The 121,896-nt window shown below is 33.2% G+C and overlaps 2 protein-coding genes across 10 annotated transcripts; one reads left to right on the plus strand and one right to left on the minus strand.

Moving 5' to 3' along the window:
- Positions 1-1,229: 1,229 nt before the first annotated feature.
- On the minus strand, positions 1,230-62,780 carry LOC143253076 (uncharacterized). Of its 2 annotated transcripts, none has more exons than XM_076506281.1 (13): positions 62,649-62,780; positions 54,114-54,963; positions 53,011-53,076; positions 50,646-50,790; positions 39,197-39,448; positions 38,444-38,508; positions 28,420-28,545; positions 27,157-27,246; positions 26,767-26,855; positions 22,417-22,495; positions 15,292-15,488; positions 15,034-15,091; positions 1,230-6,913 (listed from the first exon to the last, which is right to left on the minus strand). In XM_076506281.1, exons 2-13 carry the CDS (start codon positions 54,690-54,692, stop codon positions 6,770-6,772), a joined length of 1,890 nt encoding a protein of 629 aa, XP_076362396.1. In that variant the 5' UTR covers positions 54,693-54,963; positions 62,649-62,780; the 3' UTR covers positions 1,230-6,769. The 2 variants fall into 2 exon arrangements, with proteins under 2 accessions (XP_076362396.1, XP_076362395.1); XM_076506280.1 differs by having other exon boundaries at positions 54,114-55,046; positions 62,649-62,768.
- Positions 62,781-87,208: 24,428 nt separating this feature from the next.
- Positions 87,209-119,466, plus strand: LOC143253078 (uncharacterized). Of its 8 annotated transcripts, none has more exons than XM_076506289.1 (7): positions 87,209-87,484; positions 87,739-87,846; positions 89,875-89,940; positions 90,811-91,768; positions 107,185-108,116; positions 108,862-108,911; positions 111,178-119,466. In XM_076506289.1, the coding sequence occupies exons 4-7, from the start codon at positions 90,976-90,978 to the stop codon at positions 111,332-111,334; spliced, it is 1,932 nt and encodes a 643-aa protein (XP_076362404.1). In that variant the 5' UTR covers positions 87,209-87,484; positions 87,739-87,846; positions 89,875-89,940; positions 90,811-90,975; the 3' UTR covers positions 111,335-119,466. The 8 variants fall into 8 exon arrangements, 7 of the variants coding, with proteins under 7 accessions (XP_076362404.1, XP_076362397.1, XP_076362399.1 ...); XM_076506282.1 differs by having other exon boundaries at positions 87,214-87,484; positions 108,859-108,911; XM_076506284.1 differs by having other exon boundaries at positions 87,214-87,484; positions 87,739-87,830; positions 108,859-108,911.
- The last annotated feature ends 2,430 nt before the right edge of the window (positions 119,467-121,896 follow it).

Raw genomic sequence — 121,896 nt, forward strand, 5'->3', positions numbered from 1 at the left:
ATAATTCATTGTGACAGGTGTAAAATCTTCCTTAATTTACTTTTAACTTGTTTAGTGTGGATAAATCCATACACTTTGAAAAGTCAGGCAATGAAAAAAAAGAAAATAAAGATATTTTTTATCCATATCAAAAGAACTTATAGAGGCTACTACACCTGAATAATGCATAAAATACAGACAGTATTCTCTATAGGAAAATAACCTAAGCAAGAATATCAAGAACTTCGATATGTTATTTTGTGCTAAAAATACTATAGTTTTGCTCTAAAGTTTTTAAGCATGGTGTATGTAGTTAAAACTATATATTATACACTCTTCATACATAAGAAATAAACTAGCTTGATACAAGCCAATAAACTACACAGTATAAATGACATATATATATATATATATAAAGGAACACAACATTGTATAACATTTTACTGCAAGATCTCTCCAATACAACAAATCCATTATCATTTCAACTTCATACATAAAAAAAATTAAGTGATAAGTACATCCTGTCTTTCATTTTGTATATCACACAGCTAATAAGATCTACTTTAAACCTTTTTAACACTTCATGAAAAAATTAATTTTTTTGAATAAAAACATACTTTGATTTAATTAAAAATGTAACTTTACTGCAAGCATTTTACTTTAAATAATGAAACAAAATAAGAGTTTAGTCTTTGGGGTTTATTATTATAAAACATTCTCATAGATAGATATTCCCCATCTATATGATTAATGATTATTATCCAAGATTATTCAAAAATACTTGACACTGGCTGACATACTTTACACTTTAAAATAAGGGAGGGAAAGAAAACAACATACTTTGAGGATTTTAGTTAAGGATTTACTTACAAATGTTAAGGATTACAAGATAATCAATGTTGAAATTTAGTTTGTTTTACTATTACAAATACATAATTTCATGGCTATGTATCATTCTGTATAAGATTTACCAGGCTAGCTCCTTTTATTTTATTAATATAAAAAAGGGATGGAATTGAAAACATGTGCATTAAACTAAAGTATGCAGGAAATCGAATAGTTTTCATATTTTACTTAAATGTTTTCATAGCTTTTACAGTATTTACTTTGTCCTAAGACACTTAGGATACTAATCAGCTCAGAGAAAACAACATATAGTCTGAAACATTGCTCAGAACCAAAATATGCAATATCTTTAAAAACACAGCTGACATGTCAAGGGCACTGTCCTATCTCACCTTGAATGAATATTTTTCTTTTCTTTGGTAACATAAAGCAGAGGGTATAGCAACAACTGTCTCTAAAACATTAATACAAAATGGATGACAGGTTAAAAGGTACTGTCATTGCCACCAAGGTTTTGTAGGTAAAGATAAAATTATTTTTGGAATGTTAAAGAAGAAATCTTGATTACATAATATTAACAATGTACTGAGCAGACACTTCATATAACAACTGGAATTGCAAAGCTTATGAGGAAAGTGTTAAGCAGTTTTTTTTACAATTTCATCTTGAGAAATAGATAATAATAAATTAAGTCAAACTTTACAAGCCACACTTACAAGTTGCACTGTAAGCCTAACAAGTTAAAAACAAATTAGTTTTAAACTTTATTTTCAGTATTTTTAATTTTTAGGACTATTTTATTATTAATCTAAAATAGTTAAACTTAATCTTCCAGTATTTATTCTCTGACCTACAAATATTATTCACTGGCACAGATCTGCAAACAGTACAAACTAAAGGTTTCTCTTTGGACAGTATAAAATATGAAAATTTTCATACTAAATGATGCATCAATAAACGTTTTTCACACATACAATAGGAACTGTAGCATAACTGACTAACTGCAAATCATTAAAAGCAAGAAACTAAGACAAGTATACTTTAATTTCTAGAATACACAGTTAAACTACTGACAATATGAAATTCATATTAGAAACAACCACTTCTTTTTTGTTTTTGCATAATGATTTGTATAAAGACTTTGATTTGAATGTGCTGTGTGAACATATGTAAAAATAACAGATTCAGCTATCCCCATGTACCAAAACAATTACAACAGCATCACTCTAAACCAACTTATAGTTCTAAACAGTAAATACATGCAAAACTGATCAAAAGCTAATAACCAATTTTGTGTTCACCAGAACTGTTTTAGAAGATAATTACCAACTTTAACAACCAACAAAAAACAACAACAGCAAATAATCTATACACAACAAAGCCTCCTGTATCAACTCAGGACAATCTTTAAACCACTGTTATCAATTAAGACAAACATACCATTTATAGTATATCAACTTAGTGACAAACCTAGAAAACACAATTATATTTATTGGCAAAGGAAAGATTTAAAAACACTCGTATCTCACATATTTATTGACAAATCTATAAATTGAATTCAATCTTTATCAATCTAGACAAAACCTACAAGTAACATTTAAATTTATTTATTTTAAGTCTTGTCTAATATAGCAGTAGTATGGCCATAAAGTTTAAAGTAATACCACATAAACTTAATAAAAAGTAAACTTGAGAGATGAAATTAATTTATTTAAGTTACAAACTTTTGCAGGTAAATTTGCAAAACAGAAAATATTCTGCTTTGATAAATTGTGATTTATATGTTACTTGTAGGTTTTGCCTAGATTGATAAAGATTGAATTCAATTTATAGATTTGTCAATAAATTTGTCTATAAATTGAATTCAATCTTTATCAATCTAGACAAAACCTACAAGTAACATTTAAATTTATTTATTTTAAGTCTTGTCTAATATAGCGGTAGTATGGCCATAAAGTTTAAAGTAATACCACATAAACTTAATAAAAAGTAAACTTGAGAGATGAAATTAATTTCTTTAAGTTACAAACTTTTGCAGGTAAATTTGCAAAACAGAAAATATTCTGCTTTGATAAATTGTGATTTATATGTTACAACCTAACTCCAAAGTTTTACCTCCAATAAAACATATTTCTTTAAAGTTAACATTTTCATAATCTGAAATGTATTTCCAATAGATACTCGCTTCCATACACAGAAAGCTATATCTTTCACTCATATGCCTACAAAACTTTCAGGCCACTAGCCTTGAGCTAACTCCCACTTAAAATCTATACATTTAATATGAACTGTACTTGTCCATCATGACATCATCATATGAAATAGTCTTCCACCAAAAGAAGGGTGGCACAACCTCCACACACAGTATCTCCCCCTATGCACTTGCAAAAGCTTCATTCTTAGACAAGACAAAATAAAACCTAGTCAAGCTCCCTTCAGAGAGTTCCTAAAGGGTAATCTATGAAGTATGACATTCAGTTGCAGGAGCTCTATAGGGGTACACCCATGGAAGACTGCATCCCATTTCAATCAATGTATGCTCTTCACATGAGATGAAAGAGAGGGAAAGACAAAAGTGCTTGAAGTATTGCAGGAATGACAGAAAAAGACAATGACCAACTGAGCATCTGCACACATATGCTTGTGGAGCCAATATGCCTAGTGTGGTTAGATCATGATTGCACCATGTGCTTTTCTTGACTCTACTGAATAAATTTGTGTGGCAGAAGGTGGGCACAGTAGCTGTGTGAGGGGATGACCCACACTACACCTGCAGAGTCACCACCACCCTAGCCACTGTATTATGTTAAAACCAACTGATGAGGATTCTTCAAGGTCTACCACCTCAGTATCTAAGAACTGGTAAGTGGTAAGGGTCTCCCATGCTCCACGTAAAGAATAAAAAGGGAAAATTCACACTGAGGAGACTTCAAAAAAGTGCACAGATCTTCATGGGACCACCAGCCAATAAGGTCTTTTACTGAAGACAATTCAAAGAGTGACTGTTGAAGCATTTGTGGGATTTTGGGCATTTCACTATAATTGAAATGCTTCAAGTATTGAGAAAATATGCATATTACAAAGAGTTACATGTGTGCCATACATATACGCAATAAGAACTGTAGTGCACAGTCAGTGAATGCATAAGAGGAGTTATATAACAAAAGATGAACAAAGATACGTTAATGAAGTAAATATTTATAATATCTACAAATTATGTTACCACAGATGCAAGATTGTATAAAAAAGCCTCATCTGAGAAAGAGATCATCATCATTATACTGGTGACACTGAAGATAGTGTATCAAAGTTTCGTTGTCTCTGAATATTACTCTCAGAGTCAAATCCTTATTCTAACTTTAAGCTTCCTCGAGTTAGTGATTTATGTACTCCACTAGCAACTGTCATTCTGATTTCATATAAATCCATTGTGACTGGTGGCAAAGTTAAGCTCCAATAACTAGCCTACACAGCCCACCTGTTACACATTGTGATGTGCTATTTCTAAAACTGGCCTAGTGCTAAACAGAGAAGTAGGCAGCCATTTCCTTAGTGTCAGCTTATTCCACAGAATTATTACTATCCAGTTCAGAAAGTTAAGTATGAAACATGTATGGTACTTTGGGAAGAATTGCAAAAGCTTTCCTGGATAAAAAATATAATTTTTGTAAATATTCATGTATGATATACATACGTATCGAGCAAAGAAAAATACATGCATATTGGTAAATGTATAATAAAGGTTATATAGAGACACTTGAACAAAGAAGGAAATGTATACTTTAAAACAAATATTGTGATGTATTTTATAATGCAGTATAAACTAGCAGTTTATCTTATCTACATAAACAGACGTGATCATACCAGTGAGAAAGCTTACATTAAATTGATATTATTGGTGCTACTTGGAAAAAATTAATTCTATAAAACAACTTATAAGGGAAATTTGACTGAAAGGAAGAAGGAAGATGAGAGGAAATACTTGCAAATAGGCTGCTGATTAACAGCTCTTGATCATAACCAATTAATAACTAGTTTTAGCTTTAGATAGGTAAGTAAAACATCAAAATTGTTCAATTAGACAAAGGACCTACTTGCGAAGAAAACATATACCTGATTGAATCATCACAAGAAGACATGGAAATGTGGATGAAAAGTCATGTTTTGGGATCAAATATCAATTCTCCAACACTGAGCAGAGAAGCAAATAATCTTCTTGCCACTTAAAAACTGATGCTGATCCCAGACCCTACAGGACCTGCTACTTCTCAACTTTTGAAAATGTTTGTTCTTCAGAGTATTGAAAATCTCCCATGCACAAACTCCATGCAAGTAATTATTGCTGTCATCTCTAGTCGAATAGCATAATTTGGAACTGATGTAAAATTTGTAGCATTAACGAGAACTCATAAATTATATCTGAACATTTTTCACATTGTTTTAATTGATAATATACTTGCTCTAGTGAAATTTTAAGGTATATTATTGAAGGCTATATTTATATTAATGAGTAGTTACTCGCTTAGAATGAAACATTTGATTCCTTTAGTGTGAAAGCTTTTCAAGATACTTATGGTAATACAGACTTGAATGTAGATGAATATTTAACATTTTGTAATAAAGTACTGTACATGTTCTAAATCTTAGTCACTGAGTCAATCCTTTATTCTAACTGTAAAGTTTCTTAAAGGGTAACTTGTGTACTATACACATGACTGCATACCTGGATTTAAATAAATGTATTTGTAACTGGTTTGTTAAGCTGATGTGTATAGTGTTATCACTCAAAAAAGAACAAGTAGAAGTCATCATCATTTGAAAATTCAAGATGGTAATCAATGCTTCTGAAACATGTCCAGTGTAAAAACAAAATCCAAACTTTCATTACTGAAGACAAATCTCATCAAATTGAACTTACACAAGAAATCTGAATACATCTATTTAATAAAATGCTGAGGAAAAAAATGAAGTTATCATGAATGCAAGTGCACAGAGGAACTTTCCGCACATGGAGGTTCTGTTGCTCTTCTTTAGGTGGAGGGCTATATTTCTATAATGACATCATCAAACATCACTGCAGTTAATGTTAAACATAAGCATTTAGGCTCAAGAATAGTGGAATCTAAATCTCATAGCTGACACACAAGGGAAACAGCATTTCTGTGTAAAGAGGTGAGTTAATTCTCAGAAACTTAGCTTTCAAAAATTGTCTAAAAGATGTACATTTTACTGTAGTCAACCTAGAAGGTAAAGAATTTTATATTTGAAACCCAGATTAATATAAGGAAGGCTATGTGTTTACAGAGAGAAAAAACTAGTTTAAGACTTTTAGAGCATGATTTTAGAATTGTTGTACTTACATCAATGGATTACTACTTTCTACATATAATCAGCTAAAATTCTTTCTTCTTCTTCTTTTTTTAAACAAGTTTTAGTAATGATTTATACAAAAGTATTATAAAAGCGAAGGCACCACAAATTTTCTTCCACTGTCTTTTGAAAAAATCTTTACATCACAACTTTATAGGGAATGTTGAAATAACCACAATATTTGCAAGTCATAAATTACTTCTGTGAAAGCTCAGTACTTCACCACCTTTATTTAATTTATGTAAAAACATTAAATTATAATAAAATATTTTAATCCCAAAATAAGGTTACTTAACTCTAGATTTATGGCATATTTTAAATTTACTTGCGTTTTCAAAAGACTTAGAAAATAATGTTATGGTGAAAAAAATATAGCATTTATGGCAGCTTAATGAACATTCAATACAGAAACAACCCAAAAACAAAAACATTGAATTAACGTATAAATAAACATAAAGGTGTTTGGCACCCAAATTTTGCAAACATTAAATGCACATAAAAATTAGCACAGTATACCCTTGCTTAATACATTTCTTTCAGAAATACCAATACCCAATTATAGTCAGTATTATACTCAACAAACACTAAAATCCCATAGTTTGACTGTCTGATCATAAGATCCAGATATAATGATGCTATCATTAAATTGCAGGCATGTAACACCATCTGTATGGTTTCGTAGAGTAACCAAGCGTTGTCCTGTTTCCAGACTCCATACCTAGGAAAAGGAAAACAGAGTAAATAAATGGTATTTTAAAAGATTTTTTTAACTGCTTTTATTAACTACATAAAAAAAAATGTCAGCTACACAGGGTGCCTGTAAAAATGAAGTTTCCTAATGCTTCCTGGGCCAGAAACACAAAATTTAAAATTCACTCCCTTTTACAAGTTCCACAGACACCTGGAAACTGCAAGCATAGCTGCTTTCCCACCATAATCCAGATTTTGTAATTGCTGCCATGATGGAAACTACATATATCCTATTGGTGGGAGGTGACTGGAACTGTATTTCAAAAGTATATGTTTGTAATTAAATTTTAATTGTAAAAACATAAAATTAAAAACAGTCAAAATACCCACACTGAAATGGAAGAGAGAGCCATAAGAACCACTGGTTGACCAAAATATCAGTTCTTAGGCAAGAAGATAACAGTCTAACCACCACAACTGAAAATGAGATCACACAAAGTTGAAGGGAATACAGTCTTAAAAGAGACTGTATAAAATAGGGAATACAGTCTTTCTTAGAGACTGTATAAAATAAAGATACTCTGAAAAGGCATTCTTCTGAGTAGAGCACCTTCTAACCACTGTTATTCTTTAAATAACATATAGCACAAAAAAAAAGAAGAACCAGGCAGTATGTATTTACTTGTGGAACCATCACATTCTTAGGTGTGTTCACAGGTGAGGGCATAACAAGTAGATAAGATCAAATTACTGTGTGTGAACTTCACTTGTAATGGAAGAATCTCAGAGGATTAGATCTGTAATAGCTGATGTTTGGGTTTGTTCCTGAGACTAAGGCTACTCTGTCTACATATGACATAAAGACAGGTCATTAAACTAGCCTGGTCTGCGGACACTCATGGAGAACTGAAAAGAACTGAATGAGCTCTACAACTCATATACAGTTAATGTAAACATCAAATTGATAAATATGTAAAGAATGATAAACGTAAAGCAGTAAGTTGTTTCTCATCCTGGTTAGAGCAACAAAACATCATATAAAAAATGGTCTTCTCATCATCAATACCTCAAATACTAACTACTATGCAATGATGTGATACAAAAGCAGAAAACTTTCTTGTTGAGGCATCCTTAGCCATCAGATGGTATCCTCTGTTCATTTTCACAATGCTTCATCCTTTTAAGGAACACCAGTTAAAAACAAGTGGAAGTTTGTCTAAGATAATTTTAAAGGTATGTGTCACAATTAAAGATCCCAACTAGATGGATCCATTCAAACATTAAGTATTGTATTATAAGAAGGCCATTTTTTTAACCCAGTGATTCTATAATACAAGATGCCCTGTAATCATTAAAAAGGCTGTTGGATCTTATAATGATACTTGGGTTAGAATGTACAAAAGAGGTGTGGACTCAAGTAAATAATGCAGGTAGGAGAAAATAACTCACCTGCTAGGGATTCTATCAGCTTGAAGTATCACAATCAGATGTAAAAGAGAGTTTAAAACAAAATTAAGAACATATCTAAATTCATTTACATTTTGGTCTGCAGAATATCCTCTTAGGAGAAGTGTGATGAAGACATCCAAAACATCACAAAATTGTGAAGTTTAGTGAGATATAACCAAAATTTACTTTTAAATTATATGAAAATATTCTTATAAGTATGACTGCTAAACTTTAGAAGCCCATTTGTTAAAGCACACAGAGCAAGATCTGAAGAGCATATTTCAACAATCTTTTTAAAGGTTTGCTGAAATATTCAGTATGACCAAGATAACAATAGCTTTTACAAGACATAAAAATGTTCTTCATAATGAGAATCAGTGACCAGTCAGAGTAGATAACACAACAGGTAAAAAACAAAGATTACCTTCACTCACAAATCAAGTTTTAAGTAGGAAGGTGCAATTAGCGTAAAAAGATAAAAAGAGCATTGACTTCAGAACATCTTCCACCCAATGCAAATAATGAAGGAAAATATGATAGAGTGGAAAAATTCATTAAAGATTCAAAAGGGGAAAACTGAAGAAATATAACACAAAACCAAGGCACCACTTAAGAACTAGGAATTCAAGGTCACTCAATATAAAAGATTCAAAACAAGTCTATGATAATGAAAACCAAAAAAAAACTGGAAGATAAGACAACTCTATAACCAGTACCTAAAATAACTGAGAGGCCACAGTTATGAAACAAATACATAAAGAAACAACTTGTGGAAGAATTGAAGAAAAGCAAGATGTGTAGCAACTGTAGAAGATAGCCCAACATGACTAGTAAACAGCCAGAAATGACCTAGGAAGGTCAAAATGTTGTTCTCTCCTTTTCAGCAAATACCAGCTGTTCTGAGATACATTTTTATTTCAAGTGGGTTTCTCGTCATCAAGAACTGAAGAAGAAAAAACTTCATCTTGTTTTTTCAAAAACTCTGCCTAAAAATATTTTAAGGCAATTTTGTGTGTTAATTCTATGTATTTAAACTCATTTATTTAGTGTAACTCATGAAGAAAAAAATGTTACAATTCTCCTTCACTGAAAATGTATTTCTGACAGGTATTTACCTCTGTTCACATATGTAACTATTTGCATTCAGTGCTGCCCTCTATTTGCAAAAACTTTTTGGCATGCTACAAACCTTTCACTTCCACACACTACTCAATTCACATGGTTTAACTGATTCTCACATGTAAATTATCATGCAACAAACCTCCACAACAATAGTAGTGAAACATACCTATGTTATTTTACTTAACTATCACTTTGAGTTTAGACAGAAATATAAGTACCAGTTGACAGTAGCAAGGAAGGGTGGGAAGTGTGAGTGAAAGTATGTACCTGTCGGAAATATATTATCAGTGTAGAAAAATTATAACTTTCAACAAGGTACCTTGCTTCCACTCGCATACATAGCTAGAATTGAATACACAGAATATGTGTAGGACTGGTGTAAGGGAAAAAGTAGAAGCATCCTTCTAAAGCATCTGAAGGACACCCTAATAAGTAGACACTTTAAAAAGAAGATTACACATGTAAGAGTGCATTAATTCTGTTACAGGTGTGCTACTTGTGAGGAGCACATTCCAATGGAGTAAATGGTTGGACAGTAATCTAACTGTACTGTGTGTCTGTGTTTGTATATATATATATATATAAAGACAAAATGTGTATTTATTTTCACCCTAACTCCTCCAAGCCGAATGGGCTAATCTCAACCAGGATTTGTAAATAAACAAAATGAGCTATAAGGAATGTCCTAAAAGGATCAAAATTCAATTTCATGCTATTTCTATTTTATAAAGCCTGTTGGTCAATTACTCCCAGCCTTTTGAGTCATTCTCAAACAATCTTGACAGATTGAAATTTTAAACAATGATGAATATTCTAAAGAGATTGAAGGTCAAGGTATAAAGTTGCTGGATTGATTCTCAAAAAAGCCATGTTCTTCTTATGATCAATGAGATGTAGAGCATTCTGGAGTGAGATCACCTCAAAATATTTATTTGTTGGTAGATGGAAATAAAACTGCAAATGTTGTTTATGAAGATTTGCTATAATTTTAAAATTTTGAGATAAAGTTTATGTTGAAAGTATTACTTTGAGATATAAGATTGCTGTTACATTTATGCTGTTTTAATTACAGTTAAGCATTAAAATACATTGAGAGGTAGCTCAAGATGAAGAAGTAGTACAATCAACAACTAAACCCACCTTGACCCACAACACTGTGGAAGTGCACTAAAGGCAAACTGAATGAGGAACCAGGGATGCCTGAACACATGAGAGTTGGTTCAAGTCTAAATCCAAAACAATATGTGTTTTGTAACCATAGAACTTATGAAAGTCAACATAACTTCACAGTGCAGGTTTTAGTATAATTTTAAGTGACTAAAGAATACCTAGACAAGCATCGTTTGTCACACAACGAGATCCTGGACAAAACATAGGATAGACATCTTAAAAATAATATATGTAATAAAAGAAAGAAAACTTAACCAGTTACAGTCTCATAGATGAGTGAAGGATGGCAACAGGTGGAAGACAGTACCCCAATGAGGAAGAAACAGCTATCCAAGGCAGATGATAGGAGATAAATGTATGAAGTGTAATTCCATTGCTCAACAGACAAAGTACCTCCCACAGATAACAGAGTTAAGATGCAAATAAAAGTTAAGGTGCCACAATGGAAGTGAAGACACCAGGAATTGATTATGGGAGAAAGAAAACAAGAAATAAAAGGTCAATCAAATCATAAGCCAAATCCATTGGGTAAAGTTAGAAGAGAAAAAATATCATGAACAGAGTAGTGATGCAAAGGAATGAAACTGTGAGAAATGGATCCAACAGAAGAAAATCTTGAAAGCAATGAAGAATCTCAGAGTATACATGAAAAAGAGAATCATCCAGGTAGAACTGAGGATAAAGGTGGATGATAACAAAAAATGAAAATAATAAAAAAGAATATTCCATATGAGCCACCAAAGTACAGATCAGTAAAACTAACTCAGAATAAAAACAACATATTCATCCAAAACGGCCAAGAAAGCCAGATCTGTACTGGCCAGGAAGGAAAGACATGACCCAGAATAACATGGATAATCAAAATCACCTTGAAGAAGAAGACCAACAGAACAAGAAAAACTAAAGTAATAACTTGGATTTCACCCTGTTTGAATGTATTGACAACCAGAGTAAGTGGATGATGAGTCAGAGAAAAAAATAAAAGAGATAAATTGGAATTGAAAAAGAAGTCAAATGCTCCCTGTAGAAGAGTACCCCACATGAAGCACAGCCACCAAATATTTGAGGACTGTGAGGTTGCTACTCAAAAGAAAATGTACTGATACTGAAAAGCTGATTGCAATGAGGACAAAAGCAAGTGAAATATGATATGCTGGGAGACATATGTTAAGTGTGTGGGTTCAAAAAGTGAGATCCACTGTCTACCACAAAAGGAACAATAAGTGCTTTCTAGATGAGAGATATAAACCATCATCACTGAATAGACAGAATGTTACATGATGGGTTAGATAGATCTAAGCAAGAAAAAGAAAATGAACTAAATCACAATGGACTGCTGGAAGTGACAAAATGTTAACATAGTAAGACCTTTCATCCACAGATCATTGTCTTGAAGGTGCCTACTGATAAACTTATGCTCTTAATTTTGAAAATGAGCATTACATAAGAGAAACAAATCTGGACAAAGGGAAGGAATTGGTAAATCCAACATTGTGGGTGATATGCTCAACCACGAATGTATATAGTTGAGGAGGAAATGGGAAAAGTTAAGAGGAGATTCTACAACAATGCTAGTAAGAGACCACTGGTTATCAAGCAACTCTTAAAAATATTGCATATATGTCAGACCCAAAGGGAAAAGTGCTTTTATACAAATCACATCCCCCAATGTGTTAGAATCTCAATAGCAGTAAGCCAGTGAATCATAATGGCATGGATAACAGAAAGCTTCAACAAATGCATTCAAGGAAGAGAAGAGATAGTCCTCACAGAGGTAGGTGTTTAAAAAAACACTCTCCAAATAGCCAAGATTGTTAGGTAGATAACAGGAAAAAAACCTATCCAACTGGAAAATTCAACCATCTTAGCTGCTTGTGTAAGAAGCATATGAATAGGTTATGACCATCCTTATTCAGAAGGAGCTAAACAAAGCCAGACATCTAAGTAATGGTGTTAGTAAAATCCCCAAAATGTGGAAGTTGGGTAAAAAAAAAAAATCACAAAAACAAAGAAGCCATATATGGATGGACAGAATGGGAGATAACAAATGCCCCAACATGGAGAAAAGAAGAAAGAGGTATCTCACAAACATCTCCTAGATATAGGTGAAACACCTAAGAAAGGAGGTGAAAGGTAGACATTTTCTATAAGAGAGTCAATAGAGTAAAATGAAGAGGGAGAACTAGGTGGATGATAAAATGGATAGGATTAACACAGTCTGCCTTTCCATACAGGTGACAGAGATTCTAGGAGAAAGTCTATCTGTAATGCTAAAAAAAACTGAACCAAAGCCTGTGAAAAGCAAGGCATGCCTCTCCTAAAAAGAGACCAAAGTGCTCATCATAAAACATAATGTCTGGAAAATGAAGGAAAAGTATACTGTGAAACAGGTCTAAAAAAGGCTGAGGTAGGCTGAAAAGATTCCAAAGTAGAAGCCTGAGAAGGCAAGTCATAATTAGTGGAATCAAAGAAAACTGACAAAATCTGGGTCATCCTAAATGGGTTTGAGAGTTGTTGAAGTAAGAAGAGCAGCACTCCCCTCAAGGGTTCTCACAAACTAAATGAATTGTAAGGAGTATAAACTGTTAAGAGTTATGAAGTGAAATACAGGATGTAAATTTTTGTGTGTAGTAAAATAAACAGATGAATAGCATCTGATGTGTTGAAGAAAAAAATAGTTAACCTAATTATTGATTTACCCATAAGGTGAACTACAGGAGAACTGAACAGAAAAAATACTTGTTAAACACAATTGAAATGTGTATAAAAAGCTATAATTTAAAAACCCTGACCTTACAATAAGACATACAGTATTGGAAGAATTTTGCAGATCCCAGCTTTAGGGGTCCAAACAAACAAAGTTAATAAGAAGTATAAATGAAAATGAAGTTGATGTTATATTATGAAATTAGGTACACGTATATTCTGACCCTAGTGTATTGATTATAACATAGGTATGAGATGTGATGTTTTTAAGAAAAAAACAATATAGTTAACCTAATTCATGATATACTAGTAAGACGAGTTACAAGTAATACTAAAAACAAAACCCTGTTAAGCCTAATCTAATATTGTATGAATGGATACAACTGAGCTCTTATTTCAAACCTGAACATAACTATGAGTATTGACCAATCTAACTAAACTAATGTTATTGAACCCAAATAATTACAGATAAAATTATTAACAAAACTGAGCCAAACTGAAGTGAATGTGGAAAAACAACAACACCCAAGTGGACAAGCTTTTGAATAGATATATTATATTGTTCAACTTGATTAATTAATCTGCATGAAATGCATTCAGAAACAGTAGGTGAGTGTAATGGATAGACCTGTGTTCAGAATGAGCTAACAAAAACCAGTCAGCCATGTAACAGTTAAGAGCAACCCCTGAGCATGCATATGTTTGGCAAAAGCCTTGACCACTAGACAAAAGACATGGCCAAAGCAAGCCCTAAGGGCAGAGCATGAAATTGATAAATTACTCCATGATGAAAAAGCTAAAGATAGTACCTCAACAGATGAGATACTGGAATATGCAGATAAGAATTCAAGTCATCTATAAATCTGGAGAAAAAACCCACACAAGGGTGAGAAAAGAATACATGGTAAACCAAAAACTGACTGAGGCAGAAAAAACTGAGCAAAGGCTACCAGTCTCCAATTTTCTAGGGTACTACAAACAACTTGGAAAAGGATGAATTCCAGATATGATGGCCTACTGAGAGATCAGATTTTGTATCACCTCTGACAGATGTTAACTGGTGATAGGATCCCAAGGCAATGGAAAGGATATTGGTATCAGAGACAGCAGAGAGGAAGAAAGGAAGTGGATGACAAGTCCCTTGGATGATATTCAAATAATGCACTGATTTGTGGTGAATATTCACCATAAGGGAACAATATCAATAAATCAAGGACCCACTGGACTTGAACTCATTAGTTAGATACTAATACTTTTTGATGATGTGTCCATCAGCATCAAACATTATGACAAGAGGAGGAATCCCTGGAGGTATGAACTGATAAGGTGTTGGAAGGAATGTAAAGAGAAACAATAATAGTGATTTGTCTATGCTCAGAATCAGACAAAAAATCAACTACAGATAAAAAGGTTGATTGCTGTCTTTCCAATTCCACACAGGATTCCAAAAACAGACAGCTGGAGAAAAGGTGCCATATGTAAGTCCTGGGGATCAGAAGGTGCTAAACAAACTTGGGACAATACAGCATCCCTCCACAAAATATCCCAACAAAAGACAAACGTGTGCAGGAAAATAACTAAAATTTTTGTGTACAGAGGGCAGCACTGAATAAGAATAGCTGCTTGTGTAAGAAAAGGTGATGTAACATACTCGAAACTTAGTGTACATTCAAAATAAAAAAATGAAAGATGAATATTTACCTTCAATGTTTTGTCATCTCCAGCACTCACTATCTTCCATCTATCTGCTTGAAGACACCTAATTCATAACACAAAATACTAGACTGTAATGTGTTGAATTTAGAGCAATAAGATAATTTTTTTGAAAAACGTCTAATGAAAGATACTAAAAGAAGACTACTTTTATAATACGCTGGTTACAAAAAACTAAATAAAAATTTACTTTAAACAAATTTATTAAACTTGTCAGTTTGTTCACTTATCCATGTGTTTGCTTACCTGACCACTCCTGTGTGCCCTTCAGATTTCATCCAATCTAAAGTACTCAGACATTCACCATTAGTTAAATTCCAGAACTTGATGGTCCTATCCAATGATCCACTCACTATTTTTGAAGAATCAAACTGCAAACACGTAACTGCATCCTGATGTCCGTGTAAAGTCATAATGCACCGCCCTCTGGTTAACTTCCATATCTGCAATTGTATGAAGCAATAATATTGAATACAAATCCATGCATACTGAAGGAAGTCTTAGGGCTTGAAAATTTGATTTTCGTTTTATAGATGTAAAATGTATGGTTGCATATAGCTGAACATTACTATGATAATAAAAGAATCCTACTGCTTCAATTTCAAATCTAGTAAGTGATGTGTGTAAAGTTAGCTGTAATTCATTTTTCGTTCATACATGTTGAAACACATCAGTATCTGGAGCGTCTATTGTTATTTATTGTCATCATTGACAAAAGCACAAAGTTAACTGTATCTCCAAACAGGAAAAATAAAAATGTGGTATGTTTTTTTTGTTTGTTTTTTGAATTTCACACATAGCTAATCAAGGGCTATCTGTGCTAGCCATTCCTAATTTAGCAGTGTAAGACTAGAGGGAAGGCAGCTAGTCATCACCACCCACTGCCAACTCTTGGGCTACTCTTTTACCATTGAATAGTGGGACTGACTGTCACATTATAATGTCCCCACAGCTGAAAGGGCGAGTATGTTTGGTGCAATCGGGGATTCGAACCTGAGACCCTCAGATTACGAGCTGAATGCTTAACCCACCTGGCCATGCCGGACCCAAAAATGTAGTAAGAAAAGATGTAGAACAAACATATTTAATTAATTTTTTATGAATGCAAAACTACATGACTGTCTAGTACTAACAGCCAGATCAAATAAGCTCCTACTAAGCAATGCTGACTAGCATATAATTAGGCTGATATTTCTACTATAGACCATGCACATACATATATAGTAATCATGCAAGCTAGCACAAAATATGCTATTATTATGACAAACTGAAGTTAATATTAATACAAAGCAACTTTTACTTATTTCTAACTTGATGTTCCTCAACATTTCCTGTTACATGTAATCAACTTGTTTCAATAAAATTTAAATATATCTATGGCTTGCTAAAATTTACTAATGTAACTAAACTGGCTATGAAACCACAACAGAAATTTCCTTTTCCCAAAGTTAGGTTCTTATTGTCACAGTATCAACCTCACTTTACATATTTAAGAAATACCTGTAAAGTTAACATTTTCTTTAATCCAAAATGTCTTTTCAATAACTGACACTATAGCTATTCTTTGACCTCCATGGTTTACGCTTTACCCATCTAAGCATTGAATGTTTTCTCTCTTCTTCCAGTTTCTGTATATGCCACACAAAATATCTTCCCTACTTAAACAATGTGCTTTTTATCCTGGTACTGCATATAAGCACCTCATTTAAATAATGTTAACAATTTTTCAAGATGGACACCATCCCATTCACTAATACCTGCTTTTAGTGGAGAGGAAGATCAGGAGAATGTCAGTGGAGGTATTATTGAAAATATATTTTTAATTTAGAAATATGTTAACTTCCAAAATATACTTATCATCTGCTGACACTATAGATAGAATCCCACAGTGAGAATGTGGAGGGGCTGATGAGGGCATTACCATACAGAAAGTACCTGCTTAGATGAAGAATGTACCAATATAGTGAACTGCAATACACACAAAACATATGTATGGAAGTAGCACAAGTGATTATCACTATAGGCCAGCCAGACCCAGATAGCCAGGGTTCCACAACTTGGGGTTGGAATTAAGGGGTCTTGGTACCTATACCCCACATTGGTGGCGAGTGTAATTGGACTGCAATGTTAAACATAGATATATATGTGTCAATGAATCCCAGCCTGTGGCCATAGAGTGATGCATTTCACATCACTGGAATCGCAATGAGAAATTACGCAACACTAATATAAACAAACTTTCTCATCAACCTGAAGTCCTCAATCTGAAGCTCAGAAAGACAAGAATATTTATGCCTTCCTCAACCAAAGGAACAGAACACATACAGTCTGGAATTATGAACATTCATCCTAACTTCCCAACAGAGTGGGTAAGGATTATTCCACTTGCCCCCAAAATTATGAAGAGGATGTGGAAAACTGTGATCAACCAACAACTCATGATGAGACCACTTTACGTCTGGATTTATGAAGAGAGTGTTGGCCTCTTTCCATGAACAATATAGCAAACTAACATTGATCAAAGAGAAGGATCACACACATTTCAACCAAACAGCAGAATTGTGGGGAAGAGTAATGCACAATGGGGAGTCCTAAGGAACAGTGCAACAGGTGAACCACATTTCCTAAATTTTTAAATGATTTATTCAATGTGATGATCAGCAGGGATGAGGAGGATCCCTTTTAGCTTTACTCACAACCCTCCATAAATGACAGTCCAGCAAAAATTTGCAATACCATCTGGTGAGCTCCTAGATGATCTTATGAAACACCTCATTTCTACTGAGCCTGTTGTAACTGGTAGTAAGTAAAGCTAAATTGGTTTCTAGTGCAGAATTGTGCTGTATGGGCAACACTTGCAAAAAGTGGGATCCAGCAAAAAATAAGAGGTAATTGACCCTGGAAAAGAAACACAAGAAGTAAAAAACAAAATAAACACCCTTCTTATAATCTAGCAATGTGGTAAAAACAGCCAAGGGGATAGTTGAAAACCCTCAGATCATGTATATAATGTGAGAACAACGTACATGAATAAGTCCACATACCAGCCTGCATGATATCATCCAGCAGACAATTTAATTGGGCAGCTACAGACATATAAATGTGACAAATCTAATGAGATGTGACTCTCAGAGATTTCCTCACCTGTAAAGAAAGTCCAGAATAGGTAATATGTATCAATTCATGAAACCTCCTTGTCAAAATAACTGGGGATGTCTTAGGTAACTGAAGGATCCCGATAAATAAAAAGTTGATTTCTAACCCCTCGAAAAGAGTTAGTATGAGCCATATAATACCTATGGGCTCTGACAGGATATAACAAATAATATAGGCCCTATTGGTCATAAACATGAGGAATACCTGGCACATTAATTGGTGTGACAGATATATCCCATTCCCTGGTTGCCAGAGTCTCAGGAAGAAAAAAGAATCTACCAGGGTATAGCAGTAAATAAGAGGAGTGATAAAAAGTCTTGTGCACATACAGCAAAACAACTCTGACCTATGATGCCCACATGTCAACAACAACAAAAATTACACTTTGAGAGAAAGGTGATATATCATACATGAGGCTAAGGGCTCAAAAAGACTTTGAGAAAAAGCATGTAAAATACCACCCTTAATATCCCAGTTGGGTTATTGAAAAGGCTGCTTGGGAAGAAGGACTCTAAATGATTTGAGAAGGCTGGATAGCACAGGGAATTCAAAGACTTTCTGATGTTTAAAAAGATGGAAAGTAGTCAATAAAGTTGCCTTATACAAAACAACTGTGGAAGAAGTTACACCTTTGTCAAACAGCCAAGTCAAAATGTGTGAAATGGTAAGCACTTTTGGGTAAAAAGGATTCAGTTTCCTCGTGAGACACTACTGGTGATAAGTGTGTCATATCTTCTGATGAACAGTCATCTAGGGTGTATGAAGAGATAAAGACAAGAAATACATGGCAACTTTGGACATTATCCCCTGATATTGCATCAAGAGCCGCATAGCTTCCACACATGAACTTTGAGTTTGGGAATGTCTGGGTGTAGATTGTCAGAATGAGGTTGCCTAAACAGCAATAGCCAAAGAAGAAGTGGCAGAGGTGAACACTCTTGAAGATATTGTACAAGAAGAAGCCAAAGATGAGCTGGTCAAGCTAGAGCTACCAATAGGATTCTGCACAACAAATCAATTGGGGAAAAATGTAGTGGTACAATCCTGAATGAATGCATTTATAGCCAAGCCAGAGGATGAAGTACTAGAAATCAAAACACCTGTAGTTAAGATTTCCAACAGGTGGCAAATGTGTTGATCATAAAAGTCCCATACTGAGGAAACATCAACTGGAAAATCTCATAATAGAATATCCATCCAGTCAGGAGAATACAGTTAATTAAGACAGGTGATTTGCTGTTAAATTCATCACTCCAGGAATATGGTAAGTCAGAAAGCTGAAGTAATGGAAATGTGAACCATAGAGAATATACAAATTTCAAAATCAAAGTTCCCAAGAACATCTGCCTCCTTGATGGGAAATATAAGATATCACTGTGGAATTGTCGCAATGAATCATAAAAATCTCCCCTTTAATAGATCTAGTCCTTGAAACATAGCCCCTTGGACAAAAAGAAGTTCTACAATACTGATGTAGAAGGAAGGTTCATCTTCCATCCATAAACCCTGGAAGTGCTGACTGTCGATAAATGCACCATATCCCTGAAGTGAGGCATCTGTAAAAAGAGATGAATCTTGGAATGAGAGAGTGATAAAAACAACAATAGTAGTATCGTTTCAATCTAATCACCACTTGAGATGTATGATGTTGTTCCTGCTTTGGGAAACTGGATGACCCAGTAGATCGCAGTTTATGATCCAATGGTCACATAGTGACCACTGAATGGATGTGTGAGCTTATCCCAAAGAAATCAGTTATTTGAAAGATACTCACATCACCAAAAGAGACAGGACCACCTGCTCAATAGGAAAAAAAAAAAAGACATAAGAGCCTGAAGCTGTACAGAAGTCAACTGCACCTAGTTTAAAAATGTTGAAAAAGATACACAATATTGAGCTGGTAAGAGAATGAACTTCTCAGCTCCTATAAGAAAACCAGTCTTGGTAGCTTCTTAAAGGAGAATCTGGATGTGTGGTTCTGCCAACTGATGAAATGGTGCCATAAGTAGCCAGTTTTCCATATAATGGTAAGTGCACAGGCCCAAAGCATAAGGGTGATAATATAAAGCACTTACCCCTCTGCAAAAGACATATGGTGCAGAGACTAGTCCAAAGGGCAGAGCCATGAATTGCAAAACCTGATCATTGTGCACAAAACATAGATATCAGCAGGATGACTCTGCCATGGGAATGTGGAGACAGTCATGGACAACTTCGAACTTGGTCATCCATAAGCCTGGAGAAAAATGACAATGTAGAATAAAAAGGACTCTCTTGTGAATCTGAGAGGTTCTAAGAATTGGTTGAAAAGAAACAGACAAAGAATACGAGCCATGCATAACTCATGGAAGGCTACGGCAAGTAGACAGACACACTACTACAAGGCATCTCTCCCCAATAAATCCCAAAAACATACAAGTGAGGAAAACAAAAAAAGAGTAGAAGCCAAAAAAAAGACTAAGGCAGAAATCAACAAACGACCCAATTCATCCTCAAACTGTTGTGGGGAATGCTAAAAGAAAATCTGAGAAATTTGTGGTCTCACTAAAGTGATCACATAGTGCAGAATGGAACTCCACATATACAAAACATGGTTAAATATTTTGTATGTAACCCAAATGAATTGTATATAAATGGCTTCTCTTTCAATGTGAAAAAATATTATTCTGATAACTGCTACAAATTCAACTTCATATTCAAAACGTCTAATACTTTGTTAGACCTACAGCTTTATTTTTTCACTTCGACATAACTACTCAGCTGCTTTATGTTATTAATTTCAAATTACTCCAAATCATATGAGTTTTCATCACTTATTACAAAAAAAAACAACACTTCCCACCACATAGCATCCCCCTTGTTCTGTCTTACAAATAAGAAGTATGGAAATTCATTTAGAAAATGATGAAATTCAAAAACTGGAACAAACTTACAATTTCAAAAAAAATGGTATTGGTGAATTCGATGTTTAATTCCAATTTATTAATCATGAAACTCTCTTGAATACACAAATGTTGTTTAACCTCAACTCAACTAACTCTTGCAAATTATCGACCATGACAGCAACATTAGATTTTGGAGAAATGTGTTTTGCAATTATTGATAAGTTCTCAGGTTTACCAGTGTACCAGCAGACCACCAGTAAGTAATGGAGCCTATGTCTATTTCCACACAGCAAGTATAAATTAATCTATAGCTAACAAACACCATCTGAAAGTTAACATCTTTCTAATCCAAAAATGTAATTTAAATAGATACCACCATACACAGAAAGATATTTCCCTCATACTTCTGCCCAGAAAATTTGCATGCCACTAACCTTGAGCTACCTCCTAGCTAAATTCCTGTGTTTAATGTGAACTGCACTGGTGCATGATAAACATCATCACAAGACAATAGCCTACCACCAACAGAAGGGCAATACAACTTCCATGTGCAGTAACTCTTCCAATGCACTTGTAATCATGATAACTTCATTCTCAGATGAAGCAAGAAAAAATAAAAGGTGCACCATAAGTGGGGAGGTTTGGTGGGAATGTGTGAAGAGGGAATACATTTTTCATATTAGAAAAATGTTAACTCCTAAGTTGATGCTTACCTCCATACACAGAAATATTAAAATCCCATATTAGATTTCAAAAAGTAAGAACTTAAAATATTTATCTAAAATTTAATAATGGTGTAATATAAAGAGTACTGATAAAACAATCAAGAATACACTGCACAGAAATAGTGGCGAAACAAATTTCTATATTTTAATAATATCAAGCCCTCTAGCCCAGTCACTATGACCTACTTAGTTGAGGCAGGAGGAACTTTAATTTGACCCTGTATGCCAACAGCCTTTATCCTATTCTCACACTAACATGCATAATAACTTATAAGTTTAGACTTGTAACTATGAGTAGATCACATGCCAGCAAAAAACCTGCAGTTTTAATTGCTGTTTTAAATACTTCTTTTTAAAACAAAAGAATAATATAAAACATTAACTTATAACATACTTGATAATAGTAATTTCAGTAAAATACATTCATGCTGAAGTGGTTTAATTACAATTTGAATGTAACTCAGTAACATATACATCTGTCACACAGATTATAGTGGTTATAAGGCTAGTGTACAGCACAACCATTTTACTAATAGCCACTAAAGTTTGCACTATAAAGTTATGTACAGTTTTAATAATTGAGGAAAAGTTCAATATAATATTACCTTAATTGTGCGGTCACAAGAGCCAGATATGATCTTAGATTCATCAAATTGCAAACACAGTACAGCTCCTTCATGTCCTCTGTTGACAAAACAGAAGATATTATTATGATATGAATAAAAAACACTCATATATTAGTCATATTTTCTGTTTAATTCCACATGGAATGCCCAACTACTTGTCTGAAATATTTCTTAATTTGTCATCATAGGATCTTAAAAACCTGTTATTTTTAGAAGACAATATAAAGTTATTGGTTTATTGAAATTTTATACAAATCTGGTTGAGAACTGTCTGTGCCAGTTGTCTTTAATTCTCTACTAATAGACTAGAAAAAAAGGCAGATAGTGAACACCGCCTACTTCCAACTCTTTGACTACTCTTTTATCAATGAATTGTGGGACTCTCCATCACATTATAATACTCTCAGAGCAGATAAGAAGAAACTTGTTTGGCTATAGGTTTTGAGCTTTTCAGATTGCAAATTGAGCATCACAACTACTAAGCCATGCCAAACCGACAATATAAGACTTAATTGTTTTATAGTAGTATATTCTCGTTATATAAACCAACACCATACCACTCACTTTGATTTAAAAAAACAAACTATTAAATATGATATTTAACACAACATTCTTAATGTTTGTTAAAGTGTTGCTGGGGAAAAAAATAATAAAAATCATCCTATATTCATTTCTAATCAAATACATGAAACCAGAATCTTTTTACTAACAGTTCTACAGTGTTAAAATACTGAATAAAACACGACTTTAAAATTATCAAAATATATTTTAAGACTTATAAATTTCTAATACTTAAAGTTTAATCACCTTTGCCTCAGGTATCCTTTACTGCATGACAGAAAGTTTTAGTGTCTAACATTCAAAATTTCATTAAACTACTTTTTGTTTATGTTATACAAATTAGTATAGGATAAAATCTTAGCTAATAATCCATATTTTAGAGTATACAAGTTTCAATTCTGTAATTATACAAGGAAACATTTTAAAACATCCTGAATTTCTCCTAGTATGACACGTGACAAGTATTTTCTCTAGCCATTTTGTCTTCTCTATCTTTCCATAGCCCCTTGAAAGAGTAAGAAACTAAATGTAAACTACTCAAAACAAAAGCTTCATTATTCAAACAAACCATAATTTCTATAATGTGCAATTTTGTCAGACCCCCTCCTGTCACATTTTAATAGTTCTCCCTTACATTTAATATATCTCACACATAATCAACAGAAAATCAAGGTTTTCACTTATCGAATGACATACCATAATGCCATATTCCTCAGAGTACAAGCAATGTTCCAGTGAGAAACTTAACAACTAGCTTGGATAAATTTGTAACAGCTCTTGCCATGCAAACAGAAAGCCAGAAAAACTGTATATGTTTGGGGAAATTGTCTACTTTTTGTTTGTTATTAGTCTATGTTCTTTGGCATATTATTTAATTAAATAAATATTATTTAATGCATCATTACCATTAGTATAAAAAGCAGACTTAAATGTTCTTGAAAATTGATAGTAAGAAAAAAAGAAGATTGGGTAAGTACTTTATATCTTGTTTTTCATGTTTTTTTTATTTATTAGCATAGATGTAACTAAAATGTAAAATAGGTATATTTTTAGGTTTCACAATTAGACTAGATTATGCAAAATAAATGACAATAATAATATAATAAAAATGTTTCATGAGGCACACACACAAGCAGCATATTCTCCAAGTAATTTACAACTTAAATTGGAGTAGATAGTTATTAGTCATGACGCAATAAAACAATAAAATTTAATTATAAATAGAAGTGCAATCTTAAGGCTAATTACGATAAATTAGTGTAATCTCATGTTACAATCTTAAGTAATTCTAATAAGAAACCAAAAAAGTTAAATTTATTTCAATTTTTTTGTGGGATTATGAGATCAGTCAAATTGACCAATTCTTTTGGAAATAGGTTAAGAAAATTAACAGATAAGAAGTGTTACTGAAAAAAAAGTTTGAAATGTATTTAGAAAGTCTTAGGGATTACACAAAGGAAATTTAAAAATTTTGAGATGAGGAAAAGTGTTTTAATCTTAATATGAAAATTACTTTGCATACAAACTATTCAAAATAAATACTCAATGTATACATGGATAATTCTTATTTTAGTTTACAAAAATGCTTCACTAAAAATACAATTCTTTTTTATGTGCAAGAATTATAATGTTAACTGAAAGTCTGCCAAATTTTGTGAAGAAATACACACTATATTGAAAGTTAGAAATATTAAATCTATAAAGACTTTAAACAAATACAAAGGGGTCACATGGTCAGTCAAACTAACCAAGCTTGTGATGACAGAGTTAAACACTGAAAGGTAGCAAAAAATTGGAAAACCAACAGGCTTAAAAATTATAATCAAAACAGTTTAACTGCAGATAATTCTTTATGTTCAACAGTGACTTACTGAAGGCAAACACAGACCTAGATCTTAAATGTTATTTTTTTAAATTTTGATTTGCAATGGATGCATTATAAAAAATATGGAAATAAAAATATCTAAGTTAATTTAGTTTTATAACATTTTCTAATATTGTTCTAGTTTCCACAGAATAAATGGTTGGAATCTATAAAAGCAGAGAACAATGTTTCCACTTCATCAGTAAACGTGTTAACACCTATACCACCTATCCTAAGATACATTTTTACTTTAAGTGGGTTTCTTGTCATCACGAATGTCTATAAAACACTTTTTTAAAGAACTTGTATATAAAATCTATTCATATACAACACTGTACAAAAATGTTAAGACAAAGTCAAAAATTATATTTCAGGCTGGTTTCAAACAATAATGGAAGTTAAATTAGAGGTGAAATATCAAAGTTTTATTATTATTCATATTTATTACAACAAAAATTCAGAAAAGTGCCTGAGTTCAGCAAACAGTCAATATTTTGTGTATCCTCCTTTTGCTTTAATAACTGCAGACAATCTTTCAGGCATCATTGCAACATATTTAATCAAAGTATCCTTTTGTATTTTACTCCAAGTGTCTTTAATATACTCCCATAATGTTTCTTTGGAAGTAACTTTTGATTTTTCAAGTTTCTGATCTATCAAATCCCAGATCTGATCAATTAAGTAAAAATCAAGGCTCTGTAAGGACCATTACATCATCTAAATAATAACTCTAGCAGCTTCTTTCTTTTTTAGCTAAATAATTTCTGCATAGGTTCGATGAATGTTTGTGGTCCTTATCATTTTAGTAGTAGAATCTTTTACCAATAATACACGCACCACCGAGTATACCACAATGGGTCAGTATCTGATGGTACTTCCACTAGTCAATTATTCCACCTATTTTGCAAATATGTCCTGTTGCCTAAGCACAAAAACACTCTTAAACCATCACACTGTTTCCCCCATGATTCATGGTACATGCTATATATTGAGCTGGACATACAACATGCACTTTGAACCCAATACTTCAAACTTGGACTCATCCATCCATAACACCCCTTTCCAATCATCACATTTGGTACATGGTCATTTATCTCATGTTTGAGATCAGTAGCAGTTTTCCTTCTGTCCCACAGGTTAAATAAATGAAGATGTTTAACATCAGTATCACTGAGTTTAAATGTTCTGCCTCTTCCTTTTCTAGTTTTAAATTTACTCGCCTCAGTCTCACAAGCTGGGGTGTATTTAACAGTGATTGAGAAACACTGTCTGCAGCAATTTGCTGGGAGGTCCAACCAGCATCATGTAAAATTTTTATGTGAACTCTCTGCTCTACTATCAGTTTTCTACACTTTTTTTAGATTGTGATATAACAATAAAAATTAATATATAGTGTTGAACACTGTTTTGATCAAGGTTTATTTGTGGAGTGCTATTAAATTGATTTCTTCTAGCATATTATCAGTACCATATGCTATCTCCTTGACAGATTTTTCTACATAGTTATGACACTGCATAGGGTACCATGATACTTATTTAAAACATTAAACATGATCAGTATGTTAATTCAACCAGAACCCTTACGACACGCCTGGGTACAAGAATATGAGAATTCTGAGGCATGATAAGTATTATCAGCCTGGCTCATTAAACTGTCAACAGGGAACAGTGAAGTATTACCATAGTGTTGAAATTTATATTCTGTAATGGCATGGAAAAATTGGTCCCACAAAATGGATGAATGACAAAATATTCTGTTGTCCTAACACAAATTACAAAATACTACCTAACTAAAAAAATAAAGAAATTAAAGCTCAGTTGTCAGGAGAACAGATAAACAAGCTTAAAATCTACCTTAAAATAACACTCAAGCATCTCTACATTATTCACATGTAGCAACTTACCTCAGGGTCATCATACACAACCCAGTTTTGATATTCCATACTTTCAATGACTGGTCATAAGAGCCACTCACCACTTTTTCATCATCAACCTGTAAACATAAAAGAAAAAAAGACATAAGAACGTCTTGTTTATTATCACCTACTCAAAAGAATATAATAACATGATGTTACACAGTTTGTATAAAGATATCCATAATCATTTACTGGCCATAAAAAATATAAAAATAAAATAAGCTAATTACATTGGTGGAAGATATACTTTGGCTTGTTAATTATTTAATAACAAACATTTAGCTGATTTTTGTAACATCAGTTAAAGTTTTGGTAACACTGAGTTATTTTTTCAAAATTCACTTTTTAAAAATATAACATACACAAACATAGTCTGACCTGAAGGCAACGGACGGTATCAGTGTGGCCAACCATGGTCACTTTACAAGCAATACTAGACCATGTATGTTGGGTACTTAGATCCCACACCTGTACAAGAGAAAAAAATTCCAAGTCAACAACCAAGTCTCCTTTCTTAAAGATAAATGATTAACAACACCATTGGTACACGGAAAAAGTAAGTTCATTAAAAGATACTTTTTCAGAATTATACTCTTTTTAGTCACCGTACCAGAAGCATAAATTACAAGTGTTAGCCAATGTACAATAGTTAAGTATAAACAAGTTCTTAATAAATTAAAGAAAGCAAATTTAAAGTACTTCTCATCTTTACAATCATAAATTTTCCTAAATCTAATCAGTTCAAAGGCTCAAATATGCTTATAGAAATGGAAGCTTATTAGAAGTTGAGATATTGTGTTCATGTAAAGTTATATTTTATTAGTGATAACAGTGAATAAGTTCTAGCATTTTGAGACCTTGATTAGGATAAAAAAAAAAAAAAGTCTAAATCTTGCCTTTGCTGTAAAAGCTACAGAATCTCCTTTGATATTTGTTTTATATACTTCTAAAATTTATTAGCTACTCATTAATAAAAACATCTCATTGGCTTTCAGATAATCTTATTGTACAAAATGTAAACTAAATATTCAATTTATTGCTCTGGTTAGATGCCACTCACTAAAGTATAACTAATAATGACAATGATCAAAGTTTAACTACCACAACCTTACTTTAAATACTTTTTGCACATTCATACTTAAACCTAAATTTTTTGAAAAATAAACAATGACAGTAAACACTTTGTTTGCAGACTTATTGTCACAAACTTTTTAAAATGAAACAAAAATAATAGTGTGGTGTAAAATTATTACAATCTACAAACAAAAATGTGGTTGTTTTTATACATATTGAACTCCTAATTACATGTTCTATATCTGGTGAAAATAAATCACTTTCTGGAAAAAGAGATCCAAGGCATTGTAAAATTTCTTTTCTGTATTCATTTATATTCACATACAAAATTTGGTTCTAACAAATACCTACTCAAATAATTTAATCCCTTCATGACTACTTTTACAATTCAACCTTTCAGATATAGAATGTACATAACTGTAACAAAAGCAGTGTCACCATTATGATTCAAATTAAAGTCTTTACTTATTGTCACAAATCTGAAACCTCATGATATAATTCATACAAAGTAAATTCACGAGAGTATCCACTATTATGTTCTCTGAAGAACAGAATCCCAGTTGTTACCTTTATTGTGCAATCACTAGAGCCACTGACAAGTCGATTTCCCTCCAAATGTAGACAACGGACAGTACCTGAATGACCAACAAGAGTCATTACTGACCAGGGGCTGTTTGTACGGATATTCCAAACCTACTCCAAATACACAAATACATTTGCAGTCAATCATATCTGAGAAATATTTGCATTGTTCATTTCAATATATAATAGGTAATAGTAATAATTTTATAAAATATAAATACTTTAGGTAAATATATCTTTCCCTTACTATGCTAACAACAAATAACGCTAACATTTTTTTAAAATACATATTTTGTATGAATTTATCTTTCTTTACTACAATAGTTAACGGCAAATAATACTGGTATTACATAAAATATGGATATGTTTGCTTGATTGTTAAAATTTTTCTGCACTGAAAATGTATTTCCAATAGATTACTCTTCTTACATAATAACTACTCTTGACTTATGCTAATATCTATATGTGCAATTTTCACTTGCCATTGGTCTTACTGCTCCCAACTACTCTCATCTAATTTATCATGGTATAGCTGCAGTTTAGCATGCAAATGAATATGCATCAACCCTCCACCAGGAGTGTAACACATTAGGAATTATTCTGTCTATCCAAGGCAGGAGGAATATACTAATCATCTACACCAACGAAGCAATACCACCCTTTCTCAGCTGAGTGTAATCTGTCACACTAAGGAGGAAGCCCCCTAGTACACCACTCCTGGGAGTGCAAACTGATAACTGCCAAAGACTCCCTTATTCCACTGGATGAGGCGGGAATTCAACACTATAAGACAATACCCTATTTTGAAAATCAAACCAGCTTAAATTATTTAATCTAGGACCAGACAGTCCGAACACGACTCATGATAGTCCATGAGTTAGTATAGTCTGGTGCAAGTCTTATTTATAAAGCAAAATAATGTAAGGTAACCTAAACCAGTCTTGAGTAATACCTAATCTTTTCAGTGAACATTATAAATCTCTATGGCCATACAGTGCAGATTAGCCTTGCAATTAAGATAATCTGCCTTGAAGGTAGCAGGTGGACATGGTGATGTAAATGTTAAAATGAGGATATTGGTTGGCATCATAATTACATCTTTGTGAGTGGACATATGCCCCAATACTGAAACTCCCTGGGTGAAAAAACTAGTGAGAATCTCCATCTGGAAGATATTTTTTAAATCCCTCTCAACAATAACTCCTTGTGACAAATTCAAAGTAGCATTGGGCGTGACCTCAATGTGTATATCACCAGTTGCCTTTGAATGTAAGAGGAGTTCACTGTGTTTAGATGTGGATGTTTCCACCAATATGTCACCAGAGCACAGCTTCTTGACTGACTTTGGAGAGCCAGCAAGTCTCTCCAGACCCTTCTGAATAAAAAAGGAAGACATTTACCCTACAGGTGTTTCTGAAAGAGAATGTAATATAAAAAAATGAGGTGCAGGTGTTACAGATGTTGAAGATTGATCCTCAGAATCTTAAAGATGTGGTTGTTTACCTATGAACTGTTTTTCACTATTTTATTTAAGTTTTTATCTGGAAAACCTATAATAAAAAAAGAACATTTTGGCATCCACTGAAACCACTCACCATGGAGCCCAACAAAGGGATGCACTATAATGCCAAACAAGAACACTGCAGCAATGCTAGGGTTTCATGAACACTACACCCAAATACCAGCATCAGATACAATGTCCACAACACTGGTACTTGGTTGACCCTGGCCCAAATGGACCAGCAGAATGACCCTAGGTGTGCCATCCCAAGTCTGCCCGTCTACAGGAATTCAAGGCGAAAGTGGTGTGTTAAGAGAATCCTCTCCTCCTCTTCATGGGTCACCACGCATGGCAAACACGTGGGTGGACGTTTAGATTCCAGAGGAGGTAAACTGAAAGAACAGAACCTTCCCTGTGAGTCCCCTTAACATTTACAGGAATCCACACTGATGAAGGAAATAAAAGGATCCCAGTGAATGAATAATCAGTCCCTAGTACCTTGAAATATTTCAATCCTCGTGATACTTGAGGGCCCTGATAGGACATAACAAATGATAGGGATTGGAGTGATCATAAAGATAGATATAGCTGGCATATGGATTGATGGGAAGGGTCTTTCCTCTTCCCTGGTTACCAGAGTCTTGGAAAAATAAGACCTATAGTGATCATGGAGGAGAAATATTGAGTGATAAAGTGTCCTATGCACATGGATTGCAAACAATTCCAATTCACAATGTCCCCAAGCCAACAACAACAAAAAATATACTTCAAGAAAAAGGTGAAACAAGGAAGATGAAGCTAAGAGCTAACAAATGTAAAATCCCAGTGTGGTGATTGGAAAGGATATTCGGACTAAAGCAAAGGAAGGAATTTAGCATACATGAGAGAACTATGGATTAAATTTGTAAATATTGGACAAGGATGCCTTATATTAAGCCCCATAGAAAAAGCAAGCCCCTTCTCAAAAATAAAATTTATAAAATGGGATATGAGAAGTACTCTTGAATAAAAGAGGGTTTAACTTTTTTGAATCTACCACTGATGATAAATATTCCATTTATGTTAATATACAATCATGGTTGACTGACAGAGATATTTAGTTAAGTACAGAAAAACCTTAGAAGTTCTTATATCAGGCATAGGACCACATAACTTCTAAGCATGAAGACTGTGTTTCTGAACATCTAGGTGGAGAATGTCTGACTGAGACTGTCTCAACAGAGATTTCCAACAAAAAAGAGGTAGAGGTGGACAGTCCTGCAGATACTGAAAAAGTGGGAACCACACTTGAGCTGACCAATAAAGTGTAACCAACAGAACTCAACAGGAAATAGGAGGAACCCCAGTAAGAACTCGGGGCAATAGCCATATCAGGCAAAAGGCATACAGATGTAAATCCATTCAATCCTAACTGAAAACATCTACTACTAATGCTTAAAGATGAGATACCAGAGACCAAAACAACTGTAGTTGAAAATTCCAATAAGTCACAAAGGAATCAGTTGTTGGAGACTTAAACTGAGAGAAAATCCACTAAAACCTCATAATGTCACATCCAATCTTTCAAAGGAATCTGGTTGGGTTGAGATAAGTGATCCACAAGTAAATCCATCACTCCTGGAACACGACATACTAAAAAACCTTTAAGATGAGCCCAATAGAGAAGATCCAAGGTATGAAAACAGAGATACTGAGAATATTTGCCCCATTGAAGACAAATCTGAGATACAACCATGGAATATTTGGAATTTATCATGACAATTTTCCCTCAAGAGAGAAAGACCTTGAATCATTGCCCAAGGTACTGCAAAAGGTTTCAGAACATTGATATGGAAAGTAGACTCATCTTCTGTCCAAGTATTCTGGGACTGATGATTTTGAAGATAAACTCCCCATCCCTGAGGAGATGCATCTGTAAACATGGGGATCTCAAAATGAGGTGGTAGAATGGGTACCCCATTAGTAGTGTTCCTCCAATTCAACTACCATTCAAAATTGATAATATTGCTCCCGAGTAATGAGACAGGATGATCCATTGATTGCATAGTGACCACTGAAGGAACCTGCTCATCCCAAAAGAATGAGAGGTTTGAGGGATGCCTACATTCCCAAAGAAAGAGAACCATCCATACAGTAGGAGAGGGAGACAGAAGGAAAAGCCAAATGGCTATTCCTTTGGCTTGAAGTCTCAGAGGGGCTGAATGAGCACAACTTAAGTGAGTATTGAAAAACTCACCCAAATGAACAAAATAACGCATCAGTGACAAAATATATTTTTCCAATCTGATAAGGAAGCTTGCCTTTTAACTTCTGAAAGTTTTTTAGCTTCTATCTGATAGGATGGGCCAGTCCAGCATATAATGATGTGTGAATAGATTCAAGAAATTCAGGTGATGAGATAAAGCTCAAACAACTTTATATAAGACATAAGGTTATGATGCAAGATCTAAAGGAAGAGCCCCAAAATACAGCCCCTCATCCTTGTATACAAACCTAAGAAACCTCCAGGAAGATTCTGCCATGATAATATGAAAAGTATTGATAACATTGAGCTTGGTCAACCAGAGTCCTGGTGTAAAATGCCATTGTATGGTGAGAAGAGATTCCAAAGTGAAGCAAGGATGGTATAAAAATTGGTTGAGTAAAGATAGATCAATGACAGAAAGCCAATCTGGTGTCTTCTTGGGTACCTCAAATAATTGAGAATAAAGTCCTGGAATAATGGGATCAACCTTCTTTATTGCCTTTTTGACTAAAAACTCTCTTATAACTTGTAAGCAGAGCTCTACTCACCATGGATCTATTGGAGATGAAAAGGCAACAGGCTGAACAAACACTGGCAGAGGTGATGTAAACTGAATGGCCAACCCTGAAACCAGAACCTGGAGTACCTATGGATCCATAGTAAAAGAGCTTCAAACATTCAGGAAGTGATGTAATTGTGCTCCCACTGCTCCCTTGCCTCCAGAATAATCACCAATTCCATTATCATTGGTTCTCCAAGCCAAATGTCCTTTAAATAAGAATGGATTCTATTATGGGAATCAACAGACCTAAGAACCCAAGATGGATCAGGAAACACTGCAAGCCAATACTCCCAAATTAGATCCAGAAAGACAAAAAGCCAGAGATGATAAAGAAGAATGTAAATGGGCAGTATCAACTTGGAATACTAACATCTCTGAAACTCCAGCAAATAATATGAGACAGAGAAAAGGAATTTCCCATAACTCCCTGAGGAAAGAAGACAGTAAGTGAACTCTTTCTAATAAAGCATCTTAACCCAATAAATCCCAACACAAAACTAGCCAAGAAACAAAAAAAAGAATAGAAGACAAACTGACTGAGGTACATGTTAGCAAAATCCCAAACTCATCCTCAAATTACTAAGAGGAATGTTTATAAACTGCAGATAAAAGTTGGATTGAAGATAAATACATGAGAACAGCCATGAAAGTAATGTAAATACAAGAAGACTGTGGTCTATATAAAGTGATCATAGGTTCAAATGGAGGTCCATCCAATGAGAATCTAAACAGGCCTCCTCCTGACAGTAATAAGCCAAGGTATGCTGATCCTACAAGTGTGGAGAATAAGCTGTAACTATCTCATCAATAACTAAGCAGCAAATCTCCCAACATGAACAGCAATATCAGGAGGAAGAAGGAAAACAATGTAGTCACTTGCCATTCTTTCTCCTAACAATTAACAAGTAGAGTCAAATGCAATAGGAGAGATCCCCAAAACCTCACCATCCCAAGTAGTCAATTGAATAAAATGCATTGGAGGTAGCTGCTCAAAATAATCCTTAGTTGAGGCTGACCTAGTAAAAGAAGAAGCCAGGAAAAAAAAGTGTCTAAATTCTTGCCAGTAGTTCCCAGGTCATTTGCAAAAGCCACCTCAGAACTCCCTCTCCCCAAAGAGACACCCTCAGTCCACATATTTCCATCTTGAAATATATCATATAATGGACAGTTTTCCTGACTGCTGACAAACAATAGATAGCAGAGGTGGAAAACAAGATGTCTGATTAACCTCTGTAATAGAAACATTAACTCAAGAATTCACAACACTCCTGTTGATAGAAACCTGTGACAAATTACTTTTGGAAAAAACTGATTACATTATCAGAATGAAGTGCTTATATACGACAAATAGATAGAGAGTGCATTGAAGCTGATGGAGAAATTTGCAAATCAGAATTTGCCTAAGGCATTCAAGTGGGGCATAAATAATTGGAGCAAGTGTTCTCAATGCTTAGATGGCATTAGAAACTTAGATGCTTAGAAACTCTAGAGACTGAGAAATATCTATAGTGTCAGCAGATGGTGAGTATGATTTGGAACAAAGACTATTGTGTCCCAAGCCTACATAACATAGTTGTCAGATCAATAACTTAATAAGGAAATCTGGTCACAAGATACAGCTATCAAATAGGGACAAGAAGCAAATATCAAACACTATCTGTGTTAACAAACGTTTAACTGTTCTGAAATTAATTAATAAACTTTAAATATTCAGGAACATCTATTTCCACAGAACAATGATTAAGAAGCTGTGTAAAATTAACTTTGTTAAGTGTCCTTGTATGTAAACCACTTATCTGTGCCCAAATATTAATGCCCAATGGAAATGTGCAATGTGGTCAGTTGAATTATGTTTCACGTTGTTTTGATGATTGTAAAGTTAGAAATTGGTGACAACCTAATATTCATGAAATCATTTTTCCATTACATTCACTGTATAAAATTCTGGAGGCACTGAAATGTTACAGGCTTATTTACATCACATAGGGCATGGATCTTGGTTCCTCTGAATAGCTATATCTCAGTTCATGATCATTTGAACACAATAGCTAACCATGTTCATTCTACAGTGCTCTATTTTTGCACAAAAGGAGGTGGTTACTTCCAGTAATGTAATGATAATAGCCACAAAGCTAAAAAAGGCTTGTGATTGATTCAGTGAACATGATACAGACTTCCAACTTCACAATCCCTGATCTTAATTCCATTAAGAATCTGCAGAAGGTTGTGGAACATGAAATTACTAGACAAGCCATTACAATCCACTCTACATGGATTGGAAAAAGATACTCATTAACCCCTTCTAGGCAAGGAACACAAATGTGACTATCAACTGACCATTTCAATAAAACTCACATATCTCACAAGATTTTTATATTTCATATATAATCACTTTTGTGATAAACATTATATTCAATGAAACTGTAGCCACTAGCAATGTCTTACAGTCTGCAGTTGACTGTAATAATGACTGTCTTAGAGCTAATAGCTTGAAAGAAAATGTTCTTGTATATGAAACAAAAACTATTAACCCAACTAGATGAAATGATGAGAGAGGTGGATGAGACTGAAGAAAAATCATTCAAATGATAACCCAACTGTACTAACATCTTTGAAATGAGACAAGGCTTGGCCACTCCATCAGATGGATCAAATTTCAAACATTTTTAATAATAAAGACAATGGTATATCGAGAAAAATTGTTGAATATTAAACAACCAGACTATGACATAAATTAGTTGATTTTTTATTACTTTCACTGTTTTTTCTTAAAATATTCATTCATCTTGTTATATATTACAGACAGACACAAGAAAACAACATAAAAATATATTGCATTATTAAGACAACAACAAATAATTTAATTTATTGTGTTCAAAAACTTTTTTACATTGACAGAAAGTATATGTATTTGTTATTTTTTAATATTTATAAGTATTTATTGTATGTAACAAGTAAGCAAAAATTGTAATCATAAAGGAATTCAATTCATAACACTTTACATAACAATAATAGTTGTGACAGCTGTATTCCTAAATGTTCTTTTAATTACTTGTTGACTTGCATTCAAAATGTTATTGAAATCCCATTTTATGAATTTATGTCTGTAAGTTTTAATCAAATTGCAAATTATACTTCAAACTTTAATATTATATATGATTTAATTTTTAATTTAAAAATAAGTGTAAAAGACACAGCTAAATAAATATTATAGTAAGGCATAAGGTATGCTGAATGCAGCACTGTCTAGAGTTTCAAAGAAATTAGGGACTCAAATTACCAACATTAACACAAGCTATAATATAAAATAAGAACATCATATTTTTTTATTTTGTTGAGATATGGCTTATCTACTATGGCCCCATTCATGGCAAAGACTAAAAAGTTGACAGAGTTTGAACGTGGCAGAATTGTCAAGCTGCAAAAACAAAGTCTCTCTCAACATGCCATCGCTGGTGAGATTACACATAGTAAAACTGCTGTAGCAAATTTCTTAAAAGACCCTAAGGAATACAGAACAAGAATCTCAAGTGGTAAGCCCAAGAAAATTTCGCCGGCGTTGAGCAGGAGGAATAAACGAGTTGTGAGGCAAGACACCAGCCAATCGTCAAACCAGATTAAGGCCCTTACGGATACAGAAAGTAGCTCAAGAACAATAAGACAGCATCTACGAGAGAAAGGCTTTAAAAACCGTAAACGTCTTCAAAGGCCACACCTCCTTCCACACCACGAAACAGCTCGGTTAAACTTTGCTGAAAAGCACCAAACATGGGGCATAGAAAAGTGGAAAAAGGTTTTGTTCTCTGATGAGAAAAAACTTAACCTGGATGATCCAGATGGCTTCCAACGTTACTGGCGCGATAAGGATATCCCACCGAAGACATTTTCTACATGACACAGTGAAGGAGGTTCCATCATGATCTGGGGTGCTTTCTCCTTCCATGGAACAATGGAGCTTCAGATTATACAGGGGCATCAAACAGCAGCTGGCTACACTGGCATGTTGGAGAGAGCATCCTTATTGACTGAAGGCTCTCACTTGTGTGAAAATGACTGGATCTTTCAGCAGGACAATGCTTCAATCAACAGGAGTTTTTCATGCCGAATAATGTGATTCCTTTGGACCACCCAGCGTATTCACCCGAACTGAACCCCAATGAAAATGTTTTGGAGTGGATGGCAGGGAAGTCTATAGAAATAGACATCAATTCCAAACAGTACATGATCTTCGTGAAACCACATTCACCACTTGGAATAACATTACAGCCAGCATTCTGCAAACGCTTATATTGACCATGCCAAAGCGAATTTTTGTAGTTATTCACAATGAAGGCCATGCAACTCACTACTGAGATCTCTTGTTGGGCACTTCCTACCCTGTTTAGGACTTCTTTTCGGTATGGTCTTAAACTTTTGACCAGCTAGTATTTAGGCTAATTTTATAGTGTTCACATTTTCCCTATTAAATGCTAAAAAAGTTTTTTATTTTTATTTTCCCTTTTCTTATTTTCATCTTTCGAAGCTCTACTTAAATAAGTGGTTCAGCTTAACAACAAATGCTAAAAAAGTTTTTTATTTTTATTTTCCCTTTTCTTATTTTCATCTTTCGAAGCTCTACTTAAATAAGTGGTTCAGCTTAACAACGCAAAATGCATATTTTGTCTTTATGTTCATTGGCCGTAAGATTTTGGCCAGCAGTGCATATAAAACCTAAAAAAATATTTTGTTACATATCCTTCACAGGTTATTTTTAAATGCTTAGCAACCTATATCCAGCAATAAGAGTGTCCAAAGATGTAGCTAGAAAAGATAATTTCTTGCTTTATGTCTTTATTTATTGTTCTGTATTTTAAGAAAAATAAGTTTAATAATTTATTTCTAAATAGTAATAATCTACATCCACATAAAATGTATAATAATTTATTATACATAAAATGTATAATAATTGAAATGTGACTGTATGTTACAAAACACTAGCCCACTTAAACACAGCCAAGACAGGGAAGACCAAAGGTCAGTTTTACATTACTGGATATGTAACATGACTGCATGTGCACTGCATCAATGCAAGTTATGTAATATTAGGTAGCCATGGCTGGAATGTCAGTATAATAAAAAATAATAAATATATAATATTATGAGACTTAAGCTACTTAGACTAAACATTTGTATTTTTGTGTTACAATATACAATCATTCTAGCATGAAAAAAGCATAATTCATAATTATTTCCCTTTTTTCTATGTTGATTACAAGGTTGGTCAAGTGACAGACCCTACATAGTTATGGTATAGAAAATAACATAAAATATAACATATTACTAAAAGCAAACATCTAAAATGTATTTAGGAGGTTGTAGAGATTACTCAAATAATATTTGAGATTTTTGGAATGAAGAATAATTTTTTTAATCATAATCACCTCACACTCAAACTAGTAATGAAACAGTCTCAATATTTTCATAAACAAACCTTTAGTAAACATACTGCATTAAAAAAAAACTGTAATATTACTAAACATCTACCAAATTTTGTAAAGATACACCTATCAAAAGTATAGTAGAAAAATTCTTAAGGATTGCAAATGTAGAGTTGAACTCGTATATTATACCAAGCCTGTTGTGAAATGGTTAATTCTGCAAACAAATTTCTATTTTAATTGCTTTGTGTGAAGACTATACAAATTTCATGTTAAATACTTACCTTGATAGTTTTGTCTGAAGATCCACTAACAATTCTAGTGTCATCAAATTGAACACAGAAAACTCCTGAAACACAAATAAATTAACAAATGACAAAAATATTGCAAGTTTTTGAAATTTTTAAATGATTAGTTTTTACACCTACTAATACAAATGCAGTTACTAAGCTGTACATAATGAATGTTTATACTATTTTTCAGTTTTTTCATATGTACTCTTTACAATTTCAACTACTTTAAAAATCAATTTATGATGATATGTAAAATTATGAAAGAAATCATTTTATATTTAATGTAGCTAAGTTTATAAATTATATTTACTAATGTGCCATTTGATAAGATATTTCATATTATTATTACAATATATTATCACGTGATATGACAATTCATGTAAAATTATGAAGGAAATCATTTTGTATTTAATGTAGCTAAAAAAAGTTCCTAAGTTATATTTACTAATGTGCCATTTGACAAGATATTTGATATCATGATTACAGTGTATTATCACATTATATGAAATTTGTACTGATATGGTCATGTAGTTTATGACAACTCACAATGTTACACAGTTTGTTTTAATAAGGGCTCTTCACTCAGAACTAGTAATGATGCATTTAGAGAGTACAAGTAGTAACTTGAGGTTCATGTTTTTATCACTCAGATTTCCTGATTTTGGTTCAACTGACCTATTCCAAAACTACTGATCAAAACAAAAATCTGAACATTTTCAAAATCAGTTTTATTTTCACACTTACCCTGAGTATGTCCATAAAAGGTTCGAACATGACAAGCACCCTTTAGCCAATTGCGATGAAGACGAAATCTCTCAGCAAAAGCTTGTTTCCAGTCAATCTGACCATTTGGAAGACGATATGTTATCATTTGCTTTTGTTCTGCTGGACGTGATAGCTGCCACTGTGGTTGGCGACAAAACCTAACCCAGAGAGAAGGTTCACTTGCTAGGATGCTCCATTTCTGGCATACCTGTGCACATTGGCATAAATCCACTATGCATACAAAAAAATAAAAATAAAAGAGCACAATTAAACCAAGGAAACTATTTCGTGTAAGCTAAGAAAATTGCACCTACTAAGTGACATAATTATTATTGGGTTTAAGTTGTACACTGACTGATCACCTAGTTAGGACTATCCAAACATATCTCTAAAACAATTCACATATTTTCTTACAAAGCGCAGACATAATTATTTGAATCATCATATACAAATACTGCTTATGCCCTATAAAAGCAAACAAAATTATAACATGAATACTCTATTAAACAACATGTATGAGCAGGGCTCACACTTAACTTTTTTAAAGGAGTCAGCTGGTCCCTCAAAACATACATTTTTAGGGGCTGGCAAGTAGTTTAGCAACCAATTCTATAGCTAATTGTAAAATGTACTTGGCAGTGAAAATTATCATTAAAATCTTTGAATTAAATAGTGGATATTACATATATTGAAAAGAAACTAAAGATACCAACATATCTCAATTGTCAATTCATACCTATGAAAAAGCATTTGTTTTTCTTTTTTCAAACCACTTAAATGATTTTTATTTCATATATGATAGTTAATATCTCTCTGAATCATAGTATAACTAACACTTTGTTCCATATTAGGTTCTCGAGACCACATACCATCTGGCTCTCCATTAATATCACAATGTACCATGCATTAGCTTATTATTTGGGGAATTACCTGAAAAAGTGCATGACAAAGAACCCATGTAAACTTGGAATGTCCCATTACCTTCCAATAGGGGTGGAGGAGTTGTCAGTTGTTTGAATTGTGTATGTCACTGTCAGGGATGTCACTATAAGTTGAGAGTGATAAACAAGTATATACAAATACTTACAAAATAACTAACCTATAGGACAGTAATGGAACATTCAATTTCATCATTTGAGCTAAAACAAAGAAACAGCATGTGACTTAAGGGAAAGAAATCAAAATTGGAAGCTAAACTGGTAGTTACACTTGCAGCAACGATAAGAAAAAGTGTGAGAAGCTTCTTTTATGGCAGCATCATGGAATCTAGATTAACAGTTTTTTTGTCATTACCAACAATGTACTCAGTACAGCTGTATCAAAAATCATTATTTACACTAACTGCTTAAGCTAATATCATGTGATGCTAAATGCTTATTAAGTACATTTTTTAAGATATTTAGTAATAAAATGTCTAAGGCAGAATTGCATGGGACCGAGTAAAATTTCTGGCTTAAGCAGATTTTGTGACTTACACATAGTGAAGATGCATTTCCTTAATTACATATAATTTTTCAGCAGAACATTATACTTGCTTGACTCAAGAGAAGTAAGATGTTTGTGAATAAAGTTATTATACTGTTTATGCTATATTTATTAGAATAAGAACAAAAACAAGCATTCAAAATATATACAAGTACACAAAATCTTAATCATATTTATGTGAAGAAAGTGTCCAATTTCTACTGCTTCATTTTTTTTATGGGGTTTCTTATGTGGATAAAAGAGAATGCCAATTCTATGGTCTTTTCATGAAGTTCATTTACCCCTTCACTTTTGCATGCAATTTAATAGCATTAATACAACTGAACACTTGCAATGAAATAGGAATTTCTTTTTCCTCACTGTCTTTTCCATTTAGTTCATCTTCTGAATCTCGCACACTGTTACCATCTTGCAATTCTATTATAGATATTAAAATCAGTTTTATCAGTTTCTGTTAAAATGTTCTTGTCAATGTTCACAAAACTTTCCTCATTCACAGAATCATCTGCATCAATAACCTCAATCAGAGTTTGGATTTCACTAGAACCGTCATAACAAACAACTTCTCCACAATCTCTGCTATTATCAAAAATAAATCCACAGTTTTGAAAGCACTTTATTATGCATTCATCTTTTACACATTTGAATGAATGAATTAAAAATGGAATTGCATCTAACATTTCAATTTTCATGGTGACTTCAGATGCTCTCTTATAAGTCATCCATGTTTGCATCCATTTTCTGTATTTCAATTTTATACACTCTATAATTCCATTACCTAGTGGTTGTAGAACTGATGTCGTACATGGAGGTAGAAAGATTAAAAGAATATTTGAAAGTTGAGCTTTTACCTGTTACCCATGATTTCTCTAGTTTTTCGTCAGCAAATGCGACCAAAAGTACAGTCAATGTTCTTTCGAATAACGACTTCCAGAACACTTTTCTCCTTCAATCTGCAACATTTTATTGGGAAGAGCTCTGAAAAACAAAGCTGATTCGTCTGCATTTGCAATATCCTTTAGGTTGTAATGACAAATAATTTCTTTTAACTTTTTGTACCAGTGTTTCACTGCATTTTTGTCAACATCATTTGCTTCCACAGGAAATATTAAATGTAATTCAGTGCCTTCTAAAACTTTTCAACCACCCATTCAATGCAGAGAAGCCATCTAAATGAAGGATCTCTGCAGCTTCCTTTGCTTTTTCTTGCAGAATTGGACCACATATAGGTAAGTTCTTTGTTCTTACTGCTGAAACACCATGTGATTTAGCTCACGGTACTTAGTACCCTTTTCTTTTCTTTTGACCAAATTGGTTTTGTTGCTTGTTAAATATTTTTCCATGATATTATCCTTTTCCTTAATAACGTTGTAAATCTGTGTCTTTCCACATTTGAAATGAGCAGTGACTTCTCGAATGCTTTTTTTCTTCTCACAGACCATTTTAATGGCATAAAACTTTTCCTTGAGATTTAAGATTTTCAATTTCTTCTCCATGGGTCTGAAAAATAAAACATATTCAAAATAAAACTACTACTATTTCATTTTATTATTATTTTCTTTTTTTCCTACTTTTACTGGCAGCCTATTATTAAATTTAGAATTATATATTTTAGTGACAAGAAACTTAATACCCTCATTTTTCAAAATTCTACTAAATACCCTAATTTTTTATTACAATTCTACTAAATTCCCTAGCTTTAAAAAAACTACTAAATACTTCATTTTTATAAATGCATGCTTGAGTCCTATGTTTTATACAAAAATAAATTCATGAGTTATATTTATTCCAACATAATCCTTTAATGAAATAAAAATAATTTGACTATCCAATATAATTTATCTAAAGCTTTATCAAACACTTTTGTCCAACTGAATATCATACACTCCAACCCTAATCTTAACCCAAATCTAACACTAACTTTGACCCTAACCCTAATCCTAAATTCGTTAAAAGATTACATGCATATTTAATAGCTTTTTTTAAAAATGAGGGTATTAAGTAAATTTTTCCACATTTGAAAATTAAGGAAGATAAGAATATATTTTTTTAGTGAGAATTATTTAAAGAGTAGAATTTTGCACTTAAAAGACAAATATATTTCTACAAATCATGAATCTAATTTAACTGAAAAAATAATGACGGCAGATAAAAGAACAGAATATATTTAACCAATACTTACTGTAACAAAATGTCTGAGAACTTATTAATGTTTAAACAAATTATTAATTAAATAAGAAATTAATATTTAATCAAAAACATTTTTTCCGCCTTACTCAGATTCTACTCCTACTTGTTGATAGATGAAGTAGGCGAAAGATAGTTTTTAGTCCATGTCATGCAGGTTCCACTATACGGAGGGCCTTTTATAAGAGAAATCTTAAAATTATGCTGCAAAATTTTGATATTTCCAGCTTGTACAGGTTTCTGCCCAATGCAGTTTCTGGTGTAGACAGGTTTTATTGTATCTATGTAACAAGTTTGACAAAAATATATAAAAGTTAAGGCTGGTTATTTTAATCAAAGTTCCTGTACTTACAGCATGAGAAAAAAAAGGGAAGAAATTCAATTAAAATTAAAAATTTTATATCTTGTGTATTTCTTAATGGATTACCTTGACATTTCATACGTGAAGTAGAATCTTGTAGAACACATCCACTGAAAATATGTTATAGCCTGGATTACAACAGTCTAAACTACAGAAAGTGGAAAATTGCTACACTATCACTCCTGTGTATCTTGTAGTTAGTTTTGTCTGCATGACACAATGCTGTGTTTTTTGATATGCATAGTTCCAAGAAGTTATCTTAAAGCAAGTTGTGATTCAACAAATGTGACTGCTGATTGGTTGGATTGTTTTTGAATGAGAAAACTAGATATTTTGGGCTTTTCTAAGTAGGAATTAAACACTGAAAAAAAAAAAAAGAGTCACAAAAGTGGGCAACTATCATAACAGACTTCCATAATGTATCTCAGAATGGCTGGTATGGGTATTATCACTCACTTTTATTGATTAGCAGTGAGTTACGTTTCAACCTTCCTAGGTCATCTTTAGGTTAACATAGAGAGTTTGCAACTAACTGTTGCCAGGCACGTCTCAAAAACAAGAGTAGGAATTAAACATTGAAAAACAAGAGTCACAAAGGTGGGCAACTCTCATAACAGACTTCCATAATGTATCTCAGAATGGCTGGTATGGGTATTATCACTTTTATTGATAAACAGAGAATAACGTTTTGACCTTCCTAGGTCATCTTCAGGTTAACATAGAGAGACCATTGCTAGGCATATCTTAGGAATGAGAGTATAAATGGGTACAGGATTGTAGGGGGCGTTGCAACTAGATGTTAGGTTATTAATTAGTATAGGTATAAAGGTGTTCCTTTATATTAGTTTAATTTTAGTTTTAATTGTTGTGTAAGTATGGTTTATTTGATTTTGCATTTGTTTTCCAACTTAGTATCTGAGTGTTTTCTATTGCTATGTTGTGTTTATTTGATTCGCAGTGTTCAAAAACGTGTGAAGGTATCTTTTGTGTTCTTTGAATCTATTTTTCATTTTTCTGCTTGTTTCTCAGATATGGAAGTCGTGGCAGTTGTTGCATTGTATTTTATAAATGATGTTGGTGTTGTGTTTGTCAATGTAGTTTTTACATAGTATGAACTTTAATTTTGTACCTGGTTTTTGCATAAATTTTGTGCTTACTGGAATGTTGTGTTTTGCTATAAGTTTTTTCCAATGTTGGTTATTTTTTTTCACTGATGTTGGGAACATATTGTATGCAGCAGTGTAGGGTTTTGTAGCTTGCTGTATCTTGGGATTTACTGTTGTTGGTCCAGGCGTGTACATATAATTTTGTGGCTGTGTTTATTTGGTATCTCAGTATGTTGAGTTTCTGTTTTATTTCATGTGCTGAGTCTCATGGAATGTATAATCCAATATGGGAGATTTTTCTGTGGATTTCAAATTTATTTTGTGGAGTTCCACAGCCAAAATCACACACTGATGAGGTGGAGGATCCAGTGAGGACATTATCCATACAGAATGCAAAAATTGTGGTCATACCAAGTGAAGATTAGCATCCTTGTGGGGAAAACCACACTACATCCAGAACAAGTATATTTTTCAGGCAAAACCTAAATCATGCACTGCAGGTGAAATTTGTCTTAATCTGTCATCACCTATGGCCAATCTCTAATCAGTTAGTACAAGATCCCACTTCTTGGGGTTGAAATTATAGGACCATGGCCCCTAAACTCCATGTTATGGGTAAGGATTTGGACTGCAATATATATATATACACACACACACACACACAAACTTTGAGCAGATCCCCACCTGTAATTAAAGAGTGGTGTGTTACAAGCCACCAGAAACATGATGAGAAAGTGAACAACTATAGTAAGAACTTTTTAGCTCCACTAGCAGAATAAAGGGAAGTAGGTTGGAGGGATAATGTGCACTTTGGAGCCATGATGAACAATACTCTGAAAACAGTGCAGAGGATGAACCAAGTTTTCTATATTTTTAAAAATCAAATGGACCTCAAGTTATTCAATCCACTGATCAGCAGGGACAAACAGAATCCCTTTATGCTTTACTCACTATAGTCTATGAGTATTAGTCCAGCACAGTATAGTAATACCATCTGGTCTGCCTCTAGGTGTTCTTATGGAATACTACATTTAAACAGATCCTGTTGCAACATGGATGAAAAATACTGTGCTAGTGGTTGCTAGTGTGGATTTGGTTTGATAAAAGCACATCTGACCAAGTAACACCACTGAACAAAATCCTGTAAAAATGAGGTAAGGGATCTTGGAAAGGAAAGAACAGTCAAGATAAATAATGAAAATATTCTCCTCCATGTAATCTAGCAGATGTCTACAGAGTGCATTCTGCCCCTTTGATATGTTGCCATTTGAACAACAAGAAGTTCTGAAATATTGATGTGGATGGAAGACTCATCATACATCCACAGTCACTGGAATTCCTAACCATTAAAATATGCACCTCATCCCTAAAACAAGGCTTCCATAAAACAATGGATTGCTGAAGTATGTGGCAACAGAGGCACACTGATCACAGTGTTGTTCCATTCTTACCACCACTTAAGATCAAAGATGTGGTTCTATACAACAAAACTAGGTATCCAGTGGACTGCTGTTCATGATCAAATGGTTGTACAAAGACCCATGAATGAATCTTATGTGAGCTTGTCTCAATGAAATGAAAGATTCAAGTAATGCCCACATCCCCAAGAAATAAAGAATTATGAGAGAAGAAGATGTGAAAAAAAATTAGACTGTCTGTATCATAACATGGAGTCAGCCAACAGCCAGCTGAGCCCGAGAAAGACACCCAGGTGGACAACACTGTGTTGGAGTGAGAAGAGATGTCTTGACTCTGATAAGAAATCCTGCCATGGTTACTTTAGAAAGCAGTGTGTGGGTGTGAAATTCTGTCAACTAATAAGATTGTGCCAGCAGTAACAAGATGTTCATGGAAGAGCAAAAAGTTCTGGTACTTCCTAGGAAAAAAATTGGCTGAACATAAGCAATGCCAAAGAAAAGATGATTCTATATTTATGCATTAGAGTCCTAAAAGTTTAAGCCCTTTGCAATGGGCTCAATATAATACATACAAGTTCATATGCACATTTGCACATGTTAAGTATTTACCATACAACTTCTGATGTAGTATATGTACCTTCACAAACTTTGGCAGACTTTTAGTAAAGAATATTTTTGGTTACTACTACAAATGTGAAGTGGTTTGATGTAATAGTAAAAAACTATTCTTCATCCCAAAAATCTCTGTCAACTTTTTAACCTCTGCCATTTTTTACACAATGTAACACAGGAGATGTCAGTGGGAAATATTAACAACACTAATGCTTGAACACAAATGACTAAATTTCGTTACGCGTTTACCAATTAACGTTTCGTTTCAGTATGGCCTTAAACTTTTGACTAGCTAGTATTTCAGCTAATTTCATAGTGTTCACATTTTCCCTATTTAAATGCTAAAAAAGTTTGTTGTTTTTTTATTTTCATCTTTTGAAGCTCTACTCAAATAAATGGTTGAGTCTACCAAAGCAAAATGCATATTTTTTCTTTATGTTCACTGGCCTTAAGATTTTGGCCAACAATGTGTATATATGTATATATATACACACATAGACACACACAAATAATCACTGTTGGTAAATAAGTTATGAAAATTATTTTTCTTGAAATATAGAACAATAAAAAGAGAAGTAAAGCAAACAATTATTTCTTCTAGCTACAACCTTTAAACACTGTTGCTGCTAGACGTAGGTTGCTAAGCATTTTAAAATTTTGCATGTGGAGATCACATAAACTTTTTTTAGGTTTTATATATATATACAGTTGAATAACCAAAAAATATCATAAATAACTACACTGATACCATAAAATTCCACTATAATTTAATAAGCTTAGTAACTAAGCTGTATTTAGGTCTAAGAAAAGTATAAAACTTCAAGCAGATTAAAGACATGACTTATATCCTTGAAAACTTGGACTGATAAAACATGGTAGCCTTTTCACAGATTAAAAAATATCTGAGAAAACCACTAGGGAAACATTTTGAGCTGTGGATTGGTTGTTCAGGTCATATATTGTATTAATAGTACGTAAAGGGCCATTTCTAAAAATGGAAAGGAATGAAGGGGATCACTGTTTTTGTTTCAGTACATAAGCCATATTTCAGCAAAATGAAAATATAGGTTTTACTTTATATTCTAACGTGTGAATATTGGTTACATGAGATTCTAACTTCTACAAAACTACAGATTTAGTATTTTGATATCACAAACATTTAATTTCAACTCGTTCTGTACTCAACATCCCATGTGACTCAGTAAAATCTATATTTAGGTGGGTTCTTAAATATTTACTTTTAAAATAAGAAATTAACTCATATATAATATTAAAGTTTGAATTATAATCTTGAGTTTGATTTCAAATACACTAACATAAATTCATAAAATAGTAGTTCAATAAAACATTGAATGCAAGTCAACATACACAATGATATGGCTTTTGACCTCAGACCTGTCACAAAAGGGTTAATGCATATAGAGGATTTTCTATCCATCTTTTGATGGATGGATGTAGTTAAATGACAACTAAATTATAAGCTGATACAACACATATTACCACATGTAGGAGAGTTGGGAGCTTCATTCAAGGCTTGTGGTACATGCATAAATTTTTATGGAAGTGCAACTTTTATCAGAAACAGCTAATATCCCAAGGGGAGAAGGGACCACAATATGGGAAAAATGTGGTCTAGGCAAGAGTCAAGAAGAACTCAATGGGAAAGAACCAAGAAGAAGAGGTCCAATGCCTGAAGAAGTCTGGGAACAAGTTCCCCCCTCAATGAATGATGTGCAAAATGAGAGCGAAATTGTCAGAGTGGATTACAATCAACTGATTCACTAGAAAGAGTAGGAAAAATAAGCATGTATGACGAACAATGAGAGGTCAAGAACACTGATGTGAACTCTCTTCCTATGCCCAAATGTTAGAAAACAAAGTCATTCAGAGATGCACACCAACCTTGAATGGGAAGCAACTGGGAATAAAATTCCATTTGTGGTATTAGCATAGTCTAGGCATCAAGAAATAATCCTCAAGAAGGGAAGAAGGGAGACTCACAATCAAGGGCACTGGATCCTGTGAAAAATTCTGAACAATAGTCAATAAGTAAAAAGGTGAAGGCTGGATTTGCCCACAATGAAAGTAGAATAAAACACACAGATTTATTAAATACTGTATAGGTGTGAGAAAGGATTTGGAAAATGTGATAAGTCATCTCAACCAAGCAGCCTCCTGAAGAAGAATGGAGGTATAAGAGAAAAATGTCACCTGAAAATGAGCAATAGTCAACAGACCATGCAAAAATTGAAGCACACTACCAGTTCTTGAAGACACAAAAAGGTTCAGGAATTTTTCCTACCAGTTAGACAGTATCCAAAGCAAACCAGGATAGGAAAAACAGTCAGTTAAATATGTTGTTCTCCCGGTCACCTACAAATAGAAAAAATTATGTCAGTTGAGTGGATGAGAAGAGGATCCTCAATCTCTATGATAAATTCCACAAAATGCTGCACAATGTCTGTGATGTCCTCAACAATAAACAAGCCTCTACAAGCCATAGTTGAAATATGGCTTGTGTCCATAACTCAATTACTTTCATGGAACAAATTAGAAATCATCAATTGAGAATTCATTATGCTAAACAATGTTCCTGAAACAAAGGCAGAGGCACAATAAAACTTTAAATTCTGTTGGTGATTGCAAATCTCAGCAAACTGAAAACAGACACAAAAAATTAGCATATCTTTTATATGTGATACCAATGAAAAGAATGAAATTATTTTGAGTGCATGTCTCTAACTCTTTTCATAGGGGTATCCTTTTCTGCAAATGTCAGAAGGTTTTACTGAATTACATCGAATATTTAATTAAATATTTTCTTATCATGGCATACAAATAAACATGCCATCAAAACAGCTAACAAATCAAATTTTAATATTATAAAACTTTTTATAACAGAGTTAGAAATGCAAGAAAATTGCAATGGTTATAAGACATTATCTGCTTTTTTACAAGTTATTATTCTGTATTCTAAAGCACATTATTTAATTACATAAAAATGATTTAGTGCAATGGTATAGTTATTATTGAAAAATAGTGTTAAGTTTCATTGAAAGTTAACAGCAAAAAAGAAGAGCCAGTTTAGTAAGTTTCTTGTTTTCCATTTGTATTCTTTATCTATTATTATAAAAGTAAATAGAATGTAAAAGTGAGACACCTTTTTACACAAGATAAGGTTATGCAAGGTACAATAATGAAAAAAAGAAAAACTTTTCACAAGGTATGCTCACAAGCAGCTCTTGCATCATATAATTCAAAAGGGGTAATGTAGGTTACACATTTGATGAATGATTTAGATCATAGTATAAAGGGTAATAAAACTTAGGTATAAACAGATGTACATTGTCACCAGCTCTAAACTATTTCAGATAAACAAATGTAGTTTCATATTACAATTTGAAGTCATTTTAGAAGGAAACAAAAATTATTTACATTTATTTTATGGTGGTTAGGGGGTTGGTCAATTTAAATTGGGATAGAGAAAACAACAAATAAAACATAAAGCTTTACTGAAAAAAGTGTTTGAAATTTATTCAACAAAATTTAGAGATTATGCAAAAAATTGACAACCTTCAAATGAAGAAAATTATTTTTAATCTTAACACAAAAATCAATTTGCTTTCAGAGCAGTGAACATTTGACTCCATATATTCGTAGAGAAATTTTTACGGAAAATATTAAAAATTTTGATTTTCCATCTACAAAATTCTTAATGCTTACTAAATGTTTGTGGAATTTTGTAAAAATATGCAAAACATATTAGAAGATAAAGCATACAAACTATAAAAGTATAATTGGAGTCACAAATTCAGTCAATTCAACCAAGCTCAAAGCAAAATAGTTAAGAGAAGTTACTATGCATGAAGGTTGCACTGTCCTCTTATTGGTCATCAAGCACCAACATAGTTCATGTTAAACATGAATTTAGATGATAGTTAGCTCAAAGCTAGTGGCGTGCATGTCCTTAAACTTTACTAAGTGTTTAAAGATTGACACATAATTACATTGAAATAATGATCAAAATTGAAGTAGTTATCAAGCTATTAGTGTGAAGAGGTGATGTATCATCTCAGAATTTTATTATTAGTTTTCTAATATTAATAAACAAATAAAGACTTTAACAAAGAAAACAAAAGTTATAAACATCAATAAATATATAAAAAACATGTTTATTTTCTGATTCAACTATAACATAGCAGAAAATTGCAACTGTAGAATAATGAAAGCAAATCTGTCTTTAGATAAAACTGACAAACCTGGATCTAAGAAAGAGAGAATATTCATAGACACACTTAGAGGAAACCAGGAGAAAGGATCTTCACAATTACTTGGGCAACGATAGTGCATAACTGGCGCTATGGAGACAGACAGAAGATGGTTCTGGGATATACCACACTGTCCCTATAAAAAGCATAGCCTGTATTCAACAAACAATAATAACCATAACTAATATTTTGTATGTTTGAAATTTATTCATCTGTTAGTAAAGCTAAAATGTATGTGTGTTTAAATTAACCAAAAAATTTTATTTATTTACCTATATTGTATACATAATAAAATATCATTCACAAGTATAAAGGATGAGTACTTGCTTTTTCATCTGTTTGTGAAAATATTTACCAACTAAAAAAATCCTACAATTGTAACACAATATACAAATTCTAACAATTGTAGTCTACACCATGCCTAAGACTACACAAACTACTATTATTCTGGATACTAAAGCTTCTTTTAGATATATGATAGTTGATTTAAATATCCTGTCATAAGTTCTGTTTTTTATTGCTTTTATCTTATAATTTATCTTTTATCTTGATTTAAATATCCTGTCATAAGTTCTGTTTTTTATTGCTTTTATCTTACTTTACTTATACTGTTTTTTAATAATTTATCCTTTTCTAGAGATATGATTTTCAGAACTCTTTAATCATTACTTTCAGTAGAATCAAATAAACAAGTAAGCAAGAAAACTACAAAATGAAATTAAAATATAAGGAGACAGAGAGGAATTTTTAGTTAAATTAATAATAAATTTCATGTTTATACTTAATAAGTGAGAAAATGCCTGTATATCACAAAAAAGTGTTTAAACTTAAAGGTGTATAATTTTGAATTTGTTACTTTAATCCAGTGCAGAGAAACAGCTCCTGCTTGAGAAAACAAATTTCATAATATTTTGTAAACTGAAATGTTTCATTCTAATTTGAGAATTGTAAAATATTGTGATTTTCAATAACAAACTTATAACATTGTAACAATGCACCCTGTTAAGTCACAATAAATAGAAGAAACTCTTCATAAATACTATCAAGAACAGATTCTAAAGTTTATATGTTCTTCATCCAATGAAGAACAAAGATAACATATTTTTAAAGCAATATTTAGCTAGTAAATGCAGTTAACGATTCACTATCTGTAACATAGGGAACATGAGTGTCCTCACACTTTGCTAATAGTTTAAAGACTATCATACATTATGGTGAGATAATAATCAAAATTGAAACAGTCATCAATTCACAAGTTAAAAAAGAAACTCATCTGAAGAAAAAGTGACAGTTGTTTTTTCCAGGGTGGTTAGTACTGAAATATATATTGAAATAGTCATGGATTTTTATAAAAATGTGCACATAACCTCTAACATTTTAATTCTCAGATATACACTCACAGATAATTTTCATAATAATATTAAATAGTTTCCACTCTCTTTTTGTGATATAGGTATACCGAGTATTTCTTCTAATTTAACAGAAAAATGTATTACATACACTTACAGCCTTTATTATGCTCAGATAAAAAAATCAGGTAGAAATACAGATGTATAACATGTACAGTAATTCAAATTACAAGAATAGATATGAAGTGCAACACACATACAATTTCATCTAACTACAATGAATATAGTGTGTATGTCAATACCTATGTATGTAACCAAAACTCCTGTGCCATTTATGACACTGCTAACAAAAACCTATAAAAAATTTTACACATTTGGTATTCAAGATTTAGGCAATTAGAAAAATAACTGTCGTAGATGCAACAACCATTTATTTAAAACAGAACACAATTTTAAATAAAATTACTCTCCTTCCAACAAGAACATGATTTTCACTAAGATTGTACATCAGGTTTTGATAATATATTTACTGATGTAATTTTTAAATGTAGTGCTAAGAAACTGTAGTTCTTAAAAATATTATTTTTTCAAAAACAGTATAACTTTTAATACATAAAAACATTACAGTTTACATCAGTAAAATTCATGGAAGTTTTAAGCTCTGCATCTTGAATCATTTAGTTACAGGGAGGTGCATATGACTAAAGGGTACAATCTAAACACTATTCCTCTGCAGTTCTTTGCAGAATAATTCCATTTCCTAGAAAATGTTCATTTTAACAAAATTTTGAATGAGGTATGAATAATACAGTTAGTAATTACTATCATAAATAGCTGTTTCTGCTACTGCATTTAAAATAAATACACAAGGTTCAGAATTCCTCTGACAAACATATATACATATACATATACATATACATATCAGGAGCAACGTATAAATGTAAACCAAATCTAAAGGAATGTATGGTATTTAATAAACACAGTATTAAATAAAAGTTATAACTTACCAGAAGAGATTTTAACATCATATTTTTTTGATCATCTGTGAACTCTGAAAACCACTTTTTCATAACCTAAATCAATATACACAAAAGCTAAGAGTCAGAAGTACTTACACGTATCAAACTTAAAACTAACAGAATGTGACAATTCTATTTCACACCAATGTTTTATAATGTACAAATCTGAATACCTATTCTAAAGTTTAGGGTTACAAACAAGTAAAAGTATTGTGAATATAGTCTATACATATCTTTGGGAATAGAGACAAAAAGTAAACAATCCAAGTATCTCAACTACAAAATATGTAAAATCTCTTTCAAAACATTGATTGACAGAAATTTATGGCTGTTCATTAAAAGTAGGATTAGTTAAAGAATGAAAATCAGTGTATTGCTCAGGTGCCAATATGACAGAATTACATATATGGTGAAGCCAATTAATAAAGTACATGTGAAAGACTTCAGTATATACGTTTTCTTATGGTATTGCTTGGCTATACAGTATATCATTTTTATGTCAACTGATGATACAAATTAATATGTATTATATCTTACTCATTTAACACTTTTGAGCTATTTATCTTCTACATATTAACCGAAAGAGCACCTTGACTTCTGTTAAAACCTTATGACCATGACAAGATTCAATTTCTAATAAAATTGAAATGTTAATATACAGGGTGTTCGGAAAGTCACTGTGCAGTTTTGTAATCATATTTTATTCAGTCTATTTCAAGCCAGCAACTGATAGCAGTGTTTAGAAACAAAATAAGAAGGATCCAGGCCTGTATTGATGCCAACTGGGGTCACTTTCAACACCGTTTATAATTGTCATTCATATTTACCTACTGTATTCTATATTGAAATATGTCTGTTAATAAATATATAAGTGCACAGTGACTTTCCGAACACCCTGTAGTTAAATCTAAAAGATATTTATGTTAGTTATTACGTTATTTGCAAAACATTAAACTTCTAGGTCATAAACATAAATTGCTCTAGATTTGCACTCAATTTACAGTACCAAATTCTGTGTTCAATTTTTATGCACAATGACACAATTCAAAAAAATAAAAATGCATATGTAAACAGTAGCTGTAAATACATACATCCACTTTTAACTTGAATTCTGATGGGCTTATCTTCTGTAATCGAGAGTTCAAGCCCACACCAGTTTCTGGTGGATGTGGACAAGCAGCAGCGACCGTAAGTGCCTTATCTAAAGGGCATGTAAATCTTCCTTCATACATTGCAGGAGTGTAGCACTGACTGCTTTCTATAGAAAAATCTGCTTTAAAGTTATGGCGAGACTTGTAGCAGTGTGGAAGGCTAAAACACTTTCTTGGAAAAGACAGCAAGTTACGAGCCATTCCTGATCCCCTCTTACTGGTTCCTGCAAACCTTCTTTGAGTATGAGAAGCTGGTATGTAACTGTTCAGGTCAACTACTTGATGACAAGGACATGGATTATAGTAGTTTACCCAATCAAGAAGAGGAAGGTTGGCGCATAGTTCTGTTGCTGATGCACTTTTCATATTACTGGGTATAAATCGTCTTTGAACTGCTGAACTAAGTTTTGTGGATAGGAGACAGTTACACACTTCGTTTAGGTTTCCTTCAAAGTATCTTACTGGTCTCAAATAGCAGGAGTGGCACTGTGCAAAGCAATTTTCACAAAAATCTTCCATTTCTAAGTTAATATAAAACTTGTACTATCAGGAAATTTTTAAAATGTTTAAAGCTGCCACATAATAAAACTATGAACCTGTTTTACATGTTTTGTAATTCAGATTCTGAGAAATGTATTTTCACAACCATTGTGCTGGTTTGTAAAATGTTCTATTTACTTTGTAATTAAGCAGTTCACAGTTCAAATTTGGTCATGAATGTGGGAAGCACATTTCACTAGGTTTATTTTGTGTATTAAATAAGCATTCCAACTTGTAAATTGTAGTGCACCTAAGAAGAAAAGAATTTCAGATGACCCTCTGAAGTAGATTTCATTTTAGTTTAAACAAATATGGTATGAGCAGGTCAATAATCTGTAAAATAAAAAAAATACCCTAATTACATAAGATTTTGCAATGTTTTATCTAAAGAATATCCTTTTACTCAATCAACAATACATTTAATTTACTCTTGACAGACGTACTAAAATATAAAAAAATGTAAGTTATTAGAGTTGACCAATTAGTGAAATTTGCTAATCATTTAAATGTTGGGCTCCTTCCTTGATTACATTAAAATAACCGACTATCCACACATGGGACTTGGATAGCTGAAATGATGAAATAGAAACAATCAAAAATACTATAATTTATTTTAATTACCTGATTTATTATGTGAGTCATGAGACTAATTTATCAGCTGAACAACCCTGAATTAATCAAAAGTAATACTGAAAAATCATAAGAGCACTTGATTAACTGGAATAATCAAAAACTAATCTTCATTATAATTGCAGTATAAATAGCCTAAATCAGAATTTTCATTAGCTGATTATTTTATTTAATAATAACTAATGTTCACAGGTAACTGATCATTCGAGTTAATCATGCAGCTTTTTCAGTTGTTAGAAAATAACTGAAAAATTGTTAAAATTTATTCATAATCACATTTTTCTTTAAACTGCAACAAACATTTGACTAATACACAGTATGCCACTCATGCTTTCAAGGTTGTGGTAATATAAATTTTGGATATTGATTATTTATATATGTAGAAAGAAGTAATTAATAGTAAAAAAAAATTGCTTAGGCCTCACTTTAAATACTGTGTATTGTTTTGGCTTCCTTAATTTAATAACAGATACTGACTTACTCAAAAGGGATCACAGGAGGGGTACTAGTATGATTTCAAATGGAAAGATTATCTCATGTGGTTAAGTTAGGATATGTTAATTTATTTTCTCTTGAGTAAAGATGGATAAGAGATGATATTATTGAAGCTTACAAGAGTACTCAAGGGATTGATGTCATAAAGCCAGGAGTTTCATTAAGTACAAAAACTGGAGGGAGGAAGACCAGTTTCGCAATCCTCAATATGAATAAAGATTTACCTAGCCAAGCCTATCACTTGTTTTAATATTATGTTTAACCATCTCATCCCATAATCACATTTTTCTTAAAACTGCAACAAACATTTGACTAATACACAGTGCGTCACTCAACCTTTCAAGGTAGTGGTAATAGAAATTTTGGATGTATTTACAGACAAATCAATTATGTGTGGTAAAAAGTAATTAACAGTAAAAAAAAAATGCTTATGCCTCACTTTAAATACTGTGTACTATTTTGGTTTCTTTAATCTAATAACAGATTGTTTAATTGGAAAAGACCTATTTTTCTCTTCAAACTTTTCTTTTGTGACGTGGGTAATGAAATTTCGAATTTACCCATTTTCCAGAACATTCCAGGTAGATTCAGTGCTGAGTAGCTGATGGAGAATTTTCTCAAACTTAGAAGAATTTTCTAGAATGTTGTAGAACTTACAAGAATTTTCAAGAGCCTTTTAGAATTTCTTAAACTTTCCATAGTAATATAGGGGCTCACCACTTCAGTTTAGTTCTAGCTGCCAAACTGAACACATAGACCAATCTTATTTTATCAGAGATGGCATCAAGAAGCTGCAAGCATTCTCCAGATGCATTCTGCTATGTATGTGGCCAATTTATAAAGACAAGAGCGAGCACTGCAAAAAAACTCTAGAAGGTAAAATGGACAATTTTTGCTTGCTTGAATAGTAAATTTTTATATTATACAAATGTTATACCTTTTGAAATTTAAATATCTTTAACTTTTTTTTAAATTCCCAATAGTATAGAAAAAATATCACATATAAACTATTTTGCATGAACCTCTTACACATTAGTTGTGGATAAAATAAATTTATTCTTCGTAATAACAATTTTATTCTGCTCTTTTGCAGGATGGTACAGAGGGGAAAAAGAGACTCTATTCCAAAAATCTGGCCTGAACCCACTGGGCACTCAAGCAATTGTTACTTCTGCATGGTGGACCCTTCCAAATGCTGGCAAGAATGCATCTGGACCTTCCATCATCATCTCCCCAGTGCCACACTGCCCTGAGCTCTCTGTACTCACTCCACCAGAAAAAAAAGCAGCCATCCTCAGAAGAGAGTAGCAAATCAAAAGAGGAGGTAGACGCTGAAGATCCAAATTACAATTTTAGAGGTGCAGCTGGTAAGAGAAACCCATACTACCCCAACCAAAGAGACTTCAATGACTTGATCAGAGATCTTGGTCTAACAAAGTTGAATGCTGAGCTTTTGACATCTAGACTCAAGGAGTGGGATTTGTAAGATAAAAGTGTGCAAGTCACAAGTTAGAGGAAGTGTCACTGACATTTTACAAGCTTCTTCACTCGTTAAGATGGGCTCTGCTTCTGCCACAATGTATCCAGTCTGTGTGAGGCAAATGGAATTGTTTGTAACCCGAACAAGTGGTGCCTCTTCATTGATAGCTCATCCAGAAGCCTCAGAGCCCTACTGCTCTATGACGGAATAAAATATGTCTCTTACCCTGGCTCATTTGGTTCACCTCAAAGAGGAATACCACAGTGTCAAGACCTTGCTAGAAGCCTTGAAGTATGATGAGTAGGGCTGGGAGGTTATCAGAGACTTCAAAATGGTGGCATTCCCGATGAGTCTCCAAAGAGGCTTTACCAAGTTTCCCTGTTATCTTTGTCTTTGGGACAGCAAGGACACTGTAATGCACTACAACAGGAAGTACTGGCCACAATGGACAGAGTTCTCTGTGGGGAGACACAATGTCAAGTGTGAGCCACTAGTGGACCTCCAGAAGGTGTTGTTCCCACCATTGCACATAAAACTGGGTCTTATGAAACAATTTGTCACAGCTCTTGATAAGAAGTCTGTAGCCTTCAAGTACCTTTGAGACTTCTTCCCTAAACTGTCTGAGGCAAAGGTCAAAGCTGGTGTCTTCGTTGGACCACAAATAAAGAAAAGTGCACAGAATTTCCCAAGAAGCTCAGTAGGAAGGAAAAAAAAAACCTTGGGGCAGCTCTGTCAGAGTGGTTCGGGGGCTTCTTGGGCAATCACAAGGCTGAAAATTATGTGGAACTTGTTGAGGCTCTGTTGAAGAACTATGGCAAAATAGACTGCAGGATGTCCCTGAAAGTCCATATCCTTGATGCTCATCTTGATAAATTCAAGGAGAACATGGGAGCGAGCATACTCAGAGGAGCAAAGCAAGCACTTCCACCAAGATATACTGGACTTTGAACACCGCTACCAAGATGCATACAAGGAGAACATGATGGGAGATTATATTTGAGGGCTAATACGTGAAAGTGATTTACATTACAGTCCTAAATCTCGAAAAACTACTCACTTCTAAATATTTTAGTATAAATACATGTAAAACTTGATTCATATGTTTTGTTCAGACCTTATGTAAATAAAAATATGTAAATTTGCCTGTTTTTACATGGAAAATAGGTTAATTTCTAAATTTCATTATCCAGGTCACAAAACCAAAGTTTGAAGGGAATAATGGCCATTTTCTGTACTTTTACAACATAAGCAATTACGAAATAACACATGCTATCCAGGAACAAAACTCGTGTTACACAGTGTAATCCTTCAATATTCCTTGAACATCTCTTATACAAAAACAAAGTTACTACTCAATTTTTTTTCAATCTGCACAATGAAGAAAACAAACTAGAGGCTATACACACATACTTGTAAATGAGAATTTTCAGGCAATCTCAGTAAAACTAATTGAGCCACTTCTAAATGTTTCTGTGTGTTTCAAAAACATTTCTATAAGTATTTAGGATTCTGTTTATAAATATAATAAGTTTGTTTGTTTTTTCTTAATGAAATCCTTGAAAAACCCTCTACTTATTTTGTGCTATACTCTGAAGGAAACAAGGTGATAAGGATACAAGTTTATGGCTTAGAAAAGCCAGTCTATAAGACAAATTTATTTTTCTAACAAGGTGGTTGACTTATGAAATGAGTTACCACTGGCAGCAGTGTAAGCCAGCATAGTGCTTAATAGGAATTTAAATGTTTCTAAGAAATAAGAGTAGGTTTCTATTTTTAGTTTTCCAATAGAAAATGTGATAATGATCACTTAGTTCCTTGTTATCTGTAGATTAAGTAATTCCAATGATAAAAATTTTAAATAATTCAATTAAGATAAACAAATTTATTACATTTATTAATATATACTTTCTTCAGAAAAATCAGTACAAAACTTTCTGGCAACAGCATGGACTGACTTTTCAAATGTTGCACATAACCAGAACATTATTATTACAATGGGAAGATAAATGGAAATCATTCTTTTTTTTTGTTACTCCACTAGCTACTCTTAAAAATATGTAACACTGAAATAAAAAAAAACTTAACTGTGGAATAAAAACTGTGAAAAACTGGTTTTTCTCCATATTTTGTCTTCTCTAGTTATCTATACTCTGATATTCATATCTAACATTTTCACCTTAAAAATTTAGAATCCAAAACAATGGCCAATTCATACATGAAAGGTCAGTTGAGGGGAAGTTGCTTAGAACTTTAGACATGAATGTCAGACCTATCACCTCAAGTTAAATTATGCTTACTTTGCACAAATCATAGTAGTATAGCTTTTGGATGCTAATTCATAAATATTACTTTTTTTTAACTAGGCAACTTTTCATTAAAATGATGCAACCAAATATTCAGGGGTTCTCTAATTCAAGCCTTCTCAATGCCTTTTTTAAATTATTAGTAACTTTGTAACTTTTAAACTTTTTCATTTTCATTTTAAGCATGCAATTACAATGGATTCCTATTATAGCATTATGATTTGATAACAACTACCCAGAACTATTTAATTTCTTATGAGGAACTTCATATAGAACTGTTTCACTGTTATCAGCAACACAGCAGCAAAATACTCAAGTATTATATAACTATCATATTTAATTTTAGGTAAATTTAACTATTCTTATCACACATTCCATATAGCATAATCTCTCTTTGCTAAACTCTTGCCTAACATCTTCTTGTATTGTTTGATAATTCTTTACTTTTTTTGTAATACTTTATTTAGCTTTTCAAAATCTGACGTAAATTACTAATTGAAAATTACATGTACATGTAATTTACAAGCTTAAGAATATCAGTTTTCTTCTGGCAGGATCCAATGAAATTATTTTTTAAATTTTATACATTAAAAGCATCACAATACATAAATACTTTCTGAAAGTAATTCTGTACATTGCACTTAGACTAAGTACAATCAGAATACTACAATTCTCTCCAGGGAAAATAAAATTATGACCATACAGTGTGTTGTTCAGTATTACATTTATGAAGCCAGTCTGATTTCTTTAAACTGTTGTATTTTCTAATCTTTAAAATGTATTGAAAAAATTAAAAACCACTTACCTTATTGCTTTAGAGATCAAAGTTTACAAATATTCCCCACTAAAATAAAGTTATTTAAATATGAAAAAAAAACCTACATATTTATAGCATAACATTTTGGGACAACGTGGAACTTAGTGGATTATCTTGACTGTTCCATTCTCTAAACTAAATTTAAAAAAAAAAAATTGAAGCTAGTCTTTATCATTCATATACTTATAAATCTTTTTCTTAAACTCACATAAATTCACTGCCTCTATAACATCTGAAAGCAACCCCTTCCATAGGCCAACTACCCTGTTAGAAAAATGAAACTATCTTACCTAAAGAATAACCTGCCAAAATTTATGTGTCCCCAAGTCCTACTGTTTTCACTGTTGAATATGAAAAAATGGTGAGGCATTAACACTATCAATTCCGTTTACAATCTTAAATACCTCAATCATATTCCCCCTCTTCTTTATTCAAGAGAAAACAATTTGAGAGATTTCAGCCTCTCCATCCCAGGCACTATTCTAGTAACCCTACTCTGAATCATTTCCAATAATTCAATGTCTTTCCTAAGATAAGGAACCCAAAACTGATCACAGTATTTAAATGCAGCCTAGAATGCAGCCAGTTTGAAACTTCCCTTACAGCTGAGTTAATAGCCTTAGCAAACAAGCTAGCTACTACTTTATTTCAATGTAAACCATCCCTTTGAAAAAGTTCCCTTCTTCCACTGAACTAATTCCATAGATCCAACTAGCCAATCTGCTCATTCTTGTATACTAGCCTAAGTTTAGCATTTAGCCATAGTGACCAACTTATAACTTCATCCCCACAATTAATTTTGTCAGGGTTACTGCCCAGAAGAAACTAATTTGTTTTTAAATAAGAAACAGTTTGTAACATAAACATAATATATTTGAAGAGATTATGTAGAAAATCAAAAGTGTGAACAATGTCAAAAAGTTATCAGAAGCTTAAACTTATAAAACAAAAAAGTTAATAAAATTGAGATCTTTATATAACAGAATAGGCATGAAGTCTTAATATTGCTATGTATCCTCCGTTCACAAAACTCTTTTTAGTTTTTATCAAAATCACATCTTATCATACATGTAGAATTTATTTTTACAGAGTACAGTATTCAGTTTTTATGTAAAGCTTAGTATATACCACAAAAAATACCCCTGTATCTCCAGATATAACAAACAATTAATGCTAATAGTGTGATTGTTTTACTTTTCCTTTCATTTCCAGTATCTTATATATCATAATTCTATTCCTGGAATTGATGTAGTTGGCATTTTTGTTGTTGTGCATGCCTGTGTGAAGCCAAATAGGGTTTTGAAGAATAGACATCTACTGGAGTACTGGAAATAAGTCAAAGGAGGTTATGGTCAAGCTTCATTTAGATTATTATTTGCAACACTGGTGTCATTACTTCACCAAGGACATTACATTATTGAAGATAGTTCAAAGAAAGATTGCTAATATGATCCCTTGAATGGTGGGGTTGTATGAGGACAGGTTAAGATCCTTAAAACTATTTTCTCTTGAGAAAAGATGGGTCAGAAGTGATCTAATTACCTTACTAACATTCATAAATGGAAAAGATAGGATGAATGTATTTTTATCTTGTTAGTATGTAAAAGTGGCAGGACTAGGGGCAAGGAAAAAGTTATCTGCCACTTAGGCAATTTTATTTTCCAAACAGTGATACATATTTGTGACAGACAATGCTATCATATCATACGTAGTAAATGCAATAAGAATGGGGAAGTTCAAGAAAAGGCTTGATGAATGCATAAAAAATAAGGGCTGGATATATACAGTTAAGTATTTTTACAATGAATTGATTGTGATTGCCACAAGGGCCCAAGAGATCTTGCTGTCCCTCAAAAAGGTAATTGTTGTATTTTTATTAGTAGCATTAGTTAAAAACGAAAAAAACCTAAATAAAAGCATGAAGATTACAGCCTCTGTTGTATCTCTAGAATTTTTAGCCTATATAAAAAATCCATCTTTACGTTAGGATTAACATTACTACATTTATAGCTTTTTAAATTTAACCGTATTTAATCTTTATTTCAAACTAAAAAGTACTAAGCCTACTTTTACTTGAAAATCATGCATTTTATGCTAAGTACTCGATAATTCCAAATATAGTTTTAAAATTAAAGTTACTCTAATGTCTTCTTTTTCTTCGAATAACATACAATTTACAACATATATCTAAATGAAAATATTAAAATTACATTAAGTTAGAGTAGTATGATATACTTATCAATCTTCACGTTTATTATTATTATTTAACATTTTATAACAATATTTTAAGTTTACGTTGAAACACTTAGGTTGATACGTATAGCGCGCCGCCTGTAAGAATGTGTTTCTATAGTAACGTCTGATAAACAGCAATATAGTTAAAGTACCATTATAATGTTTAGACACACCCTAAGATATGTGCATTTACTTTAGAAACATCAATATTTTCTTTTGCAAATAAATAAGCAAACATTTGCATGACTATACAACACACAATTCCAGATTAGATCTTATTTATAATGAGAAATTATATGTCAACATGATAGCAAAATAAATTACTTACAACATATAATAGCACATATATATTTTTAATAAAGCTGCTTAAACATGTAAAGGTGAAACGTGGTGTATTATTACCTTTTAATGACGTTTTGGAATGTAGTTATTTATTTTATCAGAAATGAGAAGTATTAAAAACATTGAGCGGTTCCTTGAACTGATTAAAAGTTTCTATATAAAATCATAGCCATTGCTTTCAACTGGTGGCCCGGCATGGCCAAGTGTGTTAAGGCGTTCGACTCGTAATCCGAGGGTCGCGGGTTCGAATCCCGGTCGCACCAAACATGCTCGCCCTCCCCGTCGTGGGAGGGGTTATAATGTGACGGTCAATTCCCCTATTCGTTGGTAAAAGAGTAGCCCAAGAGTTGGCGGTGGGTGGTGATGACTAGTTGCCTTCCCTCTAGTCTTACACTGCTAAATTAGGGACGGATAGCGCAGATAGCCCTCGAGTAGCTTTGCGCGAAATTCCAAAAACAAAAAAACAAGTGCTTTCAACTGATTAAAAACTAACATATTTGTCACTATATATCACAATGGCTCCCACACGACCCAATTGGGAGCCAATGTGATATGCATGCCTCTCCCTCCAAGAGTCTCATTTGCAAGTCTGGGAGCTAGCAACGCCAAAAATGAAGTTTTTATAGTTTTGGTACACATAGCACAGAGAGCACATTGTGTGGCTTTTTATTTAATTAAAAAGAAATAAACAAGTACTCTGTTCCTTTTCCTAGGTCTGCTCACCTGACGTCTCTCATTTCCATATCAGCTTCCTGATCTCCTTTTATTTCCTATTTTCACATCTCTCAAACTAAAAACTCTGCTTGTCTCATTAGTGACTATCTTGTGGGGCCTGATTCAATCCCGCTGGTTCTCTTCGTCAACCTTTGATCTATATTTGACAAACAGATGGGTTCTTCAAGTTCTCACCCATGGCCTATCACTCCATTTATCCAACCCCTATTATCTCATTCATCTTCAGCATGTTTAGGATGCAATCTTAGATCTTTTGGCCGGGAGTCCCAAGAATATTCACCCCTGTTCCAGAATATTATTATTTTCTTCCATACTTGCATAACATGTGATAAATCTCTAAATTATTTTGTTATAAAATTACCACGCGTATGACTCGAGAAGAAAAAGTTGTTTAAAGCTAATCGTAGTTGTGGTTTAATATCACAGAAATAAATGTGTTTCAATACACATATTAACATAAGTGACTGTAAGATTAAAAACTATATATTACTTTGTATGCTGAATATTTATAACTAGTAAATTACCCATGACAGTTTACAACTTTGAAAAGCAATTTGCATTTCTTGTTTTGAACAATAATGTAAAGTGTTTCTATTAAATTTCAGCTAAATCGGTTCAACCAATCATAATGGCCCCCAAACACTTTGTTCTCTTATTTGATCCCTTCATTCTTATCTTCTTCTAATGCTATAGAATTTATTCCGAACTTATAATTTATTCTGTATTTGTGCTGGTTTCATATAACACATTATTGAGAAAAATTTGTTAAGTTGATTTCAATCTAGCTACCATTTTTTCTTTGTTATTTTCGAGTAGATACTATGATAAAAACTACACTGCTCGCGGTAAGATTTGCATCAATATTGGAAGTTCTGCCAAACATTGACAGCAGTATTTGTCAATGGTAGTTAAGGCAAGATCGCAAGGATATGACTTCACCCATATTTGCATGAGAATTACCATCACACAAGTAGTTCTAGTCGTTTTGGGTAAATATGGCCCCAAGTGGCACAGCAGCATGTCTCTGGACTCACACTGTTAGAAATCAGGTTTCGATACCCGTAATGATCAGATCACATATAGCCCATTGTGTAACTTTGTGCTTAATTCCAGACACTCACTCACTAATTTAGGTAAATACAACATTTCTGCAAAGTGAAAAATGCTACATTTATTAAGTTTGGTTCATGGATTCATTTTAAATAATTAAACACAAAAAACCTAATCAAAGCAATCACCCCATGTGAATAAAGCACGTACAAAAATTGTGTATGTGTATTATGTATTATAACAATTTACCGTTATACGTTTATTTTATTATCTACGTGTGTTTCACGATAGTTTTCTTTTTTGCATGTGACGTATATTCTTGACTGTATTGCGCAGTTCTCGCCTGTTCTCGAAATTTGTAAAATATTATTGAGAGTGGGAATCAACGACATCTGTTTTACAAAAACATGAGCGTGCTCGAACATTGTTTAAACTTCAAGAAACTTGCATGATAATATAAGATCAACTAGCCGAGAGACAGTAATAGAAGAAGATTATTATTGGTCAGCTACAGTCAATGTATTCCTTGATGACGAAAAACCTACTTGAAACAAAAATGTATCTCAGAATGGCTGGTATGGGTGTTAACATTTTTATTAATAAGGAGGGAACAACGTTACATTAATTGTGATTAACGCCTATTAATCGGAAAACTACAGGTTTGAACCAGGAACATTTATAGATTTCGAACATTACAAACCGTTTAACTTCAAACGTTAGTATTTCTACGAGGGCATTAGATACTGTCGCTGATAAAAACTTACGGGTTCTTCAAACTCAGCCAGTCATCAAAATAAGTGTAGAGTTGTATCAACAAAAATTCAATTTGTTGTCTGTGAACGTTTATAAAATATTCAGCTCTATACCAGATATAAGACTCTTGATATAAAAGATATAAAATTCTTGTATATAAACCATCATTCGTAATAGCTGTTATTATATTGGGTTGAGGAATAATTCGTGAGCGTTTTATCAAGTTAAAAAATATATTCATAAATGAAACGCTTTCGCAAAATATTTCATGTCATTTGGTAGATAATTTATTGCTCTAGTAGATGGTGTGTTTGATTTTCATATGTCTTTAATTTTTGCTTTCATTTTCAGCTCATTAAATGGAATGTCAAGTGGACAAAATCGAGCATTTTCGACACCATCTGCTTTTCGCATTTAATTTCTGGCAATTTTTTTTTAAAACAATGCATACTATATACCTAGGTATTACATGAAATAAAGTATCATAATAAATGTTTTGGGTGTAATGTGTTCATGCATTGAAGTATTGTATAGTCTTGCATGTAATGCTTGAATGAAATTATTTAAAAACGCTCACGAATTATTCCTCAACCTAATAAATTGTATTTTTTTATATTAATATATATTTTTATTAAGAAAAAATTGTGTGTATCAATCTTTTTGGCAAATATCATAAATTTAATACACATTAACACTTAATTAACTTTTAATTCAAATTCAAATTTCTGGTTATCTGAAATCATAATACGTTAACATACGTAAAATAATAGATCGGAGACTTCCGAAATAAATTATAATACGTAACGGAATGATATAATAAATGTTGTTTCGGGCCTGGCATGGCCTAGCGCGTAAGGCGTGCGACTCGTAATCCGAGGGTCGCGGGTTCGTACCCGCGTCGCGCCTAACAAGCTCGCCCTCCCAACCGTGTGGGCGTTATAATGTGACGGTCAATCTCACTATTCGTTGGTAAAAGAGTAGCCCAAGAGTTGGCGGTGGGTGGTGATGACTAGTTGCCTTCCCCCTAGTCTAGTCTTAGGGATGGCTAGCGCAGATAGCCCTTGTGTAGCTTTGTGCGAAATTCCAAAAACAAAACAAACAAAAAATGTTGTTCATTTGTGTTTTGTGTGTGTATTTACTCTCCTTATTTCATTTGTTCGCATGACTCAATTACTGAAAGATATAACATAATTTTGAACAAGGTATAATTAATGGATGCTGCATAATCTTGTAATAAATCTCACATCTGAAATTTACTTTTTACTGTCCAGGAAGCAAACAAGATCAGCTCAAGCAATTATCTGTTCGAAAAGGAATGAGGTTCTTGTGTTCTTTTGCAATTATGATGATTGTTTATCCAACTTACATTAAAATGGTTGTAAGCATGATAAGCAAAGGTAAAATTATTGAGGTCCATGTGCATATACTTGGATTACATATACGCTCCATATCATCAAGTATACAGTTGACAAAGTATCTGAGATTCCTAGTTGAAGCTTTTGCAAGCATTCTGGCCTCTTCACAGTTGCAGAGACATAGTGACTTATCAATTGAATATTGCAGTGTATATGTAAGACCAGATGGCCAACTGAGTAAAATATAAGTAACCCTTATCACATAGATAAAAATGATGTAAATTCCATTTTAAAACTACTCCACCTGTTTCTCTGAAACACGAGAGATATAGCCAGTACTGAAATACAGCAGATGTTAACGAACATAATCACAAAACCTTCAAATGTGTTTGGTATAAATAGCTACGACCAGCTGATCAAGAAAAAGGAAAACAGAGAGTAACAGTAAAATCACAATAAAGAAAATTGGTCAGAGAAAGTTAAAAAGTGTAAAAATAATCTTCATAGGAGTGATGGGCTAATGGGTGTTTTACGTTACAGTGAATTTAACAAATTGGAAGAGATGAGAAGAAGAAATAGTCTCATCAATGAGTATTATAAAGTAACTAAACATGCCTGAAAAGACTTTGACGAAAAAGCAGACGATTATTGGAACTTCGGAAAAGAAGACAGTTGTTGGAAGTTCAATATACAACTTTAGTAACTCACGTGACAGCGTAAGTGAATTAAGCATTGGTATTACTGCAATAAAGAGAGAGAACGAGAAGTAGTTCGGCTCACTGAATTATAAAGTAATTGAATTAACTTAATTGGAGTTTTGACAAAAAGAGAGCTATATAGTGCTCTATAAGATAAACTAAGTTCTCCATAGTTTAAACAGTTTTTCATATGTTTAACTTGTTTTGAATATAAATGTATATATTATTTTAAAAACAAGTGTGTGCTCTTCGTTTATTAACAATGGCGGCGCCAGGATATTTTCGTTGGGGAGGGGCTGAGGTAAACTGTGGAGAGGCTTCCCAAAATGCCATCAATATGATGTATAGATGGTAAATTATAATAATGTAAATACCTAGGTACATTTCAGAAAGGTGTGCTATTTTGAACTGCGTTTTCAACGCAGTTTTCATTGGAAAATCGTACTCTGATTAATAATTCATTATTACTAATAGGGGATGTTCTAAAACTGTGGGCGGCTAATGGGAGTGTGCGGGGGGTTGTGGCGTGCGGCTGGCATCTGGATCTCGATCGGACTAAGACGATCGTTAGCCGTACGCAGAGCGTACACCATGGTCAGCGGCTCGGTGATCATACGCTTAAGTCGTTCGAGGCGGGAATCGCGCACTCGAACAAAGCAAACCCGCAGCCTGGATATTGAATGGTCATAGTAGCACTAAAACAAAATGTCTGAATTGCAGTTGATCTTCACAGAAAGGCTGGTTTCTTCATAAGTTCACATTATTCATAAGGCCAAACTGTGATTGTGATATTGTTCTTATTATCATAAGTGTGACAAGCACCTGTTATAATAATATAACTACTACATTACATTAAATTAGGCACTTCCAAATAGCTTCCAATGACAATTTCAGAATTCATTCTAGAATTGTTTAGAAATATTATTTGGTCATTTAACATGTAAGGTTATTATCTAATCATAAGTATAACATTAATTGGATTGTAAGTCACAATTGTAAGTGTATGCCACAATCATCAGTACAATTTTGGATGGCTGATACACAATGCAAAATGATCTCACAGAGGACACAACACCGGCTAAATGCTTCATAGTTTTGACAATACACTTACACATGCATGCTATGTTTTACTTTTCAATAAAATATAAATGAAATTAATGGGTAAATACCTGTGAAACCTTTGGTTTACCAAGTAAAATCCTTGATCATCTGTTGTAACTTGAAATCAACGTGGTTGTCTAATCTTCGTCAAAGCTCAAGATAGAACGGCATTGCACAGGGAGCGGCAATACAGTGCATGAGTTTCAGTGCATTCAGTACGTTGCTATGAAACGCATGACACATACTTCCGTCTTAATGAAGACGTTGAGTTCTACAGATCTATGTCTCTTTAATGTTAATTGTTAAGCAACAACGACGATTGTGTTTTCCATATTTTATGAATATATGTAGGTAACAATATTGGGGGGGTTTGCTCAATTTTGGGAGCTCAAGTCCCCCCCAAGCCCCCTTGGCGCCGCCACTGTTTATTAACGACTTTTTCGGCAAAGAGTCACAGACAATTACTGTAGTATAATCCTTAGCTCAACATTCCCATATATTTATATCACCATACATGCTATTACAGACTACTTATCTGATATTTGGGGAGCCACAGCTAGAATTATACAGTGGTAAATAGCAATAGCAGAAAATGTAAACAATAGCAGAAATAAGTAGGCCTGTAAACGCTCAACTGAAGTAATAACGAAAACAGTGTGGAGATTTAAATCACTATTAATCATGTGAAAGATTGATAAATAAATAGGAAAAGGAGAGTGCCTAAGGTTAAAACACAGTAAACTATGAGAGTTTGTTAAATAATAACAAGAACTAGAGAAAATAGAACACTGGTAGAGAGAGAGAAAGAAAGACTAAAAGAAGAAAGTGAAATAGAGAATAAGAGCACAAACTGAGATTGCAAATCTCTCTCAACTGAAGGATTTAGACCCAGGAATTACAATGGAGTTATGGCTAGTCAATTAAAGGTGCCCAAACTTGATTAACAAAAAGATGAAATAAATGCTTTCTTGGATAAATATGGAAGATTTACCCAATATAAGAATTAGAACAAAAGTGATTGGGCTGTCTGTTACAGCCTACTTCTCACAGAGACGGCCTAGAACTATATTGCAGGCATGGTATCAAAATATACCATGGACTATGACAAGTTAAAAGTGGCTTTGCTGAAAAGATATGAACTTACTGAGGAAGGTTCTTGTCAGAAGTTCAGATAACTCAATCCTAAAACTTGAGAAACTGTATTTCAGTTTGTGACACAAGATGGACTGACATGGCCAAATATGGTAATAGCTTGAGGAACTGGCAGATCTATTAGTATGTGAACAGTTAATGATCACGTGTTCATTTTACATGTCACTATTCCTAAGGAAGAGAACACCAAAAGACGTGGAGGAAATTATACATCTGGCAGAACAGCAAATGGACATCCATGGAGGAAGTATAATTGGCAAGTCCAAATATATTTAGTTAAATTCGAAACCAGTTATGGTTGATCAAAAACAAGAGTCTACCAAAGGTGGCAGAAGTTTAACAAACAAAAGGGAGAAGAGTTGTTATGTTTGCTATAAAATGGAAAACACTGCAAAGGAATGCCAGTCCATTACCAGCAACCAACAGCAAAAATCTCAATATAAAGCAGCTGGAGCTAACTACAAAGATAATGCTGATAAGAAACAAGAAAATAATAACTAGCACTATGAATGCTATTGCCAGAAGAAACAGATTCACCACAAGAAGGAAGTGCTAATTCCAAGATTGATCAGTGAATAACTAACAGTCAGCTCAAGTTAGCAAATGGATCAACAATGCCAGTGGTTATTAAAGCATATGACGTATATTAAGAAATGATATAAAATCACAGTATGCCAGTAAGTGAATGGTATGATGAGACAAGGAAATGAAGGCTCTATGAGATTGGATACAATAGTGCAATAGTGTGAACCAATATAATATCTGATGGTCAGATTACTGTCAAAGTATGTCAATGTGTGCTAATTTATAAGACAATGAGAAAGTCTCCCACAGCAAAAATAAAGTTGAATACTCAAGTTATATAGAAGATTTTGAGGTCATGTGTTGGAAGACATCAATACACAACTAGATAATTGGAAAAACTGGATAGTAGAAATTTCGATGAACTAGACAGAAAGAAGATTGGTTAAGGATCTTCAGTCACCATCAGAGCTCAAAAAAAGAAGGACAGACAAGATATCAAGCCTCTACAAGTGTCAACAGGCAATATCCCTAATGTAAATTTGCAGGAGTTGCGTTAGCAGGATTTCTTGAAATGTTCTGCCTACTTTACGACAGTCCAGGAGTTGCGTTAGCAGGATGGGGCTACTCAGTTTGGATTACTCAAAGTAATAGTTGGCTGTTGAACACGTTCCTGTGGGAAGATGCATGAGACCTATCGTGAGGCGATTTTCCATCCTAATCCACACGGCATCCATGATAATTGCACTGACTCTGGCAAAAAGACTTTTACCTGCAATGTTGGTGCTGAAACTGTATCCTGGAACCACAGTGACTTCATCGGACGAGAAATGGAAGACTCTGGGACAGTCTGACTTAATTCAGTAAGTCAAATCCTGTTGAAATGAGAATTTTTTGTGTTCTTTTGAGAATGTATAAAGTATGTTTAAATATAAAAACTATAATCAGTATATGTTAAATATGTACTGAATCATGCAAACTCGTCTGGTTAATTTGATGAATAATCATAAAAACAACAGGTAAACAACTTTCCAGCAGTATGTTAACTGTGTTTGCAACATTACCGTCCTATAGAAACACGAGTAAATGTAAAATAAAATGAGACATGTTGAAACCTGCATACTGTCGATATGAATGTATAGAAATATATTTGTAAAATTATGCAGTTAAATGTACATTGAGGCATGTATATAACCATTGCACACGTTTGTAAAATACATGTAATACAAATAGATATATGAATGAAAAAATCAAACGTTGTGACAGAATAATTTATATATAAATGATCAGGAAATGTAATTAAATATAGAACTAATGAATTAATGTTTTAAACTGATTGTCTTAAATCTAACAATTTTGAGACACGTTGATCTACTTCTTGAATGTTATGGTCGCTGACGTCATGCACGCCTTCTCGCCCCCTGCAATGTACTCTGTCTGACATTAATGCATGGCACCGATGTCTTCTGTTTTCATTTCGAATTTGATGTTCTGTTATCATGTCTACCAGTCAAGGCGGCTCAGCAACGCACTTTCTATGATCACTTCATTGTCTCTACATTTTCAATCCCGAAATCTGCATACATGTGGCGACATCTAAAGACGTGTCCTGAATATTTGTTTGATCACTTACTTTAAAACATTAAAACAAAACAAATTGAACTGTTCAAACGCCTACCTACACCATATGATATTATAAAAACCAGATATAGTGTTCCAACACCTAAGTTCAACACAAAATATTGATGCACAATTTGCACATGACTCCAGATAACTAATTTCATTTTATTCGTTCTCTTGCTAATTAACAGTTCTAACACCTGACTGTTCCACTAGATATTAACACAAAATTAGTTAAACAATTTCAGCATCTGGCTTCTTCTAAAGATGTCTAATCAAAATTAGGTGACCTGTTTGAACATTTAGCATTTCCAAAATATGTTAAAATAAGATAAAGTGAACCGTTTGAACATCTATTGTCCCACAAGATATTAAAACAAAACTAACTGAATTGTCTAGTTATCCACTTACACAACAATATACTAAAAGAAAATAAAACAATTTCTTCCAACATTTAGCTTTTTCACGATATATTAGAAAAGGAAAAAAAAATGAACTTTTTTAATATTTTGGTGTTTCATGCACCATTAAAATATCTCAAAAGGAAATAAATTTCAAATTATTTCTTTTTTGTCATCCTATCGGTCGTTTGCCGTCAATGTCCACCAATATGACAACATTCCTAATACGCTTCCCTTGTTTTTTTATGATGTCTGCACCATATAAAGCGACTTCCTTGTATCTTTTTTGCTATGGCTGTAACATCTATGCATTTTGGAATATACAAGCTGCGGATTTGGTAATTTTTGGTACTCTTAACTCCACACATCCACCACAACGTTCCTAACGCACATATTTTTTGCTGCACTGACCAATATTCACTCTCATATGTTATGAATGGGCAAACCAATGTTTTGTACAATACTCTTTTCAGTTTCACACGTATCTTTTGGTTGCATATGACTCCAGAAAACTAATTTCATTTTATTTGTTTTCTTGCTATCCTAACTTTCATGGTTTCTTAAGTGTTTCCATCGCTCTGAATTATTGATCCTAGATATTTAAATTTTTTGATTGCTCAACAAGTTCTCTAAAGATATTCATATTTATGTACTTTTGTATATGTATTGTTAAGCATCCCAGTACAAATCCATATTGATTTTATATGATTGAGATTTTTTGTTAATTCTCTTACGTATTAGTATTTTCTATAACTTGATCGTGCGATTCATCAATTTCATTCCTCGGTAATTCGCACATAGACCTGGCATGGCCAGGTGGTTAAGACGTTCGGCTTGCAATCTGAAAGTAGAGAGTTGGAAACCCTGTGACAAGAAACATATAACGTGCTTTCAGCCGTGAGGGCTTTATATTGTGACGGTCAATCCCACTATTCATTGGTAAAAGAACAGCCCAAGAGTTAGCGGTGGGCGGTGATGACTAGACGCCTTCATTCTAATGCTACACTGCTAACACAGATAGCCCTCATGTAGCTTTGTGCGAAATTCAAACAAACAAATTCTCACATATCTGGATGTTGCCTTTTTATTGTAAATAGCAATTATTGTATTTTCCTTTCACACACATTGCATTCGTCCATTTGTCATTGTGACTTTAAATCTAATTTACGATATATACACAAACCTGTGAAATACATAAAAGTTCATTAAACAATAATATCTAAGTATCATTTTAATTATCTCATTTTTTTATTTTGCGAAAAATATTTTTAACAGTGCTATTACATATTAAGATAAAATACTCCATAGAGCGAGTCCTTGACATACGTGATAAAGGTCAGCTCTATATTGACCAAGCCTATTTTGCAATACTCGGCCAAATCTCGGTCACTCGTCCATATATAAACGGCTGTCAGTGAGTCTACATTCACTCTTTAACCATTTTTTTTCACCAGGCAAACTTCCTATTATGGTAGTCCCCCGTTATTCAGTCTATTTCTTTCTTCTTTTTTATCAGTGTCTTCAATATAAGTTATTTTTAATCGGTCACTGGTCTGATAATTATTCGGCGTTAGTCAGTGAAAGTGGGTTTTTTATCAGTGTCTTCAATATAAGTTATTTTTAATCGGTCACTGGTCTGATAATTATTCGGCGTTAGTCAGTGAAAGTGGGTTTTCTCAGGGTTTTCCTGTCCTGTCCATCCACATCTATATTTAGGCATCAAGTCTACAGATTTCCCGCCACCCTGAATAACCATAAGTCCGACATTGGCTGTTAGATTGTGTTTATGTTTAAATTTAAAATGCAAATCTGAGGTTTCCTCTTTGATTTTTACTTCCAGCCAGCTCCCTATCGTTTTGTTCTTCATAGTTAGCAGGGTTTTTGTACTTTATCACGTGTCTGTTTCAAATAATTTCTCACTGCATGCAACCAGAATAAGATTTTTTTTTTTACCTGAAATGATCGTCAGAAAAGTAAACCAAAACAAAAAAGATATATCATTAAATGACTCGTTCAAAATTAGTCACTATGTTGAAATCACCTGTAGGCATGTCCAAGAATTATTTCTCCCAGTGGCACAGTGGTATATCTGTGGACTCACACCGCTAGAAACTGGATAGTCCATTGTGTAGCTTTATGCTTAATTCCAAACACACAAACAAATCCAAGAATTATAAATTATCAAAAAATAGTCTTGATCGACTTTAAAAAAGTGTTTATTGCTATAAATACTAATGTTGACCTTTCTGTGATAAAGCTACAGTAATAGTCTTAGCATCATTTAAAAAACTACAGAAAGGATATTTCTCTCATATTTTCAATATAAAATGAAATTAGGAATATCGAGCACCTATACCAGATTCCAATTATCACTCTCCTAACATCATATCAGCATCTACAAGACAAAAGTTCCTGAATTGGCACTGTCAGTGACGAAAAGAAGAGTACATCTTTGACTTTCAAGACGAGATTTACAGGTAAAAAAAAATATAAGATTGTTAATGTTCATTCTTATTAAAATTTTTGTTGAAAGTTTTTCACTTGAAAATTTTGTTCAAAGTTGTATTTATCATTCTTTCTTTTTTTAAAAAAAACTACTGATGAGACCAAATTATACTTCGACAGTGCTGTCTTCAAATCAAGGTAAAGCTTCTCACAACCTGCGACATAGAACCCTTCAGGAACACAACCATTACTTCTGTATGCATGATTTTATACAGAAGTAAAGGTATTCCACCATAATCAATAGCTCTCGTGCCTAACCATCGTTACTTTACGACATACAACTATATCCAAATATTATCTAAAGATTAGATTATATACAAATGTCTGAGGTAGTCAAGATCCAACATGCAAAAATTCTGAATTATTGAGTATACAGTTTCTGTATGGAACTAAACGCAATCTATGAGTTTTATAGATGTTACTACTATGGATGCAATACGTGTTATTACTCTGACACACATAAGGTAGCTATAAATAGGCCCAAGTGGTTTATTAGAAATACGTCAACAACTCGAAGCTCTGAGATACATAGTCATAATGATATTGGAGAATGAATTGAAGAAAATGAAAAATAATGATAAATATTTAATGAATTTCCTTGGGGACCATACAGTAGTTTCCCATTTGGAAATATGAGACTTCTATGGAGGGAGAGTCAAAGCAACAAGGCTTTTATATCATACAAAGGAGTAAAGATCAACTATGTGGATGTTAAATTTATATATCCATGGGCTGACAAATATTGTGAGTATACGGTTTGACATCCTAAGGTTATAACTACAAATTATCATAATTTAAATAACTATTTTGATTTTATTAAATGTGAAATTTTAGCCCTGAAGAAACTCTGTCATACAGTTTTATCATTTAGACGGAATGGTAAATTAACCTTTTCATCATCATTAAGTAACCACTGCAATGAATGAAGATGTTTGATCAGTATCTGGGTCATAAACAAAGTAAAGAAAACAGTTAAGTTGGATACCACACAATAAATACATATAAGATTTATTGTTTTTCTGTCAAATGTAGAGATATTTTAAAAACTGCAACGAAAAATTCCTTACATTAAAGCGAGAAAGTTCTCTTGCTGTATAACATTAGAAGCAAAGCGGTATTACGTTGACCCATATAATGACAATGAAGGAATGCAATTGATTTCTGAAAATGTTGCTTTTAATGCAGGAGAAAAGCCAGTTACAAAATTATTTCTTAATTATTTTTGAGGACGCTTAGGTACTTCTAAGGACAAATCAAACCTTACCTATATAACATCAGTATCACTCCTTAATGAATGATAATACTAAGATAATAATAGATGTTACACTAATTAACGAAGAAGTAATAGTTTTCATTGGAAACATAAAGAAAGATCAAACCAACATATTTCTAGCAGCTTTCACAAGAGCACATGCTCGCCTGAAGTTATGTCATACACTAGAGAAATTAGGTTCGTCAGTATTGTACTATAATAGAGATAGTTTTCTATACATTTCGGACAAATCTAATTATCCACCTCAAGGAGATTATCTTGACGAGTTCACAGACGAGTTGTGCTTACACTATATGGCGTCGTAGGTTAGTGGTAGTCCACAAGACTACAGTTACTTGCTTAACGACGGAAAGTTATCCAGTAAAATTAGGGTTTTTTGTTTTGCCCTCAATTTTATCAACAACAGAAACTGAACTTCTTATCAATGAAAATAACAGATATATTAAGTTATTTTCAGTCTGCTAAATTGTGATTAATTATTAAAAAACTGTAGATGTTTAAAAAATCGGACCATTTACAACAAGAAAGAAAAGAATTATCATCCAGTTTACACCAAATGGCACATCCTGCTGTGTAGATACTGATTTTTTTATGTAATGAAACTAACTAGTCACATTGGCTTATGGACTGAAAAGAAAGCATATGTACAGCTGTGGGGCAGATCCCAAGTGTATTCAAACATTATCTATAATATATAAAGTGGGTTCCATTTTATTCATTTCTCATTAGAATTTGAGATAAATCACTGTGTTCAATGTCAGGTCTGACAGAAATAAATAAATCACAGTTTGTAAGCAAAGTTTTATCTTATCATCCTAAAGTTATCTATCGTATTCCTGAAAACATTATATGGTTTTATGGAGAATTTCAATCATTGTATAAAACTTAATGTAAAATATTCCCAAAATTCAATTTGTCAAATGTTTACCTGAAACTTTTCATGATTTTAATGATCTGATGAACAAAATATTTTAAAGTATAAGTGGAGAAAATAAATGATCATCCTAACATTTTATCACTGTTTTATATTGTACATAATTTATTTCATCAGGATAGAGAAGTGTGTAATGTTAGTTTAACTTCTCAATATATTATTTTGTTGAAGAATGCCAGAGACAAATCTCAGTAGAATTTAGCAAGAAATATGTTTCTAACAGAGATTTCACATATTATGAAGAGAGTTATAAAGAGGAAAAGGTACATTTAGTGGTTAGATCCTTCAAACAGATCTGAATCGTCTGTCATCTTAAAATGACATGTACAACTCTATTTCTTGTTATTAAACATGTATCAGTTGTATGTGATGTTACCTAACAAACGCTCTATGAATTATTTTGCTGATAATACCATGACAAACTACATTACTCATCTTCCGATATCTATCAACCTTGAAGGTTGTGGGAACTGGCCTTGGTTGAATTTAAATATCCACATAGCTGCCAGATCATGCCTGACTGTACAGGATGGTTATCTTACTTTCCAGTCTCTCACTTTGCTACCGCGTTAAATTATATTAGACCAGATCATTACGAAGAATTTGAAGATTTAAGTAGAACACTAAACCACGTAGAAGAAACACTTCCTAAAACTGACTTATATTTACTTATGATTCGTTCACCTGAAAAAGTAAGCATGAATATAAATGATAGAGCTTTTATAACATTCGATCCCATACCATCAGTTATACTTGGGTTTGATAGTAATCAAATGATAAATGAGCCCACTATAGCTCCATATACATAATGAATTTTATTCGCCTTATGTCTACTCAGATATCGTGGAACCTAATACTCTTGGTGAAGCTTGTGTACCACTAATATAAATCGTTCAAGTTATAGGTCAGGATGGAGTTATGATCACTGAAACATTTAAAAATACTCAATGCAGATCCATTTCTGAACAAAGTTTTCAGACTATAGAAACTGATATAAAGGACGGCATTGGTTGATGTATCTCATTTGAACAAGGAAGAGCTATCATAAAGCTTCTTCCTTGCAATCATGAGCTATCTTTACTATCAAAAACCAACCATCTATGATGTCTATTGCGATTACCAGGTGGAAAACAATTAACCTTATTATGTTGTTTGTCAATGGCAACGGGGACACAAATTGGGAGACATTTTGATAATGCTACCGAAAATCTTTGAAACAATTATTTAATTTATAATTAAAGAATCAAAACAGTGAAACAGTAAATTTTAATTATTACATGATATTTAAATAAGCTCCTTTTCAGAATGATTTACATATAAATACATATAGGAAGTATGGATAAATATAAAACTAATGAATTAGTGTTTTATGCTGACTGTATTAAATCCAATCATGTTAAGATACATTGATCCACATCACGGACGTCATTGTCTTTATCTTTCCTTTTTTTCTTCTAGTCTTTCTTCTTCTCTTTTCTGCCTTCACTTTTCTCTCACTCTTGTTCTTGTTGTTGCTTAACAAATTCTCTTGGTTTTCTTCTTTTATTCCAAGACACTCTTCTCTTTGTACCCATTTATCAAAATCACCTGACATGGTTTTATAGTGTACTCAGAGGCGTAGATCCTGAGAGGTGGGGATGGAGGGTATACATCCCCCCTTCATTTTAGGTGGGGGTATGGTACATACAATCATCCCTCCTACAGTTTGGTCTATTGAATTGTTTTATTGCATCATAGGCCTACAAATTGTGTGTTAGTTCTTGTGATTCTCGTGTTCTTACCAATCGAATTACATAATTAGGCCTATATGTAAGCTTTTTCAGTAGCCGAAATGTTCATCTTTAATATAGGCGTGCTTCTAAGCTTTTCGATCTAAACGATAGTTCGTAAGTATCAGTCAGTAGGCCTAAATATATATGCAACTATCGTGGCAACAAGATTGCTCTGTGAGAGCGTGTTTACAGCTTTCAGGTTCACGTAATCAAAGATTACCAATTTGCAAATTGAACAGTCCACATAAGTGGTTGCAAAAATCATCCCCCCCCATCGGGTGTAAAAAATCTACGCCCCTGATTTCAGATATTTAATAATGAAATAAGAAAGAACTGATTGAATATAAAAAAAGGTTTATGGTATTGTTTTATTTTATTACACTGTGTACTTATAATCTATATACTATTTGCGCTACTACTACAGTTGTGTGTACAAAGATTTACTTATTTCCGCTGTTATTCACGTTTTCTTCTACCGCCGATTTCCGTGTATAATCCTGGCTATTGCTTGCCAAATGTTAGGAAATTTACTTTTTTATTTTGTACATTTAAGTAAGCATACAGGTGTGTTGGGCTACTGATTCTTCTACAGTAGGTGTCCGTGACTTGATGATGAATCTGATAATAAACAAACAGAACGCAACCCACTTTTTAAATAATATAAATTCGAAACTAGTTAAACGAACATACAAAAATTATTTACATTACGGAAATCGTAGCTGTATCTTAAACACTATTCAGTTCTCTTCTTTTAGTCAAAAGTTCATTTAGGACAATTCAATTGTTTTAGAATTGAGTTGACAAGCCAAACTACTTTTCTCTATTTCTTATTACTAAAGTGTCCGTGCAAAGTTCACTTATGTTGTCATTGAAGTACTGCAGTTATATTCCGAACTCCAAACAAATAATCTATTTGTATACTTTGTGTCAGATAACACTTAAGTTGGTTCGATTGCTTTAAAACACTCTTTGATGAGAACATTTATTCCTTTCACAATTGTAAGTCTCACTGCAACATAGCAACCGTTAGGCCTTTCACTCCCACGATGGTTTTCTTTTCTCTGACCGACCTTCTCTTTCGTGTGACGTTATTTTCTCTCTCTGTTTTCTCTCGTCTGATGGCTGTTATAAATTTATCATTTAGGTCTTTTTGAAATTTCTATAGTCTCGATATTTCACGATTTCACACAACAATCGATAGCCTTTACATCAATAAATTACAAATACAAAATAAATCAATTAATAATAATACTTACATTAACATTATTTTATATCTGACAGTCTTTTAAAACAGCTAGCTGTTCGGACATCCTGTTTTTGTCTTGTGTGAATATACTCTGGAGTAGACTGGTGTTCTGGCATTTTGTCTTGTTTTGTTTAATATATTGTGGATTAATTAGGTTTATAAGCAGTTCATTTATTTTTGTTTTGATATAATTTGCAGCAACTAGGTGCTGAAACATTTTACTACTTATTTTCTAATATGATTTTGAGCAGGTAGATGTTCAAAAATTCATTATGTTATATTTTCATATGTTTAGAGCATCTAGGAGTTGAAATAATTCTTAATGACTTGCTTGAATATCTTGTGCAGCAGGTATGCAATTGAACAGTTAATAGTTTTTGTATGAAAACTTGTGGAACAGCTTAATTGTTGAGCAATTCTCTCTGTTTTTGTCTTGCAAAGAAGTTGGATATTTATAGATCTCATATTTTTATTTTGACATCTTTTGAAGTAACCAGAGTTCTAAACAGTTAACTTTCTTTTATTTTAACATATTTGAGAACAGGTAACTGTCAAAACATTTCACCTTGTATTCTTTCAACATCGTATGGAGTAGCTTGGAATTTAAATAGTTCATCTGGTTTTGGTTGGTACATACTATTGTTCTTGAAATGCAATAAGTAGAGTGTACTTTATTTAAAAAAAAATGTTGTATTTATAAACCAGGTAAAATGTGTACCACATCATTATTGTTTATAGAATGTAGCGTTTTTCATATCTCCTAGATAGCAGCGTTGAATGAATAAACATGGGGTATTCTGCTAATACCAGTTATGACAGTTAAAGCACCCACTATATGGATGTTTATAGCTGAATAGTCTATGTTTACTCATCTTCACCTATGATTACGTTTTTCTCTTGGCATTATTTGTGTTTGTATAATCCTTACTCAATAGATGGTATCTGCAAGTTTCACTTAAGTGTGGTTTTCAAAAAGCATATGGAGTTTGGGATTGATGGTAGTTGGTTGCTATTGAAACTATGGAGCCCTTCAGCAATGATGGTGTGTACTATAAATTATGTATTTATTGTTATATAATGCGGAAATAAAAGCATACGTTGGGCCCACAAAGTTTTTTGTTGTTGTTTTTTATTGGTACATATTAAACCAGTTTTTATTTGAATGTAATACGTACATTTATATATACAAAAGTACAGTTCATTCAATATTGAGACGGGATAAATTTCGTGGAAAATCATAGTGATTACCTTGAACTGTATTAAGATGAAAACAGAGAGTAGTGAATTTATTTATATTACAGAAAAAACCTGAAATATATTATATTTCAGACATGGATTTAAAATTAAATATTCTCGTGTTAAACCAGAAATCTGTATTTATGTCAAACAGAACTCACATGCATGAGAGGTAGCCGAGTTCACTGACTGGTAGTTGTTACGTGCAGTGTTCCATAACAAGCTGGGTGTGGGTTCATTATGGAGAAACTGATGTTTAAATTATGAGAATGAAGGCGGTTGATAAAACATAAGACATTGTATTTACAAGGTTAGAGCATTTTGCAATAACTTATTCCATATTTAGCGAAAGCTGAAAATCGTGTTACAGAGATTATTATTACTAAAGTTATAGTATAATAACAGACACTTCGTGTAACTTCCTGTTCTCTCCACAAAATTAAACCATTTCCGCTTTAATGACGCTACATATGATCAGCTAGACGGAATTGCCATGGGACCGCCCCCACTTTTTAGGGTAAGACGATAGCTAATAGATTTCTATGCTCTCACGAACGGAAATAGCTAGTAAACTGCCCGCGTGAATTCAAACCTGTCATTTACACACGTTATATTAATGATACTTTCTTGCTGTTTCGACAATCAAACACCGTTTTCAAGGTCATTTCTTACTTTATTTCCCAACACCCAAATATCGAATTCAAATTCGAACTCAAATAATATAGTTCTTTACTGATCCTAGACGTCAGGATTACTAAAGAAGGTAAACATTTTTCTAACACTGTTTATTATAAAAGAGGTTTTGCTGGCTTCTACACCAATTTTATCCACAATTTCTTCAAATAACCTGGTTATCTCATTATTTAACAGAATTGTTAATCTTCTCTCCAATTATTTTATTCTACACGAATAAATTATCCTTCCACATAAACACGTTAAATAATGGCTAACGGACTGATTTTCTAACGAAGATTCATACAATTTCCCAAACAACTAATTTCAACCACTGTCCCCCAATTTCCCCTCTTTATCTTCCTACTTTTATGGGTTTGTATTCTCTATCAATTCAAAAACAACCCTCTTCCCTAATAAAAACTTTTGTCCTCGAAGTCATCATAGAATAATACCCAGACCTAGCCTCCAAATTAAACAGCTATTCCAGTACGAAGATTAAGTATCTAAACTTCTGCGTTCATGGTTCGTGGTGGTGGTGGGTTTGTCCTTTAATGGCGCAAAGCAACTAGGCTATCTGCGCCTTCATGGCTATTATATAAATATATGTGTAGTGTAGGAACTAAATTGGGATGCTTTGTTTAAAAAACAACTTAGAAGAAAATAAAATCCTATATCAGAACGTATTTTTCGCATAGGTAAGTGTGTATGCAGGAGTGAATTTTACTCACCATATAGTATCGGTAAACGGTTTAGGATGTACTAAGTCTTAATTTCACGCTGTTGTCTGACTTACCACTAATTCTAGCTTATAAAACTGAAATGTACCTCGAGCTATAGTCTTGTGAATTGCTTGACAGTCTACTACACTCATAAGATGACTATGGTGAACAGCACATTAGAACTAAAGACTTTAGTCAAATGCATCAAAAGAAGGTATCCCTGATGCCAAGCAACGTCGTAAACGACTTACCATCGGAGTGTTTACTTTATCAACAGTTAATGGATAAAGTTTGGTTTCGTTTTGAATTTCGCACAAAGCTACATGAGGGCTACCTGCGCTAGCCATCCTTAAGGAGGCAGCTAGTCATCACTACCCTCCGCCAACTCCTGGGCTATTCTATTACCAACGAACAGTGGGATTGACTGTCACTTTATAACCCCCACGGCTGAAAGAGCGAGCATGTTGGTGTGACTGGGATTCGAACCCGCGACCCTCGGATTACGAGTCGAGTGCCTTAACCAACTGGCCTTGCTGGGCCCTAATGAATTAAGCTAAAGTAGCTCGACCAACTACAAAACTGTTATTATTATTTTGTCGTGTGTTTTGTTCAATCTTATTTAATATTCTTAATCTGTAATTATAATTTATAATTACAAATTTATACTTTGTAGTGTATTTTTTAGTCTGTTATACGTTTACTTTGTAGTAACTTGTCAAAACTGATGAGTCATCTGACATTTTTCTTTGTTTGCATCTTTTTAGAACAGTAATACATTGGGCTATCTATATATGTGTAAAAACGGCTCGTTTGGGTTGAGAAAACAGCCGAAAACAACCAACAGAAAGAAGACAACTGAGACAATTTTATAGACATCCAACAGCCAAACTTCCCAGAAAAAAATAAAAATTTATATTTTCCAGAAACACCTAAAAACAACATCTTAAACGATTTTTTCAAAGAATTTTCTCACAAAACCATCGGCATAATTTCACAAAACAGAAAGCTAAAAAAAATCTTGCAAAAAGAGATATTAATTCCATTAAAAACCTAAAACAAGACAAAAACATAAAAATTCTGAAAGTAGATAAAGGAAACGCTATAGTCATAATGAACACGAATGAATACACCTAAAAAATGAAGAACATCCTATCACACACTAAAAAATTTAAACCAATACACACAAATCTAACAAAGACACACGAAACGCAACTAAACAAAATACTACTAAAAATGAAAAAAGCTAACACAATTTCACAAACACTTTATTCCTACCTACGCAAAACCGATTCACGCACACTACAAATATACGGCATCCCCAAACCTCATAAACCAGATTGTCTATTACGACCAATAATGTCCACATATGAATCGTTTAATTACAATCTTGGTAAATACATAGCATGGGCATTCTCCAAATATGTAACATCAGCCAGCTCATTCATCAAAGACTTTTAATTTCAAGTCTAATCTTAATCAACCTAATCATAAAGTCTTAATAGCCAGTTTCGATGTTATACCCCTCTTTACAGAAGTTCCAACCGCTGAAGCCTGCAAGATAGCCTTAGAACTCTATATCCGAGACCCTAACCCATCTTTGGACATTCCCAGCAACCATTTAGCAACCCTCATAGAATTCATCACGATGAAGACAACCTTCATGCTCAACAACCACAACTATATACAAACAAATGGCCTAAGCATGGGCAATCCAGTATCACCAGTTCTAGCCAATATTTTTATGACACAAGTTGAAACACAAGCAATTAACTCAGCATTATATCCACCACTATACTGGTACAGACATATAGATGACACGTAAACCGTAGAAAACATTATACGCACACACCTAGACAAAAAGCAAAATCAACCAACGAAAATAAATATATCTCACGAATAAAAAAATCACGAAACCATATATTGCTGCATACCACATATTCCCGACATCAGCAGAAACATAACCAACATTTAGCAAAAACTCAGAACAAAATATGACATTCCAGTTAATACCAAATTTATTGAAAAACCAGGCACAAAACTAAGTTCTATACTATGTAAAAACTACACTGACAAACATCACACCAACATTATTTATAAAATACAATGTGATAACTGCCACGACTTCTATATTGGAGAAACAAGTAGAAAAATGTAAACCAGATTCAAAGTACATAAAAAAGTCACCTTCACACGTTTTCGAACACTGCAAATCAAATAAACACAACATAACCATAGAAAACACTCAAATACTAAATAAAGAAACAAACATAAACAAACGCAAAATTAAAGAAGCCTTACTTATAGAACATCTCAAGCCCAAGATAAATCAATACAACGGAACCACTTTATACCTATATTAAAAATAATTTAATAAATAATATGTAATTATATATTCAAACATCTAAGTACGCTCTTTATATTCCGACACTCAATTACACAACCCCTTTCAAACATGTGGTCAGCTTCCGGTCAGTTGCCTCTTTATTTCTTTGTGAACCTGACGATGACCAAAGAAGGTTGAAACGTTGTTCGCTCCTCTACGTAAAAACATTTCTCAAACCAAACGAGCCGGTTTTACACATATGTTTTTCTCTACAAGTGGGTTTTTTCGACATTACTGATTGGGCTATCTACTGTGTTGACCACTGATTTTAGCGCTGTAAGGCTGTAAACAGTGTCTACCGAGGAACAATAGTTTTTCATCAGAGTAGGCTATGTACTTACAGCGAAACGTAAAATGAATCTAGCCATTAGTATAGCTAATTAAATTTACTTTTTTACGTTTCTACTTCCAAAGAGAAAAATTCATTGTTTCATCAGTTGGTGATTCTCGCTTTGTAACGATATTTTTGGCCGTAATCCCGATAGTACATCACGAGGTTCGGCCATCTCAGGAGGTTTAGGTAAGGCCTCTATACATATTTTAAACTAATAACACAAGATAATTTTTGTAATAAAAGTTTTTTGTTTCTTTTAGAATTTCGCGTAAAACTACATGTGAGTTATCTGTTCTAGCCGTCCCTAATTTAGCAGTGACCAAAGGGAAGGCAGCTAGTCATCACCACCCACCGCCAACTCTTGGGCTACTCTTTTACCAACGAATAGTGGGATTGACCGTAACATTATAACGCCCCCACGGCTGGGAGGGCGAGCATGTTTGGTGCTACGGGGATTCGAACCCGCGACCCTCGGATTACGAGTTGAACGCCTTAAGCTGCTTGACCCTGCCGGGCCATTGTAATAAAAGAATAATAACTAGTAAAAGCAATGTTGTTAATGACCTTTGCAATATATAAATAGAAATAATGTAGTATACCTTACTTAAAGGTCACATATACAGTAGTTGTTTGCTTAAACTACTGGAGTAGGATTGGGCCTGTCATGGCCTAGCGTGTAAGACGTGCGACTCGTAATCCGAGGGTCGCGGGTTCGCGCCAAACATGCTCGCCCTCCCAGCCGTGGGGGCGTTATAATGTGACGGCCAATCCCACTATTCGTTGGTAAAAGAGTAGCCCAAGAGTTGGCGGTGGGTGGTGATGACTAGCTGCCTTCCCTCTAGTCTTACACTGCTAAATTAGGGACGGCTCGGTGCAGCGGGCTAACAACCTACTCACTTAAATACTTGTTGAAGAATCCGCAAGTGATTGCGGCCCTATGTTCCTAGAGATAACTAACTAACTGGAGTAGGATTAAATTTATTAGGAAATTGTAACTTTGCTTTTAACTTCCTCCTAGTGTTGTTTTTCAAAGTAAAGGAAATCATTAAGTTATTCCTACTTCATAATGTCAGATGTCAGTCACACCTGTGACAGTTTAAAGGCATTTGTTATAGTTAAACTGTGATGAGTTCGTAGCAGTAATTCTTCGAAAGGTTTGTTTGTTTCCTTTTGAATTTCGCACAAAGCTACTCGATGGCTATCTGTGCTAGCCGTCCCTAATTTAGCAGTGTAAGACTAGAGGGAAGGCAGCTAGTCATCACCACCCACCGCCAACTCTTGGGCTACTCATTTACCAACGAATAGTGGGATTGACTGTTACATTATAACGCCCCCACGGCTGAGAGAGCGAGCATGTTTGGCGCGACGCGGGCGCGAACCCGCGACCCTCGGATTACGAGTCGCACGCCTTACGCGCTTGGCCATGCCAGGCCATTCTTCGAAAGGAGGAAATCTCCGAATTTTTTAATGTCAATATGTATATATGACCTCACTATCTTTTGCAGTGTTAGTTTGCTTCCCATTCTAACCGACATCTGTAATTTTTAAAGCTGTTTTATAATTTAACAGCATTGTAAGTATTGTGAGAAATGTACTGTAGTGCAGTATTTAACATCGGTGATTTAGTATTTGTGGTGGAAGGGAATTTGATACTTAGTACATCCTAAACCGTTTGCCGATGCTACATACTGACTAAAATTCACTCCTGCATACACACTTACCTATGCGAAAAATACGTTTTGATATTGGATTTTATTTTCTTTTAAGTTATTTTTTAAACAAAGCATCCCAATTTAGTTCCCTTAATGGGAACTACCTCGGTTTTAATTTATTAAAATGGTCAATTCTGTATGTTTGTTAATTACAAAGCAACACAATAAACTGTCTGTGCTCTTCCCACCATAGTTATAGAGAACACCGTACTGATCGTTGTAAAGCTTCTAACTTTTCGTTGAACTTCTGTGGTGGTGTGAGGAGACAAAAATATTTAATATGTGAAAAATAGGTTAGTTTTATTTGAAAAAGACTGGGATAAAGTTGTTGAGTAATGCTTTCTCTAAATTAGTTACATTTGTTTTCAAGAAGTATATTGCTACTTTATAAATGAAGGAGGCAAAATAATTAACCGTGAAGAATAGCTCATTTAATTTTAGGAAGTTCGTTAGTACGTAAAAGCCTTGTATATAAGTTCGTTTTGCAAATTTGTTTATACTGGTGGCGTACGACAATGTGATACAGTTTTTTGTCTCTTTATTGTAGATGTGGTTAATAGAGAAAATGTTTAATAGCAAAGATGAAACAAAGAAAAAAATGGACTTCAGTTCGATGCTAAGTATTGCCTGCCGAAAGTAGTCAGTGTTTTCTGATGTTAGCATTTTGATTTAATTATCTCTTCTCTATATTATAATTTTAGTTTTATATTACTCTGTAAACCTTCGATGGTTGCTGTCATACATAATATTTGATCTAAACTTGATGTCATTGCATTTTTAGTACATGTGTTTTAGTCTTATGTTGTAATGTGTGTGCATGTTTTATCAGTAAGGAATATTATCCACTGTACCATATGACCACATGTGCTCAAATTCTAGAATTGTAACAATAACACTGGAAGTAAAAGTATAAATTGTAAAATTGTGTAACACATTATTTTGATATACTTATAATAAAAAGGAAAATAAAATATACTACTTTTAAAGGTAAAATTATTCTTTTGCATGTTAGAACTATAATCAAACATTAAGAACCTACATGCTTTTTCTTTCAATTTTCCACAAATTAACATTATCAAATCAAAAATTCTAGATGATCCACAATCTTTTAGTTTTAGAAATTAGCATAAATTACAGGTGTAGTGGCAGTTTCCACTGTTTACCATGATAAAGCAGTGGTTCATGATTTGTAATCTCCATTATTTTTCTATGAAAATTAGACTTTTTTTAGTGTAAAAAATTATTTTAAACATAAGATTTTGTTTTTAAAATATACATAAAATTGTCCTAATAGTATAGTATAAGTATTATGAATCCACTTGCAAATTTTTATTGTAAAATGTATTTTGTATGGATTCATTTGTACATTTCAGCAGTGTTTATGAGCATGTGCAACCATAAATATACTACTTTGAAGGAGAAATAACAGAACATCAAAGTGGTATCACATTCATTGACTTTTAAAACATTTTTTGATAAACTGATGAGCAAATTTAGAAAGTTTATACATCACATAATCCCAAAAATCACCATTTTCTGAAGTAATAAAATTGATATGTACAAAAAGATTGTATATTCTTATAAAAAAAAATTATTTTCTCTATAACTAACCAATCTAAAAACTGGATTGTGAGAAGCTAGAAGTATCTCTGATCCAACGTGACTTAATAAAATAGACCTGTTTATGCAAGACGGAATAGGATACAATACAACTAGGCTGTGAAAAAGTGGTTTAAGTTACTTGAATGGACATGCTACTTCAGGCTGAATTTAGCACATGACATCAATCAATTTTAGTATTTTCAAAATTATAACACAGACAAATTTTAAGAGTTTCATTGACAGTTGTTAGCTAAAACATGCTCAACATTTGATCAGTGATATAACATTATGTTGTAGTAAAGCAACTAATAACAAATTACTACAAATATTTGTTTACACCAGTAATACATTAAGAAATGATAAAACAGTGCTAAAGTTAGAATCTAGCAATCAGGATTTGGAAGTTAGAAGCAGGTATTTGGATTTTAAAAACTGGTAAAAAAAGAGATCATATCCCAAGAATATTGACATTTCTGATTATTTTGATCTTGTATGAAATAAAATAGAGCTCTTTACTAACGTGTGTTGATTTCATTATTTTTGAGAGACAAACAGAGTGCATTAGTGGTATTTCTAGGTTCATTGATTCCTCTTCAAGTAATTAAGGAAGAGCTATAGATTAACAGGCTTGCTACAAAATTTTTTTGTGGGGCAAAACCTGAGTTGTTACCTCGGCTGAGTTTGAAACAATGAAAGAGACTAGACAGAAGTTAAACAAAGGAAAAAATGTGTTTACACTAATTTGATCACAGTTTAAGGCAAGTGTATTTTGTACTGCCTTTAATAGAGAGTAAGCAAATAAAAATATTGAAATTAAGAAGTATCTTAAATCTACTGAATGATTAGTATTAAATATAAGTAAGTTAATTAACGCTTGTGAGAGTGGCTTCAACAAGTTTCAAGCACAGACTGGAAAATGATGAGAAAAGCTTAATACATTAAAATACTTTGAACAGTCATTAAGTAAAAAAAATACAAAAAAACAACAACTTCCATATATATGTCGATAAACCATGGGAATGCAGCATAAAGTAGGTCTTACTGATGTTAACAATATCATATGCTTATTGTTTTTTTATAGTGCATCCATATGTATGCCATACCTTTAAGCCTTCATTGAAGACCATCAGCGAAGGGGAAGGAAAAAGTACTTCTGATATACCATTAATTATTTTTTCTTGTTTTTGAAATTTAGTTGTTGTGAGATATTATGAAAGCAGGGTTAGAACTAACAATTTATTGAATAATAAATAAAGTTAATTAAATATTCTATTCCTGTGTTATTACTTAGAATATGAAATCCCCATCAACTGATGGGGAATGTTTAAACTTTATTAAAACAATGCAAGTTTAACAGCAATAACATATTTCAAAGTAATAACTTGAACATAAACTTTATCTCAAAATTATAAAAAATAATTTTCATAAACAATATTTTCAGTTTACTTTCCATTTCATCTACTAACAAATAAATATTTTGAGATTATCCCACCCTTGGACACCCTACATCTCAATGAGTAGGGTAAAAGCATGGGTGTTGAGAAACTCTGCAGCAGCTTTCATACTTTACCATTGAATCCCTTTAGAATATTTAGAAAGGGTTGAATCCCTTTCAACCTTGTCTAAAGCATCAACCTGTCAACATAGTTTGTTTTAGATTGACTCAGTAGGCTAAGAGTAAATAACCAACAGGATCTACAAAATAGAAATATGGTTAAGTTCAATTCCCCCCCTCCCCCTTTTTCAGGACATTTCCCATACATTCGAATGTTTATATACAAATTTGGTTGAGTTTGGCTCAGTGGGTTTAGAGGAGTTAGGATGCAAATAAAAACATGTTTTGTTTTTATAGTTAGATAAACAGATAAAGATTAGAATGGATATTTTCATAATGAATTTATTCTTGCTGTTAGTGATTTAGTCATAATGTCACAAGCTTTGGCCAACACAATATAATATTTAATCAGTATCACTGCACAGTGATTAGAGTATAATGTCTAAATGTTTTCTTCTTTAGGTAAAAGTGGATATGTGAAGAAATAAAAACTGGGGAATAGCGAATTATGTATTGAGTGCTGCTGCTTTAGAATTCCTGCAGGACCAGATTGGAAATAAAAACAAAAGTTCACATGAGTTTTGATAAAATAAAAACTTCTATTTCTGTATCTTTACTCTTTTTAAAATGGATGATCTAGTTGATAAATATAGTGATAGCAATTATATGAAAAAACGTCGAATTTTTACTAGTCCAGCTGCAAGACCTTTGTTTGAAAAGTATAAGTTGTCTCTGAATGTACTCCAGAAAAGATCAAATGTAATATCTATACCCTTATCAAAACATCAGACCATAAGCAAAAATTCCTGCAATGATTTCAGAAAAGAGGGTGAACTTTTAGAGCAGAGCTCTTCTGTGGCTAAATTCAAGTCTTGTATGAATACTAGAATAGTTGCAAGAGAGAAACAATCAATAAACTGTCACCAGTCATCAGGGAAAGACAATATTAGCAGCAGAGAGCAAAATAATTCAAGTAAACAAACTCAGGAAAGGACAAGTCAAAGCACAAATGTGCTTATTTATGAAACTTCTGAAAGACAACTTGAAAAAATGATAGATGGGAGGAAAATACAAAATGAAATACCAATTTTTAGTCTTTCCTCATCACAATATTCTTCTGGTCATTGTTTGTTAGAGGCCAAGGTGGAACCAGAAGAATTAACTGATGAAAACTCTTCTCCAGTTTCTCCCTCATTTAGTCCTAGAGCTGAACAAAGTGAGACATTGCTTCTGACTGAAAAGCTTCTTGAATCAGAACTTTCAGCTTTTAAAAAACCTTCAACATATTCTCAAACTCCAGGTAAAAATGGAAATGCTAAGTCAAATATAATTAATAAAGAAAATGCAGAGAAATATGTAGATAAAGGTTCTGTGGAATCTATTCAATGGATTAAAAAGTCTGTTAGCACATCAAGTAGCGGTAAGTCTATTTTTCCATAGGTAAAACTTTTTCCTTAAATAAAGTTGTAATATAAATTGGGTTTAATTTAGAAATTGTGTAGTAATAAGGTGTATAAGCATGTTTAAACTGGCATAGAAAGTTGAAAGTATATTACGTAATGTATTGTAATTTTTACAGTCTTTGGCAGATGTGAAATATGTTAAATAACACTTAAAGAACCAGAAATAATATTAATTTGTTCAATATCATTAATTCTGTTGAAAGTAAAGAGGAAATTAAAGTAACCACCTTTACGTTAGTTTTCCAGTTAATAAAATTAAAAAGAATTATTCAACAGTTTCAATTTCTTTTAACAGTTCTATTAATTTAATGCTGGATGTCAGTAAATATGAAAGTTTCTAGGACAACATCACTTGTGAAATTGCTGTTGTTTCACATTAAACAAATCCTGTTTTGGTCATGTATAATTAACTGCAAGTTGGCTAACATTTATTTTTTCAACAAATACAAAGAATTCCTTTGAGAGCTAACTTCAACCTGTATGTTGTAGATTTGTATCTATATATAAACTTCAATTTTTATACTTAATTTTTAGTAAGAAAGACTTTAGTAAAGATTTTTACATAAATTGTTGTAACATGAGATAAAATTTAAGGACAAAAAAAAGGATTCATTTACCATCTAGACCATCCTATTCACTAAACTAAGGAAAAACATCCAACACTGAACACAGTTTTTCAAATTTGACCTTACCAGTAGCTCATGCGATGAAATTGAAACTCTTTTAGACTTCATTATTTCTATAGGTGCAACCTTATAATATTTAACCTTCTACTATCAACAGCACATAGTTTGATAGGTTGAGAGATAAAATATAACACCAAGATTCTCTTTTTTGTATTATATTGTTCTGGTTATTCCCATCAAAATTATATTCATAATTTTGTATTGTATTTAAAAGTCATCTGCTATTTATTTACCCAACTCACTAAATTATGTAAATTCTTTTGTATAGCAACAGCAGCATCTTCTCAGCCAGCAACATCCAAAACCTCTATTTATGTATATATCATCAACAAATTTAAATAATTTATTGACTATTTCTTCATTTATGTCAGTGATATAAATCAAAAACAGCAAAGGTCCTAAGAATAAGGCTTGAGATACCCTAATTTTAATATTAAACCAGTTTGATTAGATTCCATTTATAACTGCTTTCTTCCATACAACCAGTACATTTTCAGAAAGTATTTGAAAGGTGCCACTTAAAAGGCTTCTCAAAAATATAATTCTGTAGGAAGCCTTTTATGTGGCACATTTCAAATACTTTCTAAAAATGTAAATACACCAAATCCATACCTTTTCTCTCATCTACATAAGCATTCTGACCTTGCAATTACTTTAAACTTCTAATATTTATAATGATTTTCTGTAATTATTTTTTTTCCTTAAGGAACATATCTACTTTGAATACTTAAAAAAAATTTAATTTAAATACTTTTTCCATATTTGATGAGTATATCTAATTAACTCAGTTGTACAATTCAAAATAGATGATTCTTTTTTCTATTATTTTAAAATTTACTTTTTTATTTAAATTTGTAACAAAAATCTTATTATTCCTTATCTTTACATGCAGTGAGACACATCAAACCTAATTCAGCAATGATCAGTTTCTCATATATTCCACTATCTCTATCTTATCAACCATTTCTACACTAGAAGTTGGCAATAAGTCTAAAATAACATTGTTCCATCTAGGTTCTCTGACCAGTTGGTGAAGAAGATCCTCCTGAACAGTTTTGAAAAGCCTGTCTCCCTTGTGGCTGGCCTGGCATGGCCAGATGGTTAAGGCACTCAACTTTAATTCGAGGATCGTGGGTTCGAATCCCCATCACACCAAACATGCTTGCCCCTTCAGCTGTGGGGGCATTATAAAGTGACGGTCAATCCCACTATTCATTGGTAAAAGAGTAGCCTAAGAGTTGGCAGTGGGTGGTGATGACTAGCTGCCTTTCCTCTAGTCTTACACTGCTAAATTAGGGACAGCTTGTTCAGATAACCCTCAAGTAGCTTTGCACAAAATTCAAGACAAACTAAACCCTTGTGGCTTGACTGCATATGCCTAAAATTAAAAACCCTATAATTATGATATTATTAACAGCTGAATTATTTACCTCATTGTACAGGTTCTCACAATAATTTTATCAGTTTTATCTTGTGGTCTATAACAAGTTCCAGCTGAAATCCTTCTTCTCTGATATCTGCTGACAGAAACCCAAATAAATTCAAAATTCCTATTTCTAGGTTTGATATTCTCAACTTCAACAGGATGTAACTCACCTTTTACATTTTAAATCACTTCTCTTCCTCTTGTTAGTGTTGTATCCTTATTGGATAACCTATCACTTTTTATCTCAAAGAAATTTTTGTCATGAAGGTTATCTACATGTAATCAAATCTGTTCTAAGGTCATCCATTTTATTTTTTGTTTTTATCATCACAATATTAACTTTAGTCAACCCTTAAAACTGCTTCTGTGTTTTGTTTCTACACTATACCTTTCTATACATCTCATTTTTTATTCATTTAGTTTACTCTGGCCATTACCAATTTCTAATCCTAGTATAAAGCTGCTTCAGAGCTGAATTATTAGCTGTTTGAAACAAGTCTGCCCCTATCCTATTTAAATCCAAACCAAAAACTTCCCCTTTTCTCATTAAACTGATCCCACAAGTCCATCCAGACAATTTACCTTTTTTTCATATTAACCCAAACTTAGCATACAGCCTTATTGACCTATTTATAATTTCATCTCCACAATTAAGTCTCAACAGTATCCCAAACTTAAGTAAGCTGTTATGATCTGTTTCCTTAAATGCCCCCCTTGATGTGGATTTCTGTACGTGGTGAGGGGACCTCCCAGAGAAGGTTCTGTTCTTACAGTTTACCTTCTCTGGGATCTAAACATCCACCTGTGTGTTTGCCGTGTATGGTAACCCGGGAAGGGGAGGAGAGAATCCTGGTGGTTGAGGGGTCCAACTCCAACACACCACTTTGTTCTTGAATTCCTGTAAACAGGCAGTCTTGAGGTGGCTTCCCCAGGATCAATTGGCTAGTCCGTTTGGGCCACGGTCAACTGAGTACCAGCATAGTACATCCACAACAGGTGTTGTGGACAATATGTCTGAGAATGGTGTTCGGCTATAGTGCTCGCGAAACCATGGCATTGCTGCAGTGCCCTTAAGGCACTGCAGTGTGTCCCTTTGTAGGGCTTCATGGTGGGTGGGGTCAGTGGGCACCAAAAAATTTTCTATTTATTATGGATACTTCTAAAACAACAAAAATAACGCAACTTGAAACCATCGAGAAAAACCCGACTACTGGAAAATGACCACGCATTGTTGAATCTGTACATCCTAACTCACCACTTGAATCTGTCCTGTGATTCCTAATTTTGCATTCCTTAAGTGACAAACCTCTAGGGCAGATGTCCCTATTTTTTATTCAGAAGAGCTTAGAAGAGCTTGCTGGCTCCCCTAAATTGGTTAAAAAGCTATGTACAAGAGACATCTTAGTAGAAACATCTTTATCACAGCATTCCAAACTCCTCCTGACATCAAAGGCCTTGGGAGACATACCCATTGAGGTTACTCCTCATTTCACTCTGAATACTTCCAGAGGAGTCACAGTTGATAGGGATTTAAGGACTGTCCCCGAATCAGAGATCCTTGCAGGTCTCACCGGCCAAGGTGTCACAGCAGTATGCTAAATTTTCACTCGAAAAGATGGAATTCTGGAACCAACAAATGTTTTAAGACTAACATTTACAGTACCATATCCTCCCACCACAATAAAGCAGGATATCTGAATTGTAAGGTGTGACCTTATATTCCAAATCCTGTATGATGTTTCCATTGTCAGTGATTTGGTCATTCAAAACAATCTTGCTGTGGTTCTTTGACCTGTGCTTGTTGTGGTGGTAAAGACCATAATGCCACCGAATGCCAACTTGAACCATATTGTATAAACTGTAATGGTATGCATTCTTCTTATTTCACCTCTTGCCCTAAATGGGTAGAAGAAAAAGAAGTACAATGTCTCAAGACAGTTAAAAATTGCACTTACACAGAAGCTCAAAAATTATTGTTACCTATTCCATTCAGAACTTATGCTGCTGTAACGGGTTCTACTACTACAGTAGGAGTCCAAACAGACCTTACCCTATCCCCTACACAATTTTCACCAGCAAATCTTAATGAAACACTTCCCAAAATCAACACAGTTCACAAATCAGTGTCTCCTTCCATCTTTGTCCTGACCACACCTTCCAGTCATTGCCAAACTTCACATTCTTCAAATCAAGATGTTTCCATGGGGTCTCCCTATCTTGATACCCCAAAAACTAAACAAACCATTTGTCCGCACCCTCAATTATCAGTACGTGTACCGATAAATTCAGACCCGACCATTCGAGCTAGAGCAGGATCCATAGAGGGTGATAGGCCCACATCCAATAAAGAAAAAAAATGCAGCTGTAAGCAGAAGAACTCTACCGTCTTCTCCTCTGAAATAGTTACACATAGCCACACTAATCCAATGGAACTATCGAGGTTTCCTATCAAATGTGACTGACATCAAAAATCTGATTGACTTTTATCATCCCATATGTTTTTCTTTGCAGGAAACATTTCTACAGCCTACAAATATAGTTACTATCCGACACTATTCATTATACCAGAATGACAGGCTATGTGTAGGATGGGGACATGGAGGAATTGCATTGCTGGTTGATCAGCATGTGCCCATCTGGTCCCTGTAATTGACCACACCCTTGGAGGCTGTAGCTATCCGTGTATACTTGGGTTGTACCATCACTATTTGCTCTCTATACCTTACACCTGAAATGCATTATAATCAATCAGACCTCAATACCCTCATTGAGCAACTGCCAACCCTCTTTTTAATCTTGGGAGATTTCAATGGACATAATCCTCTCTGGGGTGGCAAATGCTCCTGAACCACAACCTGGCTCTTACACATATGTTCATGCACCCAGTCAGTCATTTACAGCTATAGATCTTTCTGTCTGTTCTCACTTTTCCTGGGAGGTTGACATCAATCCATAAGGTAGTGATCATTTTCCCATCATATTACAAGAGATTGGCCATGATCAGTACCACCTGACCCATGTACCTTGGTGGAAGTTGGTCCAGGCCAACTGGGGCTTATTTCACTACTCTCTCAGAACTTGATCCTGCCATCTTATGTAAATCATTTATGGATGATTGTATAGCAGCAGTAACCAACAGTATTATACAAGCTGCTACTCATTGCATCCCTAAAACTTTAACATTTTCCTAACAGCATCCCCATCCTTGGTGGAATTCTGCCTGTTCTATGACACAAAAATCTCAGAAATGTGCTTGGGATAAATTTCAAAGATACCCCACGCTCACAAACTGCATTGCATTTCAGCAAGCCTGTGCACACACTCGGCAAGTTAGACATCAAAGCCAGAAGGAATCTTGGATTGAATACACCTCCAACATTTCTTCAACCACTAGTACAAAAAGTTATATGGGATAAGATCCAGAGGGTGAGTGAAAGATATACTTCTGCCCCCTCTCTATCTTAATATCTGATGGCCACATAGTTGCAGATGCACAGAGCATTGCCAATACTCTTGGGGACTTCTTCTCTCGTGTATCTAGCTCTTTGAACTTATCCCCTTCCTTTTCATCCATTAAAACACAGGTGGAGCATCTGCCTCTTTCCTTTTCAACTGACCATTTCTATGACTACAATCGCCCGCTGACACTAATGGAACTCAAACTTGCAATTCATCGGTCTGGCAATACATCAGTTGGACCTGATAATATACATCATGAGATGTTACACCACCTTTCCCAAAACTCTCTTACTATTCTCTTAGCTGTCTTTAATCGGATATGGCAGGAAAATGTCTATCCTGATGCTTGGCCACAAGCTATCATACTCCCTATTTTGAAACCTGGGAAGGATCTAATGATTCCTTTGAATTACCATCTAATTGCTTTGACAAGTTATCTCAGTAAGATTTTGGAGAGAATAATCAATACCTGCCTCGTTTGGTTTCTTGAATCAAACAACCTCCTCTCACCTACTTAGTGTGGGTTCCGAAGACAACGCTCTACAATAGACCACTTAATTTGCCTTGAAACATCAATCAGAGAAGCCTTTTTAAGGCGACAACATCTTGTTACTGTTTTTTTTATTTAGAAAAAGCTTACGATACAACATGGAGATATGGCATCTTACGAGACCTTCACTCATATGGATTGCATGGCAACTTACTACTTTTCATGAAGCAATTCTTAATAAAGCACCGATTCCAAGTTACTGTCGGCTCAACACTTTCTCATTTTTTCCCACAGGAACTTGGAGTTCCTGAGGGCTGTATTTTGAGTGTCACATTTTCATTATAAAGATTAATGCCATCAGTGAAAAGCTACCCCTACTGTTGCAAACGGTCTTTTTGTTGATGATTTCACATCTCATGTCAATCATCAAACATGAGATTTATTGAATGGCAGCTATGAACTGCAATCTATCAGATACTGAAGTGGACCACAGCAAATGGTTTTAAACTTTCACTCTCTAAAACCGTTTGTATACATTTCTGCCGCAAACGGGAAATCCACCCAGATCCAGAACTCCATCTTAATAATGTTTACTTCCTGTCATCCCTGAGGCAGAGTTCTTAGGTCTTGTATTTTATTGTAAATTAAATTTCATATTGCTCATCAAGCAACTTCATATCAAATGTCTAAAAGCATTGAATGTTCTCCGTGTCCTCTCTTTTACTTCTTGGGGAGCAGATCGATACTCTATGCTCAAAATTTATTGTGCCCTCGTCCAATCCAAACTTGACTATGGGTCTGTGGTTTATGGTTCTTCCAGAATCTCAGCACTGAAAATGTTGGATTCTGTCCATCACCAGGGGTTTCGGCTTTGCATTGGAGCTTTTCGTACTTTTCCCGTGCAAAGTCTGTATGTGGAATCTCATGAACCCCCTCTATATATTCACCGTTTGCAACTGTCTCTAATGTATGCTTCCAAACTTCGATCCTTACCACAGCATCCTACCTGGAGTTGTGTTTTCCAATCACAATGGACCACATTTTTTAATAACAGAAAATCTGCCATTGTTCCTTTAGGTCTCCATATCCAGGCACAATTAGAAGAATTGGATTTATCCTCGAATAACATTGCAGTTTCTTCAGATCAGCCTATTTCACCATGGCAAATTACTGTCCCCAATTGTAGCCTATCTTTGAGTCATCTGAGGAAAGCAGATACACCTGATTGGAAATATTGCTCTTTCTTTGCTGAACATCTTTCATATGATCCATCCATTCCTATATGTATAGATGGTTCCAAATTGGATGACTCAGTGGGCTCTGCCATGGTTTGTGACAGTTTGATTGTGGCACACAGACCCCCCCACAGTTTCTGGTTTCACTGCTGAATTGTGTGCCATCTTTCTTGCCCTAAATCATATTGAAATAATGCAATATACAAATTGTACAATATATACAGACTCACTCAGCTGTCTATTGGTCCTGGAATCATTCCATGATAGTCACCACCCTCTTCTTATCAATATTGAAAACAAACTGACCCATCTTTCTCTCTCATCTATCTCTGTCCAATTATTTTGGATTCCCAGTCATGTTGGTATTTGTGGGAATGAGCTGTCTGTTGTGGATTTATCATCCCAGCACCCATTCCATACATGGACTATGGTCCAGTTATCAAATCCAGACTGTACACCAGATGGCAAGCAACCTGGAATGAGCAACACAATAATGAGCTTTTTCAAATCAAACTTTCTCTAGGTCTTTGGCCCTCTTGCTTCCTTACAGAAGAGAGGAGGTTATTTTGGCAAGGCTATGCATTGGTCACAGTTTTGTAACCCACCACTTCCTTTTATCTGGTACTGCTGCACCAATGTGTGGTCCATGTGGCACTCAGATCACAATCATCTACATTTTATTATCATGCCATCTTTACAACCTATAATGACGATAACATTTTAAAGATATTTGTAAGGCAGGTTTGCCCTTGACTTTGGCCCATGTTACAGGTGATACTGTCCATCTCACTCATGTTTTTACATTTTTAAGAACCATTTGTCTTTTACACTTAATTTAAGGTTTTTTATCAGACTCTATAGTGTTTTAGCTTGATTTCTTTTACACATGTTAATGTTTTAACAATTTCTTTTACACATTTAAATTTTTATTTTTACTTGAACTCAGAACTGGAAAGGCCAACTTCAGGTGACTGACTGCAAATTTGATTTTGATGCTTCAGTCTTCCTGGCATGTCTTAATTTTACACATTTTAGTTTTTATTTTTCTTTTGAACTGAACCCAGGACTGGAAAGGCCAACTTCAGGTGATTGACAGCAAGGGTGTACTTCTTGCTTCCGTCTTCTGGGCAGTTCCTAATTTTACATATTTTACTTTTTACCTTAATTCCCTATACCTATACTGTACCACATCTTGTCTGGCACAGATAGCCTTGCAGCTTTGTGCCAGTAATCATTGAATACCTACCTACATACTTTAAATGCCTTTATTGGTCTTTTCTGCTTAACAGTTAATTCCTCTGATGCACCTTTCCATCCCCTCCTGGTACAGCGGTAAGTCTATGGATTTACAATGCTAAACTCAGGAGTTCAATTCTCTTCAGTGGACTCAGCAGATAGCCTGATGTGGCTTTGCTATAAGAAAATGTATTCCACCTTTCCCTACATCATTAGATACTGTGTGCAAGAAAAAGACTGCATCAATGCTAGCATCCTTTACTTAATGCTATTTGCTCTGTCAGTTATATTCTTCACCCCTGATACTGGATAGCAAAACCTAATTCTTTCTCCTTATTTATCCCACAGATTATGCTATCAGTGTGCCGTATTAAAGAATCATTTATAACTATAACATCTTTCTCATAAAATACCTTACCTCTCCTCACATAATAGATTTTCATGACTTGTGATGCCCTTTGTAGTTGCATTTTTTGCTTACAACTAGCCTTGATATTCCCACCTATCATCAAATACTTTTTCAATGTATAGCTGCACTGTAGTGTTCAAATAAGCATGTGACAACTGTCCACCAAGAGTTATGTAATGCACCCTCCTAGTGCAGCTGACTCCCTCTGTACTGTGGAGTACTATCATCACTTCTTAATATGGCATTCCAACGTGGTCATGCTCAGTTTCTGCTTTATACTTACCATTCGTGTGTACACTTTTGGTTAATTCTAAAGTGTTTTGACAACTTTTACTATGTTCTCATATATTTCCTGCTTACTTAGTATTTGTGGGTTATCTTTCTTTTTCATTTTCACATAATACTACTAAAATGTCTGCTGTTATGTATCTGTCTACTACTGATCCACAATTACTTCTGTAACTTCAGACTCAACACTTTTTGTGGAGGAGGTTTCAGCCATGGTTTGTCCTAAGTTGTAAACTATTTTATGACCTGCTACCTGGAACCTTACTTGCATTTCCCATTCTTAGGGGGATTCTATTCCTGAAGAGAGAAGTTTAGATAGCCTTTACCCACCTACAACTTTTGCTGCACAATCCCACACTATATAGCCTTTATAAATTTCTCTAGTTTTTTTTTTGGACATGATTTCCCATGTTTGTTACATATTTTCTCTCTTTCAATCACCTATCTTCTGAAGCTATTCACTGTTCCCCAGAGGGATTGTCAGTGGATATTCATATTTTTCTCTTTTCCACAGTGGTGAGCTTATTTTAATTAGCGTTATCACATCATATGTGGCTCCTTTGTTGTTGATATGTTATTGATAGGAACACAATTTTGTCTTACATGTGTCTACCTGCTTCCTATTAATGAAACCTCTGTTTTGCCCCTTTTTTCACAACACTGTTTTGAGGGTCTTTTTTTTTTTCCCTTCCTTTTCAGTGGGCCTGTCTTCTTTCCTGGATCCTGCTTTGTGGTGAGTGGTACCTGTCCAGTATACTTAATATGAACCATATAGTTGTACAGGTCTATAACTCTCACGAAAAGGATGAGGTGTTCCACAAGACAGCTGGAAGAGTTCTCATGGTATTATGCTTCATAAGTAAGACCCACACAAGACCATACCAGCTTGTGAATTATCATGAATAAAGTAGTGTCAGGATCACTGCTCATCCCTCTGATGCTCATTGAATAAACTGGGACTAGCGTGCTTTTCAAATTTGGGTTTCATGGTTACCAATTGCACCATCTCACAGTGATGCATTCCTCTTTACTCTATACTGTTTTGCCTCCCATTCTCTTCATGGAATACAGGAATTCTTGCCACATACTAGTTACCAAACACTTAGGTTTTTGGACCAGTTTGACCATGGAAACTTCTTCCTGAGTGTGACTGATTCTACTCAATCCAGAGTAAGGTGGTCATGGTGTTTTGGTTTAGATGGTGAGTGCTCTCCTCCTTCCACAGACTGGAAGAAAAATTTCCAATGCCATCTTGTTTTGGACTGGAATAATCCACCACTTGCATTTCACCACTCTAACTGGCTTTCTTCCATCCATCCTACCACTACCTAAATGTCATTTCCAAGGTTGTCTAATGTTAGATTGGTGCAGGATCAGCCAGTGTAAGTCCTTACACATATGGTTGGCAGAGACCTTCCTCCTCTTCTTAACCCATAGGTCATATTCCCAGCGACACTTAGTTTTTGGACTGGAGTTAACCCACCACATTTGCATTCTCCCTTTCTCCCATCATTTGAATGTCAAGTTATCAGCAGTCCTAATGCTGACTGTGTATGTGGTATGCACACATGTGCCCTACCTAGGCTGTCAAGATGGAAATTGTTTTTCCATTCTGCTTTCTTGGATTGAGGTGAAGATGGTTGGGATCCACCTCTTACTAAGGACTGGAAGACAAATATCTAATTTTGCTGATTTTTGATTGGATTTGACCCACTAAATATGGTCTGATGTACCCTAGACATACTACATTATCTGACATGTTTAAGTTTAGATTGGATGTGCATCTCTTAATTCTTTATAGTAACATATATCTTTGCAATAGGTACGAAAGAGTACACCTGATACAAGTAAGATGTGGTCTCTCACAGATGTGACCCTAGACATTAGGGTGTCATACTCCATTGGTTCTCTTTGACTACCTTCCAAATAGTGTTTATCTTGAGAACTTTTGCATCATTCCCTCCATCTTTTGAGGTGCCATATTGGAAATTAATATTTTCTGCACTACAAGTATATTTCTGATAGATATTTACCTTCCTCACACTTCTCACCCATCCTTCCAATGTCTGGTGCAATTTTTGTGCCTAATCTCAAACTGATGATAGGGATGGGCAGAACAGCATTAGTCTAGAAAAGTTATTATGGAAGAATAAGTAATTATCTGTTGGAAATACATTTTTCAGGGTAGAAAAATGTTAGCTTATGTCATTTATTCCCATCCCTACTTGTCCCTTTTGTTCTCCCAAACTCCCATAGTTCTTCTTCTGAAATCTATTATTCAACAGAACCTGCTAATTACAGTTAAATTCATTGCTTTTAGTCCTGTTAGTACTGTGTCTAAATTTCTGAAAGTCGTTATTAGCTACATTATATTTTGCACATGACATCTTAAGTTCCTCTTAAAACTTACTGCTATTGCTCACTCTACCCTTCTCTCTAACCATTGTTTCTACTCTATTTAGGATATTCTCTAACCTTCAAAATCAACCAAGACATTGCACATTTCTACTGTTGGCTTCCTTAAAATTGTATGCTCACCCTGAGTTCTGAAACAAAACCCATTCTTTGCACATATCATGCCTTACAAACTGTCAGCATTTAACATCTACATTTCTTTTAATCACTGTAGTCTGAAAATAAATAATCAACACTATCTACAAGTAGCCATTTGGCAACACTGTTTTATCACTTCTTAATATTCACACTTAAATACTTATGTGACAAATAACTAATCTGTCTTTACAGTAAAATTTACTACTTCTGTATTGTTACTTTATTTTACACTATTATAGAGATTGTTTTGCATTGTTAGCTTAATATATGTATTTAGGACTAACCTAAAACTCCCATATTAGCCAAATCTTGTAAGAAAATACAAGGATTGTTGCCAAAATATATAATTAACAATAAGAGAACCCAACTGATGAAACAATGCATTCTAATCTTTATAAGTAACAAGGTAAAAACAATATATTTAATTAGCTGTAGTAACTATCAGGTTGAATTTTTAGTCTTGCAAATATTAAATTGGAACAAAAAGATTTATATAGTTATAAATATTTGTTTCTACATGATGGTAACACTGAAAATGTAAAAGCTATAGTTCTAAAAGTTAAGTATGGTAATTCTAGAGTTATTAATATTCTAATCTGTTCAGATTTTGTATTTGTTATGAAAAACATGCTTCAAAACTTGGGAGGAGAAACTTATCATATTGACTTGGACATTAGCAGGATGTTACCTTTTAGGTACTATAATAAAAAATTAACCTGTAATATACACAAGAGAAATGGTAAGTTCAGATAAAACCCCACTATTCTAAAAAGGAGTAAGAGAAAGTGCAATACAAAGACAAAAATAGTCATATGAATTTTGACATAATGGGATTTTTATAACTTACACAAGAATTTTCACTAAAACTTGGCTTGCATGCATTATAACTGTGCAGAGTTAACTTATTGGTTAAGCAGTGAAAAGATCTTAATTAAATAAAAAGTAGTAAAATAGATATTCCATTGCATCCAGTACTTCTTACAAATCTTTTTATAAACTTTCTCCACACATCATTCTTAAACTGTTTGAGAAAATGATTGAACAAAGATGATGTGAACTTTAATTGTAATTTTATTTTTCAATTTCTTAACTCTTTCGCTGCCAAATTCAACTGTAATCAATCTTACTACTTTGTGCCATTTGCAACTATAGTCAAATTTTTATAGTGTCTTCATTTTTCAATACATAGCAACATTTTATGGACAGATACAAAGTTCCCACATAATATTCATGAACCTTAGATGTTTATCTTGGACTTTTACACATTTATGAACCTAATAACGCGATTAGTATTGTGTCTGGGCCACGAAAAAAGGAAGGAATTTTGTCAACAAAGTTTCCAAGATGGCTTCATGCAGGCATTCATCATTCACTGCAGCTCAAATTTTGGAAATAATTTAATAAGATTTGAACTTGGGAGTGACAGTTTTGAGTATAAAAGGTCAGAAGAAGACTCAGAAGACAGTGGTGAAGAAAGTAAATCATGCACACAAAGCAAATTGGAAGCAGTTAAGGGAATAAGTATAGTTAAAACCCTGAGGGGTTGTGGTTCCACTACCAGGAGAAGGTCAGTGAAATCATGGGGAAGAGCAACCATGGTTTAAGGAAGCAGTTCAGGAATTCCATCCCAGGTACAGTTCCCATATCCACCTGAATCTGAACCACTGACCAGCTCAGAACAGGATGCCTAGTGGCAGTGGGAAACTCTGGAAGAAACAGAGATGTTTGAACAGGGCTCACTATCCAACTATGTACTTTCCAAACAAACTCTGAAATTTTCATGTTTATATGTTCATTTGCAATGAAGTTATAAACTTTTTATGTAATGTATCCCTGTTCAGTACTAATGAGGAAAAAGAATGTGGCAATTAGCATTAGTTAAAAATAATAATTTGGCAGTGAAAGAGTTAAAATAAAAAGTGACTCTTAAAGGATATGTTTGAAAAAACATGTATATTGTAAAGGTTATTAATAAAAATGTGTTCATCTTGCATTAATTATGCACAGCTTAAAAGATTGTAGTTCCATAGATTCAGCCTGCTTTTAATTATTACAGTTATATGATGAAATACATTTTATTGATGTGATAGTGATCAAGATTGTATTTGATCAAATGACATCATTAACCCTTTTGAAGGAAAAATGGTAAGATTGCATCATGGGTCAGATCCAAATACAGCACTTTTCATCATACTTTATATTGTATTATCTTGTATAGACCAGTCAGTCCTAGGTTAATGGCAATGCAGATTAATATACATTATGGCATGAAAAAACTGCTAATCAGCATTTTAACACAATTGAAATATGTTTGATTATAAACACTAGCTATGCCTTACTCTTTTCTTGCCCTTAAATTAAAGGTTAAGAAGAAAAGTAACAATGTTTATCTACTATTTTAATTTATTTTACGGTTGACCAAAATATAGATTCAAATGTTTTTAAGCTTTTTATCTATTAGTGATAAAGTAAATTAGCCTTATTTTGTAGATTTTATATAGTTTTTATTAAGTTTATACTTTGTTGTTATATGAAAGTTGAGATATTTTAAAATTAACAGGAAAGTTCTAACACTGCAACTTAGATAAATACTGAAATATTTGTACCAGAAGTAACTGACAAAAGAGAGAAATGATTTCTGTTAGAACAAGCCTAGGTTTCAAAAACTTTATGCCCCCCACTAGTACAGCGGTAAGTCTATGGATTTACAATATTAAAATCAGGGGTTCGATTCCCTTTGGTGGGCTCTGCAGATCGCCTGCTGTGGCTTTGCTATAAAAAAAAAACACACACACAAAAAAAACTTTATAAAAAGCCTTTAGTGCTTAAGTAATCACATTTACCATGTTCCTCCAGAGGGATCATCACCTTCTTTTATTTATGATACTAAATCAAGTTTTTATAATAATCTTATATGTGTATCCCAAAATTACATGGTCTTATGTCTAAGTGAGAACCACAAAACTGAAGTTTCTACAATTAAATTCATTTTTTGCTAATGTTCTTTTTGATAATGGAATTTTTCTTTCTTTCTTTATGGAGTTCCTTGTGAATCAGTTACATTAACAATAGAGCACAGTACTCATCAGTACTTACTAAGTAATATTTTAATATACAGAAAAACATTTTTCAGTGAGCTGGTATATTAGTGTCATCATATAGAAGTTATCAGTGGCTGATATCTTAATGGGACAATATATCAGTTATTGACAAAGTAGTAACCAGAGAAGGTGGTACAGTAACTATCTGTGGACTGGTGTCTAACACCCAGTTAATATCAATGATCTTGCATTGTATATTTAAATATATGGTATCTTGTATTAAACTGGCAATAGTTTTTGAATTCATTTCAGTAGTTTCCCACAAGTGGACATGATTCAGAGTTCAGAAACTACAAGGAAAAAGGAATATATATACACACATGTACTAAAATTTACTCAGTTGCATTAAATTAATGTTGCTAGTACATAATAATTAACTTCTTTAATTCTAAAAAAAAAAAAATTATTTCTTGGGCTTGACTAAGGACTTTAACAAATTGATTTTATTTTTATAGCACACTACAGCAAATAAACACCTGTTTTTATGTAGATTCCTCAACTCTGGAAGTAAGCAAAGCCTATCAGTCACCTAAAAAGAAAGATACATATTGTTATAACAGAAAATATAGAACATACAAAGGAAATAACATGAGTGATGTCCATCAAAAAAATAAAAATCATGTTATGGATGAATTTCATAATTCAGTAAAGAAAAATCATAGCAAGAAAAGCTCCAAGGCACATGAGAGTAGACACTCAAGAATAAAATATTCTTGTAGTAAAAATTCTAAAAGAAAACATGCTACATATGAAGGCTATAATTCAATCTGGAAAGGTAGCTTTAAAGCTTATGACTATGGAAGACATGTAGATTCTGTTTATCATACAAATATTAGGAAAAAGAGAAACAAATCACTCGCTGGGGTGACTGGACATGTGAGAGGGAGAAGTCATACTTCAAGTAGTAGTGAAAAAAGTGAAGAATCAAGCTTAAGTTCTATGGATACAAAGAATTTCTATAAAAATGCACATTTTGATTACAAAAAATTCCCAAAGTCACTCATTATGAAAATGGAAGAGTCTGGACTTGCTAATGATTGTTCAGACATGCAGATTGATGCTAAGTCCACTGAAGAAACACAGAAAGTAACTCCTGTAAATTTGGACAACACAGGATGTGTTTCAAATAATAATGACAGTACTACTAAAGAAATTGGAAAGAAGTCTGAAGGACAGAGAACATTCCATTGTAATGATGTGATATCAGAGCAGTCAGATCTCTTCACCCCTATATTCCATAGTTTTGTTCAATCTCTAACAGGAAACGTCAATCCCACACAAGGAAGCCAGCTTATTAATAAAACTTCCTCAGATAATTCTGCTAAACAGGCTTATGAATATGCAGATAGAAGAATGTGTGATATAAATATTTCTTCTCACCAACAGGAGCTGATGTATCACAAGAAAGTTGAACTACTGAAGGTATGAATGAACTTTTGTGCAGGATATAATTTTAGTTGAAAATAAAAAATTACACACACATACGCATATATTTATATATATATATATATTTTTTGTTTATGTAAAAAAATCTTCCTATAGGTTATTTTTATTTTTCAAGCTGTTTTGGTACTCATTATGTGTTTTTCATGAGTTTAAGGTATAATGATAACATTTGTATACTAAGATTAACTGTGCTTACAGAAATGTGTTTCACTATTTCATCACTTTCATAAAACTTGAATATGTTAAATTTGAGAAATGAGATATTTAATCCCTATCACTTTTCAAGGTTAACAAAAAGGTTATTATATAGTATAACCAAGGCAGTAAAAGAATTAACCTTGTTTAGAAAATGTGTCTTTTGAATTATCACAAAAACGTCATTCCAGTTAAATGCTAAAAACAAGTAGTTATATAAAACAGTTACAATAATTTTTTGCATTTATATTGAGATATATTTTTCTCAGTTGAGTAAGATTTTCAGCATGAGTTATTTATATATTGAACAAAGTAACACATTCTTTTAATTATTTAATTTAAAGTTATAGTACTAAAATAGTTTTGTAAATATTTGTATTGCAGTGAAAATTGGCACAATTATGGAATATGTTAAAATATTGTAGCTCTATGTACCTGATTAATAAATCTGATTTTCTAAAATTCAATAGCTTTCCAAATAAACAGACTTAATTTTTTTTATTTGCATAAAATCTTTTTATAGCAGTTCAAAGAAGAATGTGAAGTTTATTTTATAGTCACAAGAATGCTTATCAGGTAAAGTTTTGTTGAATATGATTACACTTTAATTTATGTTAATAATTATAATAATCATCAGTATCGTACATCGGTATAAATTCGTTTTCTGACAGGTTAACTCTGGTCCCTTGTGTGGTTTCAGGCCAGGAGAGTTTGACCTTGTTTGTGTGAATGGTTTTATGTGAAAATGGCATTTGTCTGTTAACAGTTTTAGAGATTATGAAAATGGTCTTGATTATGTGTGGGGATTTATAGTTTCATTTTATGAGAAAGTAAGTTTACTATGTTGGTTCATTTTGTAAGAAAACATGAAACAAGTTCAGTTAATAAGAGAGGAGTTTTTATTAGAGCTGCACAATCAGATTAGTAATATTTTATAACCAAATAATTGAAAGACTTATTAATTGATTAGTATATCACATACCCTACAACTGGTAAATAAAAGAAAAGAAAAAAGCTGTATGTATCTTGTGTTATTCAGCCACTGCATTCTTCTAACAAAGTATTAATTTTCCTATTTTCTTTTACATTGATTAAGTTTTTAAGTAATTTTCCAGTTATCTTCATTTGTCAAACAAGAAAGAAATCACACAAGTTTTAAGGACATTTTTTACTAGATGGATGAATTCCAAATAACAATTAAATACCACCACAACACAGTTGCCATAGCTTGTTTTCAAACTCTGAGGTGATTTCACATTGATCTTCTGTAAATCAATTAAATTAGTAATGAAATAATGAAAACATATTTTACTTCCATAGTAATGATGATAATGTTTTAATTTTAAATATGTCATGATTACAAATAAAGTAGCCAGTTAAGCAATTTATTTATGTACATTGCTTGAAGAGAATGAAAATGAGAACAATATTTAATGATAATTTGATGATTAAAGTATTTTACAATACTCACAAAACAGTAAACTTATATTTTATAACAAATTTTATTTGGTGAAAATAATTTAAAAGAAAAACACAGTATGTGTATGAGAAAGTAAGAAAAACATCATAGTTTTACACAAAGAACCAAACCAACGAGATACCTTTATTAAGTCTTAAGCAATTTTTAGTCATGTGACTGCTTTGCTTTGTATCATGAACCATGATAATGGTTCATATAAGAAATTGCACAGGAATTTTTCAAATCTGAAATTGAACATTTGGACAAAAAAGCACATTATAAAGCAAGACTTATTCTTGAAACAACAACCAGAGCCTTCCTTTCCAAAATTTAAGACCACCTAAACATTGATGCTAAGTAACTGATAGTAAGTGATTTCAATTTTTAGACAAAATCAAAATTTGCCCATTTGTTCATAATATTATTAATATTATTTCACAAGTCTACAGCAAAATAACCTGTCAAATAACATAATGACAGATATTTCAATTAATTGATTGTTGGAATAATTTGATTAGTTGATTAATTTTGTGATTTTATTCAATTAGTTTATGAGATATTAAATCATTGAGCTCAACTTTTTATAGTAAAAACATAAATGGTAAAACTTGCATTTTACATTTCAAGTATAATATATGTGTAAATGCTGGCTGTACCAAAATTACTCATCTAAAATAAATTAGAAAAAAAAAAGTTAATGTAATGCACTGGTTCTTTGCACACTTATAACTAATTTATCATCTTATTATACATTCAATTCCATCTCTACAGCCTTCAGTTTGAGTATAACAAAGGTTGTAACAAAATAACATTCATCAGTACTCAAACTTTCCATAGAGGATTTTGCAGTTGCTTTCTCCTGCTTGAATGCTGTGTTGTTCTTGTGACTGATGTGAAACAACAGTGTTAGATTGCTGTTAGTTACAGCTATGAAGAATTTTGATATTTTTTGCATTAATACCTTTTATCATTTATTTTTGGATGAATAAATTTAGTACCTTTATTTACATGTGTTTGTGTAACCTCTGAGACAAGACAAATATATAATGCAGAAAATATTATTTGTTTGATAGTTATTGTTCTAAATATTTACAAGTGATGGACTGATAAAATATAATAATTCAAGTAAAACATGCATTATTACATTTTGGTTAATTGTTTATTACCCATATTTTATTTTCATATAAAACAACAGAGTATTTGATGGCATTAAAATGTCTTATATTATCTTCATCTTCCTTTTTCATTTTTTGTCAAAATGTTCAGACATAATGAGATGAGCATAAGGTTTCACTAATGACTCTTTACAATGTTGCTCTTATAAAAACAATTTACTTGTACTTGTTTAATATAACATAAAAAGTGTCTGTTTCTGAATTTCAGTAAAGACCCACAGCTTCAAGCAGAAATGTCCCAGTGTTTGAAGTTGACTCTTGATGACTTGAGTTCAGCCTACATGGTAGAATTTAAAGAATTTGTGGAAGAGCTTCTTAAGAATCCTTTACACATGAACTTTGATAATTTCCTACCATCTGTCTGAAAGAAAGAAATCAGTTATCAGAAATTGTCTTTGCAGGCTTTTGAAGAAGGATCTGAGTAGTTTACAGGTTGAAGCAATTATAGGAAAGGATGGTTATTATGCATGTAGTTGTCTTTTCTTATACAGAAAGTTTCTTTGTTTTTCTCTAAATGTGCATAAAAAAAATTACTGCATTGATATAATTTTATTTTTAAAGTTATCTATTGTGGATTGAAATGGTTTTTAGAGAAATTGTCATTGATCTTTGAGTTGTGAAGAGAGGTTGCAGTCAAACCTTACCAGTACTTGCCTTAATATCTGCAGTAGAATTAACAAAGAGCAGCATGTTTTTATCATTACATTCCATATCAGTGATATTATAATATCAATACTTGATGAGCTTGACTTTAATATTTTTAAATAGAAGACATGTATTATAAACTTATTGTTAAATGTAACTTTCATGCTTGACTAAATTTTATCCTTGTAATATAGACAGAATACAGAAATGAATTTTTTTATTCTTGTTTTACAGATTTATATGATTATGATTTTTATGCATTCTCATTTATTGCTTTATGCTAAATGCTCTTGAAAAATATTATATACTTTGAGCAGTGAGATCAGCTTATATAAAGATGAAGCAAGTGTCACACATGAAGGTTACAAGTCTACATCTCTTACACTCATACTTCATTTTTCAAATAAAACGTAAATGATAGAAAAAAAATGTTGGAAAAATAGAGATAATGTTGGAATGTCAATGCCAAAAAGTACAGAAACACAGTAGGGATGAATACACACAACCATAAAAAAAATTTAAAAAACTTATCTACAAGTAACTCTTGAATTCCTTTCATTTGCTTAACTCAGGTTTTGAATAAGATCATTTAAACTGAATAATGCTATAAGGGCTTACAGTGGCTAATTCCCTTAAGCTTTTAACATTTACTTAAAGTACAGAATAACATTGTTCTTTATTTTAAAGTTTTAATACAAATACCAGTTAACTTCAGAATAAATACTTTACTTCAAGAGGGTTTCTCATCGTCATGAATGACTCAGTGGATATGTATGTAGGTTTTGTAGTTTTGTGTATTTGTGTGTACCTTGTTTCTGTACTTTTTTGTACCACCATTCCTACATCACCCTTATTTTTCAAAATTATTTTTATTACTTGTTTTACGTCTCTTTTTTTCCAAATTTCTGTTTAATGAATGACAGTCAGTATGAAGGCAGCAGTTTTAGCCTGGAGTAATGAGTTGTCTTTATGAACATCATGTGTTGAAGTTAATGAAATATTGTACTGCTTTTGTACTCCCTGTGTTAAAATGCAACATTTTGGTGTGTAAATTACTACAAAAACTTCAAGCATTAGTGTGCTATCTATTCTGATGCCAGAATCAAAATAAAGAGCATCTGGCTGTTATGCTGGTTTTCTACTTCAGAAATGTTTTGTAGGCCTTTACATCTTGTGAAAACCCAAGTTAAGTGTTTATAAAAGTCTGGTAGTTGTTATAAGAGATACTATGATGAGCAATATATAGTAGGTGGTGGCCATTTAGGTGGACATACCTGTGTACTAAGCCCTACTATTTTTAGTAATAAATTTAAGAAACAAATAAATAATCAACACAGCAAGAGGTACCTAACTATTTTTTCATAATATAATCAGGAAGAAAGTTTATTCGTTAATGAAAATGTAATTAAATAATTTTCACCAATCTTGAATTTTAAACACAAAGCAAAATCTTTAAATAATTGTCAAAAATATACAAATATTTCAAAATTCACATTTCAGTAATCTTGTTTCACAGCACTTCAAATTGGATGAACTTACCTCAAAAATTCTGAATACTTTCCCCTTGAGTTGCTTTTGTGCTATGAATAATCATGTGACTCACAGTTTTGATTGAAACTATCTAGAATTCTCTACTCCTTCACCTTCCACTTGGCTTGTTGCTCATGTGTTTTCTCATCATCTCTTGACTACTTCTCATCAGTATCAGCTAGTTCTATTAGTTCATTTTGACTCTACCAAGAGGACAAACATAGACATTAGCAAGTTGGGGGAGGGAACTATCTTGGATCATTAGTTCATTTGTGTGACCATTAGGTTTGATGGATCTTTCAGTCTGATCTTAATGTCTTTTCTTCTTCCTTCTGATCCAATCAGTCACAAATTTTGAATTGAAAGGTTTTTATCTTTTTTAAAAAGGAACAAAGTAAATTGTTTATCTCATTTCCTCAGGTTTTTTACTTTTATAGCTTTGCAGTTCTAGCATTTCTAGACCAATCTCAATTATTTTTTCTTGCAAATAATTCATTTTAAAATGAAATATATGAATTTATTACAAAGGTTTCATAGTTGTAACCACTGGGTGATGATAGTGGATGGACAGGATTCTTATATTTACATTCCAATATTAATTTGTTTTACCATGGTGTAGGGGGCTAGTTTAGCAGTCTACTATCCTTAACTTCTGTTTGGCTTTGACTTCTTTACATATTCTCTTCAGTAGTTTAATTTTGCTGGTTTTCTTTATTCACTCTACATTGAATTTTACATCAATTTTGACTTACTCTGACTATTTTATCCATTCAGTTTCTTGTACAAACTGTGTTGACCACAACACTAAATGTTTTTTAACACCATACAGTATTTTGTACACCTTGTATTGTGAGTAACACAATTCAAGGAGCACTTGAACTATTTCTCGTGGTGATAAAACCCTTGGGATCTTTTGTCCTTCCCATCTACCTCAAAATACATCTGATCTGCTTTGGGAGTAATGATTTTAAAAAGTCATTTGTCTTGGACATACTTAGATGCAACACTTCCAGTGAAGTTTTGCTTTTCATTGGTAGTTGTCTTCAGACCAGTTATCTTGAGGACCTTCCTTCTGCTCTTGGTTATTTTCTGTTTTTGCCTCCTCCTGATATTTGAGGACATATCAAATTAAAAATTAGGATTTGGCACTCATGATGGGGACAGCATAGATATCCCATTGAGTAGCTTTGTAGTTATCAAGAACATAAAATTGACCATTTTAGTAATTAAAAACTGAGGTAAGTTCTAATTCTTCTTATGGCACCAGAAACAAAGTTTTTGGGACTCATTTTTGACTGTAAGCTTATTTTTTATTCCATACATCAAGCAGTTTCGTATCAGGTATACCAAGGCACTGAGCATCCTACACATTCTCTCTCCCACCTTTTGCAGATCAGATTGAGGTTCTAAAGATCTATTGTTCTTTTATAAGATCAGAACTCGATTTTGAGTCTCTGGTCTATAGTTTGGCACTCATACTCCTCTTTGTGGTTTCTGTGTTAACTGCTGAGTTATATGCCATCTTTCTTGCCTTGGATCATGTAGCAGCTAGCCAGTACTTTAACTATACTGTGTACACATACTCTCTTAGCTATTTACAGAATTCAGAATCACTGCAAATGACTTCTCACCCTGTTCTCCTTAACATTTTGACCTGCTTGGCCCAAATTTTCTTTGTCATCGGTTTTTATATAGTTTGTCTAGGTTTCGGACCTTGTCAGTATTCAGGGAGAAATAAGCTCACTGACATCACGGATAACTCTGTTTTCTCTGCTACCATTACGACCAGGCCTGTTTTGTATATGGGCTACAGTCCTGTGACCAAGACTTGACTTCATTCTAATTGGCAGTCTGTTTTGTGTGAAGAGTGTCCCAACAAGCTTTTCCACATCAAACCTACTATTGCTCTTTGGCCATCTAGTTTCCACAGGCATCATGAAGAGGAAGTTTTCTTCACAAAGCTTTGCATTGGTCACAGCTTTTTAAGCCATCATTTTCTTTTATCCAGCACTGATGCACCAATGTGTAGCCTTTGTGACACTTAAGTCACAATAACCTACATTTTGCTGTCATGTCATCATTACAACTATGAGCAGTGACATAGTTTTTAGACATTTTTATGCTCAGAATTTACTGTTGACTTTGTACAGTGTCATTGGTGATGGTGATACTGTCCATCTTGACTGAGTTTTTAGCTTTTTACAGGCCACTAACTTTTTTAATTCTATTTATGAAATCCCTTTTTCTGGGATTTCAACAACACCAAAATGAAACAAATTCTATATTTTAGCATGTACTGTTTTTACCTAATTTACTTTTGACTATTGTATATTTGTTGCTATGTTTTATTGTTTGTTTTTTTTTTCTTTGTTACATTTTGCAGGGAATTGTTTTGCTATGAAAAGGAAATGAAACAATTCATTTTTCTTCCAGATGATGGTTTGCTCTTTTACCAGTTGTTTGGCATAAAAACTTTGTTGCTTTGTGTCATTAAATGCCATTAAGGGCATGATAAAAGGAGGATGTCATCCAGTGGTGGATAATACTTCATTGAGTACCTTTCCCACTACTATGTGCATGTCCTTGTATAGGATGAGAACTATTTGAATTCCTGTTCTGAGTGAATATCTCAGCTTCAAACAGGATGTAGAACATCTGTATTTTCTTTGGTATTCTGATTGCACAGGCCTCAGATACTTGACTCCCATTCTATGGAAAGCTTAGGTCTTCACTGGGTTTTTCAGAGTGCCAACTGATTTAGCCAGTTTCATGACTATTCGATGAAGGAAACTAAAATCTCAGGACTGTACACTGATAAAGTTTTACTACTATGATCCTCTAAGAACCTTCTGTCACAGGTACAAGACAATATTCCTCCTACCTGTTGATGCGACCATCTATAATTTCATTATTAGCTTCACAGGTACATTCTGACCCATTTTGTTTGCATGAACCTCTACTGAGTGTCCTTAGGTCCAGGTTTTATGTAAGTGTGGTCCACTCAACTCATTCTTCCTTGATTCCTTTCCTTTGATTATTTCTGCTCTGGATACTAATCTTTGCATGGTCACATCTTTAACATGGTATATGTTTTTGCCTGCCTGCTTTGTAACTTTATTTTGCATAATCTCACCTCCTTTTTTAATGTAGGCATTCCCACTATCAGTATTTTATGTGTACATCTACCTAATTTAGATTTTATATATTTAGTATTAAAATGGATATTAAACAGGTACTTACCTCTGGCATACATTCTCATTCATTTCTCTACAACTGGATGACTTGTCATTTTTCATTATGGATGCAACTAAGGTCCTAGATTATGGTGGGAAAACAGAGGTTCCAGTACAGTACTTCCTTCCTCTCACAAAATTAGCTATTCTATTGCTTCCCTCTGTGTGTGACCTTTTATCTTTACTCATGCCACAAGCCTTCTGCTCCACCCTTTTGGAATTGTTTTAATTCCAACATGTCTCTCATGCAAGTCATCTTGCATAACTTCTCCAATAGGAGTACAATATACTCTTTCCATACTAAACTGTCACTTCTCATTTTGCAGCACTTGTGCTCAGGTGTATTCCTTTGTTTGTTACAAGTTTTGCATTCAGTTTTAGTATACTTGCAAAATGGCTTACATTTAAATTACTTCCAAATTTATTCAGAATGTTTCTTCACTTTCATTTAATCTCAGTTTATTGTAGCTGCATTGTTATTTATAATTTCAAATTTTGTGTGACCTTTCTTGATTATGAATTCCAAAGTTCATTTTACCACTTTGGAGGTCACATCTGTCACTCATGCTATGTCACAGGCCTCAAGCATGGGAAATTTATTAACATTTATTCACCAGGAGATTGAATGTTACCTAGATCAACCTCTATCTCTGAACCTTATCCCACTTCACCAACATCATATCTTTGGGATTTACATATGGTCCCATTTTTCCAGTGTTATGTATTTGACATGATCTCTGAGTCATTGTAGTCTTGAATTGCATCAGAACAACAGCAGTCTGCCCTTTCTAGTCTTGTCACCCATTTGTCTCAGCCAGAGTCCGATATATTACTTGTTACAATTTTCTATCCTTCTCCTTCCCAACCCTTACCTGTCCTCCCTCCTCGGGGTGCCTTATTTCATTGCTTTCTTTGAAACACAAGTTACGTCACCAACAGTGTTGTTGACTACCTGGTGAGAGCTTAACTTGCAGATTTTTTTTGCCAGTGGTGTTCTTTTGTTAAGGATCATTGTTTTGTTTTTCAATCCAAGCTGAATGAACAGTGAGCTAGTTTTACTGTTTTAATTTTGTGTCTGTGTTTGCGACTTGAGAACTGAAACTTGTACATGTATTTTCTTGTAGTGATGATATATACACGTATATGAAAATGCTTCACAATTACAGAGGTACAGTCAGTTACGAAGCACTGCACAGACCTTATGAGGTAATTATGTAAATTAATATATTTGTTTATAAATATATCTACCAACAAATACATGACTACATCAACAAAACAAGTAAAACAATGTAAAATTATACCATTTATAAGAAAATTAGAAGAGTTATCTTCTTAAAGTGAAAATGTTTGTAGCCATAATGCCCCAAATGCATTGGGGATATTCCCTCTACCAGACATAACCAAAACAACGTATGCAAAATTAAAAAACAGAGTACAGATTCAGTAAGGTGTTAGGATTTGGGTACTAGAACCCACAATACTCCAGATCCCACTAACACTCACTCTAGTGATAGTTATCCCTAGAGACATAAAAATAGAAATCTGATAACATCAACCACTTTCAGTTCTATCAGAAATTATCACCCAATCTCTAGAATTGGAGCTGTTGAGGTGGGTTTATGGTTTAATATTATACCTAAAAATTACAATAATATCATGTATTACTAGAATTGTAAAAGAAAAAAAAAAGTACTTGGAGGTTGGAATATAATATTTGATAGAAATCAAAGTTGCGTTTATACTTTCATATAAATATCACAAACATGTATTTGTTGCTGCATATATCTATAACAAAAAAAAAATTTTTTAACTTATATGCATTTATACATACATTTATACATTTATGTGTGTATGACTGTGTGTGTATCTCTCTCTATATATATATATAGATATAGCCTTATCAGGCATTTATTTGACAAGATATCCATCATTAAAAAATGATCAGTTTCCTCAAGAACATATTAGTACCTGCCATGTTACCAATCAACATGACAGAAAACTAAGAGTGATTACTGGGTATCTTTGTAGTATATTTTGAAAATAGTGATAGTAAACCAGCTGCTAAACAAAGTATTCCTGTATGGATGTGAAGTAGTTTAATACTTTGAAAATTTGTGATAAGTGTTGTAGAAATATAAATATGTATTTTAAAAACTAGTCAGTGAAGAATTCACCATTGTCAGATTAGATGTATGTAAAGTGATATATTTTATATTAAAAGCACAGGTGCATGAGAAAAAATTATTCTTGTATTATCCTCTCTGACGTATGCAGAAGACTGATTATTAATAAAACTGTAGTTCTTGAAAATTCATTTGGGTTGCATCTAAATCTAATGTTTGCTGTTAAGAGCAGTTATGTACATGCCATTCAACAAAATAATATTAAATATATTGTTTATAAATCTTAATGACATTTTGCATAGTTATTGAAAATATTTTCTTAACTATGAATTGTTATCTTAAATAAATCTTGTTGTCAGTGAAAATTATTTCTCTTTGACTTATATATTTGTTTATAGACTTATTAAACACTTTTTGTGGTAAGTAAATGATAATTTGTGCTTGTGTGCATATATGTTGTGTGTGTTTTGGGTTGTTGAGCCCTGCTGCAAAACCTTGTGAGAAGTGATATTTTATTGATTAAGTAACCATTTTATTGATGAATTTTTGAACAACTGTAACAGATATTGTGTCAACAGACATATGCTTATTAACCAATGTTAACCATTGAAATAATGAATTGGCTGAATTCAATTTCCACTGAAATATGTTTTCATGTTTCTAAATGGTCAAGACCTGGAAACACCATAACTATTTAGCACACAAATAACAAATTATACAGTTGTACATTTAGATATTAATGTTTATTTACATCTGTTAGAAAAAAAGAAAGTGATTTAAGTTTAAATCTGCTAGGAATAAATGTGTGGTATTCTAGAGGAATTGTAAAACCAACAGCTAAGGTTCTGAAACTACAAGAAGATTTAATAAAGATTCATAAAGCAAAATGTGAACAAGTTCTATAGGACCATGCATAAAGAGACTGAATATAAGGTTGTGAATAAATAAAATGTTTATTTACAAATTGACAAAGAAGGACATGTGATCTTTATTTCAGGACAAAGATAAAAACTTAGTTTTAAGTGTTGAGAATTTAGTTCTTAATATATTCTCATGTTCTTGTTCAATGCAGCTATCAGATTTTAAATCCAGTAACAAAAAAAGAATACTCAATACTTACTGTTAGTGTTGAGTGTTGAGAATTCTTTTGTGTTACTGAAGTTGCATTGTACAAGAACATGAGAATTTATTAAGAACTGACTTGGCTTCAGATACTACTTAGTCAAAAATATGTCTCAGTGTGCTATGTCATCTAATTATTAATGAAACTCCTTTAACAGAAAAGGGAGTAAAGAGTTTCCAGATTGTCTATCCTTGCAAATGACTATCATGCTAGACATATTAGTAAGTCATAAATAGCAGCAAGCAAATAAGTTTGAAAAATCCAGAAGTTTAGTTTACAAACTTAAAAGACTGTCTTTAGAAAATTCGAGGTTAGACACATCCTGTCCATCTAGAAACAATAAGAAAATATAGAGTCCTGTAATTTTTGTTTTGAATTTTATAAGTAAAGATATATCATATCCAAGTTACATAGGATTCTATCTTATGACATTATGGTGTGTGTGTGTGTGTGAGAGAGAGCGAGAGATAGAGAGAGAGAGCGACCAAACAGCATGTAAGATAGGCACGTGTCTTATAATAAAATGGAATATAAAAGAGTAATGTCAAAGGTATTCAGAGCACATTTAGTAAAACTAACTTGTATGTCCTGACCGTTTTGTTTCATGAATCACATATCATCACAGGTTGTTCCTCTCTCCATTTCTGAACACCCTCTGCTAGTACAGCGCTAAGTCTACGGATTTACAACACTAAAATCAGGGGTTCAATTCCCCTCAGTGGGCTTCGAGGTGGCTTTGCTATAAGAAAACACACACTCTATTTCTGGACTTTGTAATAATAGAAGGTGTTGCTAGTTTTACGTTAATGTGTTCTGTAATGAAATTTGTTGTTCATTAGGCTATGTCCCTTCTATTTTCTCTTATGGAATGACCAAATGATGCATTTGACAAATGCACTTTAAAATTAAAAGAATTGACTGTTTTACAAATATATATAATGTTCAGTTTTCTCAATATTATCCAAATTATCTTGTGATAGTGTTCACTACTTTCAGAAAATAGTACTGTCCTGTATTGAGTTGAACAACTTCATATTTGTCTTTATATAAATATAAATTGATTTTTCATTTTTCTTTAAATAGCATTCAGTCTTCTTATTCTTCAGTTTAATTAGGTAAAAAATAAAGATTAATGCTGTAATACATTTTCTGTAATATCTTCCATTATTGTGGTGCCACTCTCAACTGTTATAAGTTAGTGTACCTGAAAATACCCAAGAGTGAGACAGTGAAACTAAATTTTGGTGCTGTGTCCATTGCTTTATATTTGTGGAGTGTTTTTATTATGTGTAAATTCTCACAATATAAATTTTCAATTATTTTTGTTTGGAAATGGTACTTTACAGCCACAAACAAGAGAAGAAATATGATGTTGATGTTAGAATGTGATCTGTAAAAGCATCAAGGTATAAAAGAATTATGTTTAGTATTTACTGCAAAGGACTTGTCCATTTTCTTGAATTAACTGGTAACTTATAGAATAGAACCACAACTGCTGGTCAAGTTCTACCCCTGAGTTTTAACTTTTGTATACAGAAGGTGTAAGAAAAGTAACTGAGAGTCAGCTGCTTGTCTTGAAACTGAATGAGATAGTCTCTATGTGCTATTGAGACTGTCACTATTTAGGAGTAGCCATTGCCCAAATCTAGTGGTTGACATTTGTGACATATGAAGGAGATTGAGGGTACCATTGATGGGTAAAATCTACCAGTTTCGAGCTGTTTCTCTAGTAGGGGAAATATTTGGTATTCGTACATTAAGAATAGGGCCATTGATGTAGTGTATTGCTACAACAACTGTAGGTCTAAGAGAACACTTGGGCTGATGTTTTAATGCAATTCAATTTTCTGACACCAAGGAAGATGAACCAGTTCTCTGCATAAACATGTAGGGTCCATTAACAACAATGAAAAGTAACACTTTGTCCCTCATGTTGTGTGTGTCTCAGCTATACATTATTGGCTTACATGCATTTGGAGATGTCTTTTTATATCTCTACATATCTTTGAATAAGAGGAGGTAAATATCTCCTTTGTTATTCAAAGATACAGCCAATGAATACTTGAACAGCTTCATTAAATATTTCAAATAGGTCACTGCTTGGAATGGCTGAACTTAAGGACAGGCTGTGCAACACCTAATACTGACCATTAATGTTCCAGCACATGGCTAGCTTGAGTACTTGTACGAGAAACATCTCAATGGAGAATCAAGCAATCCCTTGGATTATTTGTAATACCTACATAGGAAGACATATTCTACCAAAGTAGCTG

The sequence above is a fragment of the Tachypleus tridentatus genome, chromosome 6, assembly GCF_004210375.1.
Source record: "Tachypleus tridentatus isolate NWPU-2018 chromosome 6, ASM421037v1, whole genome shotgun sequence".
NCBI lineage: Eukaryota > Metazoa > Arthropoda > Merostomata > Xiphosura > Limulidae > Tachypleus > Tachypleus tridentatus.

Excerpts from the sequence above, each read along its gene's own strand:
- LOC143253076 (XM_076506281.1), bottom strand. The coding sequence starts at position 54,692 with ATGGAAGATTTTTGTGAAAATTGCTTTGCACAGTGCCACTCCTGCTAT. Across the intron at positions 39,449-50,645 it reads TCTCTCTTTCTTAGATCCAG|TGGATTTATGCCAATGTGCA; the intron begins GTTTGTCAGTTT and ends TTGTATGCATAG. Across the intron at positions 38,509-39,196 it reads CTTTTATGGACATACTCAGG|GAGTTTTCTGTGTTCAATTT; the intron begins GTAAGTGTGAAA and ends TTTGTGTTTCAG.
- LOC143253078 (XM_076506282.1), top strand. The coding sequence starts at position 90,976 with ATGGATGATCTAGTTGATAAATATAGTGATAGCAATTATATGAAAAAA. Across the intron at positions 91,769-107,184 it reads TGTTAGCACATCAAGTAGCG|ATTCCTCAACTCTGGAAGTA; the intron begins GTAAGTCTATTT and ends GTTTTTATGTAG. Across the intron at positions 108,117-108,858 it reads AGAAAGTTGAACTACTGAAG|CAGTTCAAAGAAGAATGTGA; the intron begins GTATGAATGAAC and ends ATCTTTTTATAG.